Here is a 142,617-nt window from a genome sequence, read left to right on the forward strand (position 1 = left end):
TTTGCCTAGCTGGTGATTTCATGGCAGCAATGATCTCAGAGGTGTGTTTGTCTTGGTTCCAATTCACAGAATTGCCTCTTGCCAAAGATATTTTAAGTGGTCCAAAACCAGCAGTAAACACGCCTGTCCCTGAGCTCATGCAGCAGCAGTCACCAACGCACACCTTGCACAAGCTGACGTATGCTCCCGGTACAAGATGCTCGGCATGCTCAGCCCACCAGCCAGAGCAATTCAGCACAGAGCTCAGGTGCCCCAATAAGCAGTTTGAATGAGCTCAGAATGTACAAACTCATCAGCTTGTAGCTGCGCAGAACAGACATCAGCAGTGCAGTTCATGGCACTGGATCCCAGATGGGAGTCTGTTCCAGGTTTCTCCTATTTTGAGTGAAAATTGCTGCTAGGCTAAGCCATGACAGCTTCACTGTGCTCCTCAAAAGTAGGCCACTTCTGTGGAGGAGGAAGATATTCCTGGTGGTCCTTCAGGACTTTCGTGGTAATTCCCTCTCTTCGCCCCACTTATTCCCCTTTTCCCACGAGGTAAGTGGTGTAGGTCCCATGGACCCCAGGAGCACTGCAATGCCAGGGAAGCTGCTTAGGGGTCTTTGCAATGTCTTCCACCAATGATAGTTTGTATAAAGAGCAAATCCATGCTAGCCATAGAACAGAAATCTGATTTTGCAACCTGTTCTATGGAAAAAAAAAAAAGACTAAGAACAAGAATGCCTAGATAATACACATATTTCATCACCAGTCTTCTACTTTCATAAGCTATAAAACTGATGTAAGTAACTCCCTCAGCTGCAGTGCAGCTGATGCTGGTTGGTACCTGACTAAGAAGAGGCTCAGCATCTGTGTTTCGTTTCCTGTTACTCTAGATCTGCACAGGTTTCGCTCCAGCTAAGTTTAAGCCATGTGAAAATAGCAAAGGAGCTGGAAGGAAAGTAATCAGAGCTTCAGAAGAATCTAATCCAAAAGGCTGTCAAAAAGGAAAAGGAGAAGGGCTGTGCTTTTCTTTTTTTTATTATTATTATTATTTTTTCCTGTGCATTGTTCTCCTCATGGCCATGAGTATTTCATGCGGGTTGCTCAGAACTGCTCCCAGCAGTGACTGCAGAGAGGCACAGGTTGGTCCCACGGGATCTGCTGCCTAACATTCTTGGTGCTCAACATGTGCAGCAAATCATTCTCACAAGCTGCTGCACATTCCTTCCCGAAGGCACACAGGATGCACCCGCCACCCGTTTCTTCCCAATGGATAAACCTTCTGCATGCGGCCGAGCCTGGAAGCTGGCAAGAAGAACAACCCTGTAGGCGTGGGCAGAGTGCTGCCACGGTAAAGCTCATACTCCCAAAGCACATATTTTCCCATAAATGGCCAGTCACTAAGACACAACATGAATGCGTAAGGACGTGGGGAGGAGCTCTAATGTCCATTTATGATGAGGGTTCAGCTTTGTGACATGTTTGGGCAGCGGTATAAGATTTTAGGTAGCTTCTCAGCCTCTGTAATGTGCACAAATGGAGTTTAGGGGCACTGCAACTAGCACTCAGGGCTTGGGACCTTTGATGACAAGGGGGAAGCAAACTACACTGCTGCAAGCGTTTTCTCCTCATGGGTCAGTCCTGTTCACTGGCCAATATGCAGTGAAATCGAACAACAAACAGACTTCTGCTGATGTAGGTTGCAAACCAGAATCCTCAGAAGACCTGTCCTTAAGTCAGGAACCAAAATCACATGTCTCCAGCATCCAGGGAACTGCTGCGGTTCAGCTGCACTCAGCAAGAGCTCAGCAAGAGGAGAAATAGAAAAGATAGTGCTGGTGAGGTGCTCATTTTGATTGGGAATCAAACCCTGAGTTTTCATCTTTTATTCCATCTGAGATAAATCAGTCATAGTGCAGACATACTCCTTCCCTCTCAAACCAGGTGTATGATAGCCTAGACAGACAACAGCGAGAGCAGCCCAAAGGAAGGCTTATCCCCACACTGAAAGTGGCTAATTCGAGGTGCAGAAAAGCATGCAAACGCAAAAGATGTGTTTCCAAAAGCACCAAACCATGGCCAAATAGTGCGCCTGAGGTGTTTTCTAACCCTGTCTGCCTGACTAATGGTGTCATACAAGTCTGTCCTGCAAATGTTAGCACAACTCCAAGTTCAAGCTGGCTTTAAAAGATCTTGATGTTCTCTGTCCAGGAAGGGTGAGGGTATCAGTGGGAGAAATCACATGCACTGTTGTGGATTCATTTTTCCCAGCCTAGCAGCAAGACCATGCAACATCCCATCCTAGGGCAGAACAGCCAGGCAGTGGAGGAGTTTTTGATACTTGAGCCTTGATTCTTTTTTTCTGTTTACCAACCTGTCTGCAAAAAGCTTTTCGCTCAGCAGCATCAGTCATTTTCTCCTCAGCTGTTGCAGGACCTTACAGACTCACACACAAACCTCCACACCTCAAACAGAGCAAAACAGATGTTTGAAGAACACCTAGTCTCCACCTTCATTGTTAAATAAAGGGGCCTTCTAAGTAGCAGTCCCAGAACAGGGTCTCTCCTGCTCACTTGCACGGGGAGGTAGCTGAATTAGCCCTCTCCCTTGGCCTCACATATGCTCCCAGACATCTTCCTTTGCATCATACCTCCCTTTTTATTGGCTGGGGTCCGTGTAGGATCACAAGCTCAGGGTAAGAAAAAGCGATAACTGGAAAGTGCATGGAGATGCATACCTGAAATGATGGTTAAGGGGACTCCGGTAAAGAGGACCGTTTAAAAATAGTCTTTTTGACCTGAGGAAGGAAAGAAAAAGGAATATCTGCTTTTTGGAAACACATTCCTTTCAGCAGCCTTCACGCTCTTCAGAGATGCTGAATCATTGCACTGATTTCCTGAAGGTATTTTTGGCCTTGAATGAAGTTACAAACCTTCCCTGAATGAGGCAAGCAAACAGGATGCCAGCGAGCCCTGCTACAGGAAGTGGTATAAATCAGGAGAGGAGCGCACAATGCGTATAGGATGTGTTCATTCCGTTGTAGGAATCAGCTCAACTTTCGGCTTGAGAAGGAGCTCCAGCATGGGGGAGCCACATCAACAGCATGCAGGGATGATGCGATGCGCCACCCTCCAAGCATCAAAGGGTATCCCTGAAACTCAGGGCACAGGAGTAGACTTGTGTAGACCTGATCCATGGCCCAAACAATGCAGATTCTGCCCCCAGCTGTAGCCTGTGACTTCATGCTCCAAAGGAAGGAGGAGCTCCCCAGGGCTTCAGCTCATGGCAGCGTTGTGATAGACACAAGGCAGTTTCATGGCTGATCTCTGCATTTTTTTCAGCTGGGAAAGGTTGATGATAGAGGTTGTGGAGTCTCCATCCCCGGAGATATTCAGAACCAAACTGGACATGTCCATGGGCAGCCTGCTCTAGGTGACTGTGTCTGAGCTGGGAGTTTGGACGGGATGATCTCCAGAGCTCCCTGCTGACCTCAGCCATGAGATTCTGTGACAGGTCCGCACTGCATTTTGAAACAACTCCATAACCAGCAAAGTGACCAGCTGTGTGTTGGAGTGCAATCCCTTGGCTGATCCTTTCTTTTGTCATGTAGATAGGGCTAGAAATGTGGGACTGGGTCAGTCTGAAGTGCCTCCCATGTGATACTGCACAGCTTCCGACTTCCTCCAAAGCCCAATGATTTGGAATAGCTATTGCCAGGCAATTTATCTTGAGAACAAAAATCTTTTTTTTTAATTTTTTTTGAATGACTCTTTTAAAACTTGCTCTGAAGGATACGGTTGATCTTGATCTTTCTGCAAATGGGCTTCCCTGCGGAAAAGCTGTTTCAGTGAGCTCTGACACTGAGTGCTCCTTTTAAAGACACCAGGGGCCTAGAGACCGTTGATGCTGTCAGGTTTCCAAAACTGAATTCCTCCCCATAATACCCAGGCTTGAAGCCAATTTGTCGGGCTTGGAGCAGTCATATCTTTAAAAAAATGCTTTATGTGTATTAACATTTCAAAAAAAGGAAAAGGAAAAAAAGATGAAAACCCCCAAAGCATTGCAGAGTGATTCAGAAAGACAGGCAGATGATGGAGGGGAGCCACAGGGTCGCATGAAAAGGCAACCCAGGTAGAGATGACCTTCTCAGACACCATGGCACTAATTCTGCTCCATACAGAGCCTAACAGCATTTATCTTCTTTTTCTGGCTTGGTATATAGATTTGTTTTTTCTATGTTTGATCCTCTGCAGAGCTGCTGTAATACCATAAAACAAACCGCTCTCAGAAGACAGCAGCCTATCACTGAGCCCCTTCTTATGAAAATTAACTGCTCCTCAGAAAATGGTTGTTCATGGGTGTTTCTTGGACAGGCCAAGGGGAGGGGAGATTTTTGTCCATATTTGCCTGAAAATTAGGAGGAAATTTCTCCTGTTTATCAGTGCACTTTGCTGGTCTGTAAGATAGATATCCTGGTACCCTGTCACTGTGCAATGAAGAAAAAGAAATGAACTCCATGAAACTGAGAGGCTCCAGCTCTTTGTTTAATTAATATTCAACTTGGAAGTTACAGGAACTTGCAACTCTCAGGAAAGCCTTTCTTGCTATCTAGGTTAGGAAGGAAATATTAGCATTTGGGAGAGAAATGTTCAAAAACTTGTATCTGGAGAGCTCCTCTGGAAAAGACTGTGCCGTTTCCTTATAGTGGTGGTGTTGTACATGGTTTGTAATATTCTATTAATATGGGCGGTCCTGAGCTCTCTCCATGAACGGCACAGGAGTGAAAAGCTGGATGCCCACCCCAGCAGGATGTTTCTAATGGCTTCCATGATGGCTTTGGCAATACAGGGGTGATGTAGGAATAAGTTCAGGGAGGAATATGCCTTGTCAGTGCATATTTCAGTTGTTTTCTGTAATAATTTCTGTCCAGCAATTGTGGCAGGGTTATGGAAATAATGCATGACATTTCTGTCTAGCCAAGGACCCAGGAGTCATTGAGCAGCTACAGTCAATGTGGTGACCGTGACTGGCAATACTTGTGACCATCTCTGTAAGAACACCAGGGCTCCCAGCACAGAGATAGCCCCATCCTGGAGATGTCCCAGCCACCAAGCTTGGTCTTCCAGGAAAGCAGGAGCCCCATCCATAGGACCTCCAGCATCAGGCCAGCCTTCCCGTAGCTGGTCCATGCTCACAGGCTCTTGAAACACAAGAGCTCCCAGCAGCTGGACCTTTCTGCTCCCGGCTCTTGCCCAAGTCCCACCAGAAGACATGCCCAAATGAACATGCTTCCTCCAAATGTGAACTGATCACTGGCAGTCTGGGGAAAAAATCCATTGGAAAATTTCTCCCCATTATTTTTATATTTATATTGCAATAAGTTGCTGTTATTGGAAGAATGTGGGTCAGGACGGGATTGGATCCCAGCGAAACAGCCGCAGTTTTGTTGGTTCCATAGAATCTGGTGCCCCGCGACGCGCACGCTGGGCTGTGGGGGACCCTGTGCAGGGCCGGAGGGTTTTGACCTCTCCGTGGAGCGGGCAGCGAGGAAGGATCGGAGGGTTCTGACCTCTCCGTGGAGCGGGCAGCGAGGAAGGATGCAGCGGGGCACGGGCAGGGCCGGAGGGCATCGCTGCAGGGGAAACCCCAGCGCCAGCCCGGGAGGCTCCCGGGGACGGGACCCCCCCTCTCCGGGACCGGGGCAGCCCCGCGCGCGCCCGCGCAGCCCCGCCCCGCGCTCCGCGCCCCGCGCAGCCCCGCCCCGCGCTCCGCGCCCGCTGCCCGGCGGCCGCCGCCGCTCCGCGCCGCTCCGCGGGCATGATCGCCCCGCGCCCCGCCGGCGCCGCGCAGCCAGGCGAGTAGCGGGACGGGGCCGGGGCGCTGCGGCCGCGGGAGCGGCTGGGCTGCGCGGGGGGCTGTGCGGGGGCTCCGCGCGGGGCTGTGCGGGGGCTCCGCGCGGGGTTCCGCGAGGGGGTCTGTGCGGGGAGCTCCGGTGGGGGCTCCGTGCGGGGGGCTCCACGCTGGGGCTGCGCGGGGCGCTCCGTGCGGGGGTGCTGCGTGGGGGTGCTGCACCGCAGCAGCACGAGGTTTTTAGTCTTTCTGGCTCAAGGTGTTGGGGCAGTCGGAGCCGTGCGTCGTTGCGTCCTTGGCCGGCTGGTCTTAGAGACACCTGGGTTTTACCTGAGAGCCTGGGGGGATGGGGACACGAGAGGGGTCCGTTCCCCCCTGGCCTTGCCTTCCTCTCCTGCATCAGACCCTCCTTGGTGTCCGCTTCCCCAGAGGCTCCTCCATCGCCCATGCCTTGGTTCGGTGCAGACACTGCTGCCATGCCAGCCTTGCTGTACCTGGGGGCAGAAGCAGAGGCCTTGGAGAGTGTCCCTGTGCTGTGGCGGATGGTGGCTTGGCCATCCTGGCGCTCCGATGGGAGCCCATTGGCTCTCATCAGCCCTCATCGGCTGTGGCGCCAGGATGCAAGGAAACCCTTGTACTAGGCAGGTCCCTGAGCTGCTTGTTGGTTCGTCTAGCGTGGCCTTGAGTTAGTTAAGCTGCTGGTGCTTGATGGGGGCATGTATACATGGTGGAGCTGTAGGTTGGGAGTCAGCTGCCCTGCGGAGCTGCCGGGACCTGGCCCCACTTGTGCCTGCTGGAGTGGAAGTTCCCTGTGGAATTTCTGGGCACCTCCTGCTGTTCCAGCTGGCCTGTGCTTTGTGGGACATGCCCAAGGACAACGTTACCTAGGGAGCCAGAGAGGAGATGGTTAGGAGGCTGTTTATATACACATAGATCTTGGGGGAGAAATACAAGGATTGCAACTAAGCAGTTTTCTCCAAAATCTCACTGCTCATACACTACGTGTACCTTTAACTGGATCAAGACGCCTATTTGTGTAACGCCCTCTAGTGATGTTTCAAAAATTAACGTAGATTCCTTTTAAGAGGAAAACAAGCATCTTGGTTTCTATTGGTTAAAAGGGTACACGTTTTCTGGAAGTCAGATGCTTTGGGGAATCCCTGTAGAACATCAAACCACATTCTGGCAACAGCATAATTGCATTTTGGAATGGTGTCTCTGGACAGGGAGATAGTGACAGTCCCTGCCAGCCTTGCAGATCTCAGTGTTCATCAGTGCCTCTGACAGCACCGAGCGCAATTGCCTTTTCAAGACCTGTCTTCCAGTGCTCCTGGGTTTGAACCCAGCCACAAATCACTTAATGCAGCTCTGATCCAGGTGAAATTTGCATTCCTATCAGATGCTATTTCTGCTTCCTGGTGCTCCTCTTTTCCTCACTGTTCAGCCCCAGAAGTGGAGGTGTGTAGCCTGGGAGCATCCAGAGGGTAAATCAGTTTCACACCATTGCTAGGACATTTGACTCCAGAGCATCTGTGTGGTCAAGCTGTTTGCTCTCCATGGATGGGTGAGATGTTCGGTAGTGCCACAGTGTGGGTGCGCGTGGAGTGGACGTTTGCTTGTGGCAATCAGCCAGGAGGGATCCCAGATGCCTCCTTCTCTTTCATGGGAGGTTTGCATTTGGTGGAAGTCTGTACCTGAGCACACCGGAGCTGCTTGGGAGCAGGGCTGGCTGGTGGCTCCACGCTGTTGAGACTGCTCCTGTGTGCGCAAACTTCCTCGTGCTGTGGGACGTGAGGAGTGAGTACTGGTCCAGGGCTCCTGTTTGCCTTTCCTGGGCCGGCTCAGACAGGATGACTCCACATACCTCCTCCTGCCTCCTTCTGCGCCCCAGGGTCACTCCTCCACCACATCTCACCCTCTCCCACAGACCCCTCCAGACCCCGTGATCTGTTCCGGCTGCCTTCATTCCTGTACTGCTCCCTCCTCCGTGCTTGGCAGAGCCACCATCCCAGCACATTGCTGTTGTCTCAGTAGGTGCACATACATTTCTGCAGCCCCTTGCAGCAGTACATCTGCCCGCTGCTCGCACCCGCCCACAGCACACGAGCACCTTGGCAGCCTCCAGGGAACCCGAATCCATCTCCAGTTTGGCAGTTGGCTGCTCACAGGCAATCAGGTCCATCTGGCTGGAAGCTGAGGTGCAAGGGTCATCTCGAGGTGGCACCCAAGCACTGGGCACCTCTGATCCACATGGTCTGGCCTGAAGGTCCAGCCTGCCAGGTCCACCCCTCCTCCTCCTTCTGGTTGGGACTTTCCTTCCATTATTCTCTTTGGCTGTGAGAGCAGCTTCACTGTGGTTACTCAGACCTCATACAGCATATGGAAAGTCTGCATGACGGCACCTTCTCCACCTCTGTCGAAGACTAGGCTTGTGGCACTAACTGTGCCATAACAGCACAAAACAAAGCAGCTTGTTTCATTTTGCACTTCTTCACACTTTCTTGAGCTCAAGGAGAGAGAAAGGAGGATGGGTACGGAGGAGCGCAGGGTGTCACTCCCCTTGCTTGTCCCAGGACACTGGACATTCCCTTCCTGCGTTCCCCTGAGAACAAGCGGCAGGACAGATAAAATGTGTGTGTGCACAACCCAGTGCCTATAATTGGCCCCTCTGAAAACAGTTAGGGTGGAGCCGAGCCTGGGGCATGAGAGAGAGAATCTGGAGCAAAACAGGATGTTTTTGTAATTAAGACTTATTTTCATAATTCCTGTTGAAATGTTTGTTTTAGTTTGGTTTTGAAGTTGCCAGCAGATTTTTCTGGGAGGTTTGGGTCAGAGAGCTCTGTGCATGTGTGTGTGTGACAGCATGTGCATGCATACATGTGTGTGTGTGTGCACGTGCTTGTATGAGGAACGTTAATGAAGAGGCTACTGTTCAGCCTCCGGACACCTGTTCTTAAAGAGCAATGAAACCAATAGGGATGATCAGCTGAGGAGGATAAACCCCAGTCAGATAGCTCTTGTGTCAATCTTATGGGATAATTGTTTTCTGCTTTTGACCTCTCAAAATCAGAAAGGTTTTATAAAATTGTAAGGTACCGATTGAAACCTGTAAAAATTCTTGTGCCTATAGGGACTGGTTTGTGCACAACCTTGTGCTGAGGAAGGTGGTGGGAAATAGGTTGTAAGGGGCAAGTCAGGAAGCGTTTGGGACCTTCTATACTCTAGCATGGGCCCTATATTTTGCCTATTTTCAACTATTACTGCTTTCATACTCATTCCCGTGAGAGATTTAAGACAGAAGCAAAGCAGAAATACTGGAAAAATGGAGCACGTAATAATATGATATAAAACAGAAGTAGAACTATCTTTAGAGAGTTTCTCAGAGTTTTCCACCGCCAGCTGCCCCAGGCCACACCAAGAGCAGAGGCACAGAGGGTGTCATCTCATAGGCCTGGTGGCCCATGGCTGCTGCTCCCCCAGTGCCATGGGTGCTGGCTGCTTCGAGGAGAAGGTGGGACCTCCTCCATGTGCTACCTGCTCTGGAGATTGCCTCCCTGACTGCATCCTGCACCTTGCAAGGGGCTGTGCAGAGTTTGCATCTAATACAGTCTTTGATTCACTGAAGGTGCTGTACCCATGCCTATAAATCCCCAGGGTGAAGCAGTGGCACTTTATGACTGACTGCAATGGAACAAGAAGTTTTCCACTGTAAACTTTCTCCTCCTTGATTGATCCATGAGACTCTGCAGTGGCCTGCAGCAGTTGCTGCCGTGGGATAATTTTTACAGTCTCTTACAAGGGACTTGGTGGGAGTAGGTTGGTTCTGCTGCTTATATCCTTCCACCCTTTGTTTCATCAAACTGCCGTGGGTTCTCCAGGTGCATGCAGTATAGCTTGTGTTGGTTCAGAGCAGAGGCTTCATACTATAATATTGTGTGTATTCCCCATTAGAATCCCATTAGGCAGCTCTTCTTTAAGCCATCTCCATCCCCTGGCTGCCAGGCTATTTGATCTTCCAGGTCCTTGTCCTCAGTGATGGGCTTTCCTGAGCCAGATTGCAACTCTTTGGCTGGGTTTTCAGGCCCCTGCTTCCCACCTGCTTTTTCACAGGGACTCAGCGATCGTAGTGATGTTACAAGCTCCTGACCTCTGCCCCACTGCTCGGCCATGTCTCTCTTGACCTCTCGCACTCTTCCACCCTGGACATCTTCCTTGCAGCTCCCAAAAAGTTGGAGCAAAAAAGTTTATAGCTTCAGCCAAATTCTGCTCCTATTTACCCAGCTTGTGAAACTGTAGATGTACAGCTCCAGTGATGTAGGTGCTGTCTGGATCCTGGCTGGAGGCTGAGGTGCCTTTTCTTTCATTTCCATCACCTGCACAGTTCACAGGGAGACTGAATTGGGCTGTTCTGTACGCACTTCAAGCAGGTTTTGAGGAGGCCATCAGAGTGGGAGTTGCTCTCGAGTGTGTTGCCGGTCCTGGTGCTGACGGGCGGATGAGCAGCAGAGAGAAGAAGCTGCCTTTCATGGCGCATGTTTGAACAGGAACTCTTGGTTAACTTGTGTGTTGTTTTGTTTTGATTTTTGTTTTCTCTGCCAGCTAGCTCTGAGAGTGCCATTTAGCAAGGCTGTGCATTACTCGCTGTGCAAGCGAGGCTGTGCAACACTCACAGGACGCTTAAAAGGTATAAAGGGATTAATGTTTAGCTCTAATGAAATCCAGATGCACAGAGCTGCTCTTCTCAAGCTCTTTTTCCACTGCCAAGTTGTGAATAAAATAATTTAATCGTTGTAAATACATGAGGCATAGCAGACTCACACCATGTGCTAGGCTCTTACATGTGTCCGCACCAAAACTGTTGGGTTTCTGCAAGCAGTCACCTGTGGAGGGGGCCGGGGCACCTCAGACCCTCTGCTTGCAACATGGTCATCCATGAGATGGCAAACTGGGACCTTTCTTGGGGACTGCAGTGCCTGCATGTGTTTGCCCAGGCTGCCTTGGAAATAAGCTGGCTTCTGCCTCAAGAGCGAGTCACGCAGGTACCAACATGATGAGCCTTTGGTCCACCTCTGCCAGGGATGTGTTGGTAGTGCCACCAGCGAGACACCAAGGCCTTGGCAGCTATGGCCAACACGTGTTGTCCTCCACAGTGGAGACGAGGGAGAGGTGAGGGTTTGTTCTGCCACGGCCCACTAGAGGTGCATGTCTCTCGACAAGCAGCCCTGACCCGTGGACCTGCCTCATGAAGGGCTTGCAGTTGGAATCTTCTCTTTCATCTCCACTGTATATTTGCATCACCTGCTGAGGATGGGTGTTCTGCATGCCCAACCCTGGCAGCAAATCTGGGCCCAGAAAGAGCTGGACCTGAACTCGCACAGGCACAGTGGACTGGACTCTTTTCTGTTTTAACAGAGAAGAAATAGGAGATCTGAAACAAGGATATGGACAGAAAAGGAGCTTCTTTTAAAGACACGGAGGAACATGTTACATTCTTTTGTTCCTCAGGTTTGGCTGCTCTGCAAGCTTTTCATTTTGCCAGAGCTCAGTTCAGTAAACCCTTTATTTGCATTAAAAAAAAATCTCATTTCTTAATTTATTTTGGCCTCAGTGATGAGTTTTTACACTGTGAAATCCAGGAAGTTCCCTCACAGTGCTATAAATACATCCAGCTTTACAACAGAAGCTTCTGCTGCAAAGTACCAGCCTTCATTAAATGGCCGTAAGGGCATCTTAGCATCTCCTCACACTGAATTCCCGTGAGCCTTATCATCAGCTGCCCTTTACTTGTTTGTGCTGTATTAATTATCAGAGCATGCTGCAAACTGACACTAGAGATCTTAAATATGTGTAGAACTCTTTCTGAGAACTAGGAAAGCAAGGAAGTATTCTGTGTGGAAAGTTCCTTGGGTAACTGGCATTTGCTCAAAATAAATAATGGTCTAGAAGAGTCCCTTTGCTGTTAGGAGAGGCTATGAAGTTCTTCTCAAAGCTCTTGGGTCCTTCTGAGGAACCTGTTCTTCAGTGTGGAGCCAAAGCAGCCCCAGCAGTGCTGTAGCAAGGGGCAAAACCCTGCACGGATCTCCTGTGTGGATGGATAGTCTTGGTGGAAGGGAATGCCATGCAAGCGGTCATATGTTCAATAGCCAGAAATGCGGACCCAAGCCTGGGCAAATATCAGGTGTCTTAATGTTGAGTTCAACCCCATGTCATTTAAGAATATGGACCATTATTACAGCTGCTTTTGGGAAACATCAGCTTACACTTGGAAGACTCTATGGGACATCAGACCCTTCTGCGCTTTTGAGAACAGGCTTCTCCTTTGCTATCCTTTGCCAGTGTCGTTCCGGGAATCCTGGGGAAAGGAGGCTCTGCAGGCGCAACTGACTCATGGACTCAGGAAGCAAAGGCCGTGGGACAGATTAATGCAAGTCAGACTAATCCCTAGTCACCTCTGTGTGGAAAACCTGGTGGCCATCCAGCTCCCTATCCCCATCATGGGATGCTGCAACGTAAACCATCAGGCTTCATTTCTTGGAAGGAAAAGGAAGCTGGCTTCAAAGCGTGTCCTTGCACACACAACTAGTGTTGTCCAGCTCTATGTGCTTCAAGTGGTGTTTGAATTTACTTGGAGCTGCTGTTCAGCAGGGAGCAATTAGTGAAACAACATGTGGAGAAGAGCTTGTGCCTAACAGCTCAGATAAATATTTACACCCAAGTTTCTTAGCTCTGAGTTTGCTCTAAGCCTAGATCCATCTCTCTGAGGGGGCTTCCATCTCCCAGAAATACTGGGCTGTGGCCACCCTGTGGAATTTATACTGCCTCCTCCGAGGAGTTAAGCTATTTATGGGCTTCAGGGAGGTCAGAGCAGTGGCTGGAGAGGCAAAGGTTCACCCTTACATTTGCAAGGAAATGCTGCTTTGCCATACACCAGTGCTGGCAACATCTGCCCTAAGTACTTTGAAACACTGCACTTTTCCTCTCATCAGTGCCCTGAATATTTGCCCTTTTGGGGGCCATGTGGAGTGTTAGAAGGCAAAGGAGCAGCCAGCTATGTCCTTACTTGGCTCAAAGCAGAATGGGAACAGGCGACCGCGGGGTCTGAGCTGTGGAATATGAGCCAGATAACGCAATGGCCGCTAGGTCCCGGGCACAGGGGCTGGTCGGAAGCTGGGCTGGCCTGGAGGCTCCATGCCCTGTGCGGAGCAGCTGCAGCCGGCGAGCCAGGAGCCGGTGGCAGGGGAGGCAGGAACCGGCCCTGGCCCCAGCCAAACCTGTCGCGTATGGTTTTGTCACCTGGACGTCTCACCCTCGCCTTCGCCCGCCAGCTCCCTCCTCAGCCGCGCGCAGCCTTGCAGCACATGCCGCAGGTACTGCCTGCATGAGACACCAGCCCAGGTATTTTGGACTCTCACTACCTGTGCCAGGTTTCCTTGTGCAGTGAAAAATCTCCTCCTTCCTTGCCTCTCTTCTGTTCAGGTTTCCTAACCAGAGGTGCCCAAGCAACGCCTACCAGAGCTCTGCAAGTGTCTCCTGCGCTCACGTAAATGAGGGACTTGGCAGAAGTTTTTCACATTGTCACACACTAAGATACTTGCAATGCTGCTAACGTAAACTCGGGAGGGTAGCAGTGTTTGTTTTCACTTGGATGGATCTGAGCCCAGGCTGTCTGTTTCTATACTCTTGAGTCTTTTTTTTTTTAATTGCCTGAGAGCTAAATAACCATGCCATGTGTATGCAGTAACTTAACGGTGCTTAAGCAAATCACTGAAAAACGTCCTTTTACTAGAGATCAGTTATCAATAACAGTGATCAGCTACACAACATGCCAATAGCACAGGGAACATAGGAGCGTTTTGTAATGTTTCACAAAAACCCACCAGAGAAGGAGGGTAATATCAGCCTTATTGGCTCTGAGCTCTAAACAACCAGGATATCATGCTCTAAATAATGCTCTAAATAACGAAGACATCATGGCCCCGCTCTGCTTCCCTCTGCAGTGCTGTGAACAGCATGACCATCCCAGAGTTAAGTTAAGCACTAGCATGCAACTGACAAAAAGTCTAGGCTTAAGCACAAATATGCTGCAGATAAAACCAGTATATGATATTCTTTCACAATCTTCACATTAGAAAGTGTCCTGTATGTCTTAGACTTGGCTAAAGTGACACTGAGGGACGGATTTTCAATATTAAAGAGTTAAGTATAGTGCAGGCCAGACTGGAAGAAGCAAATTTCCACGTGGAGCGTGTGCTGGATGCCCCAGCCACATAGCAGCACTTTGCTAGGCTTGCAGTGCTTTTTCCCCACTTAGGAGCATGCAGAGAACTCATTGCAAAGCATCACTTTGCAGTAAATAAGGGCAGGCCTGAAGTAACCCTCTTCTGTACTCATTGTATTGCTTTTAGCCTCTCTGGAAATAGAGAGGCTAGTACAATGTGCTGCAGGGTGGCATGGACCTACCACACTGGTCTTAGAGCTGCTAGGCAGCCCCATGGCTTGGCCAAGCATGCTGGACTCTGCAGGGCTCCATGCTGCTATTTCGACACTGCTACTTGTTTTCAAACTAGCTGCAGATCTCTCTTTCAGTGAGACGTACGCAATGGCCAAAGCAGACCTACTCCAAAACTTTCCAGTGGTGTGTTTTTTTCCCTGAAAAATGCAGATTCACTGAAAGCAAACATTTCATGGAAATGAGCTGCTTTGGAGGAGCCTTCCAGTAAAATAAAGGGATGTTAAAGCTTTCTGCCAGGCAAATTTCCACTGGAAAATGCCCTTGTTTCTTGCCAGCTTCCCCATGCAGCTCTGCAGAAGCCCAATTGTATGGATTGACCCCGTGATTTTACATCCCATAGATCTGCTGCACCTTGGCTTCAGACAGGCAGCCCGGGGTTGCAGACAGCCAAGCCAACAACTCCTTGGCCACCCTGCACCCATGGTTGGTCTAAATGCATCTGGGTCTCTGTCCTGAGATAATCTGTTCTGTCACAACCTGCCACCCTTCATAGCACCAACAGCTGGTGAGCAATGGAGATGACAGGGCCATGTCCATTGCTGCTTTACACTGGCCCCAGCAATGGATGAGTCTAACCAAGATGTAGCAGTTTCATGCTATTAGCAGTGTCCAGGTCTGGTCACCTCCTCGCAGTCACCATGTTGATGAGAGCACGTTGTGTTGTTTTGGAACACCACGTATTGATGCTTCTACAACAAATATGTCAGATAGCGTGTGTTTTGGAGGAAAATTGGACTATTAAAGCAAAAACACTTATTTCCATTTCTGAATGTAAACTAAAGCAAATGCCAATATTCCAGCCACACAGATGTTATAGGCTTTGAACAGCTCTCATTGACAGGAAAATTCACCTCGTACCAGGCAGGTGTCGTTATTTTTCAGTTCCACCCCACTTTAATAATAACATTCAAGTGCAGAGGTCAGTGGGGTTAAAAAAAAATGCTCTTGTTGGCCAGCTGCATCCATGCCGTAGGCCATACATGGGTTGGGAATGAGGGGCATTGGACTCACAGCCCTCCCCGTGCCAAGAAATACACAGCTAAAACTGGCAGCTCGGGATGAGTAATGCACAAACAGAGGCGAAGCGTGGCGAGCACTCGAGCACTTCCAAACGTGTTGGGTAAACTCCGCTCCGTTCCCAGAGCAACAGCGCAGGGAGAGGTGGGCTGTGTCCCCGGGCCGGGATGCAAGTGCCTGCTCCGTGCAAGCCCTGCTGTCTTCCCGCAGGAGCTTCCCCGGCAGCAGCGCTGCCGTCTTGAGTGCAATGATGCTGAGTCCAGGCTCTGGGGAGCCCCGGGAGCAGGGCACCAAGTGTCCCCGCATGCAGGGAGGGCAGGGGGCCCCCGCGGTGTGGGGCATCATCCTGGCCATGCAGCAGCCTTGCAACGTTTCGCCTTGCTCATGAGGCGGGAGGTAGAGGCCAGAGCTGCCCGCGCCGGAATGGGCTGAAGAGGGAAAGGAGAATGAGGGTGGAGAAGTTGTGTGAAGGGCCGGTGCCTCCAGTCTAGCTGATGACAACCTCTGCCAGGGCCAGTGCAATGAGATACTTCAGGCTGTTGGAGAAGTGATGTCTACAATCATCTCATGTCCGTTAGTAATTAATTGACTGGTGGTGTGATTGGCTGAGGACTTGGGAGGATATTTCCTAATTTGTCTGAAGTCTATTTTGAATCAGTCAGTGGGACCTCCATGCAAGAGGTAATCTCAGTGTTTTATTTGGAGATTGAAGGCACAAGTTACTCGCCACACTCAATCACAGCTTTTTGCAGGAAATCCAAGGCTCTATAGAAGAAAATACTCACCAGAACTTTTTTCTCTATCATCTGGGCAATGAAATCCTGACTTTGCTATTTTTCCCTGATGTTTGTCCTGGGTAAATGACTTTCCACAGGACACTCACATTACGTATGTGGTTGGTGTTCCTGACCTAGTTGTACAGCAGAGGAAATGGTTCCTTTCCTTACAGGAAGATTTTTACGTGCCCAAGGATCTTAATCCAACTTCATCCCAAGGATTTTTGCAGTGCCACAGGGTGATCCCACAGTGCCACAGCCCATTGCTGCTACAGGTCTCTGCATGCCCACAAGCTGTTTCTGGTGGCCTTTGCAGCTGGTGCTGGCCCAGGGTTTCCCACCTGCTTCTGTCCCCAAGGTACTGCATGACACTGCTTGCCTGTGCCATGTGTCACAAGGATGTTGTGTCCCACTAAGGCACTAAAGCTGGATGTTCCCGCTCACTATGGACTCGTCTTTTCTGAAACAGACATTTTTGAGATGGTGTTATTTTTATTTTGCTCTTTCTGAGAAAAACCCAAAGATGAACTCTTTGCCTGGCAAGGTCAGATCATAGAATGAGGGAGACATTGCTACCGTCTGCCTCCCAGTCTGCATGTCTGCACGTACGCAAGGAAACTGCTTAGAAGAATATTCCTGGTATTGCAAATCTGAGTACTCAGGCTCGGAAATGACTTATTAGGTTGTTCCTGTGACCTCACTCAACTTTGAGTTATTTTCTCGTGCTCTTTTTCACAAGGTCGTCTGTGTTTCGTTGTGCAGACAGACCTGATCCAGAGATGACTCAGGGGCAGTGGTATGGCCGGCTCTTGCCCATGGGAGTCTCTGGACCATAGTTGCAGAAGCCAGAGGTGTTCGGTAGAGGAGACAGGACATGACTAAGAATGTGTGGTGCCTCCCTGGCAGCTGGATTCTCACCCACTTCTTCCACAGTTTCCTTCCCAAGGCCTGGTAAATCACTTCCATCAACTTTTCAGATGGTCACTAATGACCTGCTCTTAGTTTTCTGGATCCCTGTGGCATAAACCCATGGAGGCAGATTTATAGCAATGGAGAGTCCCTCCAGCTCCAGCAGAAGAGAGTAGGAACCGTCCTTCAAACAGCACCTCTGTCTGCTCAGATACTCCAAATCCAGTGGTTGAACACTCATGTTCACCGTGATCATCATCGTTGTTCCTGGGCTTTGTGTCCGGGAATGGGGATGACACCTTCCTCCAACATCGTAAGAATGTCATAATAACATGGTTAATATTTAAGGTACTGAGCTGTAATAACATAATGTACGCAGAGATATGCTCACATGCAACGAGCATATTTTGCACTCAGCAGAGTCTGAATAGTCAACAGTTAATAAAAAGAACTTTTTCTCATTCTTACAATCCACCATATTTCAGTATGTTCAGAGGTTGAGAGGTTGGTAATTCATGGCATACTCTCGCCTTTTCTCCTCTTAAAGCTCCGACAGGCACATGCTGAAATTAGAAATGAGCTATAAAACAGATCATCCCATGGTTACTTAGCATGATGTCTTCCTTTAGGGATCTGTCCTCTGGGGTGAAATCTGTCATTTTTCTCCAGCACAAAATTAATTTAGTAAACAAAAGGAGACCTGTGACCTTCGTGTGTATATGTTGACTTGTGTGCTTACCATGTCTCGGCATTAAGTCACCTCATCTGTGCATTGCACGGGACTGTCATGAAGACCGTTAGAAAAAAAGATGAGTGTCTTGAGGTTACATAACCTGGAGAGGGGTTTAATAGTAGTCTGTTTTCTGAATCTGTAAGTCATGGAAATTAAAGATGGAGAGAAACCTATTAGGTAATTTCATCCATTGCTTTAGCCTATAAAGTACTGCTCCTGCAGTGTTAAGTGCTGCCCATAACTTAGTTGAATCTGGTTTTAAATGGGATTTCCATGCCCGTCCTTAGCAGACTGTTCCACTGTCTATGAGACAGGAGTGTTAGGAAATTTTTCCTGACCTTCAGCCTGAGCTTTTTTCCTGCTCAGTCTCATGCCTTGGCTTTGGGATTTGGCTGTGAAAAGGGGAAGCATTTCCAGGTAGGAAAGTCTGGAGCATCTCGCTCAGTGTGAGGGCCAACGAGCGCTGCAGCGGTAGGGAAGGGAAGGAAGTGCCCTGTGAGCACGGAGCGGGACACGCGGCACCGAGGGTCAGGGTGTGCCAAAAGGTGAGACAGAAACGTGCAGAGCACAGCGAGCACGGCTGCATCGGGGTGGCTGTGCTAATGGGAGTGTGCTTTTCTCTTACAGAAAATGAAGCCCATAGTCCAAAGAAGACGATCAGCCCCTTCTGCCATTACTAAAGCTCTCAGCAAGTCCAGATGTCATCCCAGGTAGAGGAGATATCTTTTTGACCCCTTATTTTTGTCTTTCTGCATGTACAGACCAAACTCCAATTGCTTTTCTTCTTGAGTTCAAAATATCTAGGAGAATTTTTGTGTGGACAGGTAAGGAATATTTTCTGGTTTGCTGGAACATGCTTTAAAAATGCGTCACAGAGAAAGCACAGTGCTAGACCTTAATCTCCATTACAGAAATGTAAGCCAGAATAACTCCAGTGAGCTCTGTGAAGCTACTCGGGGCTTTCTTTGCAGCAGAGATAAGAAAATCTCACCCATATGGGAAAACAGCCATAGCGAAGGTGAGCTCTGTGCCTGCTGGCTGCACACAGGACACTTCTCTGCTGAGACACAGTGACCGGACACTTGTCATCGTCTTTGCAAACGCAGGCTGTTTAGCTGTTTGGGAAGCTGTGCCTCCCGAAAAGAATAAGAAACTTTCCTTTAAATATATCTCCATCCGCTATGCCTGTAAAGAGCAGAAATAGCTGTGTCCAGCTCCTCTGCTGGATGCTTCCTTGAGGCACTCTGGCTGGGCAGTCAATGAACGTTTAGCTGATGGATTCATCACTGTTTAGTCTACCATCTCACCAGCAATGGACAGTGGTATGAGAAACAGAAACAGAGGTGCCCCGAGAATGAAACAGCTGATGTCAGAGGAAAGGGAGACAGAAACAAACTGTGGAAAGAGGTGGCCAGTGCAGAGTGAAGGGCTGCTGGGTGCTTGGGCAGCGGTGCCAGCAGCACGTGGCTGTAGTGAGGAACAGGGCTGGGAGAGGACTGAGATGGAGAACAGCCCTGTGTAGCCCTGCTTGGGCTCTGCCCGCGTCAGCTCTGTGGCAGGAGCAGAGTCAGACCCATCCCCTGTGCTCTGCCTGCAACAAGGCAGATTGAGATTTAACGCTGCCTCCATCCCCAATGAGCATCTGGCTGTTTCACCCCAGCATGACGGTGCAGGCAGGAAACACAGTGGGAACGATGGGCTTTTTACAGCTGTCTCCCCAGACACAGACCCCCGGGAGCAACACTGGGGACACCAGGGAGCCTGTCGGCTCTCCCTTAGAGCCATGTAGCACGGCATCGGTTCTGGTCCTTTGGTGGGAGAACCACCAGGACCTGGCCCTGCTTTGGGAGTTCCAGGTCTCCTGACAAATGATAGCAGATTTCCCTCACTGCCAGCTTCTGTGAATGGGCTCAGTGGTGACCTCGGTGGGAAAAGCTGGTTCAATGGATTAACATTTTGGCCACAAACATCTACTTTTCATTCTCCGTAGGGAATTGTTGCAGGTGCCAGGGTGCATCCTGCTTTTGTGGATCATCTCTGCAGGACCCAGTCTCATAGGTGAAGAAAGAGCAGAGCTTACTTTCATTCTTTCATTCAGTTTTCTCCTGGCCAAGTGATGGAGCCCTTGTCATTCTTTCCTGCATCCAGTTTGCACAAAAAATAAAAATAAAAATAATAAAAAAATGACTTTATTTGGCCAGAGAACATCCCTATGAAGGAGGGGAGTTCCAAGTGCCTCTTTTGATGGATTTGGATTGCTGTGGCGGAAGCTGGTTTCATGCCATCTTTGCTCAGGCGCCCAGAGCCCAGGGAAGGTTTTTGCTGTTGGCTGCTGTGCACACGAGCTGCGCAGCTCCCCAGCCCTGGGCGATCCCCTGCAGCGGGGCCTGCGGTGCAGCGCTGGTGGTGCAGAGGAAGAGGGGATTTCTGGACCTGCTGCTGCAGGGCATCGCAGGAGGCAGGGGGACCAGTGGCTGTCCCAGATGAGGAGGGGACCTGTCTGGGACTGCTTGCTGACTTCAGACAAAGTGCAACAGCCGTGGCCAGAACGTGACTCAGTCTCAGAAGAAACCCGAGTCACTGGATCCCAGCCAGGTGACCCAGAACGGGATGCTGGGATCTGCAGAGCCCTTCTCTGTGCCACAGCCCTGTGCGGTTCAGAGCACATAGCAGACCCGAGTCAAGATGCAAAAGCCATGCGTCCCCTTGCCACTCCGTGTTGCATGGTGCCACCAGCGAGGGATCCTGGTCATTTTACATCTTTTTTGAATCACAGCTTGTACACCTGTGCAGAGGATAAGTACTTTGCTTGAGTGAGAATGGCTCAGGAATGAAGATTTGAGCAGCCTCATCCCTCCAGCCTTGGTGTAGGTGTTCACATTGACTTGAGGCAGATGGAGTTAATCGAACAGAGGCTGCAGTGCAGTTTGTAGCTGGGTCAGCACTTGGAGAGGTGCTAGGTGGTCAGACTGCACCAGGACACCACTTAGCACGAACTGTATGGGAAAGGATTTCTGACAGTCTTGTGGTTTCTTCTCCTCCCACAGGGAAGTCGCCCTCTCCTCCTCCCACTCGGACAATGGGCTCCCGAGCGGCTTGAGCAGCAGCCCAGGCTCCGCTTTCATCCTGGATGAGCGAGTGCAGCTAACTGTGGGCCTGCAGACTCAGGAGAGACACCTGATCCTGTTCAGCGATGCGCTCATCGTCGCCAAGTCCAAGTAAGAGGCATTCACTCTCGCTCATCCTCCCAGTCCCTCCAGCTGAGGCTGGACGCTGAGCTATTTGTGGAGCAGGCATCACAACCACCCTTCTTTCCAAGCTTGTCCATAAAATGTGGCATCCTCTCATTTCCATCTCCAGAAATACCTCTTGGTATTAAAGTTCCACAATATTTTCCTGAAGGGAATTGTTGTCTAAGTCATTTTGCCCTTTTACTTAACTGTCTTCTTCAAGAAACAGCATGAGGGCAGGAGGCAACAAGTGCAGACAACTGATTCCTGCTCTGGTCTCTTCTGCCAGCGTTTCATGTAATACCTAAGTGAGCAGCTTGAGTAGCTTCAATTATTAGAAAGACAGCATAGCTGGTGGCTAGTCTGAGCCACCCTCTGCCTGCCCGTGGCGCTCATGAGCCACACTGCTGTAAGCCACAGCTGTCCTGCCTCAGCCACCAACCCCAAATCAGCTTGCAGACCCTTCTGGTAGTGCCTGCACATGCCGAGGCATTTCACTTTGGGGCTGTTGCTGTATCTGCAGGACTAGAGGATGGTGTGACCAGAATGTGGAGGTCTAGGTGTTAGGATATGAACTAAGAAATCCATGATTTGAATTGCAGATCCTCCTCCAGCTTGAAGCTGAAAAAGCAGGTGCGCCTGAGTGAAGTATGGACCAGCCCCTGCCTCAGCGAAGTGACAGAGAAAAAGATGAGTCCCGAGAATTCGTTTGTCATCGGCTGGCCTACCACCAATTATGTTGTCACCTTCAGGTATCACATCAGACCCAAGTCCTCCATTTGTGGCCCAGGAGCTGCCCAAGTCCTCCTTCAAGCCAAGAGATGACTGAGAGTGTAGGGACTGCACCCTACTATACTCACTATCCCATTGAGTATAGGACTGCTACTAACATTTAGCAGTGAAGGGAAGTTAGATCTTGGGAGGCAGTCCTGTTAGAATTATACTTGCAGGTTGTCCCCTGAGAACCTTTTAAATGTGAGGGCTGAGCCTCGTCCTAGTGAGGACTGATCCTGCAGAGCGTCTTGGAGCAGCACATCCAAATCTGCCACAGAAGCCAGCTGGGCCATTATGTAACCTGCAAGTGTGTTGTTTCAGCAACTGCCAGCAGCCACTTCTCTACAAGATTAGCCCTAGACTGAGAATTTTTCAGTGTGAAGAATAGGTTAGTCATGCCCATGCCAGTGAGATTTTCCAGGTGGCCTGTGCCAGGATTAAAGTCTTTATCCATCACTAGCATGCCCTGGGCAAACCTTCTTTTTGCAATTGTCTGCCAGGCTGTCCCAAACCCACAGCAACAGCTCATAAAGATGGAGAGGTCCTTTAGGATGGGCCTACACAAGCAGCACAGCCCAGAACTTGCTATGTCCCTGCTAACTCCCCAGATAGAAAAGTGAAGGACCTTGGGACAGACTAGAATAACCAGATGATGTCCAAATGTCATTAAAAAGGCTAATCCAGTGCTGTGCCTGGAGACTCAGGTCTCCACCAGCTCAGGCATCTGCTCTATCCTCTGCTTTGTCAAGGAGTGAAGCCATCACTTATTGGGGTCCTTCTGTCCCCCTGCTATGGCTGGACAGTGGGGCTGGTCCGGGCAGCTCCTGCTGCTTTCTTGAGGCAGCTGCCTCCTTATAAAGGAAACGGGAATCACTATCATTTCACACTTGCTGTCTCATCTTCAAAATCCTGGCTAATCCACCCTGTGTCACTGATTCTGGCCTTGGGGCTCATGCTCTCACACATAAGCAGGCGTTTGTGTTTCACTCCAAACCCAACAGCATCCCCATTTCCTTCATGTTGCTGAGACCTGAGCAGCCTAAGCTGGTGGCTGAAGCTTCTAGGAACTGCAGATGCTGGAAAGGAAATAGCAGTAGAAAAAATAGTAATTAAAGGTCATTGCAAAAATATTAAAGACCCACAAGATGAGTTACCTCCAGCATCACAAAGATTTTCATTTCTTATCTGAACACTTGTCAGCCAAGGCAGGAAATGTAGTTCAGTTTGTTGCTGGGATTTTTTATGATGATGATTGTTGTTATTCATCAAAATAGAACAGAACCAGGAAAAGACTGTGCTTTTGTTCCTGGGCTTTGCAGGAAGGAACTTTGACTTACAGCTATATATAAGTGAAACTAGGTAAAGTTTCCAGAGACCATGAACCACTCAGCATTTTTTTGATGATCTGCCTCTTTCTTTATCTTCAGCTCAGCCAACGTGAAGGAGCAGTGGCTCTCCACATTACTCTGGTAAGTGACACTCCATCATCATTATTCTGGGTGTCTCTTCTGCAGCCCTCAGAAGAAATAAAAGATGCCAGATATCAAAACACTTCTGATTTTCAGGACACTAAGTGCCTGGCTACCATTTGAAAATTGGATGTAGAAACCCTTGGTGAAAACAAAATCAGTTTTGACAGTCCAGAAAAGATTAAATCCACTAGAAGATAACATTTTTGGAGCACATTTGGGTTTTGTTTTGTTTTGCTTTTGTTTTCTTTGGAGCTAGATGTTGGCTTTGCTAATCACTATGGAAATATCACAAATTATGTTGATTCTTCAGATGATTTTTGCTTTGATCAAAAGTTTGTATTTCATGGCATCTAGAGACTCCGTTTTTGTTTTGTTTTGTTTTTCTAATATTATGATTTTGAGTGTTGTTTCCAGTTACATCCAGGCAGAAGTGTATAGGTACAGAGAGGGGAATGGTCTCCTGTTTTGTGGAGAACATTACCATAAGACTACTGGAAGCTGTTACACTAGAGACATCTGTATTAAAGTATTGCCATGTGGGTTGTTTGTTTCTTTTCTTTTCTTTTCTGGGGCCTCAAAGAAAAATAAGCCAGTAAGAGTGTATGACCACACTGTGAACTTTGCATGTTATTATTACTGACATAATTAATCCTTAGTATTATAGTGCCAAGGAGCAGGTCACTCAGACCTCTTGGATCCAAAACTTAAGGTTGTACTTGAGTTCTCTTGGCAAATTATATTCCTCCGCTTTCCTTTCAGGCATATCAGTGAGACAAAACAGAATGAAGACCTGAAGACTCTGGCCCTTCAGATCCTTGTGCTGGATGCTGATAGCTGCTCCTCTGTAAGTAAAACTAGGAAACTGTTCATCAGACCAATAATACATGGAGATCTGTGAGGTTGTGGAAGGCAGATAGCATTGTGATGCTGCTGATGATATCCCTGTTTAAAACACATCTCCCACCTGCAAAGGTTTTGGAGAGTGTGCAGCTGCATGGTTCCTGCTGGAAACTCAGTCAGAGGAAACTGGGAGATAGTCAGACCCTTAGCAAAGAACAGTTAATTCTTAAGATTATTCTTGGCCTCTGGCTTCTTCCTTATTTTTCTTCTGCTTTATTTCATAGTAATGATGGTTTGTGGTTGGATGCCCAGCAATTCCCATTTTCAATGTCATAAACTGGGGGTGCTGATCATGAAAGAGCCACAAGCGTGTTCTCCTGCATTCATATGCTGCAATGTGCTCCTGTCTCTTCATTTCATAAGCATATGTTTCTAGGCTTCATGCCAAACTTCGAGGGTTACCTTCTCCTCCTAGTGTCTCTTCCATTAGAGAAAGGCCCCAAACACCCTTGATTTTTTAGTGCCAGAGATGAGCCCTTTGGAGTGACAAGGGCACAATGATCAGTCACTAACCACTGTGATCAAATGCAACATCTGAGCACTACTCAGTTTCTGTGATTCCCACTGGCTGATGCCTTTGAATGTTATAGCAAACCAGTGATAGAAATAGCTGGGAAGAGTTTTCACACTGCATAATGATTCCAGTGCAGATTGAATTGGCACAACTATTCTAACCATCAACAATTAATAAAGGCAGTCTGTAGACAGATTAGGGACATTTCCCCCCACCAATTTTCGAGCTACAAGAAATTGCAATGAAAATTCCTGGGTTTAATCAGCTTCCTCTATTTTCTTTGTTTTCATTTCTAGACTATCACAGTCAACGTGTCCAACATGGAAACTGTAGACAGTGTGATCAAGAAGACACTGGAGCAGCTTGGACTTCCTGTAAGTGGCAATTGTATAGTCTACCTGGCCTTCGCTTAAGAGCTGGCCATGTCTGGTTTATGGAACACTGCAGATGTGAAGAACCATAGATTTGCTCCAGTTAAACTTTAAGGCATTAATATTCTCTGGGCTGCTGAATGAAGCAATCTGTTTACATGGATACAAAAATTTACACATGCTTCCATCCTGCATTAAAGCCAGCCCTTGTGCAAGGAAGTCCTGTGGATTTCAGAAGAGTTCAAAACTTATGCTCAAAATTAGTCTTGAGCTGGGTTTGTCAAAGGATTATTAATGTAGCAATGAAACTGAGTAAATCAGTGGTGTTATCAGACAAACCTTTTTCATTCCTACATCCCTTTACCCAGAGTGGTCCATAAATCACAGTATTTAAGAGAAGGCACTGATACTGTCCCAGTAGTTTAATACCAAGGAAGGCTGAAATAGTGCTGGGAATATTGCTGAAATAGTCCTGGGAAGCCTCATTCTCACCATACATTAAGAGAATCACTTCTGTTATGCCATATGCTCATGTGTAGTTTTATTAACACAAGGCTGATCATCATACTCCGTAGCACCCCAGTCAGAGAAAGATGAATCTTTCTCACCTTTCTGGAGCCTGCAGAACACATGAGGTCAATACATCACGCCCTGTGACTGTGCTTTGGCATGCAAGGGACGTAGGAAATACTTGGGATGGTAGGAATTCAAATAGGCAGATTCCTTGCCTGACCTGACAGCAGTAGCTGAATGCATTGGTCCGTTGAGGTGGAAGATGGTATTGTGCCTCACAAGGATGCTGACGTTCCTGAGCAAGCATGGGGACTCCACTGCTGGGTCTTTGCTCAGCATGTCAAGGGATTTCCTGAGTTATCGCCCACGGGTGGACATTCAGGAAACCCTAGTGTGGGTTTGCATCCTGCCAGCTTCTAATCCCTCTGACTCCTGAACCTTTCCCCCTCTGCCACTCGCCTGTCCCTCCCAGCCGCACTGCGTCCCAGAGATGGCCACATGCTTCCCGTCCCTTGCCCACTCAGCCCTTAGCCCTATCCATTGCTTCCTGTCTGTGCAGCCTTGTGGACCCTCTTCCTGGCTTCCTTGACCTAATTTTTCTCTCCTCTTTCTCCCTCCAGGGTAGAACAAGTGATCACCACCTCTGGGTGATCTCCGGAAAAGACGACTCTGCTTACCCTCTCATTGGTAAGAGCTGTCTAACTTCTTCCCCATGAACCAAGGCCTATTTGAACTTTTTATGAAATTTGGAACACTTTAGTTCTTCTGAGAATGTTTACAGTGCTTTAGGTTTGCTCTTTTTTTAGGTGCTTTCTTGAGAGTTTATAGGTTTGTCAGAAACCAGCCAAAAGATAGCGAGGGCCCTTGTCCTCAGGCCCTTTCTGCTGAATCAGAGCAAGGGAACACTAGTGGTCTCGACAGGCAGCTCATATCTGCACTAAACAATCGCCTGTAGGATCCAGTCAGGTGGAAGAGAGAAGTAAGCTCTGATCTACCCAGCATTTAATCCAAAGCCACTGCTGCATGGAATCTGCTGCTTGGAGCTCTGACAGGTGATCGATGGTTTGGCCATTGCGCAGACTATTTTGTCCTGCAGCGTACTGCTTAGTTATACCAAAAAAACAAAAAAAGGAATCTGCTTTAATCCCACGTTGTGTTTTCAGTAACAGCTGAATAAATATTTCCCCATGCTTTACAGGGAGTTTCTGCATGTTGCTTTATTGAAGATATTTTGCTCCAAGTAAGCTGTCATAAGAACACTGTTATTATGGGGCTCATTACACTGCACATTTATTTGTAGGCAGTGATATTTTCCAAGTGGTTCTAGCACATGATTATTTTCTGTATCCATCCATCACAGACTAGACCATTACTGTAGGGAAGTTCCTGAGCTGAACAATGCTTACAGTATTTTCTTAAATAGATCTCAAACCCTAATAATGGTGATTTTTTATGTAATATATTTTATATAATATAATGTTACATATAGAAGAGTGGCTGGCCAGGTATAGCTTCATATACTTGTTTGTATAACAATATATACTTGTATATATAACAATATATACTTCATATACTTGTTTTTTATCTGAGCCATCGGATGTGGCTGCTTCCTCTGCCTAGGTTTGGAGCTGCTTTTTGATAGTTCTGCTGGCCGTTGATGCCCTTCTTTACTCAACAGGGCACGAGCATCCTTTCAGCATCGCATTGAACTGTCTCCGAAACTCTGCCAACCAGCAACAAGGAACCGACAATAACATCTTGCTGGCTGATGGGACAGAGGCTTCCCTCTTCGATCAGCTCCCGAAGGAAAAACAGTGCCAGTTTGTCCTGAAACCCAGGCTCCAAGCTTCCATGCAGCTGAGGAGAGGTAGGGGCTGAAGCAATGTCTTATGAGACAGAGACTGCTGCTCCCCATGGCAACTTGGAAGTGCTCCTATGTGAAACGCTTGCACCAAGTGGCTCCCACACCTGGGTGTGTGCCAAGTCCTTGCCCTGCTAGGAGGCTTGTCTGCAGCCGTAGATCACTTGCTGGTCAGCAGGAAGGAGCGGCACATGTAACGAAGGTCTGTGCTTTGTTTCAGAGTCATTGCAGAAACACACCAAAAGAAAGAAGTCCTTGATTGACTGGGCCCTGCGCCGCAGTACCAGCACACCCACAGGCAGCCCTCCTTCCCAGTCACCCACCACCCCACGGAAACTCTTCGGCCTGTCTCTTTCCTCTGTCTGTCCTGATGGGATCCTTCCCAAGCCTATCATGGTAAGCAGCAGCCCATCCTGGCATAAATTTTGTGCGTACTACCTGTTTAGTCAGGAATTTAAAGTCACTTGTGGTATTTACAGGATTGGATAGGGATAAGAACAGCATTTTCCTGTGGTTCAGATCTAGCTGAGCAGCAAGGGTGAAAGATCCCTTCCTGCATCCCCTCCTGCATTATCTATATCACTTCCTGCACAGATGTCCATCCTGTTTCTGTGGGCATCTCCACACAGGTCATCACAACCTAACAGGGGCAATGTCAATGCTGTGTAGCCTAGACCTCCTTCACTACAAGAATCAACTGACCTCAGCTGGTACTTGCGGCAGGATAAGATCACTCTTGTCTCTGGCTCAGTCCTGATAAGCCTTATCTGAAATTGTGTTATAGTATGTGAGTCATAATACACTCTAATGATACGGTAAAACATTAAGCTTTTAAGTATAACTGGACTTTTTCTTAGGATATGCTGCTCCTGCTTTACCATGAAGGTCCCTCTACCAGGGGCATTTTCAGGCGCTCTGCCAATGCCAAGACTTGCAAGGAACTGAAAGAGAAACTGAACTCTGGCGATGATGTCCAGGTGGATGGAGAGTCAGTCTTTGTGGCTGCAGCAGTCATCACGGTATGTGTGGCCATGTAACTCAGCTGTCCAGGCTAGTCGCAACTTCTTTCTGTTAGTAAGGAAGCAACATGAGCCTTTATGGGGAGGGAAGGTTTGTGGGGTAGCAAGACATTTTCCAGCCAAGCATGTTCCCTCCTGATGGTTTGGTCCATCTATGTCCATCAGACCTGACGGTGATTGTTTTAACATTCAGATGTGTGCATTCATCCTCAGGCCGCTGTTTTATTTTGCACCTTCCTGTACAAAGGCCACAGAGTGTGGTCATGTCCAACCTCCAAGATAACCATGGTATTCATTCATAGGTTATCTCAGTGTGAAAGAGCGTGCCCGAGTCTGGACTCCACAGTTCAGGTGCTGTGCTCACCTCGGTAGGAGGCTTTATGGGGCCAGCACCAGAGCTGTCCTTTCTGGTCAGAGAGGAGGCTGCAGGGAGACACCACAGGAGTGTGACTCCATCTGCATGTGTCTGCCCTGCATCCTCCAGCAGAGCCAGGAGCAAAGGCAAGCTGAGCCTTTACCCACTCATCAGCCAGCAAGTATGAGCGAAAACTTCCCCCGAATCCACATGGAGGGGTTGTCTGAAATTCGGATAAGAGCCAAGCTTTAATAAGGAGAGGCCTGGCAATTAGATCTGGCTAGAGCAATTCATTAACCTGAAATATCAATAAACATACTTGTTTCTTGCACTTATTGGCCTAGTACAGCAACCTGCTCAGTGGGAAGATATTCAGGCACTTTTCAACACAAGTCACATGTTAAGTTGTTAAACAGTCCCCTGAGAAAAGTAGCAACAATATCCATTGCTAGAAATGTTTAGAATAGGACTGTAACGCTTAAATATTAGTTGTTTACTGTTATAGTAGAGAGGACAACCCTGTTCAAAGAAAGGGCAGGGCGTGGGGGTTGACTGTCCACCCTCCTCCAGCACAAATGCAGACAAGACTCTGCTGTGCTGCAGATGACAAGTTTTATTGGAGCGGAGAGGGGAGGAGAAATGTATGTGTATATCTCATTTTATCTTGTGCTTATATGAATAAACACTGACTTTATGCATCATGAAACCAACACAAGAAATTAAAAACTGACCAGACTGCTCTGCATATATATATTTAATTCAGGATTTTCTCCGAAATATACCTGACAGTGTTCTATCCTCAGACATGCACGGACTGTGGATGGAAGCTGTGGATACAGAAAATCGGACTCATAAGATTGAAGCCATCAAAAGGTTTGTAAAAGCTTTTGTAAAAGCTTCTCTTGGTGGGAAAAGGGGAAGTATGTGGCCTTAAGCATAGTCATCGTGTTCTGGGAGACTCCAGGCCACAGCAGAGCTCCAGCTGCTTTTTAGTGTCATGGTCAGAACATTTTCCTTTCAGTAATCTTTTACGAACATTGTTAACATTTCTGGAAAAAAAAAAAACAGTCATTAGAAAATTATTTTCTGGTGACCAGTTCAAATTACCAGAACCCTTTTTTCAGCAAACTTAAAAGGCACAGTAATCCAGCCACCAGAAGTACATCAGATATTAAGAGATTTACATCTTTAACAATTACAAAAATTTTTATGTGCACAAAACAAAGCTGACTGGGATAAATCTCATCCTGTAGATGGCTCAGCTCATTTTTTGAACTGGATTTCTGAACCTCCTCCGTTATCTCTATAGCTGGAGCATGGGCAAGAGCATTGTCTGGGGTGCATTCCCACATAAATACATCCCATTTACATATGGTTGTAAATTTGTGGCTCCCAAGTTTTTGGAGGAGAATGACAAAAGCCAGAAGTGGGCAAAAGCTTTGGGAAGCAATTTCTGATATCCAAAGACCAGATTTTTGTGAACAACACTATTTCGGTTTGCTCCCTCTCTCTGCACAGTCTTGTCAATCAGCTCCCAGAGGCCAACTTCATTTTGCTCAGACACCTCTTTGGAGTCCTGCATCACATTGAGCAGAATTCGGGCGTGAATCAGATGAATGCCTTTAACCTGGCTCTTTGCATCGCACCCAACATGCTGTGGCTACCCAGTCCCACTGGGCCTGAAGAGGAGAGCAGGTCTACAAAGAAGGTATTTTTTTGTAGGTTTGGCCTCATGATGGTCTTTCCTTCATACAGCTTTTTTATGGGAACAGTATTCCTTTCATAGAATAAGAGGAGGCCTAGGGTCAGAGAGAGCTGAGCAGCTTCATCCTTTCCTCTCCCCAGCAGCAGCTGTGCTGGAAGGGAACTTGGCCGCTTGGTCTATCCAAAGCAGAAAGAGCAGCTGTGCCTGCTCTATATCAGGTGAGCTTGCCTTCTGGGCAAGCATTCACCAGAAGGATGGAGCACCTTTTGTTAGACACTGCCACTTTGGCTGGACCTAGCACTGAACAGGGCAATACATCAGAGGGGGAAAAAATTACTTGTTGTTTATGAGATGCTGTGAATAGTAAGGAAAAACACAGCCCATGCTACACCAGGCTCACCTCACCAGTTCATGTCATTCAGCTTCTTGGCCAAGGTTTGGTTAATACAGAAGTGTTGCTGCATCCCTCAGCTTCTTGACCAAAAGGTTCTGTGGGAAATTACATCTTCATCTAAGAAAAGTCATCTCTGAGGTGCCTTTCAGGTCTGATTTGACTTGGTTTGTATAATTGGCTGTGTTTCCTTGAAACTAACTCCAGGAATTCATGTCTTTGGCAGGTGGCCATGTTAGTGCAGTTCCTGATTGAAAACTCAGCGGAGATTTTTGGAGGTGACATTGCTTCCTTGTTTCAAAGAGCAGACAAAAAGAAGTCCAAAAGCTCAGGGGACTCCCTAGGTAAGTTGATGGCACGGTGTCTTCCAGGAGTGTTCCTTACTAACAGAAACTCATATGAAATGTTTGCTTTACCCTTCACTTCTCTACTAAGGAAAACCATTGTAAAACAGTTAGTTTTGGTTTTCCCTTTCCCTGTCAGGCACAGACAGGAAGGGGAAGGCTGAGGGCTGAGGTACACCACCTTCAATGTGTCCTTGAAAGTGGTTGTCTTTCTCCTTGTCTGCTGTTCTATCTACTCCAGGCCTTCCATCTTAGAGAGAGAAACCACAGGGGTTTCAATAGCCATAGCAATACATAGCTCACCAACTTTTTCTTCCTAGTCAGTTTTCTAAAGTTAAACCAAATAGTTGAATGTAAAGAGATCTAGTCACCTATTTTAACTGTCCTATGAATGCAAACTAGCAGTGAAAGCTCAGGTCATCAAGCGAGACTTTTTGGTGGTGTTCCCAGTAGTTATCTAGGCTCTGAGAAAATCATGAATCTTTGTTTACACATCTTCAAAATGAAGCTAATAATATTTCCCTGCCATGGCTGTAAAGCACTGTACTGGGTTGGGAGGGCATAGGCAACAGATTAATTTGCACTGTCTGCCCCAGGCATAGGCTTGACTCAGCATGATGATTCCTCTGATGAGCTGGAGTTTTCTGCTTGTGACCCAGAAGGACCAAAGCATCACCTGGAGCCTGAAACAGATGCCATTTTTGAACCATCCAGCAGCTTGTTACTGGATGAGGAGCAGAAAGACTGGGACTTGTTCAGTGAGATCACAGCTTGCTACCAAAGCAAAGCTCAGAAGAACGCCAGCGCAGACAGCTACGACCTGGAAGATGATGGCTCCTTCTGCTCCATTGGGTCAATACGTTCCCTCAGCCCAGCCCGGGAGCGGTGCTCATCAGAGCCCAGTGTCTGCCTCAGCTCCCAGCTTCCTGCCCAGAGCCACGAGCCAGTGGCCCGTCAGTCCAGCTGTGATGCCACCATCATGCACAGCCACACTGACTACATCCACCGGCTCAAGCAACTGCAGGTGGAGAGCCAGAAGCTGATTGACGAAGGTCTAAGCCCTGGAGTCAATAAGGCCAGGCAGAACCTCTGGCAATCACCTCAGACCAGCTGTACAGTGAAGAAGCTGAGCCTGCAGAAATCCAGCCTGTCTAATAGGTCTAGCTTTTCTAGCTTGTCCTCTACCACCACCTCCCCATCTGCTTCCTCACTGAGCTCCTTGGACAGTGCTTTCTCTTACTGCTCAGAGTCATCAGCTATTAGTCCCACAGATGTCTCATCCCTGCCTTTCATGTTCGGGACATCTGCCAGGCTCCATGCTGTGTCCCCCAGGATTGCCAGGAGGTCCCTAAAAGAATGGCATAAGTCCCTGACGTCCCCTTTACCTTCAAACCCCTGTGACCTGGACACTTTCCATGAGTGTGAGCCCAAGGTTGCTGAGAACAGCCGGTGCTCTGGGGAAGGAAGAAGTTCTGCGTCTGTCAGCAGAGCAGCTGTGGGAAACCTGCTGACTGACATTGACTGGGAAGAAGAGGAGAGGCAGCTGAGGTGCATGGGGTCCCCTGGAGCAGAGCTAGGGAGCCTGGGTTATTTCAAGGAGTCTGAACAGGGACCAGAGTGGCCAGCTCCCAGCCCAGCTGATGAGAAATCTCCAGAGATCAGCCACCAGCAGCACAGGCAGAAGGTAGTGAAGCACATTGAGATCAAAAGCATTGATGCCTCCCCTCCAAGTGAGGAAAGCCTGAAACGCACCAAGATAACTTTTTACATGGCCCCAAATAAAGAAAGCTCTTGTGGGTCTCTGGTGGAAGAGGAAAAGGAAAGATTCCCGGTGAGCACCAGCAGCAGCAACTCAGCCAGCAGCAGCAGTGAGCAAAGCCTGTCCAAGGGCTTACAGACTGTAAGGGTCCACATTCCCCAGACAGTTTTCTATGGGCAGAATACCCCCCTAGTCTTGCAATCCATCTCCAGGCGCTACCACCACAGATCAACCACCCCATCCCTGCAGACGGAGCATAAAGCCAGCCCCCACAGTGCCTCCACTCCCCAGGAACCAGAGAGCAAGCCAGTGGAAAAGGCGCAGGCGCCATCCCAGAGCAAGGGCTTCAACACGTTCAGCCACACTATCCGCATCATCCTCCCAGCTTCCATCCGAAACACTGTCAGGGAATATTTCAAGCATGATGAAACCAAGAACTGCCGTGTGACGGAAGCAGAAACAGTGGAGAATGAACTCCTTCGGAGCAGGGTGGAGTGGCTCAGGAACCAGCCACCAGCAGAGGTGGCCACAGAGGAGTGCGATGCGGTGGCACTTGCAGAAGAGACATTTGTCTAGGGAGGTATGGGAGAACTGAATATTTTGTGTGTGTGTGTTTGTGCATCATTAGAAAATATTCTGTAAGATATGACTAAGGTGTGAAGAATCTAACAGGCTGCAAGAGGCAGTAAGTGTAAAGTGTAACACTAATGTGTAAGTAATGCTGGGGGTTAACATTTGTCTGGGTTTGGGTGGGTTTTTTGTTCTTTATTTTTTCTTTACGTCCTTTTTCTACTGAAGATGCTTAATTGACTTGAGTACGGAGTTGCCTGAATACCACCAGACGCTGTCCCTGAATTAGCTACCTGCAGAGTCTTCCTCCATTTCTTTTTAAAGGGGGAAAGGAGAAACTCTGCTTTGTTTTCTTCAGTTATTAATGTGTGTGGATGACTGGAGAACTAGGGTAGCTAAAACTCTCTCGGAATAAGATAACGATGTCCTTTAAGCTTGCACAAAGTTCTCCACTGTTCACTGTTCATCACCAGCAGTCATTCAAAGGAAAGCCCTTCACCTCCACCCCAGAAATCCCTACTACTTTCTTGTGTCACACGGTGGTCTAGCTCACTACTTGTGTTCATTATTGCTTGAAGCTGTGCTCCAGAAACACCAAATGGAGCCCAAGGCTCATCTTCCACTCTCAGAAGTTACTGGTAAACTTTATACTCCAAGATTCCTTTTTTTTTTTTCCCCCACAATTAATTATGTGTTATTTCCCTTTTTACCTACCTCTCTCAAAGCCAGTATTTTGCAGAGCCACAGCTGATACAAAAAACTCTAGCTTGGTCATTTCAGCAGAGTGATGAACATTTATCTTCTGTGGTCTCCCCTGGGAGTAGGTAGTCCTAGTTCTAGGAAAGATATTATTTTTGGTGATGGTGCAATTTCAGAAGACTCTCTTCAGAGAGAGTATGAGTGGAGAACCTAATCAAATCCCTATCAGGAGTTATGACGAAGGTGATAAGTAGGATTTGGTTTTAGCAAGAAGTCAAGGAGCTGTGGAAGTAGTTGAGAGTGTTGTCGAGTGGCTGCTGAAGCAAAGTGCCATGTGTCCAGAAAGCTGTCAGGCCATAAGGATGAGACGATCCAGGCTTCCTCAGAACTAAAGCTGTATTGGAGTATTAATAAATTCCCCTTCAGCTAAATAGATGGTCCAGCATGCTCCAGCCATGTCAGGTATGGACAAGTTCTATACAGGGATGTGCTAACAAGGCAACAATACAGCCAGGGAGCATCCCTATGAGTCCACTCAAGGAAGCTCTCCCAAGAGCTTCCACGATGGGACTTGCTTGAAGGGCTGTGATGCTGCCAGCTGAGCTTTATAAGAAAGGTGAGGCAGCCATATTAGTTTGTGATGTGTTAAGAAAGCAATGGGAAAAGTCTCAAAGGTTAGGAATGGTTCATTTGAAAGTTACCTGAAAGTTTTCTGAATTGACTTCTGTCAGAGGCACGTCTTTTATTCAATTAACAGTAAACCGGTGAAGGAGAACAAAAGAAATGTTTGAACCACAGTGCCTGAGAGCTGAGCCTTGTGGCACAAGTGCCCTTGCAAGCAATATAGCTATTCTTGGAGCCCCAGACCTGCCCTGGCTCAACTCTCGCATAGTTGGGGAAGCCACCTCTGTACAGCAGTCTAGTGAGCACCAATTGCACTGATCCTCCACATATGTCTGGCAGTTGATGGCTGGAAGCTGGGCCAGCACCCCCGCAGTTCATGCCATTGAAAATCCCATCAGGGCTGAGGGAAACTAGAAGTCAATTTGTTTTTTAACTTGCCAACCATGGCACCCTCTGTGTCCATTCACACTGGTGGCCTTTGTATGAGGAAAGGTGTATATAGTTGTGATACAAACCGCCTGCCGTCATGTCCCTCACGTGTGAACACTAAAGAGGCATTCACAAGCTTTTCTCCAAAGTTACAGTTGTAACTATTTCAATAAAAGTGACACAAGTGTGTTTGTCAGTGTGGTCCTTGCTGCCCTCACTCCTGTTTTCCCTTCTGCCCTTGGCTGAGAGATGCTGGCAAAAGACCTTCTGACCATGGGACCCCAAAGGGAGATTGGCAAATAACACTACTGCTGCTCTGCACAGAAAGGGCTGGCTAAGTACTTATGAATCTCCTTATGGCTCTCCTTCCTTCCTGCTGCTTGAAGGAGTGTGGTCTCATTGCCCTGACAGTGTTGCAAGCAAGGAGGGGGTTTGCTATTCTGCAGCTGAAACTGAGCGTAAGATCTGCCCCTGTGGATGCCAGAGACCTGCCTGGCTGGACATCTTTGAAAAGGGACATACCTACAACATTGCGCTGCTTGAGATGAGCTGTGGGGCTATGGCAGCAGCTGTCCCGGCAGGCAGCAGCCAGGTGCTGCAGATTGCACCTGGAAAACCCACCTGGAGCCATTCCAGGGATCTGGAATCACAGAGGTACCCGCACCTTGGGGACAGCAGAGCTCCTCACCCCAAGGCTGGTCTAGACAGGGTAGGCAAACCAAATCTGAGGGGGTTTTAGGAGCTGCTATAAAATGAGTCATCTGCAGTCGTTAATCTTATTTGTGAATTTCCAAGAGGAGAAACTGCAGTAAATATTATGAGAAAAGTCTATTTGTACTTGGAAGAGAAATGAATCTGTACTCTAAACATACTAAAGTGTTGTGAACTGACTCAATGGCTGGGCTGGGCTCGGTTCAGCCAAGGAGAACCTGGACCAAAGGCAGAGTAGGAGCTCCCAGTTTGCATCACATTTCTTTGTGAACTTCAAACTGCTGCCTTTAATCCCAAGAAAGCCAGGACCACAAGCATAATCTGGCAACTGGAGAGGCCCAGAATATGAATTCTGCATTAGCCAGTGTGCAGGCAGCCTGCTTCCCTGTCAGTCCTGGACAGGAGACACCCAGGGAGATGCAAAGGTTCACCAGGGTATCCACATGAAATCACACTTTGCCTTCCCAGTATTTGATTCATCTTCTGTCACGTAGTTGGGTCTGCACCACCTCTCCTGGGAAGCCTTGGAGCACAATTTCAAAGGGGCTTAAGGGTCCCCTTCCCCAGCTGCCTGTGCTCAGAAGAAAGACCATTTAGCTAGTGGGTTTTCTGCTCCAGAAAGGCCGTGTTTTCCATTAACCTACAGCCCTCAGATTCGGACACAAATGTGTTTCCCTTCTCTCTGCCCTTTTCCAGATCAAAAGGAGAGGTTTAGTTCAAATTGGCCCAAAGCCAAGCGTCCAAGCTGGCGCCTGGCCGGACGCAGTCGCTCAGGAAGACGCGCTGTGTGCTGGCTGTGCAGGAAGCGAGGAGCCTTCCCGACCTGCCCCGGGGTAGATGAAGGCCAGTCGAGCCCGGCTTCCTGGCTCTGAGGAGGCCATGACTCAGGGACTGCAGCCCTGCTTGGCCTGCACGCTTTGTACTCCAGCCCTGCAGGCCGACAGAAGCCTCGATGGACATGCTTGGAGCAGCAATAGTAACTTGCTGCTACTGCCCTAATTTGATTTCTGACTGCCCAGCACAGCCTGAAAAGACATGATATCCTCAGAAAGGATCCCACCCCAACACGCTCTGTCTTCCTGAAAGCAGCAGTTTTGTGCAGCCTTCTCTGGTACCTCATGTCACCTGGTGGGACAGACCTACCATGGAGAGGTGTAGGCTGCTTTTCCTACCTGGGTAGCAAGTGAAAGAGCTCACCACAGGAGCTTACTTTCTTAAAAGCAGCCATGCTCTGAGGAGGGACATGCCATCATGTGAGCTCTTCAGTCACAGCTGTCACTCCCACTTATAATCCCACCAGGACATGCCTTCGTACCTGCATGCAGAGAACTGACATCTTTCAGCAGCAGCCTGTGGTTGAGGTTGGACCTTGGGAGCAGGATAGGGCTGAGAGTGCCAAGTGCTTTGCAAAGGGATTTGGCAGATTGAGGAGTCCGGAGATACATGAAGAAGCACCCAAACTGGTGGATTTACTACTGTTATTTACCCCTTCTGCAGCCTACAGTAAGTCCATAACCCTCGTTGTATTCTTTTTGCTTTATTATAGTAAAGCTGGGGCCTGTTAGACAGAAGAAGGATGAATCATTCATTCTCCAAGGAAAGCTCAGGTCTCGTTCCCTTCCTCTCTGCTTGCTTGGTGGACTAAGAGCTGCTGATGAGCAGAGAGCTCCATCTTGTGTCAGACCAAAGCCCTCAGAAATTGCCACTCTTTAGCCGTGGCATTCAGGCAAAACCCAACACCATCTGCAATGCAAACCTAGCAGCGATGTTATTTTATTATTCAAGATCTGTAAGCCTGGAGGCGATTGTGTTATAGCTTTGGCTCAAGTGGGTCCTGGATTCAAGCTCAGCACATGCAATTTCCAAACTTAGAGGGTACTGGGGAAAAACTGGGCAGAGATCCCCTGCAAAAGCCATTAGCATAATTGCATGGATCCTGATTTTTAAAAGGTACCATCCAGTTGGTACCAGGATGCTTAGAGACGCAGTGAACCTTTTAAATGCCATCTATTTACTGTATCAATGCTAAAAATGCAAAAAAGTGTTGCTTCACCTAGGCCTGCAGTCTCTCAGGGCGTCCCCATCCCAAGCATGGGTCAAAGATCTAGAAAGAATCTACTGAAAGATTTCTATGCAGGATTCAGTTTGGAAAACTTGTTAAAATGCCATGAGTTCTCTATATGACTCAGATAAAAAGCTTGAAATAGCCATTCAATACAGGGTTTAAAAAAAAAGAGTAAGGTAAGCTAGAGCAACAGGGTATTATACTTAAAAATGTATCACATTCCAGCTATTATAACCAGACCTATGTTGCCAAAAAAGTGCATCCCACACGTCTAAAACCCTGATTATTAGAATTTTATTTGACATATATGGTACTACAGAAATGAGAAAATTTGAGATTTAAAGAAACTAGCAAATCATGGTACATAATCCAGTGACATATAATATCTCATATTGCTAGAAAGTGGCTCCCTTTCTGAACAAAATGCTGAAGCCCCTGTCATAAAGCCAGTCCTGATATACAGGCATGTGTTTGGGACAACCACCTCCTCCCATAACTTAAAGAGGGAAAAAGGCTCTCTGCAGTTGAATAGCCAAGCCCAGCAAAATTACCAGTAATTAGAATAGTACAGCCTTAATTTTAAAGAGAGAGAGTAAATCACACACAGCACAGATGTTTGTTGTCACCCATGCAGGCAAATGTAAAGCCGTATCCTTTAGTCCAATTGTGTTCAACAGAGCACTTAAGGACTTACTCAACTTAAAGCATGTACTGAAGACCCTAATATTAAGCTTTGTTTAAATAAGAGATCTGCTGAGCAGTCATACATGCTGAAACAGACCTCCGTTGCCTACTGCAACCGAGGCACAAAGCTGGAGCTAACCAAGAGCCAAGTGCCACCACCACACCAAAAACAAGGGAACAGATTGTGCAGGATTTGTTTCTGGTTACTGTTTGTTTTGATTCCCGACTTCCAGTTCCTTCCTAATGTCAGACACCTCCATTGGAACTTGCACTGTTAGACCATCCATCCACTTCTTAACACACACCTGGCAGCCAAGGCGAGATCTGAGAAGAAAACAACATTAAGTGAGGTTTATGCATTTCCACAGCAAAGACAGAAATACACTCCATACACCCTGGCAATGTCTGCTCCAGGCTGGGAATAGCATTCCTATTAAAGGTAAAAACCTACGTCTCAAAACCAAGTAGTTTTAAATTAAAATTATAATACAATTATATACAATAATATACTATTTAATATTATATTATTATAACAATATATTAAAATACATTATTCTATAATGTATTGATTCTATATAATATAATGATTCTATATAATTATAATACAATTATAGTACAGAATAACTCCTGTTCTCACCTAAATCTATCTCAGAGACTTTGAGTATCTAAAACAATCAGCAAGAGAACTTACCTCTCAGTGAGTCCATAAGCCAGGTCCAGCATGTCCATCTCGTCATCTGAAATGGCATCCAGCTTTTGGAAGATGTCCTTTTCAAAAATCAGGTGACAGGTGGAGCAGGCTAATGTCCCTTCACATGCACCTGAAGGAGAATTAAGTAGGTAACAGCACATGTGAGAAAAAAAGATGGTGAGAAAGATTGGGAACAGTGGGCAAATAGCTCATCTGACATATAGAGCATGTCAGAAGAGATTCCAGAAGACACGATAGATGGACACAGACTTCAGCCTGCTTCTTCTCCATGAGGATCCCAATCATCTTAAAATTTAGTACTTCATCTCTGACCAAATATAACTATTGACACAGGCCACTGGATTCCAGCAGTGAGGGAGTGGCAGTCACACTGCCAGGCCAGTGTGGTAAACCACCTTAGCAAGGATTTTTTGAGGAAGAGAAGCTTGCCAGCGAGTACATCTGCTAAGGGCTGCAAGCTCAGCAAGTCAAGGAAAACTGATCCATAAGCAAGAGGGCTGATGACCAAATCAGCAAGTAAAGTGCTTGCATCCTCTCCATGGTCACCAAAACACAGCAGCGTGTGTACACCTGCAATGTTCTCAGGTACCTGCTGGTACTTAACTCCAAAGACCACCTACCCTTGTGTCACACCTACCAAATCCATCAATGGCCAAGTTTTGATTGACAACCACTTGCAGCAAGGTTTCCCCTTCTTTGGCTGTGGCGGTGAGTTTCTCTCCATCCCGGTTTATAAAATGCACAGTTACCTGCTCTGCAGAGCTGTAAGACAAGTTTCCAAAGCTTCAGGTATTAGGTTTCAGAGGAGATGGGCAAACTAGAACTCTTACAATTTGAACTGACCTAAAACATCTCCCCTTTTATGAAACTTTAATTGGAATCAGTGTTTGGCTGTGAGTAGACAAGTGCAGATGCTCTGTACCTGCTGCCTCTGCGCTGGCTGGTGGCTTGAGCGTTTACAGGCAGGTTTTGGTCATTCACTTTTTTGTACCCTCCATTCTCAAGGGGGTTATTTGCTGTTGGCTCCTTTTCCACTCTGTTCCATCATAAGGTGTTCATACCTTCCCAATCCTCAATTCCTGGGAGTCTTGCTCAGTCTCAGCTTGTAGGGCAGCACCTCTGAATTAACTCTTCCAAGATTACACAATTCTTGCTCCAGAGAAATTGCTAATTATATTGCCAGCTTGAGGGATTTAATCTTGTGATGAAATACAGAACAAGGCTATCAGCATCTTTTAGTTCTGCTTTGCAGAAACTACATCTACAAAATCAAGAATACACAGCATCTACTTCAACTCCTCCAGACCAGGCCCTCTCCACCAACACAGACAAGGTTACCATCCTGAAGAGCCCTGTGTGAGGTATTTCTCACTAAGGAGATATATTTTGAGACTCTTTGATTTATTTGCTATGGAAAGCACTAAGCAGCCAAAGAATGATGTCCCTTCTAATGATCCATACATACTCAATGGGTCACTAAGCAGCAGCCAGTCCCATATAGCCCCAACAGTGTTGACACAGGAAAGCACCCTGAATGCAGAAAGGATTTTGCCCAGAGCCTCTCCATGTGCCACTGCCCATATGCCCACTGTCTCAAAGCCCAGGACTTTCTCCAAGTCATGGAGGATGAGTCCGTTCTTTCTTGTAAATCCAGGAGTGCAGACAGCTTGTCCTCTAGAAACAGCAACCCCGTCTCTAACGGCCCCAGTAAGCTCCTGAACACTGGAAGCATTAGTGCTGCCTCATGGCCTTGCTGCTGTCATTTCCGGCATAAGAAGAAAGATCCACAGCCTTGAAAACAGAATGTGTTTCACAGCAAGAACTGGTCAAGTTCATAGGCCCCTCTCTTCCCACTTGCACAAGGCTGAAGGAGCAGAATCCCTCTTCCTGCAATGAAAGCATTTTTCGGTTGGACATAAAGTCTGCTAGCAACATGTTCCTGGGTCTAGAGAAACACACAGCAGGAACAGCTCAGAGGGTCTGAGAATTTCTAATGCTCTCAAACATTTGCAACATGCTTTCTGAATACAAACTGTCATAGCCAGAGCCACAAGTTGCAGCAAATCCTCTGACTTTCCCCACTTGTCGGAGGAGCAGTGCCAACTGATGCGGCTTTTCCTTCTCCATGCCAGACGTTTGCTTGGGAAGTCAGAGAGCCAGGGAGGAGGAACTGCCTAAATGTGAACTGTCCTTGGGACAGCACAAGCAGCAGCTGAAAGGCCTTATCCTGTCTGCTCACCCCTCTCTGCTGTGGCAGATGAAAGTGAAGAACGTGGTGATTTCTGCTGATTACCCGTTAATGGAAAATCCACACGCGGCATGCCAGCACACACCGCCATTGCAGAGGACCAGGAGGAGCACTCTATTTTACAAAGCACACTTGGCCAAAGAGCATCTGCCAGGACGCTTCAGTTCCCCTCATGGTGAGATCCACAGACACTTCTCTGCCAGTAAGGAATTGAATTTAAAGGTTAATTTTCAAAAAAGAAAATAAAGCATCTCTCTATTTTGATGGATCAGACCTATTTATTCAATTTTATGGCAAATTGGCAGGTTTCTTGACACTGTTGGGTGATTTCCCGTGACAAGCTCAGTCACGCATGTTTGATGTACACCAACATTTTAGCCCCTTCCAAACATCCCAGCCTTTGTGTGACAGAGAGTGCTAGTGTTGCAAGGGGGACATGTCTGGAAGGTTATTGTTCTCTGTCTCAATGTTTTTCTCTAAAAAATGCTTCCCAAGGACATACAAAACAGTGAGGTGCCTACAAGTACTGATGCAGATAACTTCATCAGCAATAAACCCATTAGAGAGAAAACCAACTGATAACAACTCCTCATAAATCCCATTAAGCAGGCTTATCAGTATAACTTTTCTCTAAGGTCAGATAGCAGAGCAGTCTATTGTGTTTTCTGGGTTGCTGGCTGGGCTCTTTTCTTCACCTACTATAATCTCTGCTAGCAGACTACAGTCTGACCCAGATCATACTTGGGAGAGCTACAGATTCCCTTTACTTTGCCCAGGGAAACGCACTGTCCTTCCAAATAACCCTTGAGGATCAGAGACTAGCAGGGAAAGCTGCGGTTCTTGCAGTTCCTGCTGCACAAATACAAACAAGCAGACGCAGTGTCCACAGTCTCCTCCCTCCCTGCAGGTATTGCAGCACCATTCCCACTCTCCCACTCATGTCTGCAGCATTTCTGGGCAGGTCTCTGGGGATCACACCATTGCTAGCATCTAGTTCTACCTACATGCAGAGAAGGAGGCATGTAAAGACGTTCTGTTGGACCCTTTACCCCATTCCTCAGCGGCGGTGCTGAATATTGAGGCACGTCCCTATGGTCAGAGCAAAGTCTCTGCCCATCACCCTCTTTCTGCCGAAGGGTAGGAGCGCTCAGGGCAGTCAGTATGAGCAGCTTCCTGCCATGCTCACACCAAAGCTGGAGGTGCCACCTGGGCCACATGTTTTAGCAGCCACCAGTGACCCAGAGAGAGGAGGTGAGGTGGGCGGCTTATCTGACATTGGCAAACAGTCCAAAGACTTGCAGCAGAATACAACAGCAAAAACACCTGAAGGGTGAGGAAGAAACTCAAGGGATTACAGGAGCCATCCATGGTGAAACAGGAGAGGGACCCTGCCACCCTGAGGAAAGCCAGAGGCTGCGGTCGTGGTGTCAGCCTGTAAGCCGAGCCCACGGCAGAGCTGCCCCCAGCACGGCGAGCTGAGCACCCCATTGCAGCGAGCATCACAGCGCAGGCCCATGCAGGGCCCGGGGACACGGCAGATGCAATGAGCCCAAGTCCAGTTCTGAACTCACCTTGGCCCCCCAGGGCCCTCCTGGAGCGTTTTTGTGGTGCCGAAGCCTCTTCCAGGCCCCAGCATGGCCAGCATGCAACGTCGCCCAGCTGCCCTGCGTGGATAGATCAGGTGAGTTTTGCTCAGCCCGTTGAGCAAGGGTCGCAGCAGCCCCGAGACACCCTGCGCTATCATGCCCGCTGGTTCTTGCTGCGCGCCTCCTAGGCTGTCTTTGCAAGGCCATCGAGAGACACAGTTATAAGCACAGCCGCGGGGGAAGCTGGAGGCCACCCTCTGGGGGCGGAGGAGGGAGGGACGGCCCTGGGGCCCACCACATCGGGCCGCACGAGCTGGGTGACACCTGGTCATGAGCACCACCCCACCAACCTGTCCCCAGCAGGACCTTGTTTGGTCTTTCTGCATTTCCCCTCCAGAATATAGACTAAGCTCAACCTAAAGCCAGATTCATGACCAATATTCAATGCAATGCCTAATTACACAGGGGATGCAAACTCAGCGTGGGATGTGCCCTGCACAGCGAGGGCCAGGACACTGCAGCACCTGGAGCAGTGTGGCAGACTGGGGCGCCTGGGCTGTGCTCTTAATGTGGAAGTTTTCTAGCCCTTCCCCTGTGCCCTGCTGCAGATCCTTGCTGTAAAATTAAAACCTTTGCGTACTTTAAAAAATGGCAGAGAGAACAAGCCACATTTGCTTATTGGTTAAATTGTCTCCTGAAAAGTGCAAGAGAGGCATAATATATGTGTGATTTACTTCATGTTAATAGATACCAGTTAATAGATACCAGAGAGGAAAGCTCCTTAGTTCAGTCCCAGAAGCTGTGAGATTCATTTAGTCTCTCCTCCTCTGAAGAGTGAATCAATCTGCTCCTGATTCAGGAGGCTCCATTGCTACAGCAGAGGAGAAAGGTTCATTCTATTTTTTTTTTTTTTTTTTTTTTTTTTGTGGAGTTTGGGCTAACACATGTAAGAAGCCCAGACTGTCCCTAATAACAAATTAGTGGCTTGCTAATTTGGTGGAATGCTTGCTTTAATCAAGCTGCCTTCTGCAAGAAGTGACTGTGGGGCGTCCCAGGAGCCATGGGACACGGGCAGCACTGACAGACCATGCAAGCAGTAATCTTGGGGCTGGTGCATCTATCCCCCCTGCCAAGGGAGAGGAACCACAGTGCAAGACTGAGCCCTCACTCAAAAACCCTCCACTCTCTGCACGCACACACACGCACACACTGCTGCTAAACTCAGTTTTGGAGAAACTGGGAGGTTTTGACTTCTTACTCAAAGATAACCTACCCGGAGCTTTCAGTTTGGGAGAGGATGGTTCAACTGTCTGAGGAAAACATCAAAGACATTAGGAAAGTGAGGATTTTCCATAAAAAGAAAGGTTGGGGAGAGGTAAGGGGAAAGAATCTCAGTTTTCAGCCAAAGAAAGTTTTCAAAGGAGATGTCCAAGCTTTTGAACACACCACTGAAATGGTTAATCACTGGGATTTGCCAGGAATTCAACACACTAGCCCAATCAATGTAGAAAGTGCCCATTTCTCACCATTTGTAGCCCAGCTTTTGAATACCCTCTGTTGATCCTCCACTCATAGGAGGAGAAGAGTGGGCAGCAGCGAGCAGCCAGTTCCTCCAACAGCAGCTCCAGGCACCATCTCTGCTCTTGGACCCGCCTGTCCCTGAAGGTTTGCTCTCACCCACAAGCTGCCCCAAACTGCAGTCTCAAGCCCAGACTCTTGGGCCTGGATTTAGAATTGCTTCAAGCATCCAAACACCACTGTCCAGCCCTCCCTCGTGCCCAGGCACCCTCAAGGCAGGATGGGGGTCCCAGTTCTGTCTCCCAGACATTTACAAGGAAGGAGAGTTGGGCTTGCAATGAGAGACTCCAGGAAAGGGGCCGGAGCACATCTGAACAAACTACCAGGCGCCTAATCTCTCCCGCAAACCTTGAGCTCAGAGATATGCCTGATGTATGTGCAGCAGTTCTCATGGCAAGGACGAGCGTGTTTGCTGGCACTGACCCTGTGCCCTGCCTGGAGTGCAGAGCGTGGTGGAGACAGGTCAATGCCACCACATGGGAGAGGGGCCAATGTTGCAGAGAGCGTCGGGGCCAGGATTATCACACCCAATGCTGTGCGAAGGGGGCACCTGTTCAGAGCAGCTCCCGGCCTGAGGTTCTCGTGCTGGGTGCTCAGAGCCCCTTTAAGGTTCTTTGAGACAGGAAGCCAAGGAGCAAGGCATGGCCTCATTCTCCTCCGCCGCCCCTGCCTAACAGCCAGCTGGCGAGGAAACGCTACCTTTCCCAAATAAGCCCTCGTTCATTTAGCCTAGGGCACAAATATAAAGCCAAAAATAACCCTCAAACCAACCAAGCAGAAACCCTCATGCCTTGACAAGCCCTGTGAGTGTTCCTTGGGAGATTGGCACATGCTTCCAGGGCAAGATGAGCACAACAGGAGTGAATCCTAAGTGCCGCTTCACAGAGGCTTGGCAAGAACGCACTGTTCTCGGGGGCACACGTGCGCCCCACAGGCACCCCACAACCTGCCCCCCGCACAGCAGCTGCAATGCCTCAGCACAGGCTAGAAAGAAGTGGCTTTCTGGCCCGAGATACTGTGCCCAATCTGGTAGGTGCTAGAGGGGATGATCCCCCCCGCCACACTCCAGCGGTCTCAGCTGGCTGCGGGGTGCCGTCAGGTCCAACCGTCCCTGCTATCTGCACAAGCAGCAGATTGACCTCAGTGCTCCCTGAGGCAACCGGGAAACACTCAGCAGCACTGCAGCCTCCGGAGCCGGAAGCACACGCAGACTTCCTGGACACCAGACTCGGCTCCACCGTCCCCGGTTCAGTCCTTCTATGGGCATGTTCAGCCAGCGCAGGCCGCTCGGCACACAGCCGTGCCTCAGTTCCTTTGGATGCAGGGCATCCGGCCCAAGCACAGCCAGCCGGAGAAGCTCTTCTGCCAACCCGAGGCTTCCAGAACACACTGAGGGAGGGGTTCAGAATTACTGCCCCTCTGAAGGCATGTGGAAACCCTGGCTTAAGCATGTAGTTGTTAATATACACATCATACATCACATACACATCAACTTTAGCAATGGTATGGTTCCGAGTTTGAACGTATCACTTCACCGCCACCCAAATCGTCCCTTGGTAAACCCCCACGTGCTCAATGGTGTGACTCCAAAGGCAGAGAGGGAGGGCGCTGAGCAAGAAGCAACTCCTGCCACATGTGACACAGGTGGCAGCCAGCTCTGTCCCCCAGCACAGGGACAGGTCTGTCGCCAGCCGGAGCAAGCAAGGCTGCCGTGCTCTCCCTTGGTCAGTGCAAGGGCAGGTGGCCAGGGCATGAGAGAGCAGAGAGAGAAAAGGGCTTCCTGGTTGGCCTCCAACAATGAGGGATAGTAAGTAAAACACATACCCGAGGTTAAAAAATGCTCTTGCCAGAATCAGGCAGAGCTGAACAAGCTTCATCACCACCAAGAGGTTCCCAGACAAGACTGTGCTGGGTGGAGGATGAAGTCTCAGGAGCTTCCATCAGAGTAACAGACAGACCTATGTACAACCAGGATGCCAGAGCCCAGCCTCGATAATGGCAGGGATAGCTGGTCTCCAACCTCCTCCTGAGCCCACTACAAGCATCCCTACAATGAGACAGAGGTTGCTTAAACACACAAAATTGAAGTCACTGAGCAAAACTCCCATCTCTATCATTCCCCCAAATCCATTATACACCTTTTCTCCCTAGAGGACAGGTTGCTAGAGGAGCAGACAGGAGTCCTGTGCTGAGTAAAGCCAGGCTGACATAGTCCAGGCCACCGGTTACAGCTGGGACAGGCCCAAAAGGACATGCCAAACCTGAACCAGCAGCCAAGGAGGGCACATGATGCCTGCTCCAGGCTTAGACCTGACTGATCACAGCTGCAGGGAGAGGGGTTGAGATATGATGCCTCAACCCCTTCATGTCAGACAGGACTGATATTTGCTTGCTTCCAACCTTTCGCTACAGATTTTGCAGCCCCCTAAGAGGCTGCGTACAGGCCAAAGGACCAAGTTTTCAGCACTAAAACCAAGAGGGAAGCCACCATCAGAGACGAGTCTGCCCCACAGCAAGGCAACAAATGAATTCGTATCAGGGCTTCTTCTGGCAGCACCTGCTCATGGAGTTGCTGCCTGCCTGGATGAAGGCCACATGGAGTTACAGTGCCCTCATGCTGCCCTTCACTCACAGCAGCTGATGCTTCTCCTTCAGCCAGTCAGTGAAGGATGCTTTGAAGATGGATGGGAGGCATTACCATTGCCTGTGGGGTACAGCCAGCCTCCACTGCAGCCTCCCAATTCAAGACCAGGAGTCTTGAGTCATTCCACATTCCCTTGACCCTCTCTCAGTCCTGATGGAAAAACAACCCTGTGTTGTGATTCTTTAAAAGATCACACTTGAAGGCAGTATACTTGTAATTTTCCAACAAGCTCTGCTCAGCAGAAAGCTGTACTGATAGGATTAAGACCTACCCAGAGCAAGCACACTTTAACCCCCTTCAGAAGCCTCCAATATGTCTGTCTCCTTTTTCCAGTCTCACTGCTGTTTTTTCCTTGACACTTCTACTTGTTTTTTTCTCCACTTTTCTTCTTGTCATCCTGCCCTCTATCCTGACAGCTCCTCTTAAAAATACTCAGCTTAACCCCTCACTTGCCATTAATGTTCATTTAGACATTGTCCTGTACCAGGGACTTGTCCTCATCCAGAATGCATTAACACAAGAGTTGCAGCTACCTGCAAGCCTGAAGCCAGACTCTCCCTAACAGTGGATGCTCTGAGGCCAAGTTTTCTTTTTCTACAAGAAATTGGTTTTCCTGCAAGAGAGAAAACATCGACAGATGTCATATGGTGCCAGCTTGCACAAAGGCTCCAGCACCTCTGGACTGAGGCCTGGCACAGGTGAACTGCACTGATACCTGGCCATCATTAAGTGCTCTGGTTATATGCTGGCATATGATGCCTAGACAGCTGCAAGTAACTCAATCCTTGTGCCCACAGAGAAAGCAGCACTCAGCAGAGCAGTGACACTGATCGTATAGAGCAAATGAGCTGCATCGTGGTTATTCGCCATTTTTCCTCTAGGGGATATTCTGCCTCTGTAGATGTCCAAGCAGCTGCCACGTAACAATCTGCGATCAAAATACCTAACTTGCATGCGTCCTTACCTGTCTTTGCAAGATGTCTGAAAGCAACAGAGGTAGCTACTCAACAGCAGAGCCCCTGTAGTCCAAGACCCTGGAGACTGAACTTAGGCTCCTGCTGAAGCTAGAGAAGGGTACAAGCAACAGCTCTCAGTAACAGCTAATGGGAGAAATGGTGGAAATACTCTTTTCTCTCCGGCCCGAGAGAGACTTCAAGAGGATAGTGCTGCCAAAAACTAACAAGGTGCTTACAAGGTGAGAGCAAAGCTTAACCTAGATTGCTTTTCCAAGTTACCACTGCTATTGACAGTATCCACAGGAGTTGACCTGAACTGATAAGCTTGGCATGGATGGGTGTTTACATCCTATTATTGTTCAGCACAGAAAAAGGAAGTGGCCAGAAGACCAGATCCGGCTTATCTGCCACGAAGAAACTAATACCAGGTTCCTGCAGAAAACGCCTGTGGCTCCCCTCCCAGTGCAGGAGATCGAGTGTCCTGTGTCAAGACTGTCAGCCCATCAGGCAGATCTAGCTCAGAGATGAAACTCCAGAGCTACTTCAGCTCTTCTCTAGGTTAGAAGTCCTGGTAAGCGCAGTAAGACAAGGGGTTGCTCAAGCCGCAGCTTGGGTTCTTCAGAGGCGAGCACAGCCCCCTGGCTGGCAGGAGCACTGGGCTCCCAGGCACCCCGCGGCAGACGGCCCATCTGGAAACACGGCCCACCTGGAAACCCGGCACCAGACTTGAGGAAAGCCACAAGCAATCATCCAGACAGTTTGTTCATTTTCTCTAAACTTTATTGGCACTGTAGGAAGAACAAGGTATGGATTTTAACAACTCCTCTAAATAAGGGAAAAAAAAAAAAACTTAATATCAAGGCTCTTTGCAGGTAACCACATGGACCCATGAACCACCCCCCACAAGGAATTAATTTTTTAATAAAAACTAGTAAAAAAAAAAAAAAAAAAAAAGGTCAAAAAAAAACCCCCCAAACCCTCAACATAACTTACAGCAACAAAAAAACAAAACAAAAAAACCCACAATACCACAAGCCAGGCAAACATTTGTTAAAGTAATTCCCTCCCCCCAAGCCTAAGAGGAGTATTTATCCAATTAATTTGGAACAGGGAGAGGAAGAAAAATTCACTATATTCTAAAAAATAAAAAAAAAACATATCTAGAAATCTCACTGTAATACTGAAAGCTTCTTACATTAGTTTTTTTTGTTTTTTTTTTTTGCAAAATATCATCTCTTTACAATACAGTATACATTTCCAAAGGATGGGAGACATAAAAGTATCCTCTCTCCCATTACTAATATTTTCTAATTGTGCATAGCTAGAAATATTGAAATCAAATACCATTAGATACCACTTTTAACATAATACTGGTTAAGAGGAGGGCAGGGCTGAAACAACTACACAAGGAGTTAGGTGGACTCACTGGCACAACCCGTTCTATTCCTGCATTGGACCATTCGGAATTAGAACGATAAAAAAAAAAAAAAAAACCTATAAACAGAAGTCACGCCAGCATTGCAATACACAAGTTCAGCAGTATTGTGTGACCCATCAAAGCAGAAAGAGGTTTACTGGTTTATTATTTGAACACATATTCCAGGCACCGTACATCTTCTCATTAGGAAATTGTTAAAATGTAATAAGGGCTTTTTCCCTACCAGATGCACCAGTAGTTGCCATGGGCAGAGCAGAAGTGCTGAGAACCAGCTTTAAAGCACCAGAACAGAAGTGTAATGGTTGTTTGTTCCCCAGTAATGAGACTCATGTAGAGCCAGTGCCAAATACCCTTCAGTAAAGAAATATGCAAATCAGTTCTGACACATTTAACTGCAATCTTTCATTGGTGACATTCAAAGCAGTGGAGCATGTGTTTTTGGCCAGTCAAAGGCTTCCCACATCCCCTCGCCAAAGACACACTGTGTCCAGGGCAGAGAAGGGGGCATCCAAGTGACTCTGCTGGATGCATAGGAGGAGCATAGAGCGATGCTCCCACCAGAGGTTTAGTTGGTTGGCATCTCCACACAGACTCGCATTGCTTAAAACAAAAAAAATAGCACTGGTGAGGTTGTTACTAGCAGCCCAAGGAATTATTGAGGAAATACTGCAGTTTATTAACACTGACATGAACATTTCTTTTTGGCACACTCCCCTTTACCTTTTCCATAAGGTGGGGAGCTGAAAGAGCTCTTGCATATTCAGATGGTTTCCTTCTATCACTATGATCAGTGATACTACAGACAAAATAGAGGCATCCACAAAACCAAGAATGTTTTAAAGATTTAAGATCATGCTAGGCAAGATGTTATAGGCTAACCTGATGACTTCCTATAGGGACAGGCTAATCCAGGGCAAGCAAAGCAAAGGAGAACTCCATTTGAGATGGACTGACTCCCTTTGTGAGAAGCCTCTCGTAAAGTTGGAGATTTCCTTCTATGAAGGATCAAGGCAAAAATCCATTCACCCCTGAGCATACACGGCTGTTCCTTCCCCAGGAATGGAGGAGTCTGGGTAGCTACAGCACAGACAGGAATGGATAGCTTGGAAGACAGGATGTCAAGGGCACTGTTAACTGTCCCAACCTGCTCTCAGGACAAGTCACTGGGGTCTACTTATCTGCAAAGGGGCCTAGCAGGATGTCAGTGAGGATTAAGGCAGTAGCCAGAAAAATGCTTTGTGGTCCTTTCCCCTCTGATGCTAGGAAGCTAGGAAGATATATTCAGACCTGTACATGACCCAAGAACAAAAGTAATTTTTGGTCCCCAGCTTCTCATTGCTTAAACTAGGTATAATTATAAAAAGTAAAGACAACTGAGCTACAGTAGATCTATACGCAGTCATAAGGCACCAGTGACTATGTGTTAAAAAGGCCTCTTCTCGACACCTGAAATCCCACTCCACAACCAGGAGGGAAACACAACTACAACAAGTTTTAGTTCTTTGCGTTTCTCCCTATCCCTCCAGGTTTCCACTGGTGACCCCAAAATGGAAGGCAATGTTCTTTAGCTACTTCTGCTTCACTGGTTACATTCAAGTCAGACAAGCAACAGTAAACAAAGCAATTTACCCAGAGGAAAACACTTCTTCTGGAAAACAGGAAGGTGATGGTCCAAAACACACTTCAGTGGAAATACTCCAAAGGCCTCCACATGATTAGAAGATTCAAAACTTCATCATTAAAAAAAAAAAAAAAAAGAGCTAACACCATCAGGTGTCATAAAAGACATTATTAACACCACTGTTTAGCTATTTTGCCTGCTTAAGTTTTAAGGACAAAAGCTTTGGTCTTTTAAAACAAAGTCTGCATTATACCACCAACTCTTACTCCTTATCTCCAGCCTCCCCTTCTCAACTACATGAGTCATACCTTGTATAAAGGCAGAAATTTAGACTGTGGCCATTAAGCTTAATATTGAAGTTTGCGCAAGTTAGTAGAAAGGCACGGTGTCAAACTGTAGCAGTTTACTCAAAGTAAATCAGTCAAAGTATCTGCTGGCCTCTTTACCCAGTGGCAGAGAGCAGCAACACAGCTGCTTCGACAAGCGATGCAAAACTAAATGCAATGAGACTTCACCCAAAGCCAAGCGATTTCAATTTTTCCCCAATATAAGCTTGTGTTCCCCAGCCACCCCCAGGAAGATGCAGATGTTGGCTTTCCTCTGTTGCTGAACTGCAGCACTTGCCCAAAACTCTATAAATAAGACCATGGTCACTCTTCTGTAGTGGTTCCAGCGCAGCACGATTACGAGTGAGTGATGGGAGAAGAAGGGAGAAGGGGGAGAAGAGTGCAGGGCGGCCAGTGCAGGGGAGAGTTTACATGGACTCAAACTCATCGATGCGCTGCTTGGTGTTGCCCTGTCGAATCTGGCGGAGGGTCTTGTACTTGTCTCGGCCCAGTCGCATGTTCTCAGCATGGATCATGTCATTGGCTGTCTTCTTGGTTTCATCCCGAGCGTTTGCCAGCTCTGAGGAAAGAGCCTTTGGGGACAGGAAACAGACACAAAGGGGTTAGCATATGGCCTCCTCTCAGGAAGAGGCTTTCTCATCCAGCTTTCCTAAGGGTTCAGTACCCACAGAAACAAGAAACTTCACCTGACTAAGTTAATGTCTTTCCTTAATATTTGAAGGTGTAAAGCACCAAATACGCCTGTCCTGTTTATCTTTGTCTAGCACAAGGAAAAGAACAATCATCAGTCTACTTCAGATAGAGAGTAGGAAAGCCTGGTGGAGGGATCCCTAGGGACATTAGGAATGTCCTGACAAAGTATGGAATTACTAGCCTTCTGAAGTCTACTGTGGAAGACAAAGGGCAGTTCTGTCAATCTGCCTGTGCAAAGCCACCACAGCATGAGGCAGAACAAGCAGACACTACTTCAGTCAGTACAGAATACAACAAAGCGAGTGGGAAGAGTCAACAGCAGGACACTGCTGATCCTTGCAGCAAGGAGGGGCAGCATTGCCCATCCACCTCATGCTGGCTGTTAGTGGGCTGCTCTCAGGCTTTAACAGTGCAAATTAGTCAGGGAGTTACTGACAGCTGCTTGATAGAAACTGGACCAAGTCCTACAATTCACTGCAGCCAGGGCTAGGAGCAGCTGTCAGAAAGCTGGCACGACTCACGGCAGTATGCTGCATCTGACAGATGCTGTTTCTTGGCACCACTCAGAAATGCTTCACTATTACCCATGAAATGGAAGTCAAGTGCCAGGAGACAAGATCTGCCACACATTTCTGTGGTTACTAAACTAACTGGTAAGATCAGGATTCCTTTCTTTCTGAACAGTGATACCTGCCAGCTGCATTAGTGGCAAGAACAGAGGCAACCCCCAGACACACAGGCTCTCTCTGCTGCCAACTTTTTACCTTCAAGTGTTTCTGGACCCGTTCGTTCTTCTCCGCCTCAGTGGTGCGCTCCTCCTCGCTGCGGTCCTTGATGGTGGCCTCCGACCGTAGCTCTGCACTGGCCTCTGCAGCATTTTCATCCTGCTCATCATCATGCTCGTTCTCAGAGTGCATGGGCTCAGCGACGTGCGGGGTGCTCATGGCAGTCTTCAACTCCTCTTTGGTCTTTTCAAGGTCCTCCTGCACCATCTGTGCCTGCAGTAAGACAGCCATATGGCTTAGACACTGTAGATAAGGCTTCTTCACAGTGCAAGAGACTTTTGCCCAAAAGCAGTATGCAGGAGCACTACCTGGTGCATGTAGCAAGCCCTGCAGCTACTGCACACTGAAGTGATATCAATCATCTGCAAAACCTTCTGCGGACTCACATTTCAGAGCTTTGAAGAACAGTTACAATTCATGGAAGATAAGCCAAACTAATAAGGCTATTTCTATTTGGAACTAGAATAAGACACTCATTTCACCAGGAAGAACAATGCTGTGCATTTGCAAATGTGGCAAAATACTGGAATAGTGTGGCAAGTCGCACACACACACAAAAAAATGAAGACCAGGAAAAGTATAGTTGTTGTCTGGATTCTGTTTTACCTTCTGTTGCCACTCCTGGGCCTCACTCTCCTTCTTCTGCCTGGCCAGCTCCAGCTGTGTGATCCTAGCTGTGAGTTCTGCCATCTCAGCGGCCTACAAAAGAAAGGCTTTTAGGGGGAACAAAACCCAGATTGCTGCTAAATAATGTTGAATCCAAATCCCAAATAAAATCGGTATCTTTAACACTCTTTTGATAAGGAGAAAGCCTTTTGTATTCTTCAGTCCCATTGATATCTCTGTAATTCAAGGAAATAGGAAGCTAAAAATACTTTTTATTCCTCCCCCCCACCCCACCCCCAGAAATACAGATCTCACTTCTTTGAACCCGAGCCACGGAAGGCAATTTATGAGCTCCACATTGCTTTCAGCATTGCCTACAAGTGCATGCAAAGTGCACTATAAGACAGATATACTGCACAAATACACCTGCGTTTAGGCACAAGCTCATTTGCCTGAGGTTTAAAAATAAAGAAACAAGGTATGTCTTCCGCCGTATTCATAGTGCTCTGAAAGCTGCCACCATCTTCCCTGCCAGATTTTCAGTTCACTCACCAGTTGTTCCTGAGTCTTTTGCTGATCATGGGATGCTTTCAGGAGGGCCTCCTTTGCCTCCTCGGCTTCTCGACGCTCTTTAGCCAGTTTCTCTGCTTCCTCCTGAGCTCGTTTCCTCTCCTGCTCCAGCTCCATGGCCCTGCGTGTCTGTTCTTCCAGTTCTGAGAAGACAGAAGAGCGTGTTTGAAGAGAGACCAAGTACAGAATGACTGTAGAAGATGCCCTCACCTCCGACTCCCAGATAAAGGTTTCCCTTCACAGGATCAGGCCAAGGAGACATTCAAGCAATTGTCCCCTTTCCTCCCTTCACATACAGCTGGAGCTGGAGGCAGGCCTGTTCAAGGCCAGGAGATTACTTGCCTAACAGGATTTGGGGGAAAGTACTCAGACCAAAATGGTGCCTTTAGAGGCAGAGAAGCACACAGGGGTTTGCCAGATAATGCTGGCCAAGCAATTAGGCAGCAAAGACCAGAGAGCTGGCCAATGCAACAGGCACTATGCTTCCCCACTTCTTCTGCTCACAGGGGTGCTAGGATAAAGCTCCCAGCCAGCACACACAGGGTGCCCTGGCTCAGCCTGGCTCATCCTCAGTGCAAGCTTCAATGCAAGTTTCAGCAGCTGCACACTGAGACCTTCAGACATCCAACTCAATTCAGCAAAAACAAGGCCCTAGCACAACAGTGGAGAGCCAAATGGCTCAGAGAGTCTTCTCACTCGGAACATGCAGCTAGGAAATACTCTGGTGTTCTCGTATTACCTTGCTGAGCTTTCTTGGTTTGCTCCTCAATTTGCTTGAGTCTCTCCATTAACTCCTCCTTCTCACGTTCAATCTTCTCCTTCTCCTTTTCTGCCAACTCCCTCTTCTTCTTCTCATTCTCCAACAGGGCTCTGATGAAGGGGGAAAAAAATCACAATGCAGTTTAGCATTAACAACTGCTCAAAGTGGGGCACTTCCTGGTGAAGCTGTGAGCACACTACTGTAGCACTGAGCTGCTTAGCTTTAATCTAGCTGAAATCCTTTGAAGTCCAATGCAGAAAGAAAAGCCCTGCCAAATGTAGGGGCATCCATGCTGTTAGGGGGCACCCATAAGAGCAATGCTGCCAAGGAAAAACTCGTATCAAACCTCAGATGAGTTCTGGCAAATAGATGGACATATATTTAACTCAAGAGCCTGACAGTGGGTTACCCTTGTAATGAGTGCTATTTTCATCAATCTGTTTGATCTACTGAAGCATAAAGCACTCTGCCCCACAGCTGGCTCAAGTAGATTAGTAGTAAGGTGCTTTTGGCAATTTCACTAGCGCATGATGTTACCGTGCAGTGCTCAACCAAGCCCAAGTCGTGCAGAACCCCACCAACCTCTCCATCTGTTTCTGATGCTTCTCCTCACGAGCCTGTGCCTTCATCTGCTGCACCTCAATGGTATCTGGTTTGCGCCTGCGCATGTAGAGCTCGTGGTTCCCCATGCAAAGCGCCAGGATTCGCTTGTTAATCCGTAACCGAGGGGCGTAGAATACAAAGTCCTTGGAATAAGGAGAAGGCAGCATTAAGAATTAGTCCTTCAGTAGAAACAGTCCTCTGTGAATACAATGCATCTCAAAACCCTGAACTTCCTAGAATCATTAGCCAGCTTTTCTCACCAGTATCTAGTTTATCAGCAGTGGTAATCAGACACCTGTCTTTCAGGAATGAATTTCAACCGGTAAGTGCATGCAGGGCCGAAGTGCCCAAGTTGCTGCTACAGCATGCTGTGCTTCACTGCAAAGCATTTCTAGTACATAGAGTACATAGAGACTTGGATTCACGATTATTACAAACACAATCACACCTGGTTTACCAGACATACTGAAACACTGACTTGCCCCTCACCATTCCACTTTTTTTTTTTAAAAAAAAAAAAAAAAGAGAGAGTACTCTTGCCAGCTACTTGAAGTGTAATGTTTTTTCTTATGCCAGAATAGGTGTTAAACATTATGTCCCGTGGATAAATAACTTTGCTCTGTTAACAAGGAGCAACAGTAAATGTTTTCCAAGCAGCAGTGACACAGGCGACCAGAGGAAAAAGAGGTATCAGAAGACACCCAAAAAATTAAGGGACCTTGAAGATGAGACCAAGCTGAATTATTTCATTTAAAATAATAATAATTATTATTAAAAAATGTTCCTAGCATACCGTACAAGATCATCTTACACTTCAGCTACAGATAGGGTGACAAAAACTACGTTTGAGGAAGAATTGCAGAAGATTTTCCTGCACGCTACTAAATCCAGTAGGCTTAAGCGGAAGCATTCATTTTTAACATAAGTGCCTCTAACCTTTAACAGTAGCAGCAGAGAACTGAGTAGGTTTAAGAGAACCAGAATCCCAAAGCCAAGAGCCTACCTCTTCCACTGTCTTGGAACAGCTTAAAATTAGGCTGAACAATATTCTCCTCTCCTTATCAGGACTAAACACTATCTATTTGCTATTACGGCCATCCTGCGCATACTGCCCCAAACAGATCAGGGAGTAAGTAATCTCTTTATTATTGATAATGAGATTACACAAAGTAAAAAGCCAGATCACTCAACAATAACAAAGTGCTCAAAGTTTTTTAAAAACATATATATATTTCAAGTTGTTTCTTACTGGTGCTTTCTTGTCAATAGGCTTGATAACAAACTTCTTGTCATTAAATGAGATATTTCTGATCTCACTCCAAGGGAATCCAATTTTCGGTGTTAGCCTGCAGAAATGGAAAGCAAAGGAGATAGATGTCCCAAGTCATTCCAAATTCTTGACCTATAGTGCAAAGCCTAGAATTCTGCCAGATCAGCCCTCACAGTATTACAATACTCTACTACTGACTGGAAACAGCAAATAAAATAGGAGATACATAAACACAAGCTACAAACATAGGAAGCGGCTCTTCAACACCCGCCTTTTATTTTTTCCCTCCTCTTTTCCCTTCCTCTCCTTCTTAATATAAAACTGAGGAGCTTATCTGTGGCAGGAAGGCTTGCAATGATGCAAGTGAAACGAAAGCAACATGTTTCACATCACTTTTTTAAATAGTGGATTGACTATCAGATTTTTCTAAGTGACAAATACAGCCAAGAACAATCCAGAGATAGTAGGGTTTAAGATACTTGACTTCCAAAAAAGATTACTTTGAATATTCCTTTGTACTGGAAAGAAGCTGAAGGCAGTGGCAAAAATAGGTTTATTACCTGTCATTCTGCTCATAAATGTTGAGTCCAAGAGCATCTACACCTAGCCACAGTTCAGAGCCCTTCTTGTTCTTAATGCTAAAGTAGTTCACACCATACATTTCCAGATCCTGTGCAATTTTCAGGTACTCCAGGACAGCATCTTCCCTGCAATACGCAAAAAGAAAGCAGACATTCCTTTCTCAGTCCATTTTAGTCACTAGAGTGAAAAGGTACTGTCTTCCTAGAGGCACAGAACAGCAACAACCTGGAAAAGTTTTAAGTATCTCACCCTAGAAGACAGCAGTGGATAAGCTCAGCAAGTTTAGCTTTATTATATTACAGTCAGTCCATGGAAACTAGCAAGGGTAGAGGTGCAGGAACCTCATTTTTCTTTAGCAGAATAACCTGAGGAAGGCCAGCAGTCAGCCTGGAGGAGTTATGATTGATGCTACACTGATGTTACGCACTAACATATTTTACACTATTTTACATTTAGCAGTGCCACACTGCATCCCTTACCTAATCATTCCTCGGTGTTCCTCGTGCCACACCTGGATCCTCTCCTCCCACTGGTCCTTGTTGAGTTTGTGCTGCTCTAGAACCCTGGAAAGGAAATGGCATCACGTCAGAAGAGCACATGGGATGTTTGAGACCAACCACTACATCTACAAACATGCAGGTCACATTGCTCTTGAGCAACTTCACCGAGTATTCCATCAGCCCACAGTTCTTTCCCACAGGTGGCCCAAGCACAAGGCGAGGCAGGGAAACAGGTAAATATTCACACTTCCATCAAATCCCACTCATTTGTGTTTCTTCTACCATTATATCTTGATTTTTCAGAGCTTTTCCCACTACTTCCAAATACAGTTTCTTTAGTACCTACAGAATTCTTAAGATTAAAGGTCTTAAGTGAATACCAATGCCCACATTCATGAAAAGATACAACGCTGGGTTTCCTTCTATATAGGCCAATCAAGACCAAAAAAAAAAAAAATCCCAAGCCCTTTAGGGCACAGAAACTCCAAAACCACCAGGTTTACCTACCTCTGCGGGAGCAGTTTGTCACTAGCAAGGTAGCCAGGCTTATGCACCTCTTTATTAAAGTCACCATATTTTGACTGGACAGCATAAGAAGCCAGGAGGACAGCTGTTTCTGGAGGGCAATAAATGTCATCATTCAGGATTGCCTCCTTCACTTGGAGGAAGAAGAGGCGCTGTGTGATGTCCTGGATCAGCTCCTCTGCCACGTCCTCTGGATAGAACTTGGCTCGGAATTTGAAGAGCAGGGGACTCTCCTTGCGTACATCCTGTGCCGTAACCTGCAACAGAATTGATCAGGTTTTACAGGCAATGTACCAACTGAGTGGAGTAGAAAGAAAAAGAATATAAGCGTGTGTTAGAAAGAAAACCTCCTTTCCAGTACAGAAGTGAGCATACAGAGAAGTCTAAAATTTTCACTCCCTGATGGTAAACATCTCACCCTCCTCCCACAGCATTTATAGCAAGCCATAAGTCCTCACAAGATGAGCTATTTTCCAGGTTTCTCTCCAGTCAAGATGCTCACAGGAGCACTACATTAGCCTCTATAGGGAAGGATAACAGATCTGGCTGAATAACAGACAGGACTACATGCAGGCAGAACAGACTAGGCCCCATGTCTCCTCCTTCCTTGGGAGACCTGAAGAAAGGCAGTGCCAATTTGTTAATCTCAACACATTTCCAGTTTTCAGAGAAGTAAGAATAGAACCCTGACATGAATACTAGATCCAGCCCCGTTCTGCAAGAAATAGGAGCCCAGAACAGATGAAAGCTTGATGCAAACATACCTTTTTGTTCAGTTTCAGCCATGTTGAGAAGCCCTTGGTGTCCTGATACTGAAGTCCGAAGAACCAAACCTCTCTTAAGCCAATTGTCTTCACAACCTGGAGAGAGAAAAAAAAAAAAAAGAAAAAAAAAAAAGATTATTAGCAAGAGTCCCTGCTAGCAGCAGAAAGCACATTATCAATTAGGCCTTTCTAGTTCTCCTCTGAACTTGTGTCCTGCTTCCCCTGCTACTATGCCAATACAAAGATACTAGAGCATCCAAGGGGAGCGTCCCAAGTGGGAGATGTACTCCATTCATCCATCTCCCACACCTTGAAGTTTTGTTGCTATCTAAAAGCAACAGCTTGGAATGCTGTTTTGAGCAACCTTATAAGCCAACGTAACAGGCCAAAACGAGATGCAGTGGGTTGACAGCTGCAATACTACCAGAAATTAACACTTCACTTCAGGTACACCCCTCATTCATCAAAAAATGCACTATTTCTGGGCAAGACATGGTTCACACTGCATATCTTATTGGGTTGTGCTGTTCTAACATTTGTACTTGACTTGAAGCTATAGACGGGCTTTTTATTCAGTTGCTTAATGCCTGGCACTCTGAGAAGGTACTGCAGTAAATCAACACACTTCCTTGTGCCAGGGCAAGGACCTACCACAGGTATTACCTGCACTGGTATGCAAGCTCTCTCCTTAGTCACTGTCTGAGCACACTATAGATGCACATATAGATGTGTAAATAAAAGTTAAGGGTTCAGACCCTACAGACCGCAAGGCTCTACAGAGCCTTGAGTGTGGAGTAAACAAGGCAAGTGGGTCACACAACCTCCACTTGTGACGTGCATGTGTCACACAGGAGGATACACTCTGTTAAGGGGCATTAAAAATCGCCACACACGTATTGAGAGGGAAAGATACAAAGAAAGGAAGCAAGGTTGTCCTGCCGCCTGAGAAATGCTTTGTTCCCAACAGCACTGGCATCCAAAGGGATGATAGCTCACCCTGGCTGCACGTGTCTGCTTGCCTTGCTCTTCTGTCAGTGGCTTAAGCCAGGGAGCTCAGCACACTGAATCAACAGTGAGGAGGGGAATACACCATGCCACAGCCCCGCACAAAGGGCTTTTATTCGCAGTGGAGAAGCCTGCATAGCAACAGCAGTGACAACTGGCTGGACGTGGAGGAGAGACAGTGCTGCAGACTCAACATCACATCCCCAACTGCTACTGAGTCACCCCAAAGTGCAACATAGCTCCAGCTCTGCTAAAGCAAGGCATATTCTTGCTTGTTGTCCGAGTTGGACTTGGACTTCATCTGAAGCTGCTCTTTACATGGACATAAAGAAGGAGAAAGGGTATTCCTCCTCTGCCCATCCTGGCTTTATGGGGCTATTTACATCCTTTAGACAAGAGAAAAAGGCAAGGAAAAGAGAGCTTTCTATAGCCACAAACAATCGAGTATTGCAATTACGAGACCAAATATCAGATATCTGCTTTTGCACAGAGCGTTTGGATTCCAGATTAACTACAGAGGTTTCAGAAAATCAAACAATCACTGGTAGGGGCTATAGGCAAATGAAAGCTGGCACAGGGGAATACAAAGAGTACTGTTTAACACAGACTACTTAAACACACAAGTTTAGTCTGTAGGTTGGATAGAGTGCCATCCTCCTCTGCCAAGAAGGATGCCAAGCTTGTGTTTAGTCTGCAGGGCTTGGTCTTCAACAACAACAGACTACTGGCAACCTTTAATTCCAGTTGTGTCACAGTACCTTCACCAGCTGTCAAAAGGCCCTTCAAGCATCATTAGCTTAAAATTGCACCTGCTAAGTAATTAAGTCTTCCTTCCTATGCCTTCAGGGAAGCGGTGCATTTCTGGTAACCTTACAGTCATTTTCATCACTTAGAGAAAACCTAAACACATGACCACTCTTTTCAAGCATTTAGGAGAAAAAGGTAACCTGCTTTCCTACTTCTCGTTTTTCTTACCCCTCTTTTCTCAGGTCTACTTTTTTTCTACACTTTTTTCTACTTCCATCCTCATCTTGAGGTACATGCCTTTCTCCCCTGCATTCTTATTAATACATGATGCCACAAAGCAGGAGCACAAGTAGGCCTCTTAAATGTAAAATTCAGCGTCACACAATCCTTATGGTTGGAAAAGACCCTCAAGGTCATCAAGTCAAACCATAAGCCCTTCAGCACCCTGCCTGTTAAATCATGTCCTTAAGTGCCTCATCTACCCGTTTCTTGAACACTGCCAGGGACAGTGACTCCACCACTTCCCTAGGCAGCCAGTTCCAATGCTTGACTACTCTTTCCATGAAGAAATTCTTCCTTATGTCTAACCTGAACCTCCCCTGCTGCAACTTGAGGCCATTTCCTCTTGTTCTATCTGTAGTTATTCTGGAGAAGAGATCGACCCCCACCTCACTATAACCTCCTTTCAGGTAGTTGCAGAGAGCGATAAGGTCACCTCAGAGCCTCCTCTTCTCCAGACTAAATAACCCCAGGCCTCTCAGCTGCTCCTCATAAGCTCTGTGCTCCAGCCCCTCCACCAGCTTCGCTGCCCCTTTTTTGGACACCCTCAATGTCTTTCCTACAATGAGGGGCCCAAAACTGAACACAGGATTCGAGGTGCAGCCTCACCAGCGCCAAGTACAGGGGACAATCACTTCCCTAGTCCTGCTGGCTACACTGCTCCTGATACAAGCTGAGAGGCCATTGGCCTTCTTGGGCACCTGGCAGCTGGCTCATGTTCAGTCAGCCATCGACCAACACCCCGAGATCCCTTTTTGCGGTGCAGCTCTCCAGCTTCTCTGCCCCAAGCCTGTAGCACTGCATGGGCTTGTTGTGACCCCAGTGCAGGAGCTGACCCTTGGCCTTGTTGAACCTCACACAGTTGGCCTCGGCCCATCGATCTAGTCTGTCCAGATCCCCCTGCAGAGCCTTCCCACCCCCAAGCAGACCAACTCTTCCTCCCAGCTTGGTGTCATCTGCCAGGTTGCTGAGGGTGTCCTCCATCCCCTCATCCAGATCGTTGATAAAGATATTAAAGGGGACCATCCCCAGCACTGACCCCTGGGGAACACTGCTTAGGGCCAGCCACCCGCTGGATTTAACTCTATTCACCAACCACTCTATGGGCCCGGCCACCCAGCAAAGAGTACACTGGTCTCAGCCATGAGATGTCAGCTTCTCCAGGAAAAGGCAGTGGGGGGACTATGTCAAAGGCCTCACTGAAGTCTGAGCAGACCTCAGCCACAGCCTTTCCCTCAGCCACTAGGCAGGTCACCTGGTCATATAAAGAGATCAGGGTGGTGAGGGGCAGGAGCTGCCTTTCATGAATTCATGTTGGCTGGACCTGATACTCTGGTTGTCAACGCACATGCTGTGTGATGACCCTCAAAATGACCTGCTCCATAACTTTGTCCGATAGCAAGGTCAGACTGACAGGCCTATAGTTCCCCAGATCCTCCATCTAACCCTTCTTGTAGATGGGCATTACACTGGCAAGTGTCCAGTCATCTGGGACCCTTCTGGTTGACCAGGACCACTGATAGATGATGGAAAGCAGCTTGGTGAGCACTTTTACTGGCTCTCAGAACCCCTTGCATGGATCCCATCTGACCCCACAGACTTGTGAGTGTCCAAGTGGAATAGCAGGTAACTGACTGCTTAAATCAATATCAGGTTGATGACTGCCCTCATTCTCAGCCCATGAAATAGCACCACCACATTCATTTGCACATGTAGAACCTACACAAAAAGGGAAAAGACAAGCACACAGACAGAGGGGAAGACACTCAGCTGTGGCCATGCCCCTGCTCCGGAGATCAGCACACTAGGCAATACCACAGCACTTAAAAGCTGTCTTGAGCACCACCTGCTTAAAAATGAAGAGCTCTTGATCCCCTATCTACATAATGGACCAAGCAGCCAATGAACCTCTGTGAGAAAACTATCAGTAAGCCACAGGGCTGCAGGAGCTGGTGGCACACCTGCAGTTTCATAGTTCTCTTGTGCAGGTTAGCAAACAAGGCACTTACCAGTGGAGTGTTATTAATCATGCTGCTCTTAGTGACACTCACACACTCTGTGCTGTTACACAAGCTCCTTTCCTCAATTAGATCTGATGGAAGTGTAAGTAATCGTCAGCAGTCCCAGGCTTTATTTGGCTTCATTTTCTCCACCAATTGTGATAGGGAAAAGAAGGAAGCCTTCTCTCAACTATCATTGAAAGTTAAACACAACACTGAGAACCAGTAATTTAAATGTTCAGGCATATTAAGCCCAAAATCAAGTGTGGGTGGAAAGGATTACAGATAAGAAAGGAATTTATAAGAAGAAAGTTTATTTTAGTTGCATTGATAATTAGGAATCACACTGTTTTGTTTTATTTTGTTTTGGGTTTTTTTGCTTACAGTTTCATATATTCAAAGATCCAAAAGTAGCTCAGCAATAATCATATTTTAAGAAAGAAAAAGAATTGCTGTTGAATAATGCTATGGATTTGTACCTTGGTTGCATTTGCAAGGCCAGTACCATGTTAGACTATTCAAGAACTAACAAGATTTCATCCAGGTACAAAGTTACAGAAAGGTGATATGCATTGCCATTTTATGGGATAAGAATGGAGGAAGGAAAAAAAAAAAGAAAAGCTTATAATCTAACCCAAAGCTAGATCACACTGTGATACAGCTGATGCCTTCCAAGCAAGATTTTTTTTTTTTTTTTAATTTGCAAATCTTTAGTCTGGTTGAAGGCAGAGAAGATACTTTAGAAGATTAAAGGCCAGGAATGAAGTAATTCAGGACAAGCCACTATCACTTGTGCTGGTTCTCTTTTCTAATCTTCTTAAGCTGTCTGTGCAAGGCTATCATGCCTCAAGCATTTAGATCATGAGATAACCTGTGAACTACTACTACTGTCCTTTTAAGCCTTATTCCTATTAATTCACAGCAAATAATTTTGCTTAAAGCTCAAACTCCCCAAATAATTTGTAATATCTAGAAAAAAATTAAAGAATGTATACCCTGGAGAAAAGGGGGGGGGAAAAAAAGTGTTTTTGTTGTAATGCTACAGTTTAAGATATTTATGATTCAAAACAGATAAGATTTGTTTACTGGATCATTGTTTAGTTCTTTAGCTTGTAGACCTTGAGTAACAGGAGAGAGAGAGAAAAAAAAAAAAATAAGATGTTCTGAGTGTCAGGGCTGCCTGTGGCTTTTCTGTGCTGGAAAGTCGTCTTCCACACACCCAAACCAATCAATTCACATTATTAGAAGCTTTCCCATTTCCATTATTCTGTGGATGACTAATTGAAATATTCACCAAGCTGCAGACCTGCCTGAGCCTTCCTTCTAATTAGAATTAAGCTCAAAGACAGGTTTAAATTTATGGAAACCACAGTTCTTATAACTCCTCGCAGCCCCAGGATGATGCATTACAACATTAGCCAAGATGGCTCCAAATCTATTACCTGTCCCTTAACTCTGAGCTCTGATTTTGCATCTACATAGTCATATACATGGAAAACTTTTCAGAAGACCCATTAATGGCTACACAAAACATAGTGGTTAATTGTCAGGGTTCACAGAGTATCACTCTCATCACAGCGCTTTAAGCTTGTCAGGTAATCCTGCTCATTTGGTTGTTCCCGATAAAACAATTCAAGATACTCAGGTCATTAACTTGCATTGCTGTTGTCCAAGCAAGGGGTTGGAGCCACTCACAGGACTTGAGGTAGGTCTCCTGGGCCACAAAGTTACTTGCTTGAAAAGTGTGTCTACAGCAGCAACAACAAAAATGAAGAGGTACACTGAGGTAATTAATGCTCCAGAGGGAACACGGGGAGCTCAGAAAAAAATCACACATTAACTTAATTTACTATCAAACTTCCTACTCTGACCAAGCTGTATTAGTGTAGCCTCTTAAGTTAAATCAATCCATATTTTTTAGGTGGGAGTATAAATCTCTCTCTCATGGGTTAATCATCTCTGAAACAAAGCTGTCTACTGAAAAGCACTGGAGCAGGGTCGCCCTACCTGCACGCTCAATATCGCACCTTCAGGACAGAAAAGACATCTCCAATCAGGTGCTGGTTTATAGAGGTGCAGATCAGGCTGGGCTTAAGTACTTAGGTCATGTTAGCTGCTGTCTGTTATGAACTCTGCAGATCTAACAGTAATAAGCCAACTAGTTTGGAAACACTCCCTTCAAAGTTTAACCTATCTCAAAAGGCTAGAGGGGAAAAAAATCCGGCACTTATATCAGTAATGACGTTAGTAGCTATTATGGTTTACAGTCCCTCCATTGCAAGAAGGTCCAATTTAAAGACTTCCGTGTAACTAACATTTCTCCAGTCTCAAATGAGAGGAATAACAGTATTTTGCTAATTGTTTTCACCCACAGTTGAAGAGAAATTGCTTTGAAAAATTAGCAAGCAAGACAGTTAATGACCTCTGAAAACTTTTGAAAAAAGATCATGCCAAACACAGTGTACGTATCAGTGAATATCAGCGTACCTGCAGGCACCTGCAGCTAGTGAGAGCTATTAAATATCCTGCATGAAGGGCAGCACACCCTTATTAGCACCTCACAAACTGCTGAGCTATTAACCTGCAAAAGTATAACTGCAGTTAAATGGATACCTTGCATTTAAGTCTTTAGAAGTGTGTCGGATTGATCGTTTATTTTCCGGTTTGGAAAATGATGTTCATTCCTCTTGTCTCCTCCAATGATTACTTTCCCTCACTGTGATATGAAATAACTGATAACTGAACAAACTTGGGAATAGCAATATCTCAATCCAATGCAAATCTCGAGCTTACACTAAGTTTATTGTTTAAAGTAGCACCTCCAAAGCTCTGAACTCAATTTAAAAAAGATTACATGCATTTCTTCATCAAAACACTGCACTAGAGAAGTATTTTATTATAAATATCCCTGAAAAGCTCTGGAAACCTATTTAACCTTATGCATGGAGTTCCAGCTGGTCATGACCTACACGTGAAAGGCTTATAAAATTAGCTTCAGGAAGAACACTCGCGCACATTTCATTCACCAAGTTCAACAAGAGCCAAGTTATCCTTCAAGCAGCTGCCAACATGCAGAGGCTCCTCCACTGGTAGGGATCCTGAAAGACTTTACTCTTCTTTTTACAGAAGAGGAGACTCAGGGGAGACCTTATTGCTCTCTAAACTACCTGAAAGGAGGTTGTAGTGAGGCAAGTGTTAATCTTTTCTCCAGAATAACTAAGAGGAAATGGCCTCAAAGGCCTCAGGACAGGTTCAGGTTAGACATTAGGAAGAATTTCTACACGGAAAGAGTAGTCAAGCATTGGAATTGGCAGCTCAAAGAAAGGAGCGAGTCCCCGGCAGCATTGAAGAAACATGTAGATGAGCTTAGAGACATGGTTTAGCAGGATGGTTGAAGGGCTTACAGTTACACTCAATGAACTTGAAGGTCTTTTTCAACCATAATGATTCTGTGATTTACAACCATCTCTGGACCCTATTGATTTCTCAGTAGTTCGATAAAAGCTTCTGGAAGTTACCTCGTCTATTTGCGGTCCCTTTCTGGATAGGGCTCAGACTGGTAAGCTCCTCTTGTAAAGGACTAAGCCTAGGGCCTCCTCGTTCCAGTGTCTAGTGCAGCAGCAGCAGAGCACAAAGCTGTCAGTGCCACCCTCCTAAACAGCACTATCAGCAGAAAGTGCCACCTGCTTTCATCACCCGGGCTGTACGCACGGAACAGTACAATCCACAGGCTGGTACATTTCAGACTCAACAATAGGGCAAAAGTCTAAGCACATGATTTTATGCAAATTTTCTTCTATGCATATAGAATCAAAATGTCATGTTTCATTGAATTATACCTTGTTTAAGGTGGTTTTATACACTACAATAGAAATCCAGTAGTGACTCTATCACTCAAGACACCTCCCTCAAGAGACTTAGTACTGTTAAGTCGTGTTGACCATCAGGATCATCAAAAGGCAATTGCTGCTGCCTATGCTTTTCAATAACTATAGCATCATGCCACATCTGTACTTAGCAAATCTGATGAAAAGAAGTGTTTGAGATATTAGATGGTATTTCTACCCCTCTACTATGTGCAGTTCTGACTAGGTACCTGAACAATCACATGCATAAGCAGCACCACATGGCAGAAGTTAGACTACCTGCAAAACAAAAACCAAACTTCTTGAAAGAGGAGTTTGAAAAGCTTCAGAATATGGGAAGGAGATTTATGTCCTTTTATAATTTAAAGTTTCAAGCTTTGGTTACTTGACTAGTCTTTTTAAAATTCATTGCTAAAGGAGACTGTTCCTATTTGCTTGCCAACACCACTCCAACTTCAACATAACAAAAGCTGCATAGCTTGATGCACAAGCTGGTTCTGGCATCTGACAGCAGCCACGGTGCACAGCCTCCTGCCACGACACAGAAGAGTGCTATAAAAAGAAGTTTGTGGGCAGATGGGAAAGAAAAAATGTCATCTGAGGGTCACCACGACTGGCTCTAGCAGCATCTCCGAAGAGCTCTTCTATTGGCCATGCCCAAATATCTTCTTTTTTTTAGGCACTGCTTTTTCAGTCTTTTGGTATTTCCATGCAAACCCAACATTACCCCATTTGGAGGAGGAAGGGTTAGAGAACATGTCTGATTTAAAAAAAAAAAAAAAGTTTTTCATCAATAACACCTTAGAATATGGACTTACAGGTACCATAACTTCACATCCAAGAGGGTCTCCATCTACAGACAAACATGTGACTGTTCCCCTTCCATTTGGCAGATTCCTACAGAACTGGGTGTTTTTAGTGTTTCTAACTCACCCCTTCCAAGGGGATCAATGTACTAAATGAAAGGATTGTCTCTGTGGAAGAGTGTTTTTAGCTTATTACAGTTTACCATTGAGCTTCCTAGCAACAAGCAGTCAATTTTTGGTTAGGCTACTGCTTGTACAAAAGCCAGTAAGTTTCCACATGTCCCTGTGAAATTTGAGACACGTTTCTATACCCTGCAACCACAGGCCTTTGCTGCGCAAACAAGATGAGTTCTGCATTTTGCTAGAGGAACCAGCCACTCCCCAGAGACTCACTGCTTTCTGCCAGGGAGCTGTCAAAGGTCTCTCTTCAGTGCATTCATTTATTGGATCAAGTGTTAAGGTCAGGCTCCTGCATATTTAATCAGCGCTAGGGTGAAATCTGCCAAGGTGAAAGGCTTCCTTAAAGGCTCCCTCCTCACAAAAAGCTTCATTTTACAGACTATGAGGGACTAGCCACATTTACTCCACAGTAGTTCAGCTGGGTTGGAGTTTCTCATATAGCTTAGAGGGATTTGGTCAGCCACTGTTGTCAGCTTTGGCAGTCATGAGGGAGTAAGAGACAGTCAGATCGGTGCCCTGCAAAGCTGCTGAATTCAGTGTACCTGATATGCAAGTCAGAACAGGGCTCCTGGTGAGGTCTATAGGATCCTGCCGAAGGAACATACACACATTATGCATTAAGCTCACTGCTAGACAGAAAATATAGTGAAGCATCAGTGATTAAATTTAGAGGGAACAGAGAAATGTCAGTTAAAATTTTATTCCATAGCCAAGTGCCCTTTTTCTAATACAGTTCAATTCCAACCCTAGAAGCTCACGAAACTGGTGAATAAGTGTCCTAGAAAAGCTAAGCGCTTGTTTTCCAAGTATTAAACAACAATGTATTTCTAGTTTCACGTTTCTTGTTAACCTGTGACTCTAAGACAGCTATGCTCCCCAATGAGGGTGGTGCTTTGGTTTCTGGTGTAACCAGCTTCTTCTAGAGTTACATGCCACAACCACCAGCTCTTGGAACTCACAATATATAAAGTCTAACATTGGTTAGACAGAATTTTGCATCGAAAACTATAGGCTAGGAGATGGAAAGCATGCCATTGAGGAACAAATCTGGTTTGGAGTCAGGTAAACAGAGTTCATTTTCAGCTGGGGAAGGAAGTCCTGACTGAACAGCTTGGTAATCACAGCTCATCTTTAACAGCTCTGATGCAAGGACTGTGGACATGTGCAGAGTCCCACCCGGCTCACCCCTAGGGTATGTGGGCTGCAAACACCAAGGAGCCTCTGTCGGTATTGGAAGGAAGGAGGGTTCAGAAGAGGATGAAAATCAAGGAGGAACCGAGGGTGGGAACCAGCGAGCTTGAGAAGCATCCTCATGCCACGTGTTAGGGACATGGGGAGTGGAGTGCATTTCCACACCCTAGAAGTACTTGAAGCAGAAGATTGACACCCCTGTCTGCATCCTGGCTTCCCCAGAAGCCAGTGAATCAGTGTCTGAAACACCAGGGAGTTTCTTGGGAAGCAGCCAAGTGCAGAGCATCAGGCAAGTGAATTACTGTCACTCTCCCTGTGCAAGGTACAGGCTGGCCCTGCCCAGGATGACAGAAAACAGACCAAAATCCCACTGATGGAGGCTAGAATCGGTTTAGCTCAAAAAAAGGGCAGAAGGAGCAGTCAGAGAGACAGGATTTCAGAGCTCTCTGTAGTAGTATTTCAGTAGTTTTACCATAGATAATGTTAATCTTTCCCTTGTGGGAGATGTACAAAGTAATGCTTTGCACACTAGTCTTTAGTCAAACTGCATTTCGATTTGCTACAGAAGAACGAGAATATTTCTGTCCAAAGCCCATTCAACTACTAGCACTATGAAATCTCTGGACTCAAGCTGCTCATCCTCATGAAGTCATTAACTGGAAAGAGGCTTTCTAAAAGTCCTTTATATCCCATTTGGAGTGGGCAAGTAAGTGTGGGACAAACATATTTATTTCACAAAGTAGTTGGAAACAGACACTGCCCAAATGCTTCTGAACAGTCAGCACCCTGTGCTGCAACAGTTTGTAGCTAGAAACTTGGGTAATAGGAGCTTTCCTCTTTTCCCAAGTCAGATTTAATGACTAAAAACAAAAGGGTATGCCAGGTCAAAAACATTCTGCAATGTCTGCAAAGAGTCAAAATCAGGTTTCACACCAGAAAGTCTATATGCTGCAAAAGCAAAATTGTAAGACAGCTTTTTACAGAGAAACCTGCTCTACTTCCAAAGCCTTGAAAGAAGCAGTCACTGCTCAGCAGCAGTACAAACAGAAATTACTAGATTAGCAATTGCAGGAACACATCACAGTTCAAAGCAATTAGAATACTGACAGCCATAGCCTTGTCCTTACTCATCCCACTATGGGACCCAAGACCTTCTCAGGATGAGACAGCAAGCACAGACTAAGAATCAGGCAGGAGCCCTCGCTTAGTTCCCATTAGCAGCGTCAACAGGGAGACCAACTCGACCAGCCTTATTCCAGGAACTAATCTAGACACCAGCTCAGACATTTGAAACACACTGTCAGCTGGCACAAACCCAGTAACACATTTTTAAGAAAGAGAACAGGAAAAAGAGTGGCTGATCTGCCAGATTCCACTTTGCCTCAGTGGGCTAAAGAGAGAGGTCAGCAGATGACAGCTTGAGAAAGCAGTGAGCTGAGACAGGACAGTGGAGCACAGTAAGAGATTAAGGGAAGAGCCAGTACAGATGAAAGCACAGCAATATAAACCCAAAGCAAGCGAGGTTTTTGCACATGCAAGAACTCTGTAACAATCTGCTGAGAATCAGCCATAAAATGAGATAATTTGGTTGCAACATATCACTGGGTCTGGTCACAGTGGAGAGCAGTATGTGCATCTATAAGGGCAGCACAGAAGAGTTACCTCTGTTCGTATCTTTGCCTCCAGGTGATCTTTACTGGATAACTAAATATCAGAGGCTCCTTGTTATTGGATCCCGTGATCACTTTACATTCAGAATGAGATTTACCACATGCTGATCAGCAAGTTCCATAGACCAGTAATTTAAGATGTTCAGAGCCCTCTCCCAGTAATAACCAAGGTAGACTAGTTACTTAATATTAGCTCACTAGAAGCTCATGTATTTTGGTTTGAAACTAGATTTATCTCTTTATGCAAAGATTAAGAATTTGTTTGAGCATGTCCAAAAACCAGAAATACCTGCTCTCTCCCTCCCCAGTATTTTAGCCTCATTTATTGTGCAAATCTGACTAAAAAAATCTCTTCTGAAATAGGGGAGAACCTTAGATTTTCCATCAAGAAACAAGCAGGCTGGTGTTTGTATGCATATTCATTTATATCAGCTGCTCAGAAACTCAGTTCTGCAATAGAATTTGTTTTATCCCTTCAGACAGTGCTAACAGTGCACAAACAAAAAATTTCTATTAAGACAGGTGCAGTGTGAAATACATTGCAGGGAGGAAAATGTACAGCTGGTTGAGAATGTGACACAAGCAGTGAAATCAATTACTAAGACATGAAGAGTTCCCATGAAGGGAGCATGATGAGATGCATCTCAAAACATAGGCAAGTTGCTTAAGTCCCAGTTTGGCACTGCAATTTCAGTGTGCTCCATGTCAAGGGAGGGAAAAGCTGCAGATGGACTTGAGCTGCCTGAAAAAAAAATCACTAGCAGAGTGGAAATGCCACTAAAGTAAGTAGTAGTGTTTTTAAGCACCAGCTGCTTTATTTGGATAACCGTATCAGAAATTAGATACAACAAAAAAATCACAAGCAGCATCCCATTATGGGAACTGTTCACTCCCTAGTAACAGCTCAGCTTTTGATGAACTTAATGTCAGGTCAGTCTTAGCGGAATATCCTTCCACAAAGTTACCGTGGTGCAGTTCTGCATCGTGCATGTGACTTCTAGCCTGAACTAGCATTCACTTCAGGTATCAAACGGGTCAGACTTGAGATCACACAGAGCTAAAAGAAGTCTTGGAGGTACCAATCTATGCCATACTATAGAGACAACTGCGAAACTACAGTGCAGCTCAGCACTGTCTCAAAAAAGCTCTATTTGACTTCCCCATTAGGAAAAAGTGTTCTTTACCAAGAGATCCCCAAGATCTCACCTGAGGAGCCTCTCAGGACCAGACTGCAGGGAGCGTTATGGGCTATTTATTATATTTTTTTATTTTATATTTTATTATATTATTATGTGCTATTTATTACATTATATTACTACCTCCCCCAGTGATCTACACATCAAGACTACCTCACTAGCTAGCAGAAGAAATGCTTTGAAGGGAAGGCAGTTGCCTAGAAATGGTTTTCAGGATCATAGCCAAGACATAGTGGGGTCTGTCAAAGTTTCTACAGTTGCAATTGATAACATCCCTCTCCAGCTGCTCAGAGCTCAGGCTGCACATGTTTCCCTGCTTCTGCTTGGTCCAAAACAGGAGAAACTCTTATGAGTGAATGCAGATTCTTAGGCACTCGGATGGAGCTAGTTAAACACAGACAGAATATAGTTTTTAATAATGACTTCCTTTGGAGCCTGATGGGAATATCAGGCAGAACATTGTTGCAGCTCTTGAGTGTAGGTGAAGCAACATTTGAAATCCCAGCTATGCTCCTGGTCCAGAGACCAACTGCTCTTGAAACTCATTATGCAACACTAGCAGGTAAGTCAAGCAACAAAAGCTTACTAGTTCCCCTATAAGACAGTTCCTACTCTATGGTTATGATTACATCTATTGCTTTCCGATCCTCCTTACAGATCCTTCATGGGACACAGCAACAGCCAAGAAACTTGGTCCCCAACACTCCCAGAACCAAAAACAGTATATTATTTTTGAGACTGCATGTAATTACTGATTAGGCTGAGTTCTCTTGAGGATATTATCCTATTGTTTAATCTTTGAATCCCTTAATAAAGTGTTGTGATTTTTCTTACAACAGTAAAGGTCAGTACCAGCTGTAGGCCTTCCACTGCTCTGTCACTTACCTGATCAAAGAGTTGCTTCCCTGTAGTGTTGGGCTGGATGGCAAACTCCAGCTCAGCATCCATGGTGGTAACACGCACACTGATCTGGAAGAGAGAAGATGCACGGTTACAATACATGCGCCAAGTGCTACCACACAGTAAAAAGCAGCACCAGCTCCCAAACCTCCAGAAGCTCCAATGCCAATGGTCAGAAGTCTCCTGTCAGTCTCTTAATAGTTTACTAACAGAACATAAACCTTCCTGTCTTCCAGTTTATTACAGTTATTCCAACTAATACTGCCACATGCAAGACAGACAGTCAGAGCTTATAAAGTCAGCTTTCTGAGCACAGACTATCCCAGCACTCTTCACTAAAGCAAAGATGTTCCAGACCTTGGTACCCACAACCAGACACCTAGCTTCTCTGATATTCAAGTGAAAGAAGTTCTGGGAAACACTAGGAACTTGGTCTGTTGCAGAAGGCCAGCGGGTATAGAACAATATTGTTCTAGTTTCCATGGATATTTGGGCAAACAAGGCACAATCCCTGGCATACTCGGAGGGCAGAGTGCAAAACAGACATGATGGAAGAATGACCTTATGTGTTAAGGCAAAAAGAACACATAGTGATCTAACACATTCACTAAGAAGTGCATCTCTAGGTAGGCAATAGTTTCCTGCCTTCAGGTCCTTCTGGAAGGAGGAAGATCCCTGTCATCACTAAAGGAGTGTTTTATGTGCAAATTACTATGCAGTCATGATTTCATAACAATACTAGGCCTTTGACATAAAAAGTAAGTTAGATGTAAGATCATCAACTTTTAGAAGAAATGCTCAATGACACATTGTCTTAACAATGAAAGACTCATAAGCAAAATCTCATAAGCATTTTTCCACAGGTAACATGAAAGTGGGGAGGGGACAGCAGCAAGGGACTTCACAGTTTCATCTCACAGAAGCAGGGAAATCTCTGTAAATATTAAGGACACACCAGTAGTCTACCCAGCAAAAGCTCTTCTCCCTTCCCCAAAGAAGGTTTAAAACACAGCTGATTCTATTCACAAACCCTGGGTATTGCTGGGAAATGTCTGCAGATCCTCAGAAGCAGACAGGAACATTCCAGCCTGAGAACAGAGATGACCGTTAAATTTTGATCAGGCTGACTTTAAGGCTGTCAGATACTCTATTTATTTCTATTTCTGTACCTATCAATTTAAAAAGGAAAAAAAGAATGCTTTACAACTTATGTGTACAGGCTGGAAATAGTTTTAGTACAAACTGTATTCTAACGCTTTTCCATCAAGGCAGAGTTTCAAAACAGAGTTATGTGGACAAGATTCCTGGTGCACCAATCCCCAGCATACAGGCCCTACATTAATAGCTCTCATCGTTGCCAACAGACAAAGCAGCCTGCAACACCAAATCCTGACTTGTTCGTTCTTCAGTGCAATCAATCCTCTTAGCCCTCCCTACAAGCCCTCTCTTCCTTGTGTGGGGGGGACAGAGAAGGCGTAGGCTGTGGACAGTTTTGCTAAGAATAACTCAAATTCAAATTTAGACTAGATTTTAACCACATGACACTAGAGACCAAAAAAAAGCAAGAGTAAGCAGAGAAATATTCAAGGAACCACCCAATACTGCTATGAAAGCAGCCAAGCCAGTTCAGATCCCCCTATTTCTTCTGGCAAATTTCATACAGATTTCATCTATTTTACTAAGACAGAAGAATGCAAAGGACCTTTAACTAAATTTGTTCATAAACATGAAGGACTAGCTAAGACCAAGTCCAATGCAGGCAGACCACCACACCCAAATATATCTCAACGTTTCCTGGCAAGCCCACTGAAGTCTGGTACAAGACAGCACTATTTGGGGCTTGGTATCCCCTGGCAATGAAGTGGGGGCAGTTCTTGCTTGGAGTTTAGTGACAAACCTAAGTATGTTCTCCAAGAGGTTAAAGGTAGGCTTAGTGCAGCAAGGCTGAAGTCAAAAAGAGTTGCAGCTCTGATTTTAGCAGGGAGGGATATTTAGAAAACGTTGGAGCAAGGAGATGATTGATCAGGAATAAGTAGCTTTTGAAGCTCTCTGAACCTTTTGACATGAAGCAGAATCAAGAAAAAATATCCCACAGAAGTAGTAAGGAGAGCGCAAACAGCCTAAACTCAGGAGCTATCCAGGTTTATTTCCAAACCAGCCACTTCCAATGGCCTTAGAAGTACTTGCTAGGGCTTGTCAGAACTGGTCTCTCAACCCGTGCTGGAGCTGTTGACAACTAGCTGATTTTACAGTGCTTTGGTGAAGCAGGAATCTTAGCACTCGCTAGAAGTGCTGAGGGCTCCCTGAACAAAAAATTTGCTAATTATACTTAGCAGTTGTCCCTTGCACAGCTTGTTTGCTGGTTTGTCCATCTGCCTTGCCTAGAAGGCACACCAGGGAGGGCCAAGGTGTCTGTGAGCCACTTAAAGGTATGACAGGGGTTACACTAAGCAAGACATTAAGCAACAGGTTATTTCTTGATTGTTTATTTTAAAGTCTTTCTTTTTCATCCAAGCCACTTTTGCTGCACCACTGACCAAGGAAGGAAAATAGTTGTTACGCTGCACTTTTTAAGGATAAAATCCAGAAACTGCTAACTCACTGGCATAGATGTTAACACTAAACATCTAAGCATGGTGGAAATGAAGAAAACTCCAAACCAGATCTTAAAAATTAAAATAAAGCTGCTTCAATAAACATTCTTACAGAATACAATAGGATTTCTACATGAATTATATAAGACTTAAGATAAGGTCCCCTTCACAAAGCAGAGTCCTCTTGCTGTCACTCACTGGAACACACTCGTGCTACCTGGGCAGTGACAGCGCTCTGGTTTGTGTGTTCAGGCTGTCCCCAGGAGCGGCCGTGGTGCCTCAGGACGAGGAGCAGCAGCGAAGCCCCAAGTGGAACCACACAGGCCAGTTGGGTTGTGCTTGTTCAGCTCTCGCACAAGACACCGCAGGAAAGGGGACCGCACCCCGGCGGCGGCGCATTAAATGCGGCGTGGATGTCAAGCGTCAAGGGGCTGAGCGAGGGCCAGCGTGCCCTGCACACATCTAAGCACCGGGTGCACACTGGGCTGAGCAGCAGGCTGCTGAAAGCCGAGTCTTGTAAACCTCACTGGTCTGGAAACAGCACACAGGGAAACTTTTTCCCCCCATATGCTGCTAAGCTGTTTTTTGAGCTAGTTGCTGTGGCTTGGCAAGGCATAGCGACAATTGCCCATTTCAGGTGGTGGGAGGCACCGCTCTCCGTTCCCAGCCAGCTGATAAGAGACGCGAAACAAAACCTCAGGGCAGATGCACCTCAATGAGGTTGTTCTGTTTTGGTTCAAGAGCTGGTACAGAAAATCCAGACTGCCGCTTCTCGCATATAAAGCGGCCAAGAAACCAAGGAGCTTCCTTCTCAAAGGCCCCCAGGGACCACCTTGGCCAGCTGGTTCCACCACCACAGGCACACGTCCTGCCTGCAGCTCCCAGGGCAGCCTGCACACTGGGAGACACGCGATGCTGCCCACCTCTCCCTGGCGGGGCACGACACCGGCACTCGCTCTCCTCCAAAGCCTCCCTTTTCCTGAGCCGCCTCACTGACGCACTCCCAGCTGAGCACCACCCTGTGTGAGGCTCCACGAGACACGCAGCAGACAAGCACTATACGGGAAGAAACCAGCGTAATCCAGGCCCACTGTAGCTTAGAGTCTTCCATTTGCTTCGTCCCTTCCAAGTTGTTCTCCTGAAGTGCTTTTAAAACATTACTCTAGTTTACCATCAGTATTCATTCTGAGCAGGAATAGCCTCAAGATTCATTAGTCATTTGGATTACTTAGAAATGCAAAGTGCAAAAGAAGTTTTCCTAGGCTAAATACCCTAGCATCTATGAAGGACCAGGCATAGACCTGCCTCATCTCCATGAGGAACAGCTGGGAAGACAACCCTGCTACAAATGTTCCAGCTCAGAAGAAAAACTTTCTTCCAAGTAACAGAATGGGAACAGAAAACTGCTGTTCCCAAGTCATGGCAACAACCCCATCCTCTGCAGGCACCAACTCCCCATCCCATAATAAGGCAAGGGATAACCAAAAAGCCTGGTTATTTTCCCAGGAAAACACATAAGGAGAACTGAGCTGGAGCACTGCAGAGTGTAGCCCATCAGATAGGGGCTGTCCTGCAGGCTTGCTCGGTCCCTGCGAGCCCCTCCAGGAAGGAGGGCAGTTGTTGGCACGATCGCCACCACAGCAGAATATGGACAATAAGTACACACGACTCCTGTTCCAAGTCTGGACGGGAAAGGCACACACTTCTGATCCTAGCTGTTATTCCTATTGCTCATAAGAGACATTTCCCCCACTGATCAAACCACGAGGTCCCACTGCTAGTACAGAACCCTTTTCCAAAATTGGCTCTTAGTAAACTTTTGTCTTCAATTCTCAACGTTCAGGAAGTACCGTTAGTGATGAAATCTGGGAGGTCCTATAACAGATTTACCAAAAATTCTATCCTCATTCAGTAAGTTCAACTGAAATTCTATTTAAAGCAACCCGTTGAGCTCATTTTTCCTAGTGTTTATAGTATAGTGAATACTGCATTCAAACGTCTGCCACCCTTGAAATCTTGCTCAGCTCTTAAACCGCCAGAATTTTTATCCTAGTAGCTGGACTCTAAAGAGGCTTCAAATGTTTTTACATTATCATTTAATGTTTTGCATGCAGAGCTAACTATATTGCATGAAATGCTTCCAGAACTGCACTTCATATACTAGAAAAAAAATTAAATATTTCAATAGGGAACTTTACATTCAGTAAGCTAAGTTTTCAGGGAAAACAAAACAAAGACAAAAACAAAAAAGCACAACCAACTGATTCATTTCATAACATCACCTCCAAGAAAGAACCAGAAATCCAATAATTCTATTTGAGGAATCGCCATTGTTTTATCAGTAAGTCAGGCCTGCAGATCATCCCTACACAGCACACCGCAGCTTCCTGCTGCCAAGGTCAGTGCTGTGTGAGGGCGAGACCCCCTGCACAGACAGGGCCCTTTGCATGGATTAGACACGGCCCAGAGCCAAGTGCTGCAGGCAGAGAAAGCTCCTTTGGTGTGCAAGGGCCTGCACCAGCTACAGGCAGCACCTCCTCCTCCAGCAGCAGCGCCCTGCACACACCAGGAGAGAGGTGCCACGGGTAAGCTCACATGCAACAGATCTTTTAAGAAGTTTTAATTTTCCCTGTACACCTTCCAGTCTTGCTTTTTGCCCCATTGCAATTCTCACAAAGTTTTATTAGCAGCAATGGTTATCAGTTATTTTCCACATCTTTGAATGAACTCTATTAATAACCTGCTGTAGCCACTTGCTAAGGGGACGGTTTATAGCTGTATGTGGGAGGCCAAACAGGAAAGACTGATATCATCATACTAAACAAGAGCCGTTACTGCTGGAACTAGTACTCCAGTATGCCAAACAGCATTGGAGGTAGAACAGATAATTGTTTGTCATAAGCTTTGAGCCAGGAACAGCATGAGGAAATTAATGTCAGAATAACAGGTAGAGTCAGCATAACTGTGTATCACTTCCATAAATCCTGACCTTGAGTTACTAGAGTTTCTTTGCTCCCTGGACTTCCCAAATGCCAGAAGGCTGTTACACACTGCCAGTCTGCAGGCTTCATGCCCCAGATAGGATCTCCCAGGTTTATGCCATCAACCAGATAACGGCCTGAGAAAACAGCATAAACCACATTAGGGAAAAGATAAGACTTCACTTGTTTGACTGTCACAGAAGAGGAGCAAGTGGAAGAGAAATTCCAGGACAACACTTCATCTAACAAACCCTATGTTCACACAGCAGTTACTGCAGATGAAGATACCAGACCAACACCATGCAGCAGTGCCAACAGCTCTGACCAGAGAAACACGTTAAGATCAATTAAGTCACATCAGAAACTCAAGATCTTATAAGGCAGCCTAATAATCTAAAAATCTGCCCTATTTTGGCTCTCAGCAAGACCAACAGCAGCACAATGAACGGCTCCACTAACCTCACTGCAGACTCCCAAGCATCTCCAGAGGGTAGATGCTCTTGGCACTTCACACCCAGTGATGAGCACACCCCATGCCACCACCTTGCCCACCCAACGTACCAGCAGGAGCAGGAGCTGCTCACCAGGACCCCTTAACTCTGCCCCACCAGAGACGAGACCCCAGTAGCACCCACGATACTCACAGACATCTGACTGCTTCCCGAGAGCAGTGCTCCTCTGAGGAGGGTCCCAGGTCTCTCGTGTACCAGGCAAGGCTGGACTCGGTCATATGAAAGTGCTTGCAATTTCTGAAGGGATTATGTTTGATTAAACCAAGCCCCTTCCAGCAGTCTTAAAGGACCTTTTCATACCCCTAAGCTCCTCTGGGAGCAGAACAGCAGCAGGATACCCAAGCCTCCAACCAAGGAAAACGTTAACCCTCCCAAGGCAGCCTGGACCTGGGCAGCCCTTCCCACCTTCCACTCAGGGCACAGCACTCTTCATCCAGCAGGACAGGCAGCCACATTGGCCACACATGCTGTCCCACCACATCATGCCATCTTGAGTACATTCACCATGATATAGGAAAGGAGGGGCTTGTCCCTCTCCAATGCACTCAGAGAGCCTCTTACACTACAAATACACATTATAAAAATATTCCTTCACAGAATCACAGAATGGTTGAGGTTGGAAGGGACCTCTAGAGATCATTTAGTTCAACCCCCCTGCTCCAGTAGGGACACCCAGAGCACATGTGACCCCCCAGCATCTAAGTTGATTTGGCAGAGGTTATGGTCAGTTACTCAGATGGAGCTATTTTTAACTTTATTTCTGACAAACAGACTTTCAGTTGACGGTGCCATTCAGGAATATGCTAGTTATAAACATGCCTCAACACTCTGTATGTGCTCTGTCTTTAGAAGTAACACAGGACAATTTGCTGTAGATCAAGGACCAAATTTCTAAACATACTGAACTGCCAAGGGACTTCGTAGCTCAGTGTCTTTCCTAGAGGTTACAGCACCTTATGTACCCAGCACCCCTTTAAGTTAGCCCAACACTGTAAATGTGAGACCACTTTACATAACTAGGAGGCACGTAGCTGTCATTGGGCAAGGAAAATGCCAGCTGTGAGTGTCTTGACTCAGCAAGAAATAATAGGTCTGAGGCTTATTGTACAGAGGCATCTGCTGAAGGAAACTTGAGTTCACGGCTATAAAACTAAACTTACAGAAATGTAGAGACATCAACAGCAGCAGTTTGGAATTACAGAAAGAAGCTCTACTTAGGAGCTTTAGCAGCAAGTGTTTTTGCTGCCCTGCTCTGGTATCCTCACCACCCTTGTAAAAGGCTAGGAGAATCTGTAGACCCAGCATGTTACAGAGTATGTATCACTGCACTCTAGCACAAAGGCAGTATGTATTACTGCACTCTAGCACAAAGGCATGATGAGCCAGTACCATCCTCCAGTTTCCATTGGAAAGACCTAATGCTGCTTAGTGATCTGGAGAAGAAATAGCAGGAGTATGGCCAGGCAAAGCGTTCCTACAAACATGATCCAATGTGAGTGTACAGTCACCAGCTGATAGGCAGAGCACTGCAACCACATATGCAATATACTGCTCTACCCTACATGCATCATGTGCATTAGCAGATCCACTTGCAGAAGTGCTTTCTTTTATTTTAAGGCAAGAGGTAGGTAAACTGAAAGGTAGGAGAAAGCCCCTCGAGCTCACATCTCAGAAGGACACAAGTGTTCATAACTCTAGGGTGCCCTGAAGCCCGTAATAGTGCAATGAGATGCATCCTATTCCACATCAATACACGCCAACCCAATGCACACCACTGCGGCCTCTCCCAGCTTCACTGCACAGCCCTGTCCTCAGGAGCACTGAGGAGACAGGCCAGGAAGGTGATCTGGCTAAGTACAACTGGGTTTTCGATAGTGAGATCCTACTCCTTCCCTGTAAAGGGCACAGATTTGGGGCCAAAGCCACTGCTGAGCCACATGTGACACAGTTCCCTTCCTGCTGTGCCCTGCACCCCTCCCTGGGCTGCTCCAAGCCTGAGCAAGACAGCACATAGGGGAAGAAGCTCAGCTTTCACACAGTTCTGAAGAACCAGAAGTGTGACAGCAGCGGGGTTAAAAAGCTGCCGCAGGAAGTGAGCCACAGCCGCTGCGTTCAAGACCGAGAACACACACAGCTTGGAGGACCCTGCTTGCAGAAGCTGAACTGAGAAAGGGTGGAGGAGGGAGGGCCGGGCTGCAGGAAATGAGACATGTCCGTGACACCTCCAGCACTTATCTCACTTCAGCAGAGGCCCCAAGGCAGGTGTTGCCCCTGCAGAAGTTTTCTGCGCGTTTCTTACAGTAAATCCCATCTTTGTGGCACTGATTTAGTATCATCAGCAGATAGGGGGAGAGCTGTTTACAGCAGCTTGGTCATTATTTTAAGAGCTGAACTGCAACTCACCTACTCCAACACTTGGTAACTGAAGTGTCTGTCCCATGCAGAGCTTGAAAAGTATAGATTTTTTTTCCCCTCAAGCTACTAATTAGATTCAAAATAAGCAGCAGATTTTAGCTCATGTGTTCAGCTGTTACTGCAGAACACCATTTTGGAAGCTGCAATTTAAACAGCAAGTAACTTGCCCACATAAACAGAGTTGTAGGAGAGTTTGTAGGAGAGTTTGTTCAAGAAATGCTAGCAAGCAATTTTGCAAGTTTAACTGCAGAATTTCTGTTTTAATGACCAATGTTTACCACCTACTTAATCCCCTGCTTGACCACCTCCTGAAGGCTCTATTCTTCTGGTTGATACTTGGCCAAAGGATTTTGAGAAGCGTATTCCTCCTGACATGAGGAAGCAATTCCCCTTGTTTCCTTCACTTCTTTCAGTGGTTCATGGAAATACCATCTCAATATCCACCAGCTGTTTTTATAAGGCAAAATTCAGTGCAATTAGATTAGGATACATATCACATCCAACTACAATTCAGCATGCTGGTGGACTGACCAGATTCCCTTGAGAAATCTTTCCCAGATCTTCTTGCCATAGTTGTGTATTCTTCAAGCTGAAGAGCAAGACTTCTACACTCACACCCAGCAACATAAACACTAGATGTTTAAGAAATTACATATTCTATACAGTCAAAAAACTCTTTTGAGTTAACATGGCAGGAACATGAGCGGACAAGTTGCACACGAGATCTGAGTGCAAGACGTTAACAAAAGCAGAAGAGGTTATGTAAAGAGGCGTATCAGCAAACACAAGCAAACCGCACCAACAGCCTCCTGTTGGAGAAAGCAAACCTGTGCATGAACCCAAGCTGTACTCCAGAGCTGCAGCAAGGGCTACGAGTGACCATGACCACCCCTAGAAGGGCAGAAACAGGCACAGACTTTCCAACCTTTTTTCTACCAACCCCTGTTTGCAATAGGGCCATGGATGAGTTACTCTGCACTGTTCTGACTCCCTCCCCTCCGCCACAGGGAGGATCTTGACAGTAGAGAGGTGTCTTATTCCAATACTACCAGCAAGCACATACTATTAACACAAGAATATAGAGCCATGAAAACCCTGGATTGCACCAGTGCTTCTTCATGAGTTAGACTATTTAAAATTTCAGAACTCCAAAAACATCATCTATCTCATTTATTTAGTGTCCAGATTTGGGGTCTCAGGCAGTTTTTTCAGGAATAAAGGTTCTGCTTTATAAGGGTATTACTACAAAGTCATTCAAATATATATATATATATATAAATATAAAGTAGACAGGAAATTCCCTTCCTATCCCCCACACATATCTTGGCTTCCAAGAATTAAAGTCATTAATGACAAGTTTCCAAGTTAAAACTACTTGAAGGTAATTCCTTCCTTTCCAGCCTAGCAGATAGTAACTGGTCACTTCCTCCAACAGCACCAGTTTTAACATCAGGGTGGCTGCTACCAGATTGCCACCCTGTTTGGAGGGCAAAGGAGTTTCAGTATGACAAGAAATGCTGAAATAAAAGTACTGGGCCAGTAAGTGAAGCCATGGGTGGATCCCCAGATTTACAGTCAAGTCCAGGGATTTGCATGTCACTTATTACACAAGTTATTCACAGCCTTGTGCAATGGGTTAGTTCCTCTATTTTTGTCATTTCCTCCTTCATAAATAGATTCCTCCCGCACCTCCCTTAACTTTCCTGTAGCTGCTCCAAACCCTAATGTTGTCATTTGCTATTTCTTTAGAGCCAGCTTGAAAAGAACCTTTTGAATAACTATTTTTGTCAGAATTATTTGGGCTAAGGAGAACAAACACCTTTTATTAGTCAAAATGCAGAAGTACATTTAAAAAAAAAAAAAAAAGGAAAAAAATAGCTCTTCCTCCACAGTATTTTAATTAGGAAGCAAAACCTCAAAGCAGAACCCACCAGATGCCATCACCACCATTCAAGCTCTACGCTCTGGGCAGCTTTCAGGCTTTTTAATACCCATTTGTTGCATGCCCATTAGAAGGTGGGATTCTCTGAAGCAGCAGCATGCGTTTTCCAGAGACGCTGAGGCTCAGTAACATGGGTATAGCCACACTGCTCATGTCCAAGCCTAACCAAACCCTTGCTGAAGCCTTACAGGCTGTCAGGAGGGCTGTGGGCACATCCGAAACACAGGCACCTCCCAGGCAGTGCTAACCACAGGTCTCAAGCAAAGGGGTTCCTCCCCCTCTCTCCCCAAAAACACTGCCTGCACGTCAGTGCTGTAGCTCAGCTGCCAAAACGCTTCTCACCACCACCTGGCACTGGAAACAGTTCGGGGTTTCCAAGAAGATCCTTCATTTAGCTTGAACTCAACTTAATCTCATTCCTCCCTCCCCAGGTTCACCCAAAGCTGAGGGATTTCCCAGTGCTTTGCATGGGCTGCAAAGGCACAGGATGAGAGGTTAAGCAGACAAGATTCTTTTCCAAATGGCCCAGGAGCTCTCCAAATCTAGCATCCAGTGGATGCCTGCCAAAGCTACAAGGAGCTATTTTGCTGGAAGCAGCTTAAAAGCAAGATCAAGACAGTAAGTTAACAAGCCAAGTGTGAGCTACACAGGGGCAGCACGACCACACCAAACATCTGGGGCTCCCAAATTACAAGTTAACCGCACATAAAGGGTTCCAGCTGCACTTACGACTAGAAGCAGCTTTTAAAAAGGTAACTTCTGGATTTAAGAGCACCAAAGCAAGCAAACACGAACCCCAGTGGGCTCAGGAATCCTGCACATTATGCACCAGGCATCACAAGGAGGAGGGATGAGGACTCTGGCACAAGCAATCCTGCCTTTCCAAGGGATGCCAGTGTCTGGACGACTGGGCAAGCCAGAAAGCTGCCTATCTGCTGCATGTGGTTTTCTGTCCCTCAGACAGCAGGCAGATGACATTTCAGCTCACAGACGGCAAGAAGGGCTGCAGAGCACAGCTCTGACGATGGCCAAGCAGGCACCCGGGTACAGCACCAGGCCGCAAGCGCCAGGGGCAGAGCAAGGCATGGAGAACCTGGCACGCAGCCTGCAGCAGGACCTGGCATCAGGCTGTGCAGCCCTCCAGGCTCTGCTGCAGGCAGGGACAGAGTGTTTCATCATCCTGTGATTTTCAGTTTATCATGCTGGCGTGCCAGACAAATCCTGCAATTTCCTTTCAGCACAGGGTGTCATTTGGGAGTGGCAGCCTCTTGGCCTCTATTTAGGTCGCAGTTCCCTAAAATGCAGGATTTCCCTGAAAAAAAGAGAGAGATTTGAGCTGTTTAACCCACCCCCTAAGTTTGAAGTTTCCCCACCCACATTTTCTTCCCTCTCCACCCAACTACTTCAGGTTTTAAATAGCTCTATTGGGACTGGGCATGCTTTATAAGATCAACTTGTGATTGCCAAAGTACCTTCTTTATTTTAAGCTCTGTCTAGATCCGGTACTTGAGCTTTCCTAATGGAGTGCACCGCAGCACAGGGATATGCGGAGTCCCCTGTGTCAGGAGGCTCGGGAATGGGGCAAGCTGCTCCAGGAACCCCAGAGCATGGGACCAGCACAGCAGAGCACAGCCCCACGAGCTCTGGCAAAGGGCCTGTCTGCACCTCGTTGCACCTTCCCATTGCCACCTTGAGTGGCACTGACAGCCGCAGGGCACACAACACGGAGAAGGAATCAGGCTGAAATAACCCTTGTGTTATTCTTCCCAACAGAATCAGCTCATTGGTCCTTCTCACTGCACTGACACAAGGACATCAGTACGGTACCAGTGATACAGAGGGGAAGGGTAAAATGGCTCTGGGTGCAACCAGACCAGATAGGCCGAGCAATCTAACAACTACTACTTCCTCACTCCCAGGCACCCCCATTTTGTCCTTTGTGCTCATTCTGGTACTCACTGAAAACCCTTGGTGAGACTTTTCCACAGTCCAGCCACACATGCCCATGTTAACAACCCAGTTTTCTGCTGAGACAGCAAAAGGGAACGGATCCATCACCAAGCTGGGCAAGTGGAGCCAGCACAAGGCAGGACCACACAGGAGCAAAGCTTCCCCTTTCCAGCAGCAACAAGCCATGAAGAGACTAAACATGCAGAAAAGTTGATCTAGTTTATTAAAGCCTGCAGTTACACATGCACTGCTGTTCCACACTGTCATACACCCCTGAATGTACATCACTTTGAAATCAGGCTATTTGAAAAGCAAGCTTGCTATTCTTCAGGAACCACTCAGCATCTAGAAACGAAGAGACTGCTAAACGCCTAGCAATCCCCATGGCTAAGGAAGGATTGTTAATAATAACATCCTTCTAAGTACAGGCCATTACACAGCACCCTTACAACTTGCAGAAGGGAGAACAGATAATACTTACACAATGTAAAGGTCAGGCATAATGAGACCAACCAGCTAAGAAAGAGCTATAGTAGCAGGTATCACTTTGACTATTTCAGGTGCAGGAATAAGTAGCATTCTGAATCATATTGCCATGTTCAGGCAGAGCACCTTTCACAGCGGCCTCAAATCAACTGAAGAAAAAAGACTTCTGAAGATACGAAAGCACTTGCTTACCCCTTCCACTCCAGTTAGTTTCCTCCCTTAATCTTTCAGAGTATTCTCCCTGAAAAGAGCTGTTCTCTTCAGCAACAGCCTTTTCAACAACAGCTGACTGTTCAGCTAAGCCTGTTCAAAACAGTTTCGACCCTTGTTACAAGGTTGGGTGAAATGACTTGAACACAACTCAGCAGCAAGCAAACAGTAAGGGCAGCTGCTTGTCTTGTGCAGGCTTGTGGTGAAAGCAAAAGGATTCACATGAACACACGTAACAGTCCCTCTCCCTCTGGGAATGGCAGATCACCGAAATCACTTCTTTTACATGACTTCCTATTCCTCCGAGATCTGAATTATTTCCAAAGCCTCCCAAAAACTGTCAAATTATTATTATAAACACTGCCAAATTAAGCTGTCATTAAAATATTGTAATTATATCTCACTGGAAGTCTCCTATCCAAACTTTCCTGACACCAAAGCGTTTGGAGATGGGAAGAGATAGGTGTAACTTGAAAGAACTGAGTAAATACAGCACACAATAGCAAGATGCATGGAAAAGCATAATGGAAAACATCCCTCCCTGAAACTGAAGAAAAACAGCTGACTGAAAAGCAAACTATGATTTCAGTGAATTTTCAATCCAAAATACCTTAAAGGAATTTGAGGGGCTGGTCACTTCCGAATAAGCTGCATTTGTTCTTATGGACAAGAGACTTAAGCAAGGAGAAGCCACGTACTGAGCAAGGCTGAAACCCAACATACGACACTTGTTCAAAAATCAGCAGCAAAGGGGAAATGGAGCAGGCTCCAGTCAGATTTATGCTTGATTATTTAGCATTTGTCAGAACAATCACTAAGATAACATCATGTTTCCTGTGTATGTTGCTAAAACAAGTACTGTTCAGAACTTCATCTCATCTTCAGTCGAGTGCTCTGATCTTTGTGCGATTTGGAAGCTACTCAGTCAGTTTATTCTGTAATTTGGTATATACATTCAAGACAGACACTATAGCAATGTTGAAAACACTAACATGCCTCCTCAATTGAAAGAGATCTCCATCTTATATCACTGGGTGTGCCAAAGGATATTCACAATTTATATAACACAAGCTTCATGAAATGTAACTTGCAGCTGGCACTCAGCCCAAGATGCTGGTAACAAATTGTCAAGCAAGATAATGAAAATAAATAAATAAATGGGGAGGCGGTGAATTTTGCATGCATGACTGTCACCACAACATCCTATGCATACACTTTGCCCATCAGTACAGAAGATAGAAGCATCTAGAGATTTCATATAGCCTGTAACACGTGCAGCAGCATGCAAAAAAAGAGCAACTCTAAGTCGTCAGTCAGAGGAGGTGTTTTTCTAGTATTCATTGCTTCCAAGACTGTACAGTATTGGTTAAAGTGAAGTTTAGTGCTACACTTAAACATAAAAAAAAATGACTTCATAAAACCCTAAACACTGATTTTTTGAACATGAAGTTCAGATGAGAGGTTTTTTGCTTGCCTTGGGGGTGAAACACTAACATTACAGCAACAACGAAAGCCCATTCCCTCCGTGTTCCAGGAAGGAGCATTTTACAGTCCATCTCCCAAGAACAGGGCAGTACTACAGAGCTACAGGCTAGAAGTCTGCTTATTCAGGTATTTTCTTGTTTTAATGATATAATATCTTCTAGAGCTAAAGAAGGACTCTCCCAAAGTCTACCACCTACTTGACCACAGAATTAGAGCTTTCAGGTATTAGAAGCAGTATTAGCCATTTCTGTTCACACTATCCCAACTGCTAGGAACCATACGCATGGCACACACTGAGGCAGCTCACAAAACGAGCAGTCGTGCATAATATCCAGTTCATCCATTCAGCAGCTTCTGCTCTCCAGAGAACAGTGAATACTGCCCAGCACATAACCATTCTACTGTTTTTAAGCTGCTTTCTGTATTTTACTAATGCAGCCATGTTCAGCTGTCAAGTGTTCCTTGGTGGAAGACACAGATAGTGCAATGATATAGTTGTCTCGACAGGATGCTCTCAGACATAGGAAGAAGTTTTCTTGTCTTGGGGCAATCTCAGATCCTGATGTTTCAGGAAAGAGAGCAACAGCCAAAGCTCTGAACATTGAGAATATACTCAAACACTTTTGAAAAGTATACATTGAGAGTATTAAGTTTCCTTAGCATATATGCCAACATCTGGTTATTTTATGTGCTCCTATGATATAACCACCTATGTTTGAGCTTTGGAGCTTGTAAGTCTGAGGTAGAGCACAGTTATCTGCACAATTGGTACATAACATATAGCAGTTATAAAGGTGTTGCTGTTCTAGTTTACCCTTCATTACACATACTGGGTAGTCTGCATTAATGGGCACCATCAAACAAAAATTAGTGGAACATACCAATGTAATGGGGTCTATTTCTGGAGGGGCATCTGGTACCATCCTGAGAGAACAGCTGTTGTTTAAACAACAAAAAAAATGCATGCCCCAATTTTGCACATTGCTATTGTGGACATTTTGAGAATTCTAGTGTCTCAGCTGCACTATAAACTACAATACAGGCAATTTTTTTTTCAACAAATCAACATTTTAAGGCAATTTTGCTTTCATGACATATGCAGTTACCAGAAGATCTGTTCTAGTAGTCAGCTGTAAGTCTGATCAACCAAATAGTGACTTTGATGAACAATATTACCCCATTTCTTTCAGAGAGACAAAATAAGAATCATATTACAAACAAACTAAACAGAGAATTTATTATTATTATTATAGAATGAAATTTCTCAAGTTAAAACCTCCCACCCATCCAAAGATGCAGCAGTGTGCAGGATAGAGCAGGTAAATCTTTCTCCAAAATTAAAGGAGGGGTAAGAAGTTTTCTTCCAACTCCAAACTCAGTTTAGAATACTTTCATACAACAATTATGCAAATTTATTGTCATGCTTTTGTGAAAATTTTGGATTTGCTGACTCTCTTTTTTGACCATGAGCCACTATTGCAGCAGTGTTTTTTTAGGCTAGCAATGCACCTGAACCACCAGTTCTTAAAGTCAGTTCTACTGCAGATAACCCCATTGGCCAACTTCCGCAGGGTTGCACGCGCAAGAGGAAGTGTTTCTAAAGATCTCCATACACAGACTTGTGTCTCTTACTTGTGCACTAACAGGCCAACCATTCACCAAAGCACTTGCTTACCAAACCGTTAAGTAAACCCTTACTCTTAGCATGTATGCCCAAATCCCTTCATCTCTATCTTTTCTAGCTACAGAAAATGCTGCACAGTAAGTTGCCATGCTAACAGAATAACTATTTTTCGTCAAGAGGATGTACTAGATCCTCAAGTGTTGTGTGGTTTCTGTATCATTACTTTATCGTTGAGTAATCTGAGGTTGCTTGAGTTTGTCAGCAAGTAAATTGCCTTACTTCCTCAGAAGGCACCTTCAGAGTCATTTGTTATCAGTCTGCAAGTCCTATGATCTATGATCCTCCTACAACCAAACCAAGTTCGGAATTTTAATAGATAAAAAATAATGAAACAACAAGAATCCTGTTGTCCATCCAGTAACCAGTTGTCCATCCAGCAGTTTTCCTGAGAAAACACTTAATATATTAAGGTAATAAATACAGTTTTATAGGATTTTTGTTTTCTTTTTAAAAATCTACTACTCTATAAGAACATATTCACAAGGTGAATAAAAAAATAAAATAATAATCATTCTTTGAGAAAACATAAAAAAGCCAACCTCCCAGGAAGCAGAGAGGGAACGCATACTCAACTTCAAGTGATACTTCATCCTAGCAATCGGTCTGGCATCTCAGTTTTTGCACTGTAACTGAGCACAGCATTTACACTGGTGAATCAAGCTCAAATTTTAAAAGATATACCAAGGAGATATTTAGCCCAGAATTTGATGCTTTATTAGACTATGTCATATGAAACCAAGTACATTTACTAGGTCGTGTTACTAAACGATTGATCAGACTAAGAGCAGATTTTTCCTCAGCTTAGTCACTTCCCCACCTTAATACATCTCCCAATCCAGCAAGAAAGTTGTGAATCATAAGGGTTTACCAAAGGAAAAAAAAAATAGTGATTTACAGACAGACAATAAAAATGGCTCATGGCTGCAGGAAACCATCCAGTTTTTCCCCTTGGAAAGGAAATATCTGTAGCACACAGGAAGGTACACAGCAGCAGAGCTGCAGAATGCTCCATGCAAGATCCCCTGACACTGACATCAGGCTCAATTTGGGCTACCCTGCATTTACACTCCGTGGCTCTGCTGAAGACGGTGTTCCTCCAGGACCAGCAGTCCTGTAAGCTTGCACGAGAGCACAAAACCCACCTGCACTGTGGTTAGAGTGCTGCTCTGATTCATTAACTTCAGCCACCCTCCTACCGACCCTTTCTGGCCCTGCACAGAGCCAGGAGGCTGCGTCTCTTCTGCCCGCAATCCAGATCTTGCCTCATCTCACATTTCTCTGAGGAGGTAACCAGATTCAGAGCTTTCCTCCTTTAGAGGCACGTCTGTGCTTCTGCCTGTAGTTATTGGTTAACTAGTAATGGCCAACAGAAGAGAAGCCCAGTATTTTCAAGTATTATTTCTTAACCTGGAAGTGAATTGAGGACACAATATTGCTCCTCCTTTCTTCATTTTTGAGAGCAGGCTCCTCAGGCCAGCTGCAGTTTCAGAGCAGGCGAAGTGAGGTTAAAAAATAATTGACAAAGTCATACCAATAAAAAAAAAATCTTAAAATAGAGTTTCTTCCACATTTTAGTACCAGTTGAAAAAAACTACTGTACCTATGCTAGGAATTCCAAAAAATCTTAAAATAGAGTTTCCTCCACATTTTAGTACCAGTTGAAAAAGCTACTCTACCTATGCTAGGAATTCCAGACTACTTCACTGCTCCATTGGGCGTTTGCACACTCAAAGTGAACACATCACTTCATAGCTGCGCAGGCAGGAAGCAGCATTAGATCACCATGCCACCATGGATCACTTGCCACTATAATTATTTCTTTCAAATATAAGGTCCAACCTCCTGCAAGTTCAGTTTAAGTCTGCAGACAGTTGCGGCTCATGCTGTAGTTTTATCACTGCCAAGCCTGCCAATGACTGTCCCTTTTCCTACACCACTGCCAAATACTTGCAGCACAGTCTACCAAGCACTGCAGTAAGCATCAGCATTTGCTATTGTAGTCCGAAGGGTGGGGTTTTGCCCACAACTACCAGAACAGTTCAGTGCTGCAGCTGGAAAGCCATAGCAGAAGTGCCAGGAAGAGGTCTACCTCAAAAAGAAGCTTCCCGTAAACCCAGAGGACTTGAGTCTGCCTTAGAAGTTTCAGCTGGATAAAAACAAACTTCTCTGATGCAGCATTAATAGCTGCACTATGCAAAGTCCTGCTGTTTCCAAACATCCCTAGGGAAAAAGCAAGCAATTAAGTGGCTGCATGCGAGCGTTCTTCATTTACATCAGCTAATTGCAGTGGATTATTCCTGGGCAGGGAGGGATTTCCTCTCTTCCCACAGTGCATCTGCAGCAGCAGAGCTCTCCTCGGAGGGCGATGCTGCTCTCCGGAGCAGGCCCGGAGCAGGCAGGCGCACGGGACAGCTGGGCGGGAAGCAGCAGCACCCTGCGCTCTCGGATGCCTTTTCTGGCAGACCCCTCTGTAGCCCGCAGAGCGGTGATTAAGCACAGATAACAACAGCTTTATTGAGCAAATTCAGGGAGGCCTCTTGCTGCACAGAAGAGAGGGAAAAAAAAGCCAAATAAGGCTGAGCTGTACTAAGCCAGGAAGGAGTCCAGGAGGTGACGTCATCAGCAGGGGAAGCTTTTAGTCAGTTTCCTTTAGAAGCTGGAGCGGGGCCAGAGCTACCTCTCCCCAGCAAATCTCTGCGAGCAGCGTCAGTCGGTCTGAGCAGCGTCGGGCTGTCCAGGAGGACTCGCAGAGCCTGTCAGCCCAAGAAGGGTCCTGCCCTGCCCCATCCTCCCATGCCCCTCGCGCCCAGTGCCACAGGAAGCCTGGACAGAAGGTTTTTGAGTCATCAGACTTCAGTTCACCAGCTGCCATACATGTGGCTACCTAGGGACTTCAGAGCTCCCTGCACAAGAGGATTTCACTCACCCCAGACATTACTCACAAAACAAGACGGCTGTCTCCAGAGGCAGCAATGCCATTTCCTGCCAGCAAAGGGAGTCCATATTAAGACATCTTGTGAAGCATCCTGGCTAGAGGAGCAAGAAGTGCAACCAGGCTACAATGGTGAGCAGAGGAGGCAGAGACACCACAAGGAGAGCACCGCAATTCCCACAGCTCCGAGGAGAGATCTGTCTGGTGCTGTTAGGGATCATGGTATTTGCAAGGAGCAAGTGATGATCAGTCCCAGAAATCAGTCTGTTTTCCCACAAGACTCTACAGTAGAAGTGGGAGATGTAAAGCTTTCCCTAGGACTTCCTTGTTAATGCACACCTCATCAAGGTGGCTCAACTGCCTCCAGAGGCAAATCAAGAAGCCAAAAGTGAAAGAAAGAACTCAACATATTAGATTTGATAGAACCTCCAGCATGATAAATCCCCTTAGCCCTAATAATTTGCCATGTTAAGAATTTTGAGAACAGAGTTTTGAGACTGCCAATCCACTTCTGGTGCTCAGAATAGTTCTTGCTCACTGCAGTTTGAGGCCTCTATAACTGATGCTTTCTGCACAACACTGCTAATTTGGTACAAGACTTTATATAAGACAAGGTAGGAAAAGCCTCCTTCATGTATTGAATGGAAGATTTGTTTCTGAAGTAAATAAAATTATTTGCTTGAATCTTTTAAAGCTACCACAAACCCTAAACCATGTGCTTGCTTCAAGTGCTTAAAGTGGTGAGCAGCCCTGCCTACCCTACAGTTTTAGTATTTGGGGTTTATAGCTGATAAGACAACTTTTCCAGTTACTACAGAGAGGTTTTCCCCCCCACACATGCACACAGCTGACCAAAGAACGTCCCCAAGAACCAGGAGAGACTTCATGACTGCTCCTAAGGTAGAAGTGCTGCTCCTGACAGCAGACTGACTTGTGTATTACACTTGCAGGAAGTGTCATCTGGCTGCTTGTGTTTTTAAATATGGATTTGCACTGATTTGGCTCTAAACCTACCTAATGGGTACCTATGGTGCCCACAGGTGCCGCTACGTAGTTTAAAGAACAACAGAAACAGATTTATCTGTTTCTCAGCTACTTCAATAAGCTCACAAGTTCCTATGAAGCTTTCCTGCATATTTCTCCTGAAAGTAAACATTGTATCATATCATTGGGTAAAAGTGAACACTAAGTTTATCAGCAGTGTTCTTTTAACTCCTGGTTTAACTTCAGCAAAGAAAGCCCATGAGTACCAGGCAGCAGTTTTTTGTACAGCCACTACAATTTGCCCATACAAGAGGTAGAATCCCCTGTTACTCTTGCAGCATCTAAGAACCAAGCTCATGGGTACAATAGAAACCACAGCATAAAGGCCTTTCCTAGTTTGAAACATCCCAGGTGAGGTAAAAAGTTATCAGTAATTCACTGTATGCCAGTCTGGCAGTTTACCAGGAGCCACAGGACTTTCAGCATGTTCTGATGACTGTCTCTTATGAAGCACAGTCATAGGGAATTCCCAGAGTGGGGCACAACAGATGACTTCATCAAGCAAACTCTGAGCTCTTTGAATCATACCTTTTTATTGCAATTCAATAAGCGATGGAAGTTAGACAAGCTTTGATGTCTGAAACCAGCGCTAGCTCAGGAAGCAAATTCAGTTAGGGCTGCCACACTTGTGCTGAGGAAGGGAGACACAACATCTAAAAGATCTGAGATGGGACAAAAAACATCTGGAATGCTTCTACTATTCCTTCATAGCACAACAGAATCCAAATCCAAGACACCAGAAGTCCATCCTTTCAAATCATGGATCTCATGACTGTCCGTTTCCAAGTCCGCTACAGACTTCACAAAAGATCACCTGAACATTTCAACAGAATGCTACACAGTTATCATCTTATCGCAGGGTTTCCTAGCAAGTTGCTACAGATTAAAAAACAGTTATCCAAGGGCTCCTCTCGGGTATCTGCCTGGGTCTCTATAACCCTCTCTCTACCAGGATCCACCAGTTCCAAAGAACAGAGGAAAATACACTTCAAGATAACTGCAGTCCCGCTGGGAAAACCAGGATCATCCCTTTAAACTGCAGACAAGCTCTTTGAAGTCCTAATGGCTAACTGCTATATTTTTGAAAATAAGGGGGGGAAAAAAGCAACAGCAGAAAAGAAAGATTAAAAAATTAGCTAGTTTCAAAGAGTTGAGATCTGTGGATCTTGCCAATTTTTGCTGCAGACCTCATACTTGTAAAAGTTGATATTTTCTGCAGTAATACTTTGCCTTAGAAACCTGGAGACTGCTAAAATGAATATTAGCAGATTTATTTCTCTAGATATAGGGAGTTCAAAGCTGATTATGCCCCAACTTGAAGCTTGCTGTATTCAAAAGATTAAGTCTGATTAAACCCATTTCTCTCCAGTGAGTCAGAACTTCAACACCTAAAACAGAACTATTCAAGTTCTAGCAATAGGACATCTAAGAACTGAATGTGCACTTCATAAAGATCATATACCCACATTTCAAGTGCCCAGGGACACTGCCACCCCTTTAGCCATTAAGCCAACAGATTCACACATAGAAGTCAGTGAATCCTGATAGAGAAAACAGTCCTTCTGTATTAGCTAAAAATACAAGAAAATATCAGTTCATTAAACAGATACAACTGGTACCAAAAAGGTCGCTTTCCCTCCCACCAGCTGGACTTTCCTTTTGTGAAGTCGGAGGAATAAACTCAGGCAATTAACTACAAGCTCAGACCAGCTACAGCACAGAAGCTCATTGAGTTCTATGGGGATTTGAGACAGAATGTGGCTTCCCGCTCTGCCATGCCCAAAACAGCTTATGGGCAACAGGAGCACCCACTCGGTTTGTAAGGCTGAGCCCGCTCATGGCTAAGGAAGGGACTTCTCAGCTGGAGCAGAGACTCCACAGAGTTCGACACCTCACAGGAGGTGTCTTAGCACTGAAGACAACTTCCATCCCTCTGCATGACAAGGGGAGGAAGGGGCAATTTCATGGACTTTCCTGTGTGTTTTAGCTGCTTAGATCTCACAGGCATCTCGGGGTGGGTAAGAAGTTATCCACTGGAGGTGGTTGCCTACCAACAATGGCACCCTAGATAAAATAATGAAGCTGAGGGGGATCCGTCCTGCAGAAAGTGCACGGATCCGTGGGCCTGTTCATGATGGACTTTCTACACAGACTCGGGCAGCCAAACCCCCGTGCTTCAATCTCCAGAAACATGCTACACAGCAGAAAGTCATTTTCCACTAGTTCAAAGGTTACCAGAGTTAATCTCGGATTTCTATTAGTAGTGCACCAAAGCATAGGGCCGCTTTGACCAAATCTCTGTCAAACCAGCACTCTCTAGCTAGATGTGTTAGCATTTAGCCTGGCTTAGTGAAGACCCGTGATTCAGAAGTCAAGACGCTTTGCTGCTCTGCCCAAGCAGCACTCAGTGGCATGCTCTCTATGCTGGGGAGATGAGTGATAAGAGGTACTGAACACTTTAGACAAATGTTTTTCCTGCCCAGCCAGCACTGGTCTCTGGAACATTTCCTCCATCTGTCTTCTCCACAATGGATTTATTTTTGTGATGAAGCCTACATATAGCTACCGCTCACTACTCAAGTTTCACCCATATTTGACCCTGGTTAAGGAAAGTCACTTGTATTTTACTGCTAATTAAGTAGCTATTAACAAATCTTAAGCTAGCTTACTAGTGGCCATGTTTCTTTCACATAGAGAACTGATTACACAGTTATGCCAGCATTTCCTGTTCCTCCAAACCACAGCGCAAGAAGTAACATTTAAAATATTTCAGTAGAATTTACAGTTACAGCGTATGAGGCAGGAAACTGAAAGCTACTGGCTTTTATAAGAGAAGGGCTTCAGCTCCATACTTCAGCAGACACAGACATCCAAAAAGCTTTCTGGAGCTGCAGAGCACGGGACCCACAGTAAAGCCGTCCAACCTCTTTATCTCCTCGAGCTCCGAAAGCAGAACTGCTCTGCAAGGAGCACCAGAGGCCTCAGAGGGTGCCCCAGATGTGGGGCACAACCAGCATCTTGCGGTTTAGCACCCAGCTCTTGGGCTCACCCTGACCCACGCTACGCTCTGCAACAAGCTCAGGACTTTTTTGATAACTCGCACTAGAAGTTGCTCATCACAGCCACACACACTAAAGATCTCAGTGGAAGCTTACACAGAAGTCCCACATTTGAGTTGCTTCCATTGGTTGTTTTTTGTTGTTGTTGGGTTTGGGGGGTTTTTTTGTTTTGTTTTTTAGGAAGAGGTAACTGTACACTGATCATTACTGATGTTTGAAGAGACCACATTTTTAAAGTTTCACAAAACATTGTCTTCTTGGCCTTTAAGAGTGGGGTTAATATCCTTTAATATGCTGAGTTTTTAAGCAAACACAAAGTCACACAACAACCTAGCTTAAGACAAAAAGAAAAACAGAAGTCAGGCAGGTACTTACTAGCTATTGTAAAGTGGCAGAATCAAAACTATCTGGAAAAAAAAAATCAGGGTGGATTCATTCCAGCATTCAGTTGTAGGGCATTAAAGGAAAAAAAAAAAAGTGTAAACTAGAGTAATAGCTTACACATTAGATGTTCTTAAGCCATTTTGAATCATTCTTAGCTAGGAAAGATCCAGAGCCTTCCAGCTGGCTCCTCTCTGTTTTTATCAATGAAGGGCAAGAATCAATTCTTTGATCCCAACCAGGATAGATTAAAACAGAAAAGAAAAAAAAAAAAGTACTTATTAGTCATTAAACTTCTGCTAGGAGGGGGAGAGTCAAGTACAGACTTGACAAGGCTTTCTGAAACACCGAGATCTCTCCAGCCAAGAAATACTTGAGTCAAGCTGCGACAAGGCTCCCTGGCAACTCATAATTATTCTGAATTGCGAAAACCCCAAAGCTGCGATCTTTACCGAGCTCGTGAGAAGTTGCCATACAATTAATTAATTCCCACCATGTTTTAAACAGCTTTATCCAACACGCTTTTAAAACACTTCTTCAAGTTCAGAGCACGCCAATGAGCTCAGGAGCTCCTGGACAAGGAGGGCAGAAGGCAGCACCGGCCACGAGGGACGGGAGGAAGGAGACACTCTTCACCGAGCAGAAAGACGACATTTTAGAGCGGGCTGGCAGCCTCCCGGGGGGAGTTGCACAACCGCGCCGCTAGCGAGCACCGCCGGGCCGGGCCGGGCCGGGCCGGGCGGCAGCGCAGCAGAGCTGGGCCGCGCCCGGCCCCCGAACCGGAGCGGGACCCGGCCCGGCCCGGCCGCCGCCCGCCGGGCTGCGCGGATCGCGCCGCGCCAGGAAGCGGCCGGCCAGGGCCGGGAGCACAAGATGGAGGGAGGGAGGGAGGGAGGCAGCCCCGCTCCCCGCCCCGCCCGCCGCATCTCCGCGGCCGCCCGAGCGCGCCCCCGCCGCTCCCCGCCGGGCCCCGGGGGGCCGGGCCGGGCCGGACCGGACCTGCCGGCCCTCGCTCCGCGGCGCCTCACGGGCCCCGCGGCGCCTCACGGGCCCCGCGCCCGGCACCCCGCGCCGCCTCCCGGGCCGCCAGGGCCGCGCCGGGCGCTGCTCCCGCCGCCCGCCCGCGGCACCGACCCCGCAGCTCGGGCGCGGCCAGGGCCGCCGCTGCCCGCAGCGGCCGGGCGCGGAGCACCCACCGTCTTCGGCATCTTCCCGGCGGGCTGGGCACAACCGCTCTGTCCTCCTGCACCGGCGGGGATGGCTGCGGGCTGCTCTCTGCTCCTAACGGGACTGCGCTGCCCCTCGCCCGCGCGCCCCGCCCCGGGCGGCGCCCGCCCCGCCCCGGGCCCGGCCGCCCGCACCCGGCGCCGCAGCCGCGCAGCCCCCGCGCAGCGCCGGCCCCGCCGCGGGGCGGCGGCAGCTCCCGCGGCCTCCGCAGCCTCCCCCTGCCCGAAACGGGGGAGCGCTGCGCGCGTTTGCGGACCCGGGATTACCGGGACTGCTGCTCTTTGAGAAAAGTGCCGTGTTAATAGACCTCAAAATGTCCTTGTTCGTCACACTTTTCAAATCGCATTTTCAAATTCAGTTTGCGATTCGAATTGCACATTTCAAATTTCCTAGGCATAAAAGCAAGGCCGCAGCACTGGTATGCACTTTTGCCCTTCATTTAGTCTGATTTATGCTTGAGGAAAGCCCACAATCTCCTGATCCACGGGTGCTGGGTGATGGTGCTCCTATTTACGGCCGTTTGCAGCGTTGCTTAGCTAAACGTCCTGTTTCGGGCGTTTTAAAAGCATCCCGGAGATAGAAGGGCTGTGGCTTCTTGAGGCTTGGCAGGAAAACAACCCCTCATCTCCAGACCTGTAATGTACCTTACCCATGTAATTACAGGGTATAAATGAACAATCAAACTCACATACTGAAATGCCTTGAGGACCAGCTGCAGACTCCTCACCAAACCCCCTCATGCCATCTGTGTTTTGGAGCCACAGGGAGAAGATGACGATTCAACATTAAACAGGGATTTTAAAAGGCATCTCCTCTCATTTGCTGCTTTGAACATCCTGTAAACAGTGACCCTAATCCTATTTTCTCCCAAGAAGCTATATCTTTAAAATAAAATAAAATAAAATAAAAGTTAACAAATTTTGTGCAGTAGAAGGAAATTAAATGTTCTTAATAAATTCAATGTGTCTCTGGTTTTAAGGAAAGTAGAAACCTATCTTTTTTTTTAATTCATTCTTGAACTTTATTTTCTTGCCAAAGCTGCTAAACATTTTCATATCTTTAAAACATCTTGGTTCATGGAACGATCATGCTAGACTAGCTGGACTTTCTTCCCTGAATGTGAATAAATGAAGGTTTTGTTAACATAAAAACACATAAATTCAGCTATAAAATGGAAAAGGGGCAAGCTGAGATCTATGAGGCAGTTCAGCACAGATTCCTGCTGAGTAAACTGTTTTCTTTAATTTGATTAGATGATTCTGCTGGGATTACTGTTAAATTGAGGCATGTTGGGAATTGACATCAGATTCATAATAATACTTTGTATAGCTTTTAAAATTGCACTTTATTCAGAGGATCTCAAAGTGCCTTGTAAATAAATTAAATCCTCACAGTCTGCAGAAAGGAAGTTTCCTTTTTTTTTGCCCCAAGGAATAATATTGCTGTAAAAGCCTATGTAAAATAACACAAATAAATTTTAAATTAGAGACTTATAAAATGTGTTGATTTGCTTTGCAGGGTGGTGTTTCCTCACCATGCAGCAATATGTGAGAAAGAGAAAATGCAGACATGTTCTCACTCTATTAAAAAAAATGTAGTCCATAAGAGACAGGGCCTTGCTTCACCCTAGGGTAAACTGGGAGTAATACGACTGAGAGTAATAAGGAGTAGCACTGTGTCCACCTGGAATGAGGTGGGAACAGGGTCCCTGAGCTGCTATGTTTGCTTTATCTGACCTTGAGAGTTTCACCTAAACTAGAATCCCTATGCTGGATCTACTCCAGAAAAATAACACCAGTTCAACTCAGTGATGTAAATTGGTGTGACTTGTCTAAACATAAGGTCACAGACTTCCTAAGGGCATGTTTTACACTGTTTTTGTCCTTTTCTGATTATCATGTTTAAAATGAGTCTTTCTTGGGCTGGACCAGACAAAACTGCTCCATGGAAGGTTTCCCTGTTTCTTACAGAAATGTGTATGGACAGAAGAAATCCAGAATAGTAAAGGTACTTGTTCATGACTTAAACAAGTGACAGAGGGCACCCACCATGCCAGGTTTGAGCCCTGCAATGCAAAGCATAAGGGTTTCCACTGAATTCAAGCAGCGCTATGAGGACTTCTCATTACAGTGCTATCAGGGCATAAATGAGGGGAGAGTCCCGTTCCTTGACATTGCACTCCCTAGTTCCTTCATAATATCGAGGTGTCTTTTCACATCCACTCCTTTTCATAAAAATGATGAAACTGAAGTCTGTCTATTTTCATGAGAAAATATTTTTTCTGTTTAAAGAGCCACCATTTCTCACATGGGGAATTGCCTTTATGCTCAGAGTGCTGATGACAGGAGAGCTGTGACATAAAGGAAGCCCCATCCCAACAAGACCTGCCAACCTAGAGCAATCATGTTTCCACTCATGGTGTGTCAGGCATTGAAAAGGCACAAAACAGATGTCAAAGAGGGCGCACCCTGAAGATGCAAGACAAAAGAAAGGTTACAGCAGGATAGACAGTTCTTTCTTATCCCAACCACTTCTCTTATCCTTCTTCTCTATTACTCATAGCAACACCAAAATACCATTCATGCTATTTCGAAAGATGAGGGTTCCCAGTGACAGGGACGTCAGTCTCCATGCCTTACTTCCTCTCTTACTTCTTCCTTTCCTCCTCCTCTTCCCTGTTGGGGGGGTGAGGGGAGGTGGAGGGGGACATAAGACATCTGAGACCTCCTCTTGGCTCTCACAGCACAGTATCGTGGGGTTTACAGCTACAACATAATCAGGAATTCCTGCCATGGCTGTACCGCAGCAAGATGTGCTGAGGAAGGGTTGCCTGCAAGCAGCCTCCTGCTGACCCTCCCTGCCTGGCCCCATGCGAGAACAAGCACAGTGGTGGATTCCTGGAGAGCCACAGCAAGCCTTATCTCCCCTCCCCAACTATAGGATGAGATTTAAAAGAGTAAAACTGCCAGCTCACTACAGCTCTTCCCTGGAGGAGGCTGAACAGATTGAATTACACTGCCCAGGACCTTTAAAAATGTTCTTGTCTCCAGCTTGCTCATGGCTTAAATAATATTGAAGTATTTCAGAATTAGATTAGACCAGGATGACATTAAACATTCTCCTGGGAGGAGGTCTGGTATTTCACGGGGGATTTATTGGCTTAGTTTTGTTTAAATCAAGCCTTTTATAGTACCTTATTCTAAGCAGAAAAAGCAGGTAAATCATTTGGTCTGAAATAGTAGACTTATTTAACGTAAGTACCTATAGAAGGGAGCATCTCTCCAGCATACAGTTTTCGTTTGTTTGTTTGTTTTTTACTAACATTGGATAGCTTGAGCTACCCTGCCCATGGCTTCAGCACCTAATTCAGAACCTAATTATTCTATCATAGTATGAAACGAAGAAAAACAAAGTAAAGGTACCCCACACTAGAAGGCCTGTTTTAGAAGGCTGTCAGACATTTAGCTTTAATCCTCACAAATGAAGGAGTGCACAGAACAGAACTGCTATGACAGTGCAAGAACTGCACATTCTCACATGGAGTCCTGAACTCTTCTCCTTTGACAGCTGGCCAGCCTGGCTATGGTACAGATGAAGAATGTGCTCCAAATCTGAGCACAAAATTGAGGATAAGTCTCACAGGTTTGTCTCATCTCAAACCAATCAAGCAAAATGATTCTACTGAGTGAGGGGGTAGAATCAAGATAGGGCTCTCAGTTTCAGGAAAGATACCTAAAAAATAGTTTCAACAATATTTATTGTGATAGGTTTGATGGGGTGACAAGTATTCAAAAGGAAATATGCTTACTTACATGAACTTCTTAGAGGCCATTAAAGAGTTATAAGAGTCACTGTCAACAAGAATTAACCTGGGGGCAGGAAGCTGGAGGTAAAATATTGCATTACACACAAAAGTCTCTGGGACACCATCAGGTGTATAGACCAGCAAAGCCTCACCGTAAGCAAACCATGGTAAAACAAATAAAGCTCCAAAATCTAACAGTTCTCTGTCAGTCTTCTTCTTCCATGTCATTTTCTGAACAGGACAATCCAAAGCTTTTTAGACATGAAATCTCAGCAAATCTTTATTCAATGACACTCAGATCGGCATGGGCTTATGCACACCACTGAGAGGTTTTGCAGTAGAAAGTGGGACAGTACAGAGTGTTTGGCAATAGCCTTCATAGTTGCAGTGTCCCAGAAGGTAGCTTTGGAGTTTTCGCTTTCCTTTCTGCCTTCCTCTGTTTTTCCTTCCCTCCCTCCCAGATGCTTGGTGCAGGGCCAAAATGAGGGTGCTGGTGTAATGACCATGTAGGGCCGCTGCCTTTCTGACTCAGAGACTCGGAACTCGGAGACCGCAGTGAAGGCCACCAGGCATTTCCATCTGTGCCTCCCAGAGAACGGGGGTGCCCCATCCAACCACTCAGGCTGAGCACCAGATGCCTCTCATATTGGTAAGTACGGGGTAGGAATGCAATTGTTTACACTGGGGATTTCTTAAGACTTTAAAATGTAATAATTAGAGGAGTAATTGTGTGTAAAAAAGTCTGAGATGGTGAAAAAGGTCATAGAAGACCCAAACCAAGTGTTACTGAAGAGGAACCAGGGAGAAGTCAGTTCTGAGAGGGTTTTTCATCATCAGCCTGGTTTAGCTGTTCAATGTGAAACCTGTCGCAAGAGAATGTGACTCACCCAACACCCACAACCACATGTCATAGAGCAGTCCCTACCTACAAACAGCCTGTTCATGACAGGAGACAGTGGAGGCCCCGGGCAAGCTGTGATTGGCACTTCCACACAAACATTTCAGTCCATGCAAAGTTTGATTGATTCGAGCGGAGGTCTTGGTGTTTAATTCATGGGATGACAAAGCAGGAGATCTGCCACTAGAGAGGAAGGAGGACTAGCAAGATGTATTTACCTCCAGGGGATCCACAATACACAGGACTTACTTCTGGGTGATCATTCAAAATATTTTCTTGGGCTGCTCTTTGTCTTCACAGCAGGACTGGATCTTCACCACCCAGTTGTTGTCCATTTCTTAATTTTCTCAAAGGCTTGAGAAAATCATAAATTCATTTCCTTTCTAGTGCTGAGTGAATACACACAAGCAGACACACATACACACATATTTATCAATTAACAAGATTAAACTGGATCTAGTTTTAACACCAGTTGGGAATCTGATGCACAGAGATGAACAAATCACCAGACACCTTCCCTGCTGGAGGCTCCTGAAGGAGCTGAGGTGAATCTAACTGAACACGTGCCTAGTGTATACGAGCAGTGTTTGATGATGAGGCAAGGAAGGAGGGCACTGCGCATCACAATGATTATTAACAATTATTTGTCATTGATTTTGAAGCACAGAGACTGCTACTGATCAAGTAAATGGCAAATCAATTGTGTTGAGATGGCATTGAGTTGACTTGGATCTGACAACTATTTCAAAAACATGTTATGAAAGAGGCAATGTAAGCTATTCGTTTCCATCCCTCCTTTTTTTTTTTTTTTTTTCCAATGAAATAAACTGCTTGATTCTGGTATTCTCCAAAACTTCATTAAAATTCACCCTGGGCATTGTAGTAGCACCCATGAAAATATCTTCAAAAAAAGCAGCTCTTTCACGAGTAAGAAAGCAAAAAAGAAAACCATATGACAGAGGAAACAAAGAGCCTGCTTTATGGTAGCAGAGAGAGGCAAACAGGAAAATGGGAGCTCTTCAGGGACAGTATGAACAAACTTCATCTTCTCAGATGCCCTGAGCCTGCTACCGACACAGGAACTGCTGCCCTGCTCAAACACCACAACTTTCTTGCTCTTACAGCTAAACCGATCTGTTTGCCTCTCTCTGAGTGCAGTTAAAGCAGCAGAGGCCTGAGGCACTGAAAAACCACAGTCTCCTGTCCAAGCAACGTTAGGCTGCTAAAGTGCTGTTCCACTGGGGATGGCAACCAGAAGATAGCTCACTTTGGCCGTAAGAGATGTGCCAATTTCCTTTCCACTAGCACAGCTATAAAATTGATATAGTAACATTGGCTATCTTTGAAGGGGCTGATGAAGTTGCCACCTTCAGTTTTCAGGTAACAGTGCAGTTTTATATTTTATGCTAACTCCTTAGAAATAAATGTTTGTGTGTAATGTCAACATTCTACATTTTAACAGCTGTTTGCTGGATAATTTTTGAAGCTATTAGTGCAAAGGGTTTATTTTTTAAGTCCCTTGAAGTTTTATAGCTCACGCACTCCACAGCATTGCTAATTGCAAGAATCAGAGAGACAAAGAGCAGGACGAGGGCAACCACTGCTTTCCACATTCAAGCAGTATGATGCACAAAGAGGGGACAAGCTGCACAAGAGTCTGAGCCAAACCCCATCAACTGCAATTTGCCTTCAGCAGGAGATGGCCACAGTAGATGCAGTGTCAGTCTCCACATCCCAGTGCTTTGTATCATCATGCACAGCAATGGGTCTAAAATGTGCTCCACATTTGGAAAGTGTATCTGTGATCGTGCTGCACAGCTGTCAAGCACAGCTGGAAAGTCAGACTCATTCCCTCTACACAATTGCAATACAGCCATACCCCCACAGGATGGGAGTTGAGCATCTGAGTATTACAGCATATCCACTCGTGCATCCTGCTCACCATAGGAAAGTGGGTGATGCAGCTGAAAACTTCAGGCAGCAGCCTGAAAACTTCAAGCTCACCAGTTCATCCATGGACTCCAGCTTCACTGATTGAGTTAAACCCCCTGTCTATGTCTCCAGTGGTGTTATCCGCAGAGAGCCCCTGCTCCCCCTCCTCATCGCTCCCTGATGTGCAATTGAATCGCCCATGGACACCTTGCACACAGATCTAACCTGCCTGCTCTGCAGAGCTGCAGTGCCATGATCAGGAGCAGCAGGATGGAGGGCTCCGTCCTCCACTGATGTTAAATCAATTTTCCCCGCTGCATTGAAGCTTCCTCAAGCAAAGGATGATGGGGTCATAGGATACAGAGAGCTCAGGCAGCTGTAAAGAGCAGGGAGAAAACCAGTCCATGTTTCCAGGTAGTGGCATACGATGTGGAAGATGATCTCAGCACTGCCTCAGACAAACCACACTTTACTAGTTCTTTCCATCTAGTCTTGGCTCCATTCATTTTCTCTGAGACATGGATCTATTTTTGGAAGTTTTAAAAATATCCAAGGAGTTGCCAGCCGTTTTTATTCCAATACAGAAACATTATATACCAAAGCCTTTACTGTTGGCTTCTGCTCAAATTGCAGTTTTTTTCCAGGTGAACGCCAAACCCTGGCCCATGACAGTGTTGTCCAGGTGGGTTCTGCAGCTGCTTCTGGGCTGGGACAGTGAGTAGATGCAAAAAGGAAAAAAAAAAAACAAAAGGCAGAGCATGACTCTGCAGGAGATGTCCAGAGCTGGAGTCTCCTCCGTGTCTCTGCCCAAGCTGAGTGATGTGCAAGGAAGGGAACTCTCTCCTCCCCAGTAGCCATGCAGTGCGCTGAGCTTTGCAGTGGGGTTTGACAAGTGAGGGGCACGTCCGCAGGCAGCCCTTCCTTCCCCGCATGCAACATCAGCTCTTCTCTCCCCGGTTAGCCACCATCCTGCAGCACACAGTCCCTGCTAGCCGCAGCCATCGCTGCAACGTTTGTTTTTCCTAGGTTTTCACTAAACATTCTCCTCCTGCCGTGCCACCTCAGATCCTAAAATGCATAGAAGTAAGGGATAACTTGTTCCGGGATAGTCAGTAGATTATAAAGGAGAATGATGGACAGTCAGACAGGCAGGCAGACAGGCGGATAGGGTGTTCTTTCTTTGCAGCTTTAGTTGTCCTCTCTCCCAGAAGGGGCTGCTGTTCAGCAACGTGCATGAACAAGCGGACACTCAGTCCCAACTTTCTCAGGCCCAAGAAAGTGCCTGTTTTCTCACAGAATTTATCTATCCTCATTGGGAGCACTCACTGCCACTTCTGAAGCACAGCTATAACTTTTATTTCCTTTCTCTTACTTTTTCTATTCATCTCACTCAACTCATTTAGGAGCTTGGGGGCTTGGTGTGTTTGTCAGTTTTTAAGAACAAAACCCACTAGGTTAAAATGACAAGGAAAAAAGCTCCCAAAAAAGCTCGTATTTTGAGAAACTTCCACCCTCAGCAGTCCTGTTGGTAGAGGGGATTTGCTTGCTGATGTTTACACAGTGCTTTGAAAACACAAAAGCCGTCTGGGTAATTTTCTGTTAGAAATCACACAGCCATAAAGATACCAAAGTCCCTCTCGGTGAAAGGGTCCTGGGCTCCATTAAGCAAAAAGGATGGATAGTTCTGCATAGGATCTTCATCTTGCAGCTAGCTCTGAGGGCAAGAAAAGGTTATCCATAAAGGAATTTGGGCTTCACTATTTTTAGCTCCAGTGAAGAAAAATGAAGGAGAGAGAGAGAGAAGGTCCCTTCTACAACGAGGACAAAGCTAAGATCATCAACGAGGAGGTGCAAGAGTGGTTTGGCCCTGGGCACTGTGATATGCACACACAAATTCCAAGCGCTGGTGCATATCCAAGCACACCCACTGTCCTGTTTAACAAGGAAAGTTGGATGTGGGGAGAGGAGGGAAGTATATTCATAGGTATGGCCCTGAAAACTGTATGAACACATGCAGTTTGCTCCAAAGAGCTTTTCAGTCATATACACACAACTGGGCATGCTCCTGTTCAAAGACAGTAAAGCATAACATCCAAAACTGAACTCGCTTTGCCACAGAGCTCCAAGGGAAACCCTTGTGCACTGGCTGACTTTAGTATTTCATTTCCTGCAGTATGGTCAGAGCACTGTCAGAAAGACTAAAGTAGGATACTTTGCCTTAAAGAAAAAAAACATAGTAGATGACTTTTTGAAAGTCCATCCTTGTTTCTGTTATTTGATGTAATTGTAGAAGAGAGAGAGGAACAGAGTGGAGAGAAAACAAACCCATTCTTAGTAGTGATCATCACATCCTCACATGTTGATACTTATAATGTCAATATAGGGAAGATTTCATATCAGCAACACATACGTAGAATCACTCCTCCAAAAACCAGCATAGGGTCAGACACCACTTGCATAATCCGCCTAGACACCTGGAGCTTTCCTGGAAGAAAATATAAACTTTCCTCATTGCAACATATGAAAATGGTGAAGGATATCACTGCATCTCATTGTATTTTGGTTTGATGCTCTATTTCTGGAACATTGGATTGCTTTGAAAGAGTTCATCGTTAATCTCCAGAGGAATTATTGCAAGTCATTCTGCCTTGCCTCAGTTTCCCCAGGTAATGCTGACCTACTGGGATGCTGCTAACAGGATTAATTAAGAGTCACATTGCACTCAGAGGAAGGATGACGAAAGGTAATTGCACTACTCAGCTGCCCAAGGTCCATTTGTTATTACGAGGATACTGGGACTTTTACAGGGTTTCTTCCTGCTGACAAACAACTGTATTTCCTTATTCAAAAGCAGTTTATCTCTTATAAGTCAAACTTTTGGGGAAACCACTAAGCATGGGTGATGTTATAGTGGGGAAGCATTAAAAAGGTTTACAGGTGTTTGAAGTTGCCACAGGAGGAGGTTTCCTGCCCCAGTTCTCTGCCCAGGCTCCTGGATGCAGGAGGTGATCCATCCCATTTCCCCCAGCACTGTTATGCTGGGTAAACTTGTAGGGATAAAACTCCCTGTTTCTATGGCAAATAAAAGCAGCAAGGCAAGCAGAGGAAGACAAGAGCCAAGCATTTCAGAGCAGGGATGGCAATGGCATGTGTTACTTTAGCTGCATATTTCCACATCGGTGATGCTCAGGCTGCCCAAGTGCAGTAGCTAATATCAATACTGTGTAACAGGACAAGGAAATGTCAAAATGATGCAGTGTTCCTCATGAACAAGATCCACTGTCTGTCTGGAGACGTTGAGAATGATATTTGGGGCTCTTTATTTCTGGCCAGAAGATGTTCTTCCTTAGATAAACACAGAACTTGCTAAAAACTGCTTCTGGGGTGCTGAGCCACAGGTCTCCCATAAATGGCCTTGGAAAGCCTGGTCCACTCCCTTGCAAATGCAGATGTGAACACTAACTTGAAGATGTTTGCAGGCTGCTGCTATGTTCCTCAAACAAATGTAATTAAATCAGCAAGATGCTTCAGGCACTGCGCAGGAAACTTCTGCTTCCCCTTGCCTTTTCCTGCTTTCCCTGAAGATGCAGAGGATTTTGAATTAATTGAAATGGTATCTGTTGGAGAAAGTGTTCAGGGAACCCTGTACCACATGATGCATGTCAAATCCTGGACTGTCAAGATGAAAATGTAGCAGATATCCCCCTTCCCACCCCAAGTCCATACAGATAAACCGGTCTCAACAGTCCAGCAACCACTCCCTGCCCCAGGGCTGTGCATGCCCTTTGCAACCAACAGACAAATGCAAGAACAATCTACAAAGCTTCAAAGCAAACACCTTCCCAGAGTTTCTCTCAGGTTAATTCATTGGGTCCATTTCTGGGTCACTGATAGCATTTTATATCTGTTCATTTGTCATGGCATTCTTGCCCATTGATTTCAGGGCACTTAAAAGGTCATAGCTGAAAACAGAATTTATGTTTAAATTACCTAAATGTTTTTCCAGTCTCCCTTGAAAAGGGTCTTGGTCAGGCACGTTGATCTGGGGTCAGATTTCTGCCAGACTTTGGCAATCCACCGGCATCCTCGTACCCAGATGCAGAGCGCCCTGGGGGTTCAGATTTGTACAAACATGCTTATACCCTTATTTCTCCTCTTTCAAGAATACCAAGTTACACCAGAATTGTTGACGTTTCTTTGGAAAGATCCATATTTGGCAGATATGCAGGGTATGAGTCTAAATGATTATGAATAGAATACTACATTTCTAAAGCCTTTTACCCGCGTTAGCAAAACAAAACAAAGCAAAACAAAACAAACAAACAGCCTTTGCAGATATCCAAACAGTCTGTGGTAGAAATCCACCATGGATAACCTATCCTGAAGCTTGTCCATAAGAGACTGTGGCTGAGGGCTTCTATGTGGGACCAGACAAACTATTGTTCCCCCAGAAACATTATGAGCACTGATCTTTGCAAGCCTGATCCCACTCTTTCTTTTGGTGTAGACCGAATGCAGCGATTAACTGTGACTGAAACGCAAACCTACCCCTGGGGCCAGGACAGACTGTGCATCCAGGCTCAGAAAAACACGGCTGCTCATTTTCTGGGTAAATCTCAGCAGATATTGTTTTAACAAACAGAAGAGCAGGAAAAACATTTCACTAGCAATATCTGCTCCATCCAGGGCTACCTCTGTCTATCAGAACGATCATATTAATTCCACATTGCACTTTTTAATAAAATCCACAGTTTTTGAATTAGATACTGTGTTGGAGGAGGAATCGGGAATAAAACTGAGTACTGCAAAAAAGTGGCTGTCTGGGAACAGTGAGCTGGCAGGATTTTGGCTATGGGGAGGAGGGGTCCCCTCTGCTGGTCCAAGAGTCTTTCTCACATCTCACCTCTGCTTCCAGAGCAAACCCAGTCCCAGGCATCAACATTTCATGAGACATAAATAGCTCCCTGGGAGGAAAAGTAAAAGCAGTTTTTCCTGTTTGTGAGATCTCAGCGTTGCCAGGAACAAGAGCACTTTCGAAACGGCATCTCCGCCACCTGCAGAGCTCCACTGCCTTATAGGGCCTGAGGTCCCAGGCCCGCGCGGGCAGGCCGCAGCGCTGCCCTTCCTCCTGCCGGGTGACTCCCAAGGCCCGCTGGTGATGTCATGGTACGTTTTAGGCTACAATAACAGGAAATCACCAAGTGTTTACACTGGCAGACTGGGCTGTGATGTGATTTTCCTCCCCTTCCCCCTTGCCCCACCCCCACCATTGACTTCCTTTGAGCTCTGTTTCCTCTGATTAAAATACTGCATAGTGACAACCCTGAGGAGGAAAGGACAGTGGGGGAAGGAGGCTGGGAGGCAGTTTTAGGGGATGGAGGGTTCCCGCAGTGTCACTCGCGTATAGCACGTCTGTGCGTTGCATTGGTGCTGCTGCCTGACGCAAGGCGCCAGAATAGCTGGCCCAGGGTGGATGCCGCGCTCCTCCAAGCTGAGGAAGGAGGCCACGCTCCTCCAAGAAAAGGAAAAGAGACCCCTTTCCCAGCACGGACAAGCCACAGGACACATCTCCTCCGCAGGGCATGGCTTCTGTGGCCAAAGTACATGAGATCGCCCCCAGGTGATGCTCTCCAAGTGGGGGCAGTGGACGGCTACAGACAAGCACCATTGTGCTCCAGCCAGTGCTAAGCAAAGGTGCAGGGGCCAGGCTGCATTTCAAGCGCTCCTGGAACCCGTGATTGCAGTGCACAGGCTGGATATTCTGTGCTTCACAACTCACTAAGGAGGAGGGAGATGTAAGAAGTTTTCAAAAGTCCAGGAACTCCAAAGAGCAGAAACAGGAGCATTACCAAATCAGCTGGCTTTAGGACACTGACAGTGTTTGAACTTAAAACTCAAAGGTGTTGAGATCTGGGCCAATTTATAGCTTCATTAGACTTGACTCTCTCCCCGCTTATATCAGTGAAAAAGACCTTGAGAAGAGCAACTCGCTCCCTCCAGGACTCTGAGCCAAAACCTGGCAACTTCCCTGGCTTCTTTCCTCTCCTCAGATTTTTGATTAAAGTGATCAGCTCCCTCCCCATGTCTCCTTCTCTCCTGGCTGCCTATTCCCTATCAGTGGCAGTGGCCCAAGTTCTGCATCTCGGTGTTACTCCAGCAGCTTCACTAGTGTTACATCCGGTAGGTACTCGGCTTTGTGCGATTTCCTAATGGGAAAGTCATTAGCCCAAACAGCACAGTATTTTTCTGTGACCGGCTGTGCCAGAAAAACGATTGTGAGTCCTGGATGCAAGAAAATATTATTCAGTTCTCTGTACAAATCAAGTTTTCGTTATTTCGGTAATTTAGGGCAGCTTCCAGAAGCCGAGAAAAGTGAGTGCAATCCATGTCCCAGGCCAGCTATGCATTGTGTGGCTGTCTTAGCAAGGCCTTTGTCTTTGCAAAGGACTTAACAGCTTAGATGTGGGCTAACTCATGATTTTGTTGCTTGGAGCCAGCTTACTCCTGGCTATTTAAATGAGACTCCCATCCCTTTATTTTCCTGAAGGATACAGTGTTCTTAACCCTTCGGGCTCATGGCTAGTGCAGTGGGCCAGCAGAGCTCACAGAAGCTCTTCTGAGTCGTGGACCCTGAAGAGCAGCTAGGGGTGGCCGCCTGTAGAGTAGGTGTCCAGATGTCTGAAGCTGAAGGAGGATGTGTGAAAATTCATATCATTCAAAACAACATGAAAGTCTGAGATAAGAAGGAGAGCAGATATTAAATAAGCTTTCTGTAGCAAGAAGAGTAAAAGAAGCATGTCTCAGGATGGCATGCCTCAGGAGGCCTCACACAACAAGGCCTCTTTCTGCACTCCCTCACACAGCAAGGCCTCTGATAAAACTGAAAAGGCAATACACTTTAAAAAAAAACAACAGTATTAATTTCATATGGCATAGGATATCACTGAGACCAAGAAAATTCAGCACATTCAGGAAAGAATGCAACTTCCCATAGATAAGAATGTCCACGGTGTGTGAGGCCCAGAAACAGACTTGAGTGACAAGATTCCATTATTTCTAACTACTCACTTGGTGGATTTTATACAAACATGTGAGAAAGTGATAGAAACCCACAGAAGCCCACTCTGTTCCCTAAGTTCCTATCCTTTGACCTTTTATGCACAGAGTCTGCGTCCTGCAAGCCTTGCAACTATATGAAGATCTTCATGTATTCTTATGTCTAGCCATCCTAATGGGGAAAGGTGTCTGACACCTTCGGCAACTGCTACAAATTTTCACAGGCTTTCCAAGGCTGAAGCTTTTTGAGGGTTTTTTTCTGACTTCATTTTCTATCTGTGATTTTTAGTGTGTATTGGCCATGAGTTTCTCCAACTGCATCCACATAATAGCCAAAAAAAGCATCCCACTGAAACCATATGGAAGTCCTCTTCATGAAATCCCTTGATAGAGCATGACTGTGTACTTCCCAGAAACAAGTTCAATCTCATCCACTGGGAGATTTACTTTCTTTTGCAAGCAGGACATTGCATCCCAGCTGAGGAACTAATCATTCCAAAAAGGGAGATGTCCTTCTCCTGGTCCCTGTCCAGTGCCATCTTTGACCTTGACATGAATCATTCTCAGCCAAAATGTCTTTTTTTTTTTTTTCAAAGCACTGATGATCTAAAAAGATTACTAGATCATAAAGTGGTGTATTTGCTCATTCTGGCTGAAGCAAATGAACAAATGAAGGAGAGGATGAGCATCCTGCCTAAGGCCACTGGATCCAGCTGATAGAAGTTACAGAAGCTTGGTTGACACAAATTCTTCCCTTTTCTTCTGTGCCTCCCCACTCTTTTCCTGTCCCATCGTGCTAGGCTCAGACATGAAGAAGCCAGGAAAGGAAAGGATAGCAAATAAGATAATTTTATTTCTGTAGCCAATTTCTCTCAGTCTGTGAAACATCAACCACACTGGCAGTTCTAAATCAGGTTGAGAAGTCTCCAAAATGGAAAAGCAAACAGCCTGGGACAGGAACTGTGCAAAATTGACCTAAGATGCAGAAGGTCTAGCTGAGAGCAGCATGGCTCTTTTTAGTACCTTTAGAAATTCCCTGTCTTCAGTTCATAAAGCAGAAAGCAGGAGACTGCTTTAGCAAAAAATACAATTAGAGTTACTCGTAACCTATGCCTATGCTGCAAGAGTGTCATTCACAGCAGTTAGCAGAAGGAACATGAACCATGAAGATGTGACACCACCCTTTCAAGTTACTCAGGTGCTTGCTGTGGTCGAACACAAGCTGACATAATCTGCAGTCAAGTCCCTGGTGCTGGGTTCTCATTGATGTTTTCATATGAGGCAGCTAATCAGGGCTGGGAGCATCCTGGCAGTGCTCACACATGCCAGCGTGGCTCTATTCTAGCCCAGAAAAAAGAGGAAATTTTTGCTCCAAGCAGGTAGCTGGGATCTTAAGACCAATAAACATGCTCCTTAGTCCCAACCATGCTTAAAGATAGGCACAACTTCAAATGCTTTTCTGAACTACAGATTGATTCATTTGCCTCTTGAGCAATCTCAAAGGCAGATTGTAAGGGTTTACGCACTGGTAAATCTACAGAGTAATTAGCTATATTTAGGAAGTACTTTAAAGATGAAAAAAATCTGTGCCATCTGATTATTGTTATTATAAATGCCTCCCAGGCAGCAATATGAAAGGAGAGAATTATCTACTCTTTCACAGTCTCCTTATTGGAAAAAAGAGTAATAGCCTAAAACTACAACCTGATCTACACTGTGAAACCACACTGGCTGCCAAAAACCACGTGAATCAATATGATGTTTAACACTGGTTAACAGAACATCCCTCCACACACCACTCCAGGCACAGTCACCAAGGTTTTTCCATCACTTATTCACAAATACTATGGGGTCAGAATAAAAATCTTTTAGGGCAGAAAATGCAGGACAAGTAAAAGACCATTTTCTAATTGTAATATTTCCAGAAGACTAGCGCTACAGCAGCTCTCAGATACAGAAACCTGGCAAGGCAGAAATATCTCAAAGGGTATTTGCATTATTTGCACTTTGGTGAACAAAAAAGTAGTATCAGTTCCAGTTCTACAGCCTCATGCCTGGAGGAAGGCAATTAATATGGTGATTTGGGAGTTAGTTCATCTCTTGAAAGTGCTTGTCCTGGACTTTCAGGAGATCTATGGAGATTCAGGGCTGGTGACTTTTATTTGCTTTCCACGTGCTAGATGCACTCGCATTCTGTGAGTCAGACCTGGAGAAGACTTTACCATCTGCAACTGCACGTCCCTTTGCTGCTGAGTCACTCTGCTCACAGACAGGCTGTGCAGACACTGGGATGTATGGTCTGATTGTTAAATGGGAGTATGCTGCAGCAAACCCCAAATTTTCCATACCCTTGCCAGGACCCAGGTAAGTCACTGCCCACATACCATGCTGCTGGCAATATGCAGGGTAGCCAAGAACATGGCTTGTTCCTCTGAAAATGTCCTGAGCTGCATTAGTGGCCCTTGTCATGGATACAACGGGGCCTTTCCCAGCCATGAACTGTAAATCTCTGTGAGGGAAAAAAAAAAAAAAAAAGAGAGAGAGCCAGTGGATAAGGTTTGGCCCTTCCTATAATGAGGAACTTGACCCAGGGGGTTCTTCTGAGGTGCTTATGGTTCCTGAGCCCCTGCCTTGGCAGATGCTGTGACCTAGTCTAATGACTGCACCACATCCAAAGCACAGGGAGCACCGAGTGTTCACGATGCCAAGATGCATAGGACCAAGTACCTGCTCTAGAGCAGATGGGATACACAGGTTTAAACTGGCTAAAACTGCTGGAAAGTCAGCCCCTGAAGTGAAGACAGCACAAATGTGCAGCTTCTCATGTTGTTTCCCAGGTCTTTGCTAACATTTGAAAACATCTTATAGAATTAGTGGTCTCAGAAGACCAGAGCACTGAACCTTTAACTGCTTTCAATCTGTCTTGGGCCAGGAAACAAGTAGGAGTTAACATCAACTGACAGGGATGAAAGGCAATCGTGAAGTGAGGAGTTCTTTGCCCCAGTTTTGACTTCCGTTCATCTCACCAGGTCTGCAACAGGCTCAGGACGTAAAAGATCAAATTGCATCAGTTAATTCAATGAGGCCCTATGGCGGAAGGGGTGGGGAGGTAAAGCATGAAACTGGCTACAAATCTATGCAAGAAAAGGGCGTGGGACACAGTGCACTCAGCTGCCTGAAGCGGCTCTCATCTGCAGCAGTTATTTTGTGTAGATACCACTCAAAGTCTGAAGCAAGCAAGAAAACTAGTAACCAGGAAGACTGGCTTCATTCTGCTGCAGAGCTGTTATCCCTCCTTCTCCTCCCCTGCTCCTGATGAGAGGACAGGACCAGCCTCAAAGTGCTTGGCAGAGATGAAGAACAGTCACAAAAAACCTTCCTTTAGAAACCCAGCTTCTAAAACAAGCTCATATGATATTACCGGGAGGTGTGGTGACCACGGAATTTATTAGATAGAGCATCAGAAACAGAAACAGTGTGGTCCTTAGTCCACTGTGAGACAATTTGTGTTCTTTTATTTTAAAGTGAAGGAAGAAAACATTTTGGAATACACCTGATCTCCTAGCTGGTAGACTGACTTCCTTGCTCGACCTCAGACTGCTTTGTCACTGTGGATGTATGTCACTATCCCCTGGGTTGGGAATGCTGACAAAGCCTGCTTTCACAGTACATGAAAGGCTCTTTAGCTGAATTTTATTGGAGGAACTCAGGCTCCAGAGAACATCTGGCCTAATGGTCCAGGGATTGAAGGGGTCAAAGGTTTTGTGGAGGGCGAGTGCACTGCTATAATATATCTCACTTTCTGTTGCAGTCTTTTTCCTAGGCTTCTGTCAAAACTCATCCTCTCCCCTTTCTCAGGTAGAACCACCATGCCTTCCTGCACGAGCACAAGTCAAGAAGATGGTCTTAAGCGCAGGCTGGACCACAGCTTAACTGATCACATATCCTCAAGTACCTTCAGACACCCACACTTAGGGAGCTTGGAGGGACAAAGAACTGGGCCTCAATTCAAGAACAGACACCCTAGTTTTGACAGCTACGCTGAGCTGACAGCGAAAAGAGAACAGCACAGCCACTTCTCACTGCTGGAGTTGAATTAACCCGTACTTCTGCTCCCTAGTGCCGTAGCTTGAATATGTATCCAGTTAGGGTTGGAGAAATACAACAGGTGGTGGTAAACTTTGAAAGCAGTACTTTTTACTGAACAGCCATAGTAGCAATTTGCTTTCTGCTTGCATTTAGATGATCTGGCTAACTTTGTGGTAGTGAGCTGGGCATACGGCAGGACTGTATTTTGGCAATTGCTGTATCTTGCAGAAAATCCCCTTTGCTTTGAGGCTTATGCGAAACATACCCCGAGGAAGAGGGAAGTTATAAGCACTTTAGAGTCTCCTGAAGTACTGTGAAATGCTGTGATCTGTGTCCTTTCATTTCAATAGAGTGGCCTTCTCATCACAAAAGACAGCTGTAACTTAAAAAGTTTTTTTTAAAAAGCACCAATCTTAATTTTAGTCACAAGAGATCTGTTCCCCTAGCCTCCAAATCCTGAACTCTGACGCAGGAGTAATTTTATAATTTCTGCATTATTAATATATACTTTTTTTTCCAGGGTATCTTCTGGTGATTGGGCAAATCTCAAGGAAGACACCTCCAGCATGTAGCTTAGGAAATGATCTCTGTCCTTGGAACTTTGTGACTCAGGTGAATTTTCTAGAGTGAATTATATCACAGTCATTACACTGGGATTGCACTTTTTAAAGCATGCTTTCCTTATATATGGGGCAGTTGAAGCCTGAGGATATGAAACTCTTTCCGTGAGGATACCATAATAGCTACATTACCAAGATGACTAGCAAGCACCGAAATCTGACTAGCACTTGGCAGCTCTTAATAGGCAATGTTTTTCCATACACTGCTCTTTAACTGAACAAAAATATTGATTTAACCAATTGTTTGCCATCATCATTCATCTTCTTGTTTTTTGTTTTTTGAGCTGTTTTTAGAGTACATATTCCTCCTCCCATAACGCTAGCACCCAGTTCTTAGCTGGAGTAGATCCTTTGATCCAGCACACCTACGATGATGCCTATGAAGTCTCTCACATCAAGAATGACATAATGTTCCTGCTACGTGCTGCTGACTATGGCAAATGGGAGCAGATACTAAATGCTGTGAGAGGGAAGTACATGTTACAGAACACAGCACAGGGATCAGTTGTGATGCTCACCCCATTCCCTGCACAGAGCTGAGCTTGTCGTGCGCTGAGAGCCCCCTCTGCTGGGAGCAGCCTGGAAAGCGGGAGCGGGGCTGGGAACGCGGCGGCGGCGGGGCGAGGGCTGCGGGACCCACGGCCGCACTCCCGGGCACCTCCTAAACTGAGACAACAAAACGCAAACGTCAGCGCATTTGAACCGTGCTCATAACATGAAAGTCAGATCTGTGGTATATTACACATTATATCTGTGATTATGTCACACATGCTTTCTTGGGCTGGGGAAAGTCAGATAACAGGCAAGGCAAACCTCTGCTAGCTGTTGCAATATATGTGGATTTCCAAGGCTATACGTTTGTAGCTAACATAACACTTTAGCTCTGATTAGCTAAAACTCCTGTGCACCAGCGCGACTCGCCCCTGCTGGTCCTCTCTTTACTGGCCACAGCAAAACTGAACGCAGGACAACGGCTTCCTTCCATTGCTTCATGCCTGAAATGTTTTGCACCATCTTTCTTTTTGTCTTCAAAAGTAAACTAAGTTATTGCAGTTGTGGTGGAATCTTGTTGGAATTCCTCCACAATTGTTGGAATTGTAAGGAAATTATGTTGTGTTTCAACAAAGGAGTTTTAAAATACCTCGAATTAAAAAAAAAAGTCAGACAATATTCAATCAATATTGCAAATAAAATACATTCTTCATGGAATTTAAATACATGTGTTATTGTACATAATCATTTTTAACTACCAAAAAAAAATCTTAGCTCATCATCCCACTATATTAATAATGGGAAGCAATTATTTTTTATCTCAGCAATATGTGAAATATATGTAACAATTAAGGTTATCCAGTTAAAAGTGTTTCTACTTTATAGCTATGCCTTAAGGAAATAAATGCATGAAAATTACACTGAGTACTTCAGGTCATGTTCTTCCTTTCAGAAGAACACGAATGCAAAAACTACACAGATATTTTGCCTAATAGCTCAGCGATTTCCAATGAAACTTTTATCTCACTGAGGTCAAGGAAACAGTGCCATTGACTTAAGCAGAATCCAAAAGGATTTGGGGTCGGAGGGCTCCCTTGTTGCTACCTGAATGCCACAGTTCTCCTGAGCCTCCGGAGCTAACAGTGTTGGCTCTCAGGACCACAGATTTCCAGTCAAGCCTGTTGTCTTCTTTACGGTAGTGGGGAAGTACAGGCAAATTGGATGCACTGGGCTCATTAATAAAATGTAGAATGAGAAGACAGAACATTGTTTGAAAATTCCTGATTTCTCCCCCGTTTCAATTTAGGACCTTCGACGAACTTTTTTCCCCTAGCATTATCTCATGTAAAATGAGGTAACGGCTGGTCACGTGCTAAAGAACAGAACCAGCATCAGGGGTCGTGCACCAGCAGAGACCCACTCCAAGCCTAGAGCATGATCCTGCCCTACATGACACATGTTTGGGCCTTAATGCAGCACAACAGACTCTGTGAAAAGAGGTGGGAGCAGCAGGGGAAAAGACAGAGGTGCCATAGCAAACAAAAGAGCATGGCATGACATACTGTATGGGAAACACCCATGGAATTTAATAGGCCTTATCAGTGGTCAACAAGTAAATGCAACACAGATCGTAAGCTCCCTCTTCCCACCAAAGGGAACAAACCATTCTGAAGGTTTATTGCTCAAGGTTAAAGGGGAACAGAAGCTCTAAGATCAGTGGAGTTAGTAGTTCTTTCAACTTTTCAGCTTGTGTTTGAAGACAGCAACAGCATAGTAGCTTTTAAATTTCACCAGGAAAATGGGGATTGGTATGATAATAGTTAACATACCGAATACTGCAGCTAAGGCCGCTATCACTTGGCCAACAGTAGTGAGAGGAATGATATCTCCATAGCCCACTGTAGTGAGTGTGATCAGAGCCCACCAGAAGCAGACAAAAATGTCAGTGAAGTGCAGCTCCCCAGTGTAGGAAGGATTGCTACAAAGCAACTCCCCATAAAAAAACAGAGCACCAAAGAAAAGGGTTTCAAAGGCTAAAATCATCAACAGGATGCAGATCTCACGGAGGACAGACTTGAGGGTGTAGGACAGAATTCTAAGAGTAAGCGGGGTTTCTATCAGCTTGGATAACTTCAAGAGTTTGAGGAGATAGACAACACGAATAAAGCCCAGCCAAAGCCCTAAACTTGGCATTTTCTGAATCTGCCCAACCAAAAAGAGTTCAATATAAACTGGAAAAAGTGAGAGAAAGTCAACCATGTTCAAGGGATTCTGGAAGAATTTCTTTTTGTCGGGGCAGACACAAAATCGCACAGAAAACTCAAAAGTAAACCAAAGGACACAGAAAAGCTCCAGATGAAGCAAGGAGGCAGCCTGGTGGTAATGGGATTCATGGTAGTTGTGGGCAACTCCAGAACGGCCAATAAAGGTGAAGTTAGCAGTGAAGAAGTCAAATTGTGCCTTGGTCTCCTCACAGAATATGATGACAATTCCAATGATGAACAGCAGAGAAACAACGGCCAGACACTGCAGAGGGAATAAAGGGTACAGATACCATTAGTCCAGCAAATAAGTATCACATTACCTTACTGCTCTACCTCAAACCCCGGATCCCCTCCACAGACACAGGATGATATCAAATCAACATTTCTCAAATGCTCTGCTAATACTTGTTCTGCACAGATGAATATTTTTCTCCTTCCAGGTTTGAAAACAAACATACAGAAAATTGGGATCAAGGGGAAGAAGAAAAAAAAAAAAAAAGACAACAACAAAACAGACAAGACTCCTATATCTGAGCTTCTAGGGAACATCTGACAGATGGGGTAACATGGACAGACTCACACTGAGCACATTTCCAGCACTTAAGTGTTGGGTTCAAAAATGCTGGAACAGCAGAAAACATCCTCTCAGACTGTTTTTTGTTTGTTGTTCTGCATGCCTGACCTTTCAGAAAAGGGAGGGACATGCATTTTACATAGTGACAAGGAGATTTAAAAAAAAAAGTGTACGTTAGTGAGAAGACAGATTCTGAAATCAATATACAAAATGGACACAATCTCCAAGTTTTTCTTCAAGACATGTTCATTTTGGTTATTCATGTTGGGTAGAGATGGAAGGAAAAGACAGATTACCCTCATGGTCCAAGCAAGCTGTCCATGAATCGAACAGATGTCCTTTACTGGCTGCCTATGGGAAGGAGGGGGGACAGCTGTCCTGTGAAAAGATCTGGGACTTACCAACTAACCTTGCCTGCTACTGCCACTAGGAAGAAGAGGGGCAGTTGAACATACACCCTCTTCAATTTTCATGTACATATGCAGCCCATAGTGGATTTACCACGGAGACCACAGCTGCAAGATGCAGCCCCACAGCTTCTGAGGGAAAGCATATCTGCATCTAAATCTCATAGCGAGTTCAGCTGTAAAACCTAGAAGATACCTTGAGGAATAAGTTTCTACTGTCAAAGCACCAGTGAAGGAGAGTAGGTATTCCAAGATGCCTATTTTTTCAATCTAGATTCCAAAAAGGCACAAAGGTAAAAACTCATCAGCATCTTTCACAGACACATTCGAATAATCCCAAAGGATATAGGCTGTGTTCATTTCCAGGGATGTTACCTTAGCAGTGAAAGAGGAAAAGGGTTTTTCAAAGAGAGACCAAATTTTTGGCTGCCACCTGGTTCTCCATCTGCAATCCATTCTTTCTGTTTGGACTATGAGGCGCTGGTCATCAGTCTGATCATTTTCATCCAAAATGCATAATTCGTCTGGTTGCACCTTCTTGTTATTCAGCTTTAGCCAGCAGCAGGATGCTAGCTGTGTCTCATTTATTTCCCAGAATGCCAGCTCTTCTTCTAAAACTGACCTACAGATATGTATGGGGCAGTGGAGATGCTTGGTCCTATAGTAATTCAACACATAGCTGAAGATCTCGCCACTCCTATCAAAAAAGAATTCTTTGGTGGCGGGATTATAGTCATAGATGCTTGGGGCATGGGGCTCTGTGAGGCTGCACAGCTTGGTCCCTGGGAAGGCACGGAGAGTGCTGCTGTATGTTTCATATCTGACTCCCCCAACATTCAGGATGATTTTTTCCTTGGAGTCTTCCATCTGTGAGCAGGGAGGCACAAGTCCTCACAGGCTTTTGTTTATCTTCAGTGAAAAAGAGAAAAACACAGATTAAAACAAGCAGAACAAATTAAGTTCTAGAGCAGGCAGGTTTTCAAAGGTACCTCATTTCATCCCCTTTAAAGCACATTGCATACCTGAAGCTTCAATCTCCTATTAGGAGGAATACCCCTTTGCCCTTTCAGTGCCTGTGCCAAGTCTCTGCTCCTGGCCATATTGTATGAGCAGGACAGGGTCTTTTCAGGAGTTGCATCAAACAAAATACGCTTTGCTCTCAGTCTACCTCCATGGGGACAGAACATGCAGGAGTTTGTTTCACCAGGTTTGTTCATATATTGTAAATAGACATTGCAACAACCTCATTTGAGGCAAAAGAAAGGTGCCATCTTTCATTCACAGGATATTCATTTGACTGTCTCCACCCTTCTGTACACTCCCTCCCCTTCAATTCCTCTTTCCACAAGCAGTTTCTTGCAGAGAACTTCATGCATCAAGGGGGTAAAAGCCATCAGCAGTTTATTCTCCAAACAGCTTTTTAGACATTATCTCCTGTGCTGAGCCTAGCATAACAGAGGTCACAAGAAATCCTGCTGCCTGGACATCTGGATTATCTATGAATCTTCCCCGTTTAGCCTACAGAGCCCCATGTGCAGGAAGCTGCTTCTTACCTGGAGTCTACCTATCCCAAACTATCGGAAAACAGAACGACACATGCCTCCTCCTTCAGGGCAGGCAGATACCTCAGAATAGCATCAAAACCTGCTGCCAAGGCCCCGGCTACTAGAAAACATGTTAAGTTGCTTTTCTTTCTGTAATATGCCACTTGATTTGCTCTCCAAAATCCAACACACCTCGAAGAAACTGATGCCAAGCTGCATAATCATTTTTTCCAGGAGAAGAATGAGACCAAGTATCTCTGTAGCACCAGGAGCATGGAGGACAGGTGCAAAAAAGCGCAAGAAATGGTTGGAAAAGGTACTGCCACTCTCTCTCACCCATACATATCCATTTCTGAGTATTAAGCACTTCCAATTCCCTTCCTTCCTACACATTTCTATCCAATCCTCTCCTAGCCCCTGCATTTCTAGTTCTGACCTTTCTTTTCTTGTCAAAGAGCTTTTTGAAAACTTTCCTTCCTGCTTGGATTCCCTTACCCTCTGCTCAGCACGCTGAGACCATGTACCCAGAACCTCCAGTTGTCACTCTTTACTCCTGTGCAGCACAGGACTCACAGATCACTTTTGAGACACCCAGAAGTGAAGAACTACATACAGCACCTCATCCAGCTTCATCAGAAAATGTTAGAAATTGCAGCTTAGTCATGCAGTCACGGCACAAGATAATTACTGCCAATCTGCTGCCCTGACTATCCCAAGACATGTGATGCCTGATCCATCTTTCCCTAAAGTCAGGGAAAGTCAGCTAACATTTCACTAACTTCAGAGAGAGCAGGATTTGGCTTAAGGACAAGTACGCAGGCAATGCTTAGCACTTGCTGCACAGGATTACAAACAGATGAATTCTAAACAGGTTAAATTAATTCAGTACTCAGCAAATCTGGAGCTACATTATTGGCCTTTGCTTCTTAGCTGTTAAAAGGCATTTTTTGAGATCCCCAGATAAACTTGCTTTCATTCATTTAGAATGCCAGATGTTTGTCTAATACATACAATTCCTCACATGAAGAAAGTTATTTCATATTCTTACCTCGATGTAATTACAGCAACTCTGCAACCAGAAGAAAGCAGGAGAAACTGGGAAGAACAGAGACAAATTCAGCAAAAACAGGATGTTCAGTGGCCGGTCGCCAAATCTTAAGTCTCTTAGATGCCAGAAAACAAAAACAGCCAATCATGCACAAAAGATGCAGAGGCCCCTTTCTCCCTCTTAGTTTTCTCCAATCCGCAGCCACTCTCCCAGCTCCAGGGAACAACACTCAAACAAGGCAACTGCCAGGCCAGATGTGCTCCTGACTGCCCTGCCACCTGCTGCCCCTCCAACAACCTCAAGGGGCCACGGCCTCTGGGAAATAAGTAGAGTTCAAATGTCCTGGAATAACTAATTTTTTAAGCCACAGAAAGGCAGAAAGATCATGGTTCTTTCTTGGTTGTGCTTTATTCAAGTTTAAGCAAAAAAAAAAAAAGTATAAAACCCAAAATATTTATATATATACATATATATATATATATATATAAATCACCAGACTGACCTCCCACCTCCTTTGTCACTCTGTTTTATTGGTTTAAAGGACTTTTGCTTCATTTCTGGATGCCCCACAGCTAATCTTTTGCACTTACAGATAAGCGTGACTTTTCCAGGAAAGGTAGCATATACTTTCTGATCCAGACAAGAAATATGTGTTATCACAATTAGTTTTGTATGAAATCTGCTTTCAAGTTGACTTTCCAAGGCTATTTATAGGTATATTCCCGATCCACTTTGAATTGTCTCTCTCATAAGGAAAAAAAAAAAAAGTTTTTTTAAAAATTCTTATTTACAAACAGAACAATAATATTCAGGAAAGCTGTGAGGTTTCCTTTTCAGCTTTACAGCTGCAAAGAAGGCTCACATCTCTTTACAGGAAGCATTATCAGAAACCCAACTGGCTGAATTATTCATTTCAATCCACTACCTGTATCAACTTTGACATGTTAAAATCTCTTATTCTGGAGAAGAGATTTTCCACCTGGGCCTTTTTAGCTAGATAGCAGTTTGCTTCTTAACTCTCCACTGGCATTTCACCTGCAGCCACAGGTAATCTGACCTGTACTAAGCATCTGCATTCCCAGTGTAGTACAGGGACATCGCACAGTCCTGGTCTCTTCTCCCAGCCAATACCATAGCAAGGCTGCAGAAACAAGTATGGTAAATTTTTACAATTGTCTGTGAGACTTTCACCTGTCTTTGTCCACCCACCAACAACTTGGTATTAGGCAATCTTAGACAGACACCACAAGACCAAACACCACAAGCAAAATTCCTCTTTGTTCCAGACTGTGAAAGCATGTAAACTCTGTGTTGTTTTAGTCCTTGCTTTCTTCCATTTCTTTTTATAACAGATATCAAACTCTCCATATCTTTCTCTCTCCCAAAAGGATGAAAAATATCCCTTTTAACTTAATTTATGCTGTGTCTCTGAAGATCTTGAAGATGGACCATTGATTTCATTGAGTTTCATGGACCTCATTTTTTCCATGGCATTCCAGTATGTGCATTTTATAAGCTTGGTGTTGCTGTTGATTTCTGAAACCCAGAAAGAATCTGGAAAGCAAAATGACGCATGGTGTTACTATGCTCTGAATAAGACCCTTTCATTCCAGTAAACAGCTTCTGCTTTCAGATAATTTTTAAGCAAATGAAAAGTGCAATTCTGTTTCCAGAGAACAGTGCTGTATTCTAATTTTTATCCCTGCCTGGTATCTTCTGAGAATATACTTACACTGCGTGAGACACTGCAGGAGCCTGACAACAAATATTAAATCTGTTCCCTTGACATCGTACCTCTTGAGTAATGAAACTCTCTTTTTCAGTCTGGCCTACATTTATTAAGGCCAAGGAACAAGAGTCATTAGTCATAAAGTACAGTCCCACTGCACAGTCATAGCTGTAATGAACTTTGTGGCATATTTCAAATATGATATTTTAACAGAACTCATTCATCTTTCATGAAGACACTGGTCATTTTCAACTGCTGATGACTAAATCCATAAATCTGAGCAAACTTATTTTCCATTCCCACAATTTCTGTAGCATTTTGTCCCCTTCTTTTGTTTTTAATAAAATAAACATTTTATACAGAGCAGAAATTCTAGATTTTCCCACGCACTCATTAGTCAGATACACATGGTCAGAACATACACATGGTCCCATTTATACTAGGATTAGTCTAAATTTGAAGAAGCTTCATTAAGTGCATTTGTGCTAGAATAAAAGAGGAAAACTACCTTTCTACAAAAAATAAGAGAATATTCATAATAATCTGTTGAGGCTGTTCAACACTTTAGCAAATGAAATCTTGCCTTTGAATTTTCAGGAAAAAAAAAAGAAAAAGCTTACAGTCTTCTAGTGGTCAGTCTTCAAGAAAGAAAACCAGTTTACTAGAGGGTCTGCAGTTGCTCATAACAAACCTCAACACTGGAGACAGTGAGAGCCTGAAAGACACCACTATCTGGTACAGAGTTCATAAAACTACTCATATTAGCACTTCATAATGTATCTCATTCAACTATCCCAGTTAGACTGCACTTCTCTGCAGAAGCTAGGAAAAAAAATGTGAACAGATTAAAAATTCCTTTGCTACTGGTTTTGTGTTTGTAGATATTGTAACATAAATATGCAACAAAGCTGTATATCATATTCTGCAGCTGCAACTATTTCCTAGTCTAATCTATTAAACACATTTAGAGAGCAGAAATAAAGCAGTAAATAATCAAGAATTACTAAATAACAGTGTTCCAAATAAAATTATACAGTGCAGATTTTCATACTGGTGCAGCTATAAAACCAGAACTTCAGTTGAAGAACAGAGTTGAGAGGTTGAATTACAGTTCTGCTCTTATTTGGAAAAATCTGTGCGTTTGTAGTCCAGCTGTACAGTGGTGATTTTAATCTCTGGGTGTGCTGGACAATGAGATGAAATTTAAGAAAACAAATCAAGTGGTAGATTAAAAGTGAAACCTCAGAAAAGGCTTAAGATACTTACCAATAAACATTGCTGCAGCATCTCTCACCACTGTGCCTGTACCTTCAATTACAGGGAGTCAGCAAACACATACAGCAACTTTAGCATCTACCACTAGTGCAGAATCATAATCATTCACAAGATGGAAGAGCAGAGGGACAATATTGTTGTTCACTTCTGCCTACATGGTAAATTTTTTTCCTGGATTCTTTCCAGGATTTCCTGGATTCTGGTGTGGATCCCACAGCAGCTATCCAAAAAGAAAAATAACTCTGCAAATACCCTTCTCCCCTGGGAATGACACAGAGAAGCCCAAAACCTATTGAATAGGTTGAATAGGCCAAAACCTGCCACAGTAGATCACAGGAAAGAACAAATCGGCAAAGGAAAGGGCAAGGATTGGGATCCTCTGCAGCTTTCAGAAACACAGGCCACTTGTCTTTCCCAACTGAAACACCAGGCTCTGCAGGGCTCTTACTACCTTCTTCATCTGGTAATCATTTTCATTCACAAGCATAACATCTGTTTCTTTAAAAAGACTGTGTACTCAAAACACAAAGTAAACAATTCACAGCAGACCAAAGCCAAAAACAGCTGTACTGCAATTAGAATTTCACCCTAATAGCAAATGCAACTGTGTCTACGGAAAAATATCTCAAGAGCTCCCTATCTAATTGGATGGCAAGCATTTAAACTCCTTTTCTTAAAGGCCTACATTTATATGTCCGTCAAGCGTAGAGAAGGCAAGGTAATGCTTTTGGTAAAGTACCATCTGAAAGAACAAGCAGAAACACTCCTTACAATAGTAATATGGGAACTATCTGCAAATAGAAGGATATTCTACAATATTCTATGATTCTATCCACAGTATTATGTCGTGGGTCAACCCTTCTTTATCCACCTATTTTTCCTAGGTTCTTTCTTATCCTCTGTTACAGAAATTAAAAACAAGCTTTTCCTTGTTTTCACAGAACCACAGAATGGCTAAGGTTGAAAGGGATCTCTAGAGATCATCTGGTCCAACCCAAACCCCATGTTTTCTTTCATTACCATTCTCATTCCTTTAAAAATTATTAAATTTGAGTGACATCTAATATGAATCAAACCCAAAGCTGATTGCAGGGCTGAGAAATTACACCTCACTCTTAACATTCTACATTTTTCACTGGGCCTCTCCTAACTAGTAAGGCCATGCATTGATGTTTGTTTTACAGCTGTTGCCTAGAGCTCTCATATGTTCTTTTACACAAAAAAGGCCACTACTTTAGATGCTGAAGATATAACAACTACACTCCCACACAGCTGCAACATGCTGAGAATTCTCAGGGTTTTTGTCAAAGAAACAAACTCTGCTTCATTAGGAAAATGTAAAATTCATGAAGTCCAGTCATTCTTAATTCATTTTAATTTGTAGAATTTGTTGTAGTCTCCATGAGACAAAAACCTCTTACAGAAGAACAAGGAGATAAGTTCAAATGACATGGAGCCTGAGTAATAGCTGAAGAGCACCGGCGTTGTCAAAACTGTTGCCCAGTCATACAAAAGAAGAGAGAAAGGACTGATGAGCCTAAAGAATCTACCCTTCAGTAAGACAGCAACTAACTCCTGCAGACTCCTCCAGATGCAACAGCAGTTTGAGCCCCCATTCTCCAGACAGGTCAGGTTCTATGTATCTACAACACACACTCACAGTCCCCATGCAGCCACCAGCAGCTTGGAGAGCAAAGGAGAGCATCCTGGCAGCTCAGCCTCTAGAAAGGACTGCTCCTTTCAGAGCTCAGCACCCCGTGAGTGCCACCAAGAGGATGGCTTCCTTTTCCCAACGGGGGCACGCAATCCTAAGAAGAAAAGGCCACGTTTCAGTGCTGGGCATCCCTGCAATACACCCCAGACACCCCGAGCATGGTCCTGGCAGCACGGTGCTCCAGCCCTGCTCTTCCTCGAGCCCTGGCGCCTGGCGTTAGTCGCCCCCACCCCAGCGGCCACCGCCTGCCCCCACAGGGCCCGGATGTAGCCCGCGCCGGCGCGCGGGGGCGGAGCGGGAGCCCGGGGCGGCAGCGGCGCTGATTGGCGGGAGGTGGGCGGCGGCCCCGCTCAGCCTCTGCGCTGATTGGCCGGAAGCGTGCGGCGGCAGGAGGCTGGTCTCGGCGCTGATTGGCGGGCGGGGGCGGTCCGCCGGGCCGCGGCATGGCGGCCCGCGCCAAGCTGCCGTGGCGGCCGGCGGCGGAGGCGGCGGCTCGCGGGCGGCGGCGGCCGCTGCGGACCGTGGTGGCGTGGAGAGGCAGAACGGAGTGGGACCAGGTGATGGTGGGGCTGTACTGCAGGGACAGCCGGCTGCAGCAGGAGGCGCTGGACCGGGTCTCGGCCTGGAAGAGTCGGTACGGGCGGTGCGGGGATCCTGCCTGCCGGCGCGCAGCGCTCGCGACCCCTCGCGGCGGTTGTGGGGCGGCTGCGGCTCCCCGGGACCCAGCGGGAAGGAGCCGGGGCCGGGGCCGCCGCGTGCTGCAGCGCCCCGGGGCGCAGCGCGGCCGCGAGCGTAGCCAGCGCTGCGGGCGGCCTTTCCCTGTTCCTGCCGCCCCGCCGGGGCCGTCGGGCATCTCCCGCTGCGTTCGCGCTCCTGCGTTCCGTGTGCCCGGTGCTCGCCTCATGGTGCAGAGGAGACAGGAGAGAGGAAAAAAGGCAGGCTGAAACCTTTACTAGCTTTTATTATTATTATTATTATTTTAGGAAGAGCATATCCTTATGTCCTTGTAAGACCATTCTGCGTTTTTCCCTTTATCTCTAGGTATGGCCCTAAAATGCCTCTTGCAGTGGACTGTACTGCTGAACTGGTTCGTTGCAAGGTCCTGGATTCATCCGGCAAACTGAGGTCACACGAGCTCATCCTCTCCTACGGGCTGGCTCTTGTGAGGTAGGGCGCTGAAGGCCGATGTGCTGTGGGGCAAAGGAGGAGATGTGGACAGAACGGTGTTATTTTGCTGCAGTTTCACAATGCATCTCAGAACTCAGTGCTCCTATGAAGTGTGTAGGGAATTTATCTCTGGGATCCCAAGTTTCTCTGCAGCTGTTGATAGTTTTGTGTGTGTTTTTTTTTTTTTAATCTATTCTGTAACCCCATGCAGATTTGTCAACTTGATCACAGAAAGAAAACAGAAAATGGTCAACATTCCTCTGAGACAATTAGCCAGAGAGGTAAAGTTACCTGATAACTTGTATATGCAGTGAATATAAGTACTAGCTATTAACTACTGGAGGAGGGAGTTGTGGGCATTGCTTTTCATTACCGAAATAATGGCTCTAGGTACTAGTTCGTGGGCTGCAGTTTGGTTTGGGCTGCAGTTGCTCAACTGCAAAGCTTTAAAGAGGCTTCATGTAGCTAGATCTAAACTTGTTCTTTTAAAGTTGCATTCAAATTAACACAGGGTGATGTTCATGAAAGTGTTTTGAAGGCCGTGTAATGAAAAATTTTGAATTAGTGCTAAATAGTCCCTCTGATATGTCTACCATCTATTTCTTAGCTGCTGAGATATGGAAAAAGAGTTATGTGTTCTCCAGAGAGAAAATTTATACTACATAAAACATATACAAAGTGCACTTAGTACACGAAACACACTTAATCATATACTGATAGCGGTTGGTGTTTTCATCTTGTCATCTTCTCTTGTTTGAAATAAGCTTCTCTGCTCTGTACAAAGGAAAAGTTGGCGGTGTAATTGCAGTTGCAGAAACAACCTGAATTCTGTTACTGACTATTGAGTCAAGCATCATACTAGGATCTGAACAACAAGTTTTGAAAGTGAATTCCAGACAGTATTTGTCACTCTACCATATGTAGTCAGAGAGTGAGAATATTGAACTGACCTTTTCCTGTTTGTTTATTTTTAAGCAATATATATTGCTTCTCACCTTTTAAATTCAGATGCTGAAATAAACTGTTGCTAATGCTTCATCAAGCTTCAAAATAGTGATCTTGCACAGAAAAGGTCAGTTATCCTCAAGAAAGTGGAAAACATGCAGCTTGCAGTATATATGATTTGAGTATCAAACTGTCATCCGGAAGGTTCTATCAGTTTAAATACAAATTAATTATGCCTTAGCATCTCATTAAATTATACGTAATGTCTCTGTCTGTCTGAAAATACATCCATTTTTCATAAGCAGCATTGAAGAACTATAAAATCCTTAGTTTGTATGGAAGAGTAGCTCTCTGTATCTCTATGGCATCAGAGGAGGTGACCCCAATCAACCTTGAGGAGGGAAGCTTGTTGAACAGCAGTGCAGGAGTAGCCCAGAAGAGGCTGTTGCTATGTCTGAACCAAAAGCTTTTTGTATGTGTGTGTGCACACGTGTGCAGTTATAGCGTGTTACAGTCATAATTGTGTGGTAATGTCTGTGGCTGTTCCTTTAGGTGGATATCCCCATATGGGTTGTGGATCTCCGTCATGAGCTCACCCATGGAAAGCTACCCCAGCTGGCGCTCTGTCGCAAGGGTGAGTGCCGTCTCAGCAGAGCATCCTCTGCAAGTGTTCCCCTCCGCTCAGAGGTGTACTGGAGTGACGTGCCACTGCGTCCTCCCAGGCCCCACTGCTGTTGTCAGAGGACCTGGGCTGGCTGTGGTGTCTCTAGAAGAACAGCTGCTCCCTGGCCATAGTGCCTTCTGTTTGGGGACCGCACAGGGCGCCTAAAGGCTCGTGGTGGTGGTGACAGCTACGGTGTGAAACACCTGGAAGAAGTTTACCTCTGTCAAACCTGCATAGGTGCCCAGCAGGCTCAGCATGACGGGGGGAGCTGTGGTATGAAATGTCTGGTAGGGGACCACCTCCGTCATATGGAGCTGGTTAAATGGTGTTCTGTGGACAGCATGCAGAATGGAGAACAAAAAAACATGGGAGAAGTGAATATTGCTCTTCCCTTTACGCTGTCTTCCTTCCACATTTTGGAAAGTGGAAAACACAACTGGAAAAAGTCAAAATTTGACTCTTAAAAAGGACTGGAGGTTCTCTGACTTTCTGGGAAGGAATGACTTGTCATTTGATGAAAACAGCCAGCTGTCCTCGTGGAGATGTTAATCTGCCTTCCTGGCTCCAGGCTGTATTGTGCTGTAGGGGAGATGATCAGAGACTTTCTCCTTCTCTGAGAAATAAATACTGGAAACAATAGTTCAGCCCAGTTGTTTCTTCATGGTATGTGGAGCTCATGTCAGTGGAAGAGCTGTAGAGGAAATAGGGACTTGAAAAAAATTCATTTCTGCAAGGTGCAGTAGGTATTGCAAGTTTGACTAAATGACCACCTCCCGGCATGTAAAGGGATTCCCCCATTCCTGGGATTTTTGGGTTAACTACTGAAGTCAGGTAAATAACCTTAATCAAGTTCTCTTGGCTAAGTGAGATACTGAAATGATTGTGGGGGAAAAAAGGGCCTCTCTGCTGTGCATCTGTTTCATTCGTGATTACTGTAGTCTCTGCACAAAATATGAATGTTGTTATAGACACTGTGTTTATCATAGTGATTAAAAAAAAAAAAGACTCATTTTCTGATCAGACCTCCATGCTGGGATTTGGTTTCTGCTTAAATTTGGCCTGGCTTGAGCGAACAGCAATGTAGAAGCATGTAAACTCTTGTTGAAAAAAAGGCAGTGGATGGATGTCACTAGGTCTGTGATGTTGTTTTTCTGTGTTGTCATTCAACTTTTTATTATGGAGTCGTGTGTAATTTCAGAGTTTGACTTGCATACCCCATTTCTTTTCACAGTGCAGGTTAGCAACATGCCACATACATATGTTAAAAATGTCTCACTGAGAAGAGAATGTGTGTTCTCCTGTAGGCTGTGATGTTGTACTAGACTGGCTGCGAAAGACGTACTGGAGTCGTCAGCTGGGCAATAATTTGTGTGAAGAAAGTGAAGATGAGGATGAACAGGAAGATACTGAAGCAAATACAGAGATGGACAGTGACACATGGGAAATTCAAACCCTGCAGCATGAGGCCTGTCAGAAACATAAGGAATTCCATGGTAAGTGTTCCTAAAACTGCATCAGATAAAAGATTTGTGTCTTTCCCATGCTAGAGAAAAGAGTCATCTTCTACCGCCCCAAAACCTAAGGATGTGCTTCTGCTAATGTTATGGGACTGCTCTTTGGGTCTTGAGAGATTCTTGGGGTGAAGGGTTTTTTGGGTTCTTTTTGGTGGTGGTGGTGGTTTTTTATATATTAACTTGATGCATTTGTGGCATAACATCTCATACTTCTATTGGATATTCATTACCCTGATCAGTAACAGCAGTTACACTGATGTGGTCTAGGGCCAAGCCTTGTAAATTCTAGTTGCAGTTCATGATTCTACCACTGAGGCCACTAATGAGAAGGACATGGTCCTTCTACAGCCATTGACACTTGTAGATTCATAATTTAAGCAAGAGTAAGATAAAGGCAGTTCAGTCTGTTTCTAAATACTTGGTATGTGAACAGGAAATAAGTGTAGTTGTTAGCAGTATTTAAAAAATCACTGTTAACTCAGCCTGTACATAGTTTGATGAGATGCCAGGTGCAGAACACAGAGACATTTAGCAACTTGATCCAAGATCAAGTACTTTTCTAAAAGTAGTTTTCTAGTTTGGTTGACTTATTGGAGGAAGCCTTCTAGTCTGACTCGAGCAGGAGCTCAGGCTAGATGATTAGTCTGAGTTTGATAGCTGTAAGGTAGCAAAAAGTAGCTCAAACAACAATACCAGCTAATCATAAATTTTCTGACAAAACTTGGTCTGCTTATGGGAAGTAACTCCGTCCAACAGGTTGTAGGAGCTGTATTCAAGCTCTAGAGGTTTACAGAAGTTCTAAATCGACCCTTGCTATTTCCTGGAAGGCCAGTCTAGGTGACTATAATGGCTTTTCTGGCTTAAGATCTATTTCTTACAAGGCAGAATTACAGAATGGTTGAGGTTGGAATGGACTTCTAGAGATCATCTAGTTCAACCCCCCTGCTGAAGTGGGGACACCTAGAGCACATTGCACAGGGTGGCATCCAGGCAGGTTTTGAAGATCTCCAAAGAAGGAGACTCCACAGCCTCTCTGGGCAGCCTGTTCCAGGGCTCTGCCACCCTCACAGGAAAGAAGTTCTCTGTCATATGGAGATGGAACTTCTTGTGTTTTAATTTATACCCTTTACCCTTTGTCCTGTCACTGGCCACCACCGAGAAGCGTTTGGCCCCATCCTCTTTACATTCTCCTCTCAGGTATTTGTACATGTTGATAAGATCCCTTCTCATTCTTCTCTTCTCCAGGCTAAACAGGACCAACTCGCTTAGTCTTTCCTCATAACGATAGATGCTCTAGTCGCTTAATCTATGCCAGACCCTCTCTAGAAGCTCCACTACTGGGGAGCCCAGAACTGCACCCGGTATTCCAGGTGCGGCCTCACCAGAGCTGAGGAGAGGGGCAGGATCCCCTCCCTCGACCTGCTGGCAACACTCTTGCTAACACAGGCCAGAATCCCAGTGGCCTTCTTGGCCACAAGGGCACATTGCTGACTCACGGTTAACTTCTTGTCAAGCAGGATTCCCAAATCCCTCTCCACTGAGCTGGTTTCCAGGAGGCCAATCCCTAATCTCTACTGCTCTTCGATATTCTGATCTGTATTCCTCCCCAGGGGCAGGACTCTGGACTTGTTCTTCTTGAACCTCATGAGGTTCCTCTCTGCCCAACTCTCCAGCCTGTCCAGGTCCCTCTGAATGGCAGCACAGCCCTCTGAAACACAAACTTGCTCAGGGTGCCCTCTGTGCTCTCGTCCAAGTCATTTATGAACAAGTTCAACAGCACTGGGCCCAGTACTGACCTCTGGGGGACACCACTGGCCACAGGCCTACAACTAGACTCAGCCCTGTTTGTCACCACCATCTGAGCTCTGCCATCCAGCCAGTCCTCAATCCACCCCGATGTCCACTCATCTAACCCCCACTTCCTGAGCTTCCCGATGAAGTTGTTATGGGAGACAGTGTCAAAAGCCTTGATGAAGTCAAAGCAGTACACATTCACTGCTCTCCCCTCATCCATCTATCCAGTCATCCTATTGTAGAAGGCTATCAGGTTGATTAAACTCAATTTCCCCTTGGTGAATCCATGCCGACTACTCTTGATCACCTTTTCCTTGACAAAAATCCCTTCTAGATACCTTCATAGTGGGCTCCTTGGTAGCTACAGTACCTGCAATTCAGCTATGTTAGCTACACTAGTCTTGTGCTTTGAGACTAATACAGAATTAGTTAGAACGATTGAAAACTACAGGCTATATCTAAATTTTGGAACCCAACAGCTAAATTCCTGGTTTGATCCCTCATGATGAAAACAAAATAAATCACATGAGTCCGGGGAGGGGACAGAAGTCTTCAGAGTGTTGTCTGACTTTGGATTTGTTATTTCATTTCATTGACATGTTCAGCAGAACTAAACAGCTTGCCAAGATACTTTTGGAGATAGATGACAAATTTCCAGGGTACCAAAGATCCCTTGTACAGCAAGGCAGGTTTATGCATTCCCTGTGTAAGTCATATATTTATGTTTATTTCTAGAAAAAGTCAAAGATGTGCTGATATCCTACAAGAACGAGCAGTTCCGAGTAAGTGCTATCTGATCATCAGCTCTTTTTTTTTTTTTTTTTTTTTTTTTTTTTCCTTCACCTTTCCTGCATTGGGGCAATAAGTCTTGTCTTCATTCTTTTTGCAAATTGATGAGCTGATGCTCTTGGTGAGACCTCATTTGAAATACCTGAGAGCTAGAACAACTAAATTGCTGTGGTAGAACTTTATTTAATATGATTCTAGAGGGTGCACTATTTTTCTTTTTGGGTGCTCTGTATCCTTCCACAGTTAGAATCTATCAAGAAGGGGATCCTGGAGTGCATTAGGAAGAGCATTGCTAGCAGGTTGAGGGAGATGATCCTCGCCCTCTCCTCAGCTCTGGTGAGGCCGCACCTGGAGTCCTCTGTCCAGTGTTGGATTCCCCAATGCAAGAGAGACATGTAATTGGATTGAAAATATGCTATGGGTTTATTCTTTTATCTTTTAACAACAGATAGCTTATGCATGTAAATAATTGTTTCCTTGAACCATGAGAGCAATTGAATTTTCCAAATTTCAGATAAACATTACTTAAAACTTTTTTAGAGTGTGTGTATATATATATATGTGTGTGTGTGTGTGTGTGTGCATCTAAAGCCCTTAACATGGATGGACATAGCAGCAAAACTGTAGCTCTCTTACTGTGGTTAAAATATAATGTGTAAATGTCTATTTTATCTGTACCTTTTTTCATGTAGGAAGGAGAACTGTTGATAGCAGAAGTTATCTTTGTAACAATATAACTGTGTGGTTCCTGATCAGATCCTATACAAATACTTCTCTAGCTATTTGTTAATTCATTACTATACTTAAAGTTTTTAGGGTGTAAACCAGGGCAAAATCAGCTTTCTGATGGAGACTGTGTACTTTGTTGCCCAGTTGTGCCTTTGGGCAAGTCAGTCACAGTGTTTAGACCATGTCTTTATGCTTTTTGTCATATAAAGTATATCTTCCATCTAGTGCTACTATTGGGCATATAGGTTAAGTGAGCTAATTACAGTCCTGAGAATCATGTATTTCAAACCAATGAGTTATTATTTCTGCTGGTTAGACACTCGGCTGACTACAGATTGCCTAGATGGCTGTGTTGGTTTGATACTTAAATCTTCTGTGTGCATAATATGATCAGGAAGAAAAAAAACAAAAACAACTTGTTCTGAATAGGTAGCCTGTACCCCAGTACTTTCTTTATGTGGAATTAATGATTCAAAATGAGTCTGCCCCAGTCTGTGCTGAAGTCAAGGAGAGCAAGTATTAGGACAAGAATGAAGACATCAGAAGTGTTTTTTAATGCAAGCTTTTCCAGAGTACGACATAACTTACATGAACTTTTAATGTTTCCATGGTAAGAGGTAATTCCTCCCCTTTAAATGGTATTGAGGAAGTAAATATGGCATGTGCATCTACTCTTCATAGCAATGCCTCTTTTGCTGCAACTACCAGGAGATGGTACATTATCTACTCTGTACTAATGCTTGGATTTCTTCCTTCGCTCAGGTTATGCAGACAGTGCAATCAATTTCAAAGTCCCGAGAACTGTGGTCTAATTCTTCTTCAGAGGTAGACTGGATTTTGGCTCAGATCAAAGACCTGATGCAAGAGAACAGGTACAGTCATAGAACTGCCGATGGGGTTGGAAGGGACCTCTGGGGAACATCTGGTCCAATCCATCTGTTCAAGCAGAGTCATCTGAAGCAGGTTGCTCAGGACCATGTCAGTTCAGGTTTTTGAATACCTCCAAGGTGGATCCAAGACTCCACAACATCTCTGGGAAACCTGTGCTAGTGTTCAACCGTCCCTTCAGAAAAGTGTTTTCTTATGTTCAGGTGTCCTCTGTTTAAGTTTGTGCCCATTGCCTCTTATCCTGCCATTAGGCACCACTGAGAAGAATCTGTCCCAATCCTCTTTATGCCCTTAATTCAGATATGTAGAAATGTTGATAACCTTCCATTGAACCTTGTCTCCTCGAGGCCCAGTAGTCCGAGCTCTCCCTGCCTCTCCTCACATGAGAGATGCTCCAATCCATTGATCATCTTTGTGGACTTTCAGTGAAGTTGCTCCAGTAAATCCATGTCTTTGTTGTACTGCATAGCCCAGAACTGGACACAATGTTCCAGATGTGATCTGATCTTGTTCTCTGTCATTTGCAGCTGCATGAGGTATATTCAGCATGGGTAGTGTGGACATCCGAAGGAATCCAGCATGCACCTCAACTATCAAATTACATCTTCCCCCAGAAGACTTAAACTTAGAATTTAAACTATAGCAAATTCCATTTGTGATTTGAGGCAAGCAAGGATTTGCTTTCCTGTGATTAGCCTCTGAAACAATTTAGTTGGTTTTACAATTCCAGACTTCAAGCCAAGCCTGTAGAAAGGAAGCATGTACTTTTTTGGATTAGAAGAGCTTTGGGAGTGAGTGGCTAGCACTTATTTCTGTTACTTAACAGATTCTCCTTCCACTGCTTTTGCCTCTTCCTTTAAGCCGTGTTAACTCCAGTAAGCCCTGGGAATGGTGTGTCAGGTGCTTTTACTCTGTGTTTCTGTTGGCCTTGACAGTAGATGTCAGGAAGGCAAGCCGCAGTCATGGATGGTTTGAATATATTCACATATATGCTTGTTCTTGGGAGCTGGCAGAGCCAAAGCAAGGTGGAGTCATGAGATGCAGGGGAGTGTGGAAGTTCTGGTAACTCAACTTATTTTTCCTCAGGAGTCTCTCATTCCTCTCACCCAGATCAGGAAATAAGAGAGAAATGGGCCAAGGAACTTGGTTGGTACCTTGCTTCAAAGCAGGATAAGTGAGCTAGCGTAATGGGAAACTAAGTGCTGAGCATAGGTCTGCTGCTGAAACAACCTGAGCTACTAATGTGGATGGTGTTAGCTTCCAAGTCCTTGAACAGGCCCTGGTCATACATCACACAGCAGCTCTTTGGAGAAATGCTGGTATTCAGAAATGCAGAAACGTGAGTTGCCACACTCAGCAGACAAATCACAAGTGCACTCCCTCTTACGGAGGGGAAGACAAAGATTTGGGTTATTTGCATTGCTGGTTAGAGCCCTCAGAATGGCAGAGCCACCTCTAGAATTTGACCCTCTTTCGCATAGCATAACTTTGGGCATCAGCTTCATCTCTGTTTTTTTTTATTCTATCATCCAGATCCAACTTTTAAAGAACACAAATTGTTATATTTATAGCTAATGGTAGTGTATGCATATCTCCAGCTTCTGGAGCAGATGCTCTGAGTAGTGATGTCTTTTAACCTCCTACATGTTTTCTTTGGGAGTCAACAGTGATTAAATGCGACTCCCAGAAATGATTCATGCATATGCCTCTGCCTCTTTTTATTAATAATACTATATACTATACTATGTGTTGAAAATCAGACCCCATCACACTTTCTTTTCCACTGATCTTTATATAGCAACATTAATACAGAAATTCAGCACAGAGTTTCTCTTAAATGCAAATTTAATCTTTTTTTTGGAGGGAATTCTCCATTAAATGTTAATGTGTGAAGGGACATAGATTCTCTTAACCTTTCAGAAGCTTAATCAAAGTTGTATCCTCAATAGCCCTTGCTACCAATCCATTCTGCAGTTGTAGCCATCTGACATTTGTGTGAGAGAAGATGCTGGAAAAGAAATGATTACACAAGCAATTACAACAGAAAGTCACTGCTTTCCCCCGCCTCAAATACCACAGTGTTAATTGCTTCTGTTTTTTGTGTGTGCTGGAACTCTCATCCTGTATCAGTTCCATGGAGCTTGTGCCTAATGGCCTCCCTGTGGACAAAGTTTTCTGAAGGACTGACTGACAGTCATTCCTTTGCAAATGAAAATGTGGTTGCTACTGCAGTCTGTGTATTTTCTGTGTATTAATTGAAGGACTTGCAGGAAACTTCTTACTTTAATACAGAATTTTTCATTAAAAAAAATCGAGAAGAGCAAGGTGGAAGGCAGGCAGGCAGAAAAAACAAACAAAAAAAACCCAAAAATGTTTGTGACTTCATTAGGTTAGAATATATGAGTTATGAATTCAAGGGTAACAGGGCTTTTAAGATCTCTTAAATATGTCAAGTCATCTGTGAAAATACTTTTCTAATTTAGAATCCCTGTGTAATTCTGTGTAAAACCTTTCATCTCTTCTATCAGCATGTCTTATGATTAGGACTGTGCAGAAAGCAGGAGGTTCTTTTAGAGGTAAAGCAAAATGAGCTGCTTACTGCAAAGAATCTTTTGCCCTCTGCTCCATGGAGCTAACCCAGTGGGCCTTCCCTAGTCAAATGTGCTTCTCTATGGAAACTACCATCTGCATGGAGTTAAATAGTGATGAGCAGTTGTTACATGTAAGAATAATAGTAATTAGCTTGGAACAACTACCAGAGAAGAGGAGAATTGAAACTGAATTTGGTTTTCAGAATAAATTACATTCTGTATTTTGCCTTCATAAAAAGTTGGTGTCCCATCATATCACCTACCTCAGACAAAATGATAGTATTTGTGTTGTTTCTGCCTTCAGATATTTGACTTGTTATTTGCGTTTATTAAAACCCTATATTGGATCCAGATCATGCCTGGATGTTTAGATTTGGAAATCATTCCTATCTGAGAAAACATTAACATTTTTTATCCGTTCTTTGCCAACATAACTTATACTTAACGTGAGTCATACCATTCCACATCTAAACAGTCCGATTTTGAAAACAGTTGTTTTTGTGGAATTTATTTGATATTTGAAAATGAATGTCTTTATTTTTATGCTCAGTGTTGGGTTTGGCTCTGTATCCTTGCATGTTACTAAACACTGAACTCAGTAGAAGCCCATGGCTGGGTATAGTGATAGCTATGGAAATTTTACTTCTGTCCCTTCTGCTGTATTTTAATTTCAACTCAGTTGACTGGTGTCCTCAGTCTCCCACTTTACTTGTATTAAGGCAGTTTGATAGCATATGAGTCCTTGAGCTGGACCATGTGGTGCTGTCCAGCTAAATGTAGTTCAGATGATAGCTGTGAGGGGAGGAGATTTCCAGAAAAAAAGAAGCTTTATCTGTTGTAGGGAAGAACAGTTGTGATCCAACAGCAGCTTGTCTGTTGACCAAGTATGTAAATGGGGTATTAAGAAGTGCCTTGACACCACAGATCCAGAAGGCCTGCTTTTCCTCTAGTTTATAATCTAGTTTAATAAATTTAATCTAGTCCTGTTGGTTAGAGGTTCTCAAATCTTGTCTGACATGCTTGTAGAAGGCATAGATGATACTGCAATTACAGGTATTTCAGTATTATAAATACTTTAAAACAAAAATTTATATGCTGCTTATGAAATACCAGTGGTAGCTATTTTCCTATGCAATTTGAGTTATGTTTTCTTCACAGTTTTGTTTCTGTTTCAGTTTGCACAACTACACATCACCTCCAATTCCAATGGGATATAGCTATCCCAAAGCCGATATAAGATTTTAGTGCCCTACTGCAGGCTACAGCACCTCCTTTTAGTTGGGGCCATTTATATGATGCATATAATTACAAATATTTGTAACAAATATTTGTTACAGGCTAGTACAGGTAATATTTTTGAAATGCAAAAGCATAAGTGACATTAACGAGGCTCTCTCATTGTTCTAGAGAGACAGTGGCTGAAGCTCTTCTCAGTGATGGCTTTCTCATCCCGACAGTGGAATGTCTCAAGGTGTTAAATATCAAGTATGAAGGTTAGTGTCTCTAGCACCACATAAATAAAAAGTGCATAGTTAGTGTAATGTGCGGTCCTGTTCCTTTTTCTCTCATATTGACAGCTGTAATGCTCTGTATGTTATTCATACGTCTAGGTCCTTAAACATCTTCTTACCTCTTCTCCTGATCCTTTTAAGAACTCTGAGTTCTGCATGGCTAAGGAGATTTCTTCAAAAGCTGGCATCTCTGTCCATAGCTGTCCTAGTTACTGATTTCATGAATTCCTACTAATTAATTTTCTACATTAAGGATTTGAAGCACATCAAAAGTAATGGGGATGTATTTTTCACTTTATTCATCTCCGTTTTATCTTAGTTCCACACTGCTGTACACAGATTTGGAAATGCTTAAATTTTCTTCAAGGAAATTTGGTATCTAGAAGCAATGAAAAATAATAGTTTGTGTATCTTCCTGGGACTTTTTTGAAACATCAGCCAAGAAACCTTCCAGTCAAATTCATTAAGTTTCTTTAATTATAATGTAGTAGTAAGATTTTAGGAGCTTTTGCTCAGTGAACCTTCTCTTTGAAGTGTATTTTTAAGATAGAACAGTTCTTTGTTATGTGGACAATAAGCTGAAATTGGCCAGGGATTAGGAAAACAGAAGTAAATTTTCGTGCAGTTTACTAACAAACTTTTATATTAAGTACGTTGCTTATTTTAGTTTCCTAGTATAGAAAATGAATAGCTCCAAGTTCAGTGGTGTTTCCAGAACAGAACATGGAACCAGTGATTTCAGTACAAGCTACTTAGTTTGCAACAGTTACTGCACCAATGTTTTATAATGAGTGCTTTTCTTTCCATCAGTGATTTTGCCTGCTTTCCTTCTTTTTGTTGCAGTAAATAAAGCGATACTACGGTTCAAAATTCCTCAGACGTTTTACTGCTTCTGGCAGCCCTTGTTGACAGGCCTTCTTTCCCGAAGCTTTACACAGATCCTAATCGAGAAGATGTTTACAGAGCTCAAGGAAGGTTCAGACTCTTCAGAACTTCGGCCCCAGTTCCTGATCAGCTGGATTTCTGAGATGCTGACTAGCATTGCTAGAGTTAATGCAGGTGAGTCAATCTGCAATTTGTGTGAAGAAAATGTAAGAGTCTCTTCTACACCACTGCAAGGACTGGAAGGGTGGTGAGTACTTGAGATGGGAAGTGTAATCAGTATGCTTTATGAGCACTTCAACATTGCATTTCTCATACTTTTTTTAACTGGTAGACTTGTGTGTCATGCATTTCTCATCAAAAATGGGAATTACTATTTCTTTGGCAGCTTTACTGTGTCTTCCTCAAGATGTGAAAAGCCCATCTCTTCTATGAGAAATCAGCCTCTTGAGGGATGTTTTTTTCAAGATAAAGTTAATTCTAGTAGCTTGATTACCAAGTATAGATAACAAACAGACATGTCATAAGCAAATTCTTGAGAGTCCCTTCTTCTCAGTTCTTTATTCACTTAACTCAAGCATGCCTTTGTAAGATACTTGCATAGTCTTGATATCCTCTTTTAAATCCCATCCCAGGATTTGTCATGCTTTATAAACTTAGGTGAAAGTAATAAGTAATCTTTGCTTTCTATCCCTAATTCCTTAGAACCATTAAAGTTGACAAACTGTAGGTTTCATTCCAGAGACAGCTGCACTTTATTCCACCCATTAGAAGACCTTTAATTATTTGAAGTGTGTCATAGGAGTTATATCAACTGGACTTTCATATTGAGATCTGGGCCAGCAGGAGATTTCCAGCTAGTGTCACGTTGCCACCTCGTCTTTCTTTCTGTCAGTCAGACTTAGTGAACACCAAGATATTGCAAGTACTTGTGGCAGTCACAGGTTCGGATTTGTTTGATGCTTTCAGTCAGCGCTGAGTGTGTCAAGATCCCTGAACATGAGTCATTACCAGCTGTTAAATCTACTTGCAGTGCTGTCTAGAACGGTTTTGGGTCTTGGAAGCTCAACAGCATTTACTGGAGACAGTATCATACAAACACAGCTCCATGACTCCCACATCTGCGATGGCATGCACAGTGCCAGCTTGGGAACCTCTGCAACTCACTGTTTATCAAATTCTATCTATCTACATTCTGTAGAGCTGATTTATCTGTCACTGCATTGCCAATTACTTCCAACAACCTTGGCACATTTGGTCAGCAAATCTGATCTTGAAATTGGTTTGGAATGCAAGCTTGTTTGAGGATCAAGGCTGCAGTAGAAATACAAAGGGATGAGGGATGTTTTTTATTTTTGTTTGTTTTTTTGAGTTTTTAGTACCTTATTGTCTTTGTT

At 45.3% G+C, this 142,617-nt stretch overlaps 5 protein-coding genes and 1 long non-coding RNA gene across 6 annotated transcripts in view; 2 read left to right on the forward strand and 4 right to left on the reverse strand.

Annotated features, from left to right (window-relative positions):
- Positions 1-18,409: 18,409 nt before the first annotated feature.
- Positions 18,410-33,601, forward strand: LOC104576353 (uncharacterized). Its single transcript, XM_088527429.1, has 14 exons — positions 18,410-18,489; positions 20,827-20,997; positions 21,612-21,761; positions 23,211-23,252; positions 24,015-24,099; positions 24,966-25,043; positions 26,174-26,240; positions 27,232-27,420; positions 27,635-27,810; positions 28,272-28,433; positions 29,552-29,661; positions 30,307-30,496; positions 31,111-31,228; positions 31,831-33,601. The coding sequence occupies exons 1-14, from the start codon at positions 18,410-18,412 to the stop codon at positions 33,561-33,563; spliced, it is 3,351 nt and encodes a 1,116-aa protein (XP_088383555.1). The 3' UTR covers positions 33,564-33,601.
- Positions 33,602-38,665: 5,064 nt separating this feature from the next.
- On the reverse strand, positions 38,666-43,485 carry LOC104576352 (adrenodoxin). Its single transcript, XM_010223730.2, has 4 exons — positions 43,301-43,485; positions 40,119-40,243; positions 39,461-39,590; positions 38,666-39,093 (listed from the first exon to the last, which is right to left on the reverse strand). Exons 1-4 carry the CDS (start codon positions 43,471-43,473, stop codon positions 38,973-38,975), a joined length of 549 nt encoding a protein of 182 aa, XP_010222032.2. The 5' UTR covers positions 43,474-43,485; the 3' UTR covers positions 38,666-38,972.
- A 7,057-nt stretch (positions 43,486-50,542) lies between these two features.
- On the reverse strand, positions 50,543-52,090 carry LOC148594165 (uncharacterized). The gene is made up of 2 exons (XR_015913535.1): positions 50,736-52,090; positions 50,543-50,671 (listed from the first exon to the last, which is right to left on the reverse strand). It is a non-coding gene; the product is annotated as an uncharacterized LOC148594165 (long non-coding RNA).
- Positions 52,091-52,199: 109 nt separating this feature from the next.
- Positions 52,200-98,374, reverse strand: MSN (moesin). Its single transcript, XM_088527430.1, has 13 exons — positions 98,269-98,374; positions 73,383-73,466; positions 59,558-59,653; positions 58,776-59,050; positions 58,248-58,331; positions 57,747-57,893; positions 57,166-57,262; positions 55,896-56,059; positions 55,293-55,423; positions 54,536-54,696; positions 53,984-54,076; positions 53,357-53,590; positions 52,200-52,471 (listed from the first exon to the last, which is right to left on the reverse strand). The coding sequence occupies exons 1-13, from the start codon at positions 98,278-98,280 to the stop codon at positions 52,307-52,309; spliced, it is 1,743 nt and encodes a 580-aa protein (XP_088383556.1). The 5' UTR covers positions 98,281-98,374; the 3' UTR covers positions 52,200-52,306.
- A 20,453-nt stretch (positions 98,375-118,827) lies between these two features.
- On the reverse strand, positions 118,828-123,330 carry LOC104566281 (voltage-gated potassium channel KCNC1-like). Its single transcript, XM_088527640.1, has 3 exons — positions 123,029-123,330; positions 120,812-121,345; positions 118,828-119,717 (listed from the first exon to the last, which is right to left on the reverse strand). The coding sequence occupies exons 2-3, from the start codon at positions 121,301-121,303 to the stop codon at positions 118,926-118,928; spliced, it is 1,284 nt and encodes a 427-aa protein (XP_088383766.1). The 5' UTR covers positions 121,304-121,345; positions 123,029-123,330; the 3' UTR covers positions 118,828-118,925.
- A 4,859-nt stretch (positions 123,331-128,189) lies between these two features.
- LAS1L (LAS1 like ribosome biogenesis factor) overlaps positions 128,190-142,617 on the forward strand; it is a 19,961-nt gene continuing 5,533 nt past the window's right edge. The window contains exons 1-9 of the mRNA XM_088527432.1: positions 128,190-128,380; positions 128,788-128,913; positions 129,125-129,194; positions 130,411-130,492; positions 131,827-132,015; positions 134,566-134,612; positions 136,111-136,220; positions 140,235-140,320; positions 141,182-141,397. Of these exons, the coding sequence (XP_088383558.1) occupies positions 128,190-128,380; positions 128,788-128,913; positions 129,125-129,194; positions 130,411-130,492; positions 131,827-132,015; positions 134,566-134,612; positions 136,111-136,220; positions 140,235-140,320; positions 141,182-141,397 (1,117 nt within the window). The remainder of the gene's footprint in view (positions 128,381-128,787; positions 128,914-129,124; positions 129,195-130,410; positions 130,493-131,826; positions 132,016-134,565; positions 134,613-136,110; positions 136,221-140,234; positions 140,321-141,181; positions 141,398-142,617) is intronic.

The sequence above is a fragment of the Tinamus guttatus genome, unplaced genomic scaffold (assembly GCF_059628265.1).
Source record: "Tinamus guttatus ecotype Peru unplaced genomic scaffold, ASM5962826v1 Tinamus_guttatus_pri_ptg000287l, whole genome shotgun sequence".
NCBI lineage: Eukaryota > Metazoa > Chordata > Aves > Tinamiformes > Tinamidae > Tinamus > Tinamus guttatus.

Bases quoted from the DNA above. Each gene is read 5' to 3' on its own strand.
- LOC104576353 (XM_088527429.1), top strand. From the start codon at position 18,410: ATGAAGCCCATAGTCCAAAGAAGACGATCAGCCCCTTCTGCCATTACT. The intron at 25,044-26,173 runs GTAAGTGGCAAT...TTCTCCCTCCAG, and splicing joins TGGAGCAGCTTGGACTTCCT to GGTAGAACAAGTGATCACCA. The intron at 28,434-29,551 runs GTATGTGTGGCC...TATTTAATTCAG, and splicing joins TGGCTGCAGCAGTCATCACG to GATTTTCTCCGAAATATACC.
- LOC104566281 (XM_088527640.1), bottom strand. From the start codon at position 121,303: ATGGAAGACTCCAAGGAAAAAATCATCCTGAATGTTGGGGGAGTCAGA. The intron at 119,718-120,811 runs GTAACATCCCTG...TTCCCTCTGCAG, and splicing joins TTTCCTCTTTCACTGCTAAG to TGTCTGGCCGTTGTTTCTCT.
- MSN (XM_088527430.1), bottom strand. The intron at 57,263-57,746 runs GTAATAAACCTA...CCATTTCTGCAG, and splicing joins ATTTATGAGCAGAATGACAG to GCTAACACCGAAAATTGGAT. The intron at 54,077-54,535 runs GTGAGTGAACTG...TTTCTTTTGTAG, and splicing joins AAAAGACTCAGGAACAACTG to GCCGCTGAGATGGCAGAACT.
- LOC104576352 (XM_010223730.2), bottom strand. From the start codon at position 43,473: ATGATAGCGCAGGGTGTCTCGGGGCTGCTGCGACCCTTGCTCAACGGG. The intron at 40,244-43,300 runs GTGAGTTCAGAA...CTTGTCTTACAG, and splicing joins GAGGGCCCTGGGGGGCCAAG to CTCTGCAGAGCAGGTAACTG. The intron at 39,094-39,460 runs GTAAGTTCTCTT...TTTTCTTCTCAG, and splicing joins GCTTATGGACTCACTGAGAG to ATCTCGCCTTGGCTGCCAGG.